Source organism: Mus musculus, chromosome 3 (genome assembly GCF_000001635.26).
Source record: "Mus musculus strain C57BL/6J chromosome 3, GRCm38.p6 C57BL/6J".
NCBI classification, from domain to species: Eukaryota; Metazoa; Chordata; class Mammalia; order Rodentia; family Muridae; genus Mus; species Mus musculus.
In genome coordinates, this window is record NC_000069.6 from 98,861,363 (window position 1) to 99,005,541 (window position 144,179).

Genomic DNA, 144,179 nt, shown 5'->3' on the forward strand with positions numbered 1-144,179 from the left:
CTGTAGGCTGTATCTGATGGCTCAGACAGAGTACCTTACAGACCCCTCCATTGCCCTTAAGACTGGAACATTAATTCCTAACCTATAGCCTATAGAACTCAAGAAACTAGACATCAACAAACTAAATAGCCCAGTTTTTAAAAGTGGGGTACATAGATAAACAGAGAATACTCACCAGAGGAATTTCTAATGGCCAAGAAGCACTTAAAGAGGTGTTCAACATACTTAGTCAACAGGAAAATGCAAATCAAAGTAACTCTGAAATTCCATCTTATACCCATCAAAATTGTTAAGATCAAAACCTTAAGTGACAGGTCATTCTGGGAAGGATGTGGATCAAGGAAGGGGAACACTCCTCCATTGCTAATGGGAGTGCAAACTTGTATAACCACTTTGGAAATCAACTTGGTGGTTTCTCAAACAATTGACAAAAGTTCTACTTCAAGACCCAGGTTGTGGGCATATACCCAAAAGAAGCTTCACCATCCCACAAGGTCATTTGCTCAAGTATTTTCATAGCAGTTTTATTTGTAATAACCAGAAACTCCAAACAACCTAGATTCCCCTCAACCAAAGAATGTATAAAGAAAATATGTCAAATTTACACAATAGACTATCACTCAGCTATTATAAAGAAAGACAGCATGAAATTTGCATGCAAGTACATGGAACTAGAAAATATCCTGAATGTGGTAACCCAGATCCAGAAAGACAAAAATCATTTGTAGTTTGGACACAGGATAACCATGCTATAATCCACAAAGAAGCTAATTAAGAAGGAGGCTTCAAGGGGGAGGGGAGAAACTTGAATATAACTGAGAAGGGGAAATCAAATAGACATCAGGTGTGGATGGAGGAAGGGGACTGGGTGGAGAAGAATATGAGGAAGGAAACAGGATTCAAGTAGGGGAGGAAGAGGGAAAGAGTATGGAGAGAGAATTAGAATAGGTGTGGGGGCATCTCTGGCACAGTCTAGAAACAGAGGACAAGGGACATTTTCAGGGATGGGATATGGCCATCTCTTGTAACCAGAAAAGTCTTTCAATGGAGGGAAGAGGACGCTAACCCAGCAACAATGCCTTTCACCTACAATTTGTTCTGCCTACAAGTGTGCAGGGGTAAAGATGGAGCAGAAATTGAGATAATGGCCAACCAGTCCTCAGTCCAGCTTGAGCCTCATATCATGAGAGAGCACCCAGCTCCACTTGCAGATGAGAGCTTAACAGAGATGCTTCACCTACCAGCTTATGGAAACAAATGCAGAAACCCACAGGCAAACATTAGACAGAGCTTAGGAACTCCCATGGAAGGTGGGGAGGAATGATTGAAGGAGCCAGAGAGGTCAAGGATATCACAAGGAAGCCTATAGAATCAACTACTCTGGGCCCAAGGGACCCACAGAAACTGAACCACCAACCAGAAAACATGCATGGGATGGACCTAGGCTCTTTGCACTTATGTAGCAGTTGTGTAGCTTGGTCTTCATATAAGACTTCCAACAGAAGAAGGGGCTGTTTCTGATGATGTTGCTCACTTTGGATCCCTTTCACCTAACTGTGCTGCCTTGTCTAGCCTCAATAGAAGACACACCTACTCCTACTGCAACTTGATATGCCATTGTGGGTTGATAACCATTGAAGGCTTCCCTTTTTCTGACCAGAAAGGGAGGAGAGGGATATGAAGTGAGGTGAGAGAGAGGAACTGGGAGGAGAGGAGGAAGGGGAAGCTATTAATTGGATGCAAAATTAACAACAATAAAAGAAAATAGTCTGTGCAAGCTGAAAGGAGCAAGCCAGTAAGCAGTATCCCTCCAAGGCCTCTGTATCGGCTTCTGCCTCCAGGTTCCTGCCCTGTTTATTTCTTGTCCTGACTTTCCTTAGATGATAAGTAGTGAAGTAGAAGCATAAATCCTGTAAACTCTTCCCCTCACAGTTTGCATTTTGTTCATGGTGTTTCATCACTGTAATATAAATCCTATTACAGTGGGGTATATTTTCTGTTGACTTTTCATTTTTTTTCCATTTTTTATTAGGTATTTAACTCATTTACATTTCCAATGCTATACCAAAAGTCCCCCATATCCACCCACCCCCACTCCCCTGCCCACCCACTCCCCCTTTTTGGCCCTGGTATTCCCCTGTACTGGGGCATATAAAGTTTGCAAGTCCAATGGGCCTCTCTTTCCAGTGATGGCCGACTAGGCCATCTTTTGATATATATGCAGCTAGAGTCAAGAGCTCCGGGGTACTGGTTAGCTCATAATGTTGTTCCACCTATAGGGTTGCAGATCCCTTTAGCTCCTTGGCTACTTTCTCTAGCTCCTCCATTGGGAGCCCTATGATCCATCCATTAGCTGACTGTGAGCATCCACTTCTGTGTTTGCTGGGCCCCGGCATAGTCTCACAAGAGACAGCTACATCTGCGTCCTTTCAATAAAATCTTGCTAGTGTATGCAATGGTGTCAGCGTTTGGATGCTGATTATGGGGTGGATCCCTGGCTATGGCAGTCTCTAAATGGTCCATCCTTTCATCTCAGCTCCAAACTCCGTCTCTGTAACTCCTTCCATGGGTGTTTTGTTCCCAAATCTAAGGAGGGGCATAGTGTCCACACTTCAGTCTTCATTCTCCTTGAGTTTCATGTGTTTAGCAAATTATATCTTATATCTTGGGTATCCTAGGTTTGGGGCTAATATCCACTTATCAGTGAATACATATTGTGTGAGTTTCTTTGTGAATGTGTTACCTCACTCAGGATGATGCCCTCCAGGTCCATCCATTTGGCTAGGAATTTCATAAATTCATTCTTTTTAATAGCTGAGTAGTACTCCATTGTGTAGATGTACCACATTTTCTGTATCCATTCCTCTGTTGAGGGGCATCTAGGTTCTTTCCAGCTTCTGGCTATTATAAATAAGGCTGCTATGAACATAGTGGAGCATGTGTCCTTCTTACCTGTTGGGGCATCTTCTGGATATATGCCCAGGAGAGGTATTGCTGGATCCTCCGGTAGTACTATGTCCAGTTTTCTGAGGAACCGCCAGACTGATTTCCAGAGTGGTTGTACAAGCCTGCACTCCCACCAACAATGGAGGAGTGTTCCTCTTTCTCCACATCCTCGCCAGCATCTGCTGTCACCTGAATTTTTGATCTTAGCCATTCTGACTGGTGTGAGGTGGAATCTCAGGGTTGTTTTGATTTGCATTTCCCTGATGATTAAGGATGTTGAACATTTTTTCAAGTGCTTCTCTGCCATTCGGTATTCCTCAGGTGAGAATTCTTTGTTCAGTTCTGAGCCCCATTTTTTAATGGGGTTATTTGATTTTCTGAAGTCCACCTTCTTGAGTTCTTTATATATGTTGGATATTAGTCCCCTATCTGATTTAGGATAGGTAAAGATCCTTTCCCAATCTGTTGGTGGTCTTTTTGTCTTATTGACGGTGTCTTTTGCCTTGCAGAAACTTTGGAGTTTCATTAGGTCCCATTTGTCGATTCTCGATCTTACAGCACAAGCCATTGCTGTTCTGTTCAGGAATTTTTCCCCTGTGCCCATATCTTCAAGGCTTTTCCCCACTTTCTCCTCTATAAGTTTCAGTGTCTCTGGTTTTATGTGAAGTTCCTTGATCCACTTAGATTTGACCTTAGTACAAGGAGATAAGTATGGATCGATTCGCATTCTTCTACACGATAACAACCAGTTGTGCCAGCACCAATTGTTGAAAATGCTGTCTTTCTTCCACTGGATGGTTTTAGCTCCCTTGTCGAAGATCAAGTGACCATAGGTGTGTGGGTTCATTTCTGGATCTTCAATTCTATTCCATTGGTCTACTTGTCTGTCTCTATACCAGTACCATGCAGTTTTTATCACAATTGCTCTGTAGTAAAGCTTTAGGTCTGGCATGGTGATTCCGCCAGAAGTTCTTTTATCCTTGAGAAGACTTTTTGCTATCCTAGGTTTTTTGTTATTCCAGACAAATTTGCAAATTGCTCCTTCCAATTCGTTGAAGAATTGAGTTGGAATTTTGATGGGGATTGCATTGAATCTGTAGATTGCTTTTGGCAAGATAGCCATTTTTACAATGTTGATCCTGCCAATCCATGAGCATGGGAGATCTTTCCATCTTCTGAGATCTTCTTTAATTTCTTTCTTCAGAGATTTGAAGTTTTTATCATACAGATCTTTCACCTCCTTAGTTAGAGTCACGCCAAGATATTTTATATTATTTGTGACTATTGAGAAGGGTGTTGTTTCCCTAATTTCTTTCTCAGCCTGTTTATTCTTTGTATAGAGAAAGGCCATTGACTTGTTTGAGTTTATTTTATATCCAGCTACTTCACCGAAGCTGTTTATCAGGTTTAGGAGTTCTCTGGTAGAATTTTTAGGGTCACTTATATATACTATCATATCATCTGCAAAAAGTGATATTTTGACTTCCTCTTTTCCAATTTGTATCCCCTTGATCTCCTTTTGTTGTCGAATTGCTCTGGCTAATACTTCAAGTACTATGTTGAAAAGGTAGGGAGAAAGTGGGCAGCCTTGTCTAGTCCCTGATTTTAGTGGGATTGCTTCCAGCTTCTCTCCATTTACTTTGATGTTGGCTACTGGTTTGCTGTAGATTGCTTTTATCATGTTTAGGTATGGGCCTTGAATTCCTGATCTTTCCAAAACTTTTATCATGAATGGGTGTTGGATCTTGTCAAATGCTTTTTCTGCATCTAAGGAGATGATCATGTGGTTTTTGTCTTTGAGTTTGTTTATATAATGGATTACATTGATGGATTTTCGTATATTAAACCATCCCTGCATCCCTGGAATAAAACCTACTTGGTCAGGATGGATGATTGCTTTAATGTGTTCTTGGATTCGGTTAGCGAGAATTTTATTGAGGATTTTTGCATCGATATTCATAAGAGAAATTGGTCTGAAGTTCTCTATCTTTGTTGGATCTTTCTGTGGTTTAGGTATCAGAGTAATAGTGGCTTCATAAAATGAGTTGGGTAGAGTACCTTCTACTTCTATTTTGTGAAATAGTTTGTGCAGAATTGGAATTAGATCTTCTTTGAAGGTCTGATAGAACTCTGCACTAAACCCATCTGGTCCTGGGCTTTTTTTGGTTGGGAGACTATTAATAACTGCTTCTATTTCTTTAGGTGATATGGGACTGTTTAGATGGTCAACTTGATCCTGATTCAACTTTGGTACCTGGTATCTGTCCAGAAATTTGTCCATTTCGTCCAGGTTTTCCAGTTTTGTTGAGTATAGCCTTTTGTAGAAGGATCTGATGGTGTTTTGGATTTCTTCAGGATCTGTTGTTATGTCTCCCTTTTCATTTCTGATTTTGTTAAGACTTTTCATTTTTAATTGAGACAGACATTCACTGTATAGCTCTGGCTCATTTGGTTCTTATGAATCCTTTTAGCACCATAAGAACTTGCATTATATATAACACATAATGAGAGCTTAATAAATACTGTCAAGTAGATTAAATTATGAGGAGAAGGGTAGACAAATAATCAAGGACTCTAAAATATCTTGATTTTATTTAAAATATTTTAGTTTTAATTATGAGCATCTGAATTTGGCTATGTGCATTTGAGTTCAAGTGTTTGAACAGCTCAGAAGAGGATGCCTGATCCTCTGGGCTGGAGTTACAGGTGGTTCATGACATCATTCATGGTGCTGGGCACCAAATTTGGGTCCTCTGCAAGAGGAATGCATGCTCTTAGCAGCTGAACCATATCTCTAGCTCTCATATAGTTTGTGCACCAACAAAAAAAAATCTGTGCACCAACACCTATAAGCAAGTAGAATAAAGAAGTGACCACCAAAAAATATAGTGAATTCTTGGTTGTCTCTTTTCCCATTGACAGATTCTGATATGTAGGCAGCTCTTGCCTTCAGTTGTATACCTAATGGTGACCCACCAGGCTCCAATGGATAGTTCCAAGCCCATTGCCACAGAAACAGTACTGGTTAAAATCAGAGTCACAAAACAAAATACAAAAGGCCTGACTGTGGGAATGGAACTTGGCAGGAAGAGTTGGGTATAAGAATGTTCTGAAGGAGATAGAAAGTAGAGAGGTTAAAGTAAACAGAAAACACTGTGTGCACACATGAAACTGACAACAAACAAATCAATTTTTGAAAAGAAAAATATCCCAAGACTTTCAGATTTTTGTTCCAATTGGAGACTGAAACTACTGTCTAGGGCAAAACAATTCATAGAGGAAAAGTAGTTTTATTTCCATCTAAAGGATGCTCATCTACAGAGTCTTGAGTATTTGGACTCTGTTTGCAGTGCCAGCTATCATAAAGGAGGATGTATTGTACTCTTTGCTACAATGGGAGGCTTGAGGTCATATCTCTTTTACTTCTGTAAGTACAGCTTAGCTGTCTATGCTAGCAAGGCGTTGGGAGTGAAGAAAGAGAAAGCTGTGAGTCTGGTTCCCATCTCTTACACATTATTCTGCTTGTCAGTTCCCTAGGGATGACATGGATGCTCTTAAGTGTGTGCTTCAGTGGCTGAGAATGATCATGTGTGATACAATGGCTTCCATATCTCTATTCTCACCCTTATCTAATCCTTTGCCTTTGAGCATAACCAATCACTTTTTCTAATGAATATATTAAGACAAAACTGAAGGAATGATACTTCGATAATGAGTTTAGTAAGGATGTGCCTTCTTTCTAGCATGCTAACTCTTTTTCTTGAATTAGTTATGATGAAGTAGGATACTGTATTGTAGAGGACATTACAGTGAGGAACTGAGAGCAGCCTCTAGCTAATAGTCAACAAGGAACTGAATGGAGGCTCCTATTTGATAGATTTTAAGGAACTAAATCTTCCAGTAACCATGTAAGTGAGCTTGGAATCACATCTCCCACTCCAGATGAGTCCCTATAAAACCTGAACTCTTGATACCCTGTTGGTTGTAGTCTTAGGTGAAGCCCTAAAGACAAGTATCAAGAAAAGTTTTTCATCAGTGTTTGGGGCTAAAACTGTGAAGTAATAACTGTGTGCTAAGTTGACACACTTGTTACACAGTAATAGAAAATCAATGCAGATGAGTCTTGGGTGAAGATGGAATATTGATCTGGTGGTTGAGCACAAGCAGAACCTATCATTATGAAATTTCTGTAGAACCATAGCCGTGGTTGCTTGTTCATTCATTTTTCTCGCCCTGAGCTATTTGGAGTAAAATCCTAAGCCTTATCAAGTCAGGAGAGATCTGGGTTCAATGATTGATTCTATTCTAGATATGGTTTTGGGCATGTCATGTTTAGTGACATCTTATTTAGGTTTTATCTTAAAATGTGAAACAATTCATTTGGAACTCTGACCACCCCAGAAAATCTAGTAAAAGAAAAAAAACCAAAGTTCCAGAGTTTTCATGAGGACTGTCCTATGGGAAAGTATTGAGAGTTACATACGAATTTCAATTACCCATTTGATATATAATTCATGTTACCTAGGACCCTTGGGTTTATATGGCAAACACTGTGCTTAAGACTCCCCAGAAAAGGCTCATGCTTCAGACATTGCATCCCCAAATGCATGGTATACAGAAGTTTGATGGACATTGTTGCACCTGCTAATACATTAGTGGTGAATGCATGGAAAATAGATGATCATATCTATAACTTTGTAGATGTCTTAGCCTGCTTATTCTGCTATAACATGGATACTAGAGATAGAGTAATTTAAACTGAATATAAATGTGTCACAATATGGGTGGCAGCCCAGGATTGAGTGGCTATATTTGGCAAGGGCCAGCTTGCTATATTGTTCCATAGCAGACATGTAAATAGTGGAAAATGCACAGGAGTCTAGACTCAACCTTGTGTAAAGAAACTGCTCCCTTGGTAAAGAATCCACTCTCAAAATAGTGACAGTAATCGGTATATAGGGGCAGATCCCTCACTGTCTAATCTCTTTTAATTAAGGATCATTTTCCAACACCATTAAGTTTCCAGTACATTTTTAGATATGGGGGAGCACATAAAATGACAGCAAAAGGCCAGGTCTAAATTTTCTACATGTTAAATATAAATCAGACTCCACTTCTTTCCTTTTAATAACCCAGGGCCTCTATGCTGTATTGCTGTTGCTAAGCTGGTATCTGGCTGGTGGTCAGAACTTATAATTCTCAGTCAGGTCAGAGAGCAGCAGGAGCCTTAGCTGATGTCAGGATTGGAGAAACAGAATTATGCACCATTGACGCCAATTGCGTGCTGAACTGATAACTGTCTCTGAACATTCTTTCAATGTCCAGTCCTTTTATAGTGACATAATATTCTTCTGTTGGATTCAAAGCTTTGGTTCATAACTATATGAGACCTTACAATTTGATTTACTGTTGGGCAAAATGGTCTGTGATTACACACTATAACCCATACTGAGTTTATCTGATTCCATTTTTAAGAATTTCAAATATTCAAGATAAATTATCTCATCTGTGGGCTGTTTTTCTCATAATGGGAACTTTATCCAGCCACAAAAGTCAACCCTCATCATTATTCTAATAGGGATATTTTTCCATTTCTGTTATCTCTATTAAACCATCAAAATTGTGTTTGATGAGATGTAAATAAGAGAATGCAGCAGAGTGCTTGCCTATCATTGAGAAGGCCACAGTTTTATCATCCACAATATTTTAAAAACAGTCTTTTTGTTGTAGCAAGAGTGGATGTGACTGAAAAAAGTTTGAAACGCTAGAGCTTGGAATGTTACAAAAGCCCAATCCAACGTTAATCTTTCCCTTAGGTGCATAGACTTTAGAGGTCAACTCTAGCCATAACTCAGCTTTAATCAGAGGGAATCAAAGACTATCTGTCTTTCTTTCTTTCTTTTTTTTTTCTTTTCCTTTTTCTTTCCTTTTAAAAAGTCATTGAAAAGACACAGTTTTTACCAGTAAAGGAGTAAATGATAGTAATGTTATTTAATTTTGTCAACTTGACACATGATAGAGCAATGGTCCTTAACCTTCCTAATTCTGCAACCCTTTAGTATAGTTCTTCATGATGTGGTGACCCCCCCAACCATGAAATTATTTTTGTTGCTACTTCATAACTGTAATTTTGCTACTGTTATGAATTATAATATAAATATCAGTGTTTTCCAATGATCTTAGGTGACCTCTTGGAACAATGTCCAAGGTGGTTAGGACCCAAGGTCTTTGAGTCATCTCAGAAGAGAAACTTCAGTTGAAAAAAAAAAGTGTTTTCATCAGATTGCCTTGAAGGCAAGTCTGTGAAGTATTTTGATTGCTATGGGATGTTCCAGCCATGAGGCAATATCATCCCTGAACAGGTGGTCCTTGGTTGTACTTTTAAAAAAGAAAGCTGAGGAAGCCATGGAAAGCAAGTCAGCAAGCAGCATTTGTCCATTTGTCCAAAAACCTGCCTTCAGGTTTTTGTTTTGAGTTCAGCTCGGATTTCCCTCAATGGTGACTGTGACATTGAAGAGTAAGTGGAACAAGCTCTTTTCTCAAGCTGCTTTTTGTGACAATGTTTTATCATAGCTACCACAGACAGTTTCCTCAGAACCACTTAAGAGTAAGCATGGCCAAGGCACACAGATTCATGTTTTCCCAAATAGCATGTTCCACTGTGGAAGGGGTTACATGGGATTTTATTAATTACAGAATAAAGAGATTATGACTTTCTTAGTTTTGGGGCTGGCAAAAACTAGCAGTCTGCTAAGCATATACTGTAAGCATAACTTTTTAGTGATGAGTTCAGTTAATATTCATGTATAATCCAAATAAAATTTATGTTAATACTTTTAAAATGTTTATGTTTTTACTAGTTCTTTGAGACTTTCATAGGACATGTTGTGGACACAGTCACATCCCCCAACCACCTAACCCACACCAGCATTTCTAGGGTCTACCCTCCTTCCAACCCACATAACAACAACTATAACAAAAACAACAACAAAAACAACTTCCTCCTCCTCCTCCTCTTCTCCTCTCCTCTTCTCCTTTTCTCCTCCTCCTCCTCCTCCTCCTCCTCCTCCTCCTCCTCTTCTTCTTCTTCTTCTTCTTCTTCTTCTTCTTCTTCTTCTTCTTCTTCTTCCTCCTTTTCCTCCTCCTCCTCCTCCTCTTCCTCCTTTTCTCCTTAATCAGTTGAGACCAATGTGCTGATCAAGCATTCTTGAAAATATAGCTTTATACCGGAGCATGGTAGACTTACCAGGAGCTATACCCTTGGATGAAATTGTCCCTCCCTCTTCAAACAGTCAAATAATTGCAAATAGCTATTCAGCTAGTGATGAGATGTTGTGTTCAAATCCAATTTTCAACTTGGGAGTTGGTCTTTCTTGTGCTTGTATAGGCCTTATGCATGCTTTCATAACCATTCTATATAGCTATATGTATGTGTCTTTGCCTTGCTGTGTACAGAAGACTGTTTTCTTGTTGCCATCAGCAGTGTCTGGCTCTTACAGTCTTTCTTCTCTCTCTCTCTCTCTCTCTCTCTCTCTCTCTCTCTCTCTCTCTCTCTCTCTCTCTGTGTGTGTGTGTGTGTGTGTGTGTGTGTGTGTGTGTGTGTGTGTGTGTGTTTCAGAATGCTTCTGTAGTGGTAGGTTTCTATGTGAACAAGGTATTTTTAATAGATAAGCACAAGGATTTAGTTAATTTGGGAAATGACTTATTTTCAAAGGAACCAAAAATAGGCCATGATATTTTGGCACTGGTCTGTAATATTTTAACTCTCTGTAATTCCTGATGTTTAGCCAAATTGATCTTTAGAATCTTTAACAAAACTATAGCTTCTCTTTCTCTCTCCACTCCAACCTACCCCTCTTCTTTCTGACAACTTCAGTTAACAAAGGGATTCAGTGCTCTCAAGTCTATCTTTAGGTACTGGCATGAAATTTGGGTTTAAATAGAGGCAGAATTGGGTTGGGAGACAAAAGAAATGTTCAACTAGTTAGTATTAGTCATGACTAAGACGTGGTCCTGACCATGATTATCTTAGATACAGTCCCACAAGGTAGCCTGAAGAAATGTGCATTGCTTAAGCAGACAAGGTGCTCTCAGGAGATAGATTACTTTTGATATATATTTTATCATGAGTAGCTGCTCTCATATAAGTGCAGGAGACTCTCTTGAAGCATCTCTAAGTTTTGTTTCCAAAGGGCTATCTACTCTGGACCTGGGCAGTTGTGAGTAGAATTTCTGTGAAGACTCCCATCTTGTTTTCTACGAACATGAACACAGAGGTAAAGTATTTGGGTAAACACTGTAGCTTACAGTTGCCAGTTCACTTAATAAAGGTGTTTAGTTTTGTGGCAAATTGACGAGCTGTCTTACAAAGTGGCTATGCAGCTTTATATGCTCACAAGCAATATGCATCCTTGCTATAATTTGGTGTTGGTGTTGTTTTGACTCTGTGGTATTCCAGGAGGTATACAGTGGCTCCTATTATTTTCACTTGTAGTTCCTTAGTGTGCCTGGTGCTGATCATCTTGCTATGTGACTATTTTCTATCTTCATCCTTCTATTGATCAAGTGTCTTTTGTCTACTTTATGTCAGGTCATATTGTAATACAAGGTGCTTTTAAGGTTTAAAATATTTATTTCTGAGATTTAATATGCATATATTTTGAAGTAATTAAGGAAATGCCATCTTGTCCTGACTCCCTTTTGTGTCTACTTAGAAACTTCTCAGTCTTCTATCCCACCACAGTCATGTCTGTCTTGGCAACACATTTGAGATTTATATGATCATAACCATGGTCCAGATGTATTAATAAAAATAATTCATGTTTAAAAATAATCAAAAAGGCTTAAGTTGAAAACATCCATTATGTTATGACTGAAATAACTAGTATATTGTGACTAAGCAAATGTTTTGTAAGTTTATTGTGACCTTCATTTAGCATTGATGTAATTGTGGGTTTTGCTTTTAAAAATGCTAAACTCCTGAGTTTCAGTGTTAAGGGACTTTGAGGCATGAAACTGCTCTTGGTCACTGGCCAAAATTAAAGGACTGATACTGTTATATGTTTGCTTGTGATCCTAGCCTTTAAGGGCTGAACCATCTCTCTAGCCTGACTCTGACACTCTTAATTGGCTTAATTAGTGTGGTATCTGTATCTTTCTCACAGGAACTTATTGCCCTGTGGGTCAGTGTGCAATCTTATGCTCATGCTTCTGAGCAATAGGGAATACTTAACTGGTGTTTTCTTTATGTAATAGTCTTGATTTCTCTCCTTAGAATTTCCACTCTATCCATTGAAAAAAACACTTTAGTTATTTTAGATCCAGAATCCAGAAAAGGCAGTGCTACCACCCAAGAAGATGCATTCATGAAGAACTTATATTCCTTAACTTACAATATTTAACTTACAATATTTAAACAAAATATTCCCACCATCTGCTTGTCAAATTATATTTATACATTGGACTATTGCGATTTTTTCACTCTTGAAAACAAACAAATCTACAGAAACTCAAGCCTCCAGCTGCTGAGTTGAAGGTTGAAGAGATGCCCTGTGTGGCAGCACTTTGGTTATTACAGTAAGTGTATGGCTTCCCAAGGAAGTTGGAGGAAATTTCCCAGCATATCCATCAGTCAATGGAAGCATAAACAAGTTAAGCTATGAGGTGGCTAGAGGGTAAAAATTGAACTGACCCTCTGGCTTGCTCAGCTAGCTTTTATCCCCTCAGGAAATTCAGGCCCACCTGCCCAGGGATTGCACTGTACATATTAGTGCAGGTCCTCTATCAATTAATAATTAAGAATATTCCTCCAAGACATGGCTACAGGACAATGTGATTGAAGGAGTTCTTCATTTAGGGTTCCCTCTTCCTAAGTGACTCTGGGTTTGTGTCACATTGACAGCTAACAATAACTATGACAACAACAGGGGCCAATGAGCACAAGGTGTTTTCATGTTGTCTCTAGTGGAATGAGAATGGTGGGACCTAAGTTATTGTTGTATAAATGGAGAGATAGGGAAATCCAAGGTACCTGACACATAATGCTATGTTATAGAAACATGGGTCTAGATTGTGATCAAAGGAGTCTGTGGGCTGTTGAGCATGTTAAAGAAGATCAAAGTCCTTCTAGGTGGGGTCATATCCTCCTGGAAAGGGGTGAGGCTTGTTTCTTATGAATGAGTTTGTACAAAACGATGTTCTAGGCTGACTTCTGGGTAGCAGAAATTTTCTCAGACTTTAATCTTTCCAAATATTTTCATGCTATAAACTTCATTGAAAAGGCTTAGATTTATTTGACAAAATGATTATGACCAGAATAAAGATATCTTCTTTTTCATGTATCAGTAAATGACTGGAATATTTAATTTTAATTTAGTCATAAAGTTTTAAATATGAGTTTCAAAATCTTCCTCTTGTTTTTTTATTGAGGTCAGCTTCTGTTAACAATGGACATTAGGCAATAGATCATAATATTTCTGTAACATGCTGTGACAGAAACTTGAATAATTCACATGCTGTACTATGCTTCAGAATTTGACTACATATATTGATGTTTTAAAAATATTTCTTGCAGGAGGGAATGAATAAAATCAGGATAACCCTGTCCCCATTTCTTTTTGAACATATATTGATATTTTAATTGATACATAGTAATTACACATAATTATGGCACAGTATGACATTTCAATTATGTATAATGCACTACTGATCAAATGAAGGTAACTGGTATGTCACATCAGATCTAACTATTTCCTTTCTTGCTAGAACATGGCTTTTTGATATAGTCAATTAATTGTTAACTCTAGTTTCCTGTAGAACATTAGATGTTATTTCTTCATCCAAATGCACCCTCTGGTAGCTTTAGCCTATCTTTTCTCCATCTGTCTCAATTTTTGAGGGTAGAGGGCTTAAACTTCTATTATGAATGGGACCCAAGAAGAACAGCATCACACACTATGTTGAAAGCTTGTCTTTCTCTTGTAGGCAATCTCAGTAGGTCCTTATAATCTGGAGAACTGAATCAGGTCTGGACTGATCTCAGCAACTGACCGGCAGCCTGAAAGAATCAATCACAATTTTGAGCTTGTTTCTAGGCAAGAGAGAAGGCTTAGCAGAAAGAGGTCTTTGAATGTAGATCTGATATATGGGTTTGATTCTGAGTACCCCAAAACAGCTAGAGAAACCAACTCCCAAGAGGTATCCTTTTACCTCCACCCCTGTTCATGTACACTCTGTCTATCTCTCTGTCTGTCTCTCTGTCTGTCACTGTCTCTCTGTCTCTCAGTCTCTTTCTCTCTCTTTCTCTCTCTTTCTCTCTCTTTCTCTCTCTTTCTCTCTCTCTCTCTCTCTCTCTCTCTCTCTCTCTCTCTCTCTCTCTCTCTCTCTCTCTCTCTCTCTCTCTGTGTGTGTGTGTGTGTGTTCCCTCTCTATTACAGAGCTCACTTCTCTTCCTCCATGGACTTGGGATGATGCACCAGGAGGAAGCCTTTAGCCTTTGCGCTCACCTTGATAAAGTGTTATTTCTATCAATTGTGTATTGTAATCCCGGTTGCAAAATAAATCAATGATCTCATAGTTGCTCATAGTTTATGCGTAGCCACATCAAAATGTGAAACACTCAAATGTGACGTGTACACACACACACACACACACACACACACACACATCTCTATTGTAGCATCAAAAACCCAACTGCATGAGCTAGCTTTCTTTGGCTTTTAGCTTGGTCCTGATGAAAATGGTGTACTTAAGAAGTATGTTCTAGTCTATGAGGCAGAGAAGGCTCAGGGATACTGTAGTAGATGGAATGAGTACTCCACATACCACATGCCTTCTAGGGGAAGTTTCTGCCAAAGGAAAGATCCTACATGACCAGAAGATCTTAATTAGTATGTAATATGAAGATGAAAACCAAGCTTCCATGTTGGGGTTGAAAAAGAATTAAAAAAATGAAAGCAGGGTAGCAAAGTGGTGTGGAAAACTGTGAGCAAGTAGACAGTGAGAAGCCTATGGTAATGAAAAGGCTGGAAGGATTTAATCAGAGTCTGTGTGGAACCGAACATGATATAGCCACCTTTACTGCTGCACACAGAACATGAGGAAAATGTATCACAAAATGTAACCAATGAGAGATTCTTTTCCTAAAATAGAAATGAAAGAAATTTCACACCCAGAGCAGGAGCCTCAGGTGGCCTACAAATTGAACTGATTAGTACCAACAGTGTCCTTGAGAAAAATACAGGGTTTCCATTGTCAGTGAGCAGTTCTTGATCTCTTTGTAAAACATTTCTATAACTGTTCTGTCTTCAGGACAGCTATCAAGCCAAGGCAGGGTTAATCGACATGAAGGACCTTCAACTTCTGTCTGTAAACTTCCCACCTGAAGCTCCATACCAGAGGAATAAACAGAGCCCATACCTGAAAGGGCCATACAAGTGTGGAGTTCTTCTTTTAGAATATCTAAAACTTCCTTAACACCATCTTCACCCTGAAAAGTAGAAGGGAGGGGACAGAGGTTTGAAAGAACATTTGGACCACCAGATGGTTACATACCATGTGTACATTCTTTACAGTTTCAGGGAGGATGGAATCTATGAAATCAGAATAACGTAGAGATTAAAGGAAACAAGTGGGGAAAGCCTGAGTCAAGGACTCTGAAGTATGTGGAACACTTTAGAAGCCTGAAGGTGAGGTGACCTGAAACAATTTTGCAAGAAATTGAGGAAATGTCTTCACTGGAAGATGGATTATGGAAAACCACAGGAATGAGTCCTGAGCTCTGCATCCCATGCTAGCAATCTTACCTTGCAGGCAAGGCCCCAAATGATTGGTCTCCCAAGAAAAATGCACCTAGCTCCAAGGGCTAGTGCCTTCAACACATCATTGCCGGTTCGAACCCCACCATCCATGTACACTTCAATTTTCCCATTGACGGCAGCCACCACTTCTCTCAGAGCATCAATCTGAAAGTGAAATATACACACAGCTCTGGATATTCCTATGTTGTTTCTCAAAAGGTCATGGGATGAATGTTCCTCTCAAAGTTGAATAGGACCAGGAAATTCAAGCAAAGGCCAAGACCTTTACATATCTATCTCCAACTGTGCTTTCATCCAAGGGAACTCAGGGTCCTGCTCACAAGGCCTGCAGACTCCTGAGGACCAGAAGCTTGTGTTTCCTGAACTCCAGGAGACTCCTGTATTCTATACTGTCCAGGGCAGCAGACCTCATCTAGAGCCTGGAATAAGGATCCCTGAAGAGATGGTTCTAAGCTGACTTTAGTTATTATCTGTATTTCTCTAAAGGAAACTGGGGGAAAGGAATTGAAATAGAGCCCTCAGACTCTGACACTGGGCAAGGAAGCCATTGGAATGCTGTTCCAAACTAAGCAGAATAATTAATAATAATAATAATAATAATAATAATAATAAATGCAACAATAAGGTCTAACAGGGAGAAAACAACTCTGTCCTTTGATGTCTGTATGGAGGAAGCACTGGATGTGTTTTGAAATAACTTACATGGAATAACTAGAGAAAACTCATGTCCAAGTATCCTTTGGAATATCTATGATGCCATGAAGAGGAAATAAACGTATTTATAGAAACTTCTCTAGTCACACTCAGCAGTGCAGTTGACAGTGACTTAGAAGTAGAATGGAGAAGCCAAGTGTGGTGGTGCTTATCAACTTATTCAGAAGCAGAAGCCAAGAGAACCAGGAGCTCAGCGCCAGCCCGGGCTACATAGCACTACATAGCTACATCAGAGAAACCAATAGGGCCTGTGAGATGTTTCCACAGTGGAAAGTACTCGCTGCGCGTGCGCACACACACACACATACAACACACACACACAACACACACACATAACACACACACCACACACACACACATAACACACACACACAACACACACACAACACACACACACCACACACACACACCACACACACACACATAACACACACACACACAACAAACTAACTAAATTACAAAGCAAACCAATAGAATAATACCAGTCAAAATTAGCTCAGCCTAGGGTGGAGAGTGGTCCATTTTTCAGTAGGTCAGAGCAGGACACCTACTGCAACTCCCTGAGAATGCTGTTTATCGACCACATGAGGAAGCACCGTGACAGCATTTGTTATGGAAACAGACAGAATGGACTCTTGTAAGGACTTTCTTCTGCAGATGCAGCTGTGAAGGCCATTCCTTGTTCAGGGTTAAGGATGAGCCCCAAGTGTTGATAAGGCTGAAATCAAAGCTGTGTTCTGGTCCTTAAGCTTATTTCCTTGTTGGTTTGTTCCTCTTATTTGAATCAGGGTTAAGAGAGAAGAGTACTATCTCAAGGCTCTCTCCACCAAGGTTTTGATTTTGTTGTATGAAAACTTTTACTTGTTGAAAGTAATTATATGAGGAGAAATAAGGAAAACAGATTCAAACCCCATTATTAACAATAAGGCCCCATTCACTCTGTCAATGGCAGATTTGTAAGCCCGATTCTGGGAGAGAAGGACCCCTTACCAGCCTCATGTTCCCTTAGTTTCCCTTGTCTTCCCCTACGTTAGGAAGGAGGCATAACTGTACCTTCCAATCCAGCGTTCACTAAGAGACACAGCAGAGTGAGCCTCTCTCTGGACAGGCCTGTCTGTCTACTTCCTGCTCTCCTAGCAAGGGACTGGTGGAGGAGTGATGAGTACTGGCAATGACTCCATCCCATAAGCCTTAGACCAAACAGGAGAACAGCTTAGAAATTTCTGCTTCTCTTGGGATCTATCTTTAAAGAATTAATCAAGGACACACGAAAATTATTAAATTTAAGGATGGTTACCGATTCATTGTTATAAATAAATAAATCATCAGATACAGGGGTACGGGCCTCTAATTTCCACACTAAGAGAACAGAGATGGGCAGATCGAAGGCCCAAAGCTGGTATGGGCTACCTGGTGAGACCTTGTCCCAATCAGACAACAAACAAGCAAACTAAACAAAAAGAAACAAAGTAAGGAAACACTGGAATGAAAGCAGATGCTCAACACCAAGGGGATCATTGTATAAAACTGTCCACTCATGCCACGCCATTAAAAAGAAGAGAGAGTTATACTGAAATAAAAAAATGTGCTTAATACATTGGATAGTTGAAAAGAAGGAAATTACAAAACATATTAACATGTGAACATTTTAAGTCACAAAAGATGTATTTGTATTAACAAGCATCAAGAAATTAACATCAATGATTGAGATAAAATTTGAGATTCTTTTTTTTTTTTAAAAAAAATACACTTCCTTCTGTTTGTGGATATCTTTTTATAAGAGGCCAAAGGAACTGAGGAAGAAAAGGCTTGACTTTTGTTTGTTGAATTGTGCCAAGCATTGCTGGAACAACCTTTGGAGAAACAATAGCATAAATATGACTATGAAGACAAGCTAACAACTGGCTTCCATGTAAAGACTCTTTGTCCACTCTCCTTTACTCATTTTTTTCACATGTGCCATGCAGATCGGACATACATTTGTAAGCTACCGCAGGCTATTGTAGATTTCAGTATTAGATTCATCAGTGTATGACAGACTAGTGTATTTGTGCACTGCAGTTCCACTTTGAAAAATGATTACATGCCTCTGGGAGGTACCGCTCCTTTCTGCATGTGTCAGATAGGAAAACTAAGTTTCCAAAGTCTATGAAGATGCATTAGCTTCAATGTGATTACTTCTGGCAGAAGACAGGGGCTTCAATGCCTTTCAAACATCTCCCTTGGTCTACTGTGAACCTGTACTCATTAGTTGATGTCTCTAAACTCCAATATTCCTAACTGTAAAATAGGGATATATCTATTTTGCAGCAATGTCACAAAGTTTAGATATTTTACACATACAGTTTAGGAAAATAGTCAGACAAACATGATTAACCATCCTTAAGATCCATAGGCAATATCATGATAAGGCAGAGGGCAATTCCTACTAGATTTAGTAGGGAGCTTTGGCATAGAGCATTCGGACACGCCCCTCTGACGTCATCCTACTTACAGATGCAGGAACCTCATCAAGCTGCCTCCCGCCATGGTTGGAAACAATGATGCCTCGGATGTTGTGCTTCACTGCTAATTCTGCATCCTCTTTTGTCAAAATCCCTTTGAGGATAATGGGCAACCGAGTCATACTCTGAAGCAAGGGGAGATCATTCCAGCAGGAAGATGAACTTGGCATAGACAGGGGAGTAGGAAGTCCAGACTTGCTCTGTAGGGAATTAGAAGATGACTCTTAGACCCAAATGAATGCTCACTTGATTCATTCAAAAGATGAGGTGCATTTGGAGCACTGTCATTTCTAAGCTATGAAAACCAAGCAATGCCACTCCATGCTGATGCTTCTTCCTCTCCCAAAGGCTGTATGAAGAATTTCTACCTTTAATGGCTTGTTGACTGACCATTAATCAATGTCTTTGATCTGGATAGACACAATGACAGATGAGACAGAATCTATACTTAAAAGGGTGTGGTATGTAGTATGTAAGACGAGTAAGAAAAATAGTCAAAGGACACAGTGACATTTTATGGTTGACCTATATTCATGAGCTAATAAAACCAAAACAAAAAAGATCTTAAGCCAGGCCTTGCCTACTATCTAGCTTTGGCTCACAGTACGCAGCACATTTCCTTAAATTCTAATGTTCAGGGACACACAGGAATCATAGGTGCCCACTGGCTGACAAGGACACTGTTATCTTAGCCTTGATTTTTGCTTTCAAGGGCGTGCCATCTTTTTCAATCTTCAGAATTTAATAAAGTGTTCATGGTAGTTCCTTAGTTGGAAGGTTTCCAAAAGATGTGTTGCAGATCCCTGATGATTCTGGATCACTTTTAAGTTTTCAAGACAGCACACTAGAGCCCCAGCTGGCTAGATAGGCTGTCTATATAAAATTGACCTGTGAGCGTCCTCTCCAGAGAGTCAGTTTGTCTATGCAACCTATGCAAAAGTATCACTTTCTGAACCCATCATGAAATAGAAAGTGTGAGAATAACACTTTAGTTTGCTCTCCAGTTCTTGCAAAATGCATCCCTAAGGCTCTTCTGTCTCCCAACATCAGCCCTGGCTTGAACATCTCTGATGACAGACTGACCATCTCCAGAGACAGTGAGTATTTGGTCATAAGTTCTGCCTGCCAGAAGGCACTGGAAAGGAAAAACAAAACAAAACAAAACAAAACAAAATAGGTCAGCCTCTTTAACTGCTACATTTCCAGTGTCTGCCATAATAAGGCAGGTATGGGAAAATATTTGCAAAAAGGATGACAAGAGAGTGGGAGAAAGGGAGGCAAGGAGGAGGGAGGAGGAAGGAAGGGAGGGAAGGATAAAGGAAGGGAGGAAGGAAGGGAGGGAGAAAGGGAGAGATGGATGAAGGGACAATGGAGAAAAAGAGGGAGGAACACTAATCATCTCTTCTTATCCTAAATGCTTCTTATATTAAGTGCCCATTGAGTCTGATATCTTTCTCACCTCTCCAGGGGATCGGAGATCCTTCAGCTTTATGTTTGCCTCCAAATCCAGCAGGCTTCTCTTGTTCCCTCGCCTATTGCCAAGTACAGGTGCATCTACAGTGACCACCAAAGCTTTGAAACCCAAGGCTTCTATCCTCTGAACCATCTGCTTGTTGATGTCCCAGTCTGGCTGCACATAAAGTTGGAACCAATGGAGGCCTCCAGGGGCAGCAGCAACAATGTCTTCCACAGTATAGCTGGCATAACTGCTGATGACATAGCAGATGTTGGCCTTCTGAGCAGCTGGAAAGCAAGAAGCATGACCTAGTTTGGAGGGCAGAACTATTCTGACCTTGCCTCTGGACAGGTTGCCTAGTGAGTGGAGAGAAAGCCTGAGTACATTCTACTTCCCCATGAGAGATGGCATGGTTCAATGGAGAGGGTTAGTGTTTGCATTCTCTTCCGTGTAAGCTACTCTGTAGGGGGAAGAAATATGCCAGAGAATGAGAAGGATGAATCACACCCCTCTCTTTCTGTGCGGCTTTGAGGCTTAGTTCCTTTATTCGTCAAATGGGAAAGGTACTGATAAATGTCATGGCCACTTTTATCATTTCACTCTGTCTGCCCAGGGCCTTGATCTCACTCTGAAGCTGCATCCATGGCCAAAGAATTTGTCCTAATCAAAAATTAATGTTAATGCCTCACATCAGCAGGAAACAGTTTGTTTCACTCCACTACAAGACAATACATTAGTGCAGTAAGTCAACCATCTTCATATAGGACATTAATGTTTCCACTTAGCTATGCCTGTTTGTCTCTTTAACTCTAGAATCCTCATACTCATTGCCTCATGGAGTCTAAGGGGAAAAAAATCAGAAAACTTCTGGGAAATACACACACACACACACACACACACACACACACACACACAAATACACCCTATCGTATACCACAGATACCCACACTACACACATCACCCACACACACACCCCTCACATATACCACACACACCTACACCACACAACCTGACATACAAACACACACACACACATACCATACACCATACACACACATCAAACACATACCACACACACACAGAGGCAACTTGGAGTCAAGAGGATGGACTCCCAAGAATGTTTAGTGTTATCTCTTCTCATTCATTACTGTTACTATCCATGTTTGTGGAGGCCACAGGGACAGACTCCACAGGGTCCACAAAGACAGGCCTCCACGGGATTTATTAGGAAAGAGCTAAAACCACCAAAACCCTTTTTGTTACACAAGACAAGGTCAATCAAGGAGAAGAGAAGTGGACTACTTAGAAAAGAGCAGCTACCAAGCCCTGTGTGAGGATTTGGGGAAAAAGATTTCTCATCATCCTAAATGTAGACTCAGAATTCAGCCCCATCTCTAGCCCACAAAGCTGCAGAGGGTTCCCTTTCTTGGTGCCATGATTAGTTCCTCCACTTGATATACCTCTTTTCCCTTGGTATGATTCAGGGGGTCAGCAACCCTCTTTCAAGGAATGATTTGAGGTCTCAGCATCTCCTATTTATCAATAGTTCCTCTTTTACTGGGATCATCATTATGGACAGTATGTCCACATTCTACATCAGTGTCACACAGCTGTGGCTTATGCAATCCCTTAATCACCATTCTTAGTCCCCATAGGACTGATGTCCCTAAGGCCTTTCTGTAAGAGGTCCTGATGCTCCCTACCACTTATCTGGGCGAGAACTCTCACTTACTTCTGGCCTTCTGGAAAGGCAGCCTTCAGGTGGAACCATACCTTTAGCTGTGCTCTTTTCTCCATCTGCCCAGGCAATTGAATGAAAGGCTGTGGGTGAGATGCAAATGGGGGCATTGATCTCCTGCCCTTGGATTGTGGTCCTGGTGTCTATCTTTGACACATCTCTCAGGTATCTGGGGCGGAGGCGGATTCTGTACTAGACAGACAATAAGATGGATTATTTTCCAACTTGGCTACTCTTTCTGGAGCTGGGACCCTAATTCACAATGCAAATTTAAATAGATTTAGATCTCTGAACCCTTCTTAGGATTAATTTGCTGATCCTGAATAAACAGTACAGGTTTAGGAGTAGGCAACTTTCCAGGGTATCTTTGCCCACTAACCCAGTCCCCTTTGAACTGTTGGTAAACCAAAGTCCACTTTAGCTTCTGTCTTGCACTGTTAGAGTACTGTTTTTATGTCTTGACTCTCAGTGCTTAGGTGCTTAATTTAGTCTTTATCAGCAATGACTTGACAGGGAAAGAAAAATTCAGGCATCCCCGGAAAGAAAGACAAGGCAATCAAGAGTTCAAATCCTAGAAGACAACCATGTCTCCCAACCCCTGACCCTCAGGGAACTAATTTATTTGATTTATATACTGCTTTACAGAAGGTAGGGTAATTCACAAATGACATCTAAAACATTATTTTACAACCCATGAAAACTTGGAAATAGCTGTTGTTGGCACATGCTCCAACCCTTAGTTTTTGAGTCCAGTTCTCATCCGAATCAATCTGCCATTACCCTAAACATCATTTTTCTCCAAACAGTCCTTTCACCCCCTTTACATTTTTTTCCTTCAAGGCAGCACTTTTGGGAACTCAAGCCATCTAGATCTGCATGTAGCTTGTCCACCCTGCACTGCTGTTGTTCCTGTTCCATCTTTTCAGCAAATGAAGTTGCTGGGATACAGAGAGCTGATAAGTCACTTACACTAGATCTAAGATAGATTCTCTCTATAAAGTTTCTCCCCAACTCCCTATTCCTCATCCCCACTCTATGATAAAACACAGAAGCTTGCCATTTTCCTGTCCACTATGTGTTCACTAAAGGCAGAACTATTCCTATGTCAGGGGCTTTCAACCAATGCATCCTAGAGTAACAATGGAGAGGATAAAGAGCAGACCTTCTAAATGCTGCCAAGTTGTCATTGTAGGTTATGCCATCATCAGCTTCTCCTTCAATAAAATCCCAGGAGGTCTTAGACAGCTGCTTTTGTGCTTGTGCCTTAAAGTCTGCCAAACACAGCAAAGACATTGCTGGGCCTTCGAAACAGAAAAACAAAACAAACCCAGTGAGAACACGTTTGGCATAAATGGGTAGGGGCAGAGTGTGAAGCTGCTTAGTTGCCATATCTGTATGTTGGTGTTCTTTAACTCAGTGCACTTCTGCTTCCCCCAAACCAGAGGACTTCCTTCCTCTCACATCCACTCCCCATACCGAATCATCTGGTCTTCTGAATGTCTACCATGGCTTCTTCCTACGTTCTACACACATGGCTTTAGATCATAAAGGCTGCACCACACCTTAAAGGATTACAACCGAAGAGCTTCTTGCCTCCTCATCTCTTTCTAGGTGGCATGGATCCTTAATAAAATGAAAGTCTCATTGAACATCTAGTGTCTCCAAGTGCCCATATTACCTCACTTGCACCTTTCCAGGACCTGCTTCCTAACTGCCTACTTAGTGTCATGTCTCAGTGGCCTTAATTTCACTGTGGTATGGCATCGATACCACTATGTGAAAAATCTGCTCTGCTGTGATATCAGTGTGAGTTCCCAAGATCTCTAAGATGTCTGAATTATTGAGGCTACCGACAACATAGTGAAAACAGCTGATTATTTTGGGTTGCCCCTTGGCTAGGTGATTGGACATGTTGCCACAACGTCACTGCCTTCTACCTTTTGTTATTTTTGCCAAGAGCATGTTTTTCCCATTTATTACCATCAATGATCTGAACCCTGCATCTAGTACATGGGACTTTTAATACAAGTACGCAGAAGGCCTGAAGAGGGCTTAGTTTAGAGCTCACCGGTAGTTTCTCCAATAGGAACGAAAGAGTGAGATCAACAGCTGCAAAGATGCTGTAGGAACTTGGGTTGGTCACACCATTCAGGGCTTGTACACAAGAAGATTCTGGAAGGAAAGAATGGAAAATGCAAACTTTAAATACCTAGCCAACTCTGGTGCAGGAGATAACAGTGTAAAAATTACCCTGAGCCTAAAAGTAGAAACCAGAGGACTTTTAAGCTATTGGGTAAGGGAAAGGTACATGTACCAGAAACTCACTCTTCAATCAGAAATGGCAAAGGACAAAAATTCCAGATGAAAATGTGGGGTGCTGAATATCTTAGGTAGAGATGAGGCAGAACTGGTCTGAGGTCAATTGGAACTAGGCAAAAGCCCAGGGAAGCTCAACAGAGGAGCAGCACACCATTCCTACCTAAGGGGCTAAACAGAAGTTCTGTTGAAAAACAAAACAAAACAAAACAAAAACAAAACAGAGTCTCCTGTGATGTGGCCATTTTACATGGAGGTTATGAAGAGGCATTTGACTACATCTATAGAGCTTTGCACAGGCAACCTTGTTAGTTGTTGGGCAGGACACTACCCAATGCTGAGCTATTCTAATAAAGTCCAGCATCCATATTTGCTTTAACCCAATGTCTACCTACCTTACTCACTGAAACATTCATAAACCCTAGGTTAATGAATCGCTTATTTTATATCCAACTATCTTGCAATTGCTCATTCATAGTTCTATGTGTATAGAAAAATTAATATAGCAGTTTGTAGTGTTATTTCTTGGCAGATCTTGCCTTCAAGGTTAGGACTTGGCTTATAGTTAGAAACTAACACAGCAGCAAGACCAGATAAGAGTGATTTAATTTTAACTGAATTGTTTTGTTTTGTTTGCAAACAATGTGATTTATGCTAAACATTTGCTTTCCTTCTAGGAGCTTAGGACTTCGGTACAGAGAGTGATCATACGACCAGCCCCCAACATGAGTTGGTAAGCATAGCCTCTAACATGTCTCATCTTGGCACTGGAGGATTCATCAGATTTCTTGGAAGCTTATACCTGTTTTTTTTTCCCAGTCCTTTCTCTATCCTAACTTTTCTTTGCATCTTGTCTCTGAAATAGCCTATAGCCTCAATGATGTGTTGAGTTCTGTGAATTCTCCTACTGAACACACAGATTCCACAGCTGTAACCCTGACTTTAGGATGATACAATATTAAATTAGTATGCAGATCTATTGATTTCTTCCATTTAACATTCTTCTGTGTGCTGAGTCTATGCTTTTGGGGGAGAAGTAGAATTCCATCAGATTTCAGTTACTGCCTTCCTACACATTAAATGCCCATGGCAATGCTCTTGTGAAGGTATATTGCATAGACAGTGCACAGAACTGAAATCTAATCCACGAGAAGCAGCTCAGCATTACCTGTCCATAGTATTGTGATTATGGAATTTAAAAGTTGTATGACAATGAAACATTAAATCTCAGCATCTCTAAATGTAACCAAGGCTATTCATTTTCATTGTCTTTTTCATCTTTCCATTAGAAAAACTGTCAACTTCTCTGTGAAATAGATGGAGACATTACAGCCAATGGGGCATTAATCTCTTTCTTTTGGATTCAGAAGGAATGAGGCTCAGAAAACAGGAACGTTGTGGATTATTAGATAATAAATTAGTGCAGGCAATGACTTGGGAACTATATCCCGTTAGCCTCCAAAGATAGATGCTCTCCAATTCAACGGTAAAGAGCAAAGTTGTCACAGAAGCATTTTAAAATGTAAATATTATGTAAATTACATACACACACATCAGTGATTTGAATTACTTGCTAAATTACATTTAAGAAAAGTTTGGAAGCGTACATAAAGATACAATTGTCCAATTTTTCTTTCTATGACATAACTCAAGGTCAATAGCATACTGAGTCAATTGTTCTTACTAAAGGAACAATGTAAGAGTTACAGTTGACGAGAATCACACTTTGCTCTTCAATGCTTTCCCTTAATTTGAGAAAGAACTTGGTGCAATGTTTTTGTATATTACAGTCTGCTTCACACCAGTGTTGAAACCAGAGACTGAAGAAAGGATTCTAATCCTCCAACCATTCCTTTTGGGCCTATTTCCTCAGTCGTATTCCTATGCTCTCTGTCTACTCTGGTTGTCTCTGATTGTCCTGAGCAACAAGCTAGGCATAGGAGAAAATTTTGCACACAGATCACACATGAGACTTTGTTTCTGAACTTTATCTCCTTGAGTTTCTTCAAGCTCATTCTTTAAGGGTTGAACATGGAGAAGAACAATACAGGAAAGTCAAATGAAACCCTAAGAGCAAGGATGCTCTGGACTTCTGCTGCTGTGTTCTAATGGTCCAACTCTGATCCTTAGCCCAAGACACAAACTGGAGCTGGCTGCCCTGGTGAGGAAGATGTTGTTTTGTTCTGGGTGATGATCTAAACTTATCCAATTATCTTAGACAAAGCATTGTTTCCTTTGAAGAGTTTATAGCATACATAGGCTACTTATTACCTGAGAAACTCTGGGGTATCAGAGTTTGCATTTAGTTCCAAGACCCTGGGGTCCTCTGTGAGGAACAAGGAGAGAATTACAGAGCACACTGGGAGACACAAGAGGAAACAGTTTGTCTCACTGAAGGCTTCTTTTGCAATTCAGAATACTTCCTTCAAGATCCTTTGGTCTACTCTGTTGGCATTTAGGCCAAGATTTGTAAAGTCAAAGATAAGATCAAGGACCACATCCTGAAGCCAAGTTTGGGAGATTATACTATCCAAGGTTAGCTGAAACCAATTCTGGGACGACTTCCAGCCTCAAAGATAGATGTTGCAAAAGTCAGGATAACCTTCATAACCTTTATCCACAGCAATTTGCCGTCAATAATCTTTACTTTAAATAAATCTTTAAAAAGCACTACTAAATTCATGGCTGAACTCTTTAGGAGAAGAGTACAGCAGGATGAGGCTCTACATGCTTTCAGGACAAGGAGCCTCAGACAGTAGGCTTGATCCCTTAGATCCCTTAAGCAAACAGCCTCAATCCTGGGGAGAACCCCAGGACAACCATAACAGGGGCGAAACTAACAGGAGGAAGATTTGAATCAGTAACAGGCCTGTCCTCAGAGAAATACCAGGAAAAGAGTGCTCCCACACAAAGATGCTTTGAGAAACACTTGAGAGTAAAGGACCAGGAGCCCCATGCAGCCCAACAGGCATCAGCTTAGTCAGAGGCTGCAAGAATTGGTCAGTGGTTGCCGTCAGCCTAGAAGCAATTCTGTTCAGATCTCTGGGTCATCACGTTAAAGGCACAGGACTCTTCCAGGCCATGGTGCTTATTTCATTGATTTTATGGTGAGGAGTAAATTATTTTCTTTTGTCCAGTAACCCACAACCACTCTATCATTCTCCTTCCCTGTAATGCCTCTTCCTCTCTTGTCCTGTGCCCATGAGCTGCCATGGATAGTGTGCTATTTGGGTGTTTCTGAACTATCTCTGCACTGGGCCAAGAGGCTGATTCATGCTTGTGTTCTACTCTAGGGCCGTGTGTATCAAAGGTCTGGGACATGCTCATCTTGAAAGTATAACGCAAAAACAAAATTCTAGGCCTTTAGGCCCAGGCTTGGGAAGTGACCTCTGTGACTCAATGCTCCAAGGTATGCTAATCATAAAACAGATAGCGACATTCTTCCACCCATCTGCTTCCTGGGTTCAAAGAGTGTTCATTCAAAGAATGTGCTATTGTTAGGGGCTCTTAGAAACTGTCTTGAGAGATAACCCAAACAATTACCAGGTATTCCTTGTGACTCTTGTGACTTTGCACTTCCTTAGGACTCTTAACTGGTATCTTTGGTATTTTCCAACAATGCCCTCCCCACTTCCTTGAGTTGTGGTTTCTTCCTTTAAATATCCCCTTACCCAGCTACTTGGGGCGCCACGGTCCTCTACCCCTGTGTGGTGTATGACCGTGGGCAAGTCCTCTTGCAGTTTGCCCCAAGACTGTTTCTTGTGAGTGATTTGGGGTGTCGCCTCTCCTGAGTCAGAACGTGGGAGAGTCCTCACATTGTGGGTCTTTCAATCTCAGAGACCCTGAGCACATTTTCAGAAGCACCTTGACATTCCTTACTTACTTTTCTTTTACTCTATGGTGTTAGCAATTAAGATTGTTATTTTCCATAATCAACATTCATGCAATAGAGTGTTTAGAAAGATTAAGGGACTTCCTGATTTAGTTAAGCAATGGGATAATTTAATTGTGCATATTGGGAATAACATAATTGTTCCTTCATAATAAAAAGTAATAGTAATTAATAATGATGATGAAGATACACTGCAGCCATCTGTCTAGTGTGCCATGAGACTAAGCACACTGTGCGAGTAGCTTAGGTATTCTAATGCTTTAATTTTCATTGTCATCCCCAAATGAAAATATTACTACCCTCCATTTCACAAGGGAGAGAAAAATTAAAACACTTCATACAAAAATCACACATCTAGTAGTGTATTCTGACTTCAGATGCCTGGCTATTAATCACTATGAAAAGAAGTGTTTATATTTGTGCCAAAAGTGGTTTATGGTATGGCAAGTACCTAAGATATTTGAAATGTCTTGGTCACGTGTAGCATATTACTTCCTCTGGCCACATTACTTCTCTACCAGAAAGTATAAAGTTACCAGATAAGTAAGCAAACAAGTGGCCAAGCAACCAAATGACAAAACAAAAAACAAAAAAAAACAAAAAAATAAAGACAAACAAACAAACAAAAAAACCGCATCCAGATGCTCACTAAAAATAACCTGGGCATTCAAATCCATCTCAGTACCTTACAAAACATTCTCCCACATACCATCACATTTGACCCTCACGATACAGAGTTATAGATTTTAAAAACTGGTTCGTCCTTGATGTCCTTGAAGCCACATGGAGTGGTGTAGAAAGGAATGCAGTATCAACTGTGCAGCACAAAGTGAACTCAGTCAAATCTCACAAAGTTGAGCCGCTGGGCGGGATGTCCTGACTGACCCCAGGAGATCACTGTGTTGCTTCTCTTTCCTCAGGAGAGGGTTACAAACATCATAGGCTGAGAAAGCCCAAATGTTCCAAAATATAAAATTGACTGCCAGTATGATACTATTGCATTCCTGACTTTACACAGTGACCTGCAATCAGAATGCAATGCATGCAATGACCTTCAGAATATGAGTGAAGTACAAGTGAATCAGGTTTTTAGATCTCATGTTCATGCCCAGGGTGTCCCATTATGCATGCACAAATATTCCACTACTATAGCTGTATAACTTCCTGATCCCCTAGACTATTAACATTTCCCAGTTTTTTTTTTCCATTTTTTATTAGGTATTTAGCTCATTTACATTTCCAATGCTATACCAAAAGTCCCCCTTACCCACCCACCCCCACTCCCCTACCCACCCACTCCCCCCCTTTGGCCCTGGCGTTCCCCTGTACCGGGGCACACAAAGTCTGCGTGTCCAATGGGCCTCTCTTTCCAGTGATGGCCGACTAGGCCATCTTTTGATACATATGCAGCTAGAGTCAAGAGCTCAGGGGTACTGGTTAGTTCATAATGTTGTTCCACCTATAGGGTTGAAGATCCCTTTAGCTCCTTGGATACTTTCTCTAGCTCCTCCATTGGGAGCCCTGTGATCCATCCATTAGCTGACTGTGAGCATCCACTTCTGTGTTTGCTAGGCCCCGGCATAGTCTCACAAGAGACAGCTACATCTGGGTCCTTTCGATAAAATCTTGCTAGTATATGCAATGGTGTCAGCGTTTGGATGCTGATTATGGGGTGGATCCCTGGATATGGCAGTCTCTACATGGTCCATCCTTTCATCTCAGCTCCAAACTTTGTTTCTGTAACTCCTTCCATGGGTGTTTTGTTCCCACTTCTAAGGAGGGGCATAGTGTCCACACTTCAGTCTTCATTTTTCTTGAGTTTCATGTGTTTAGGAAATTGTATCTTATATCCTGGAGAGATGGCTCAGCGATTAAGAGCACTGACGGCTCTTTCAAAGGTCCTGAGTTCAATTCCCAGCAACCACATGTGGCTCACAACAAAGACAGCTACAGTTTACTCATAGAAATATAATAAATGAACCTTTGGGGCTGGCAAGATGGCTCAGCGGTTAAGAGCACTGACTGTTCTTATGAAGGTCCTGAGTTCAAATCCCAGCAACCACATGGTGGCTTACAACCATCTGTAATGACATCTGACACCCTCTACTGGTGTGTCTGAAGACAGCTACAGTGTACTTACATTTCCCAGTTTTTAAAGACAGATGGGTTTATATGGCTAATCTGCCCAACTGGTTGAGTGTGGTTCTGCCATGGTAGTTCATCTTCCAAAATCCATATCTATGAAATAAAGGCAGCTTGGATTTCCAAATCTCTACTTGGAAAGGGGCAGCCTTATAGGCCAGATGATTTTAAACAAATATGAACAAATGAGCAAATATGTATTTGTACATATACATTTTTATGTTAATCCACTGATGTTTTAGGGTGTATTTTACAACAGTGACTAGCTTTAACATGATATCTAGGCACTGCCCTAAATACTGAAGGTTAAGTGAAAAGCAAGTTTTTCAGGCTCAGCTTTTAAAATACAGTAAAAGTTGGAAGACGGGATTCAGTATTTCATTCTCAGTTTATTGGTATAATTTAGAGTTAAACATGAGTGTTTTCCTAGGGAGAACTACTGGAAATATGGAAAAAATGGTTCCCATTGCTTCTCAAAGGGGACCTCAGATGATTCCCAGTTATCATTTGTACAAGTTCCAGTTGCTACTAAGTTATAAAATCACAACATCACTATCGAGCCCAGGGTTCTTGTAAGAACTAAAGGATTCTGTAAAACTGAGAATGACGGAGTGGTTCCCAGTAAAGGCTTTAGGAGATGTGCATTCTGGGAGGTTGTAGAAGAACATGAAAGGTCCTTCTCCTTTCATTCTGTTTCCTGGTCCATCTATTCCACTCAAGTATTGGCTATCTATATGACAGTACCACCCTGTCTTGGTTCATCTTCTTCTCAGTCCTTCCCAGATTTCTGTGGGAACTGATCACAACCCCAAGAAGCCCTTCTACTGAAGGGAACTCACAACTGCTTCCAAAGAACAGAGTATCTCCAAATAAATGATACAAATTCTCTTTTTTGAAAAATATTAACTACTTCACTTATAAGAAGTAGACCTGTCACAACATTCTTTTTATGGCCAATGTTCCATGTAATGAGCACATTTAAGGGAAGGGACCTTTTAAAAGAACATATTTTGACTAATGTTTTCCCTAAGGATGCATACACATTCGGCTATCTCCAGGTTTAAATTCCCTGGACTGAACTTTTTATGCCAGCAGACTCTTTGATACTACAGCTTTCTTGGGTAATGCTTAAATGTGCCCACCCCTGCCACCTATCTCCATGTAACCTTCTTTGCCAAGCTCTCACTATGACTCCCCTAAATCTCACCCACTATTTCATCTTCTCCTCAAGTTCCAAGCATATAGAAAATACCCCAAGACAAACCTGACACTAAGGTCTTCCAATAGCCAGCAATAGCAGTATGTAGAGGTAGCCATGCAAAGCCTGCTACAGAGGCCCACCGTTCGGCTCTGAAGTAAAATATATTTAAGGATAAACATTAACCTTTTGGTTAAAAAGTTATCAAGGAAGTAATAAATAACCAGTTCAGATTAAAGTTAACCTTGACATAAACTTGAATGGCTTTGCAATATTTGCTGCCAAAACTAGATCTTTACAAGGTATGAAAATCCTGAAATTGTGTTATAAGAGTAAAGTTCTAAATAATAAAGTAGTTGCTTATTAACTTTCCATAAGGGAAGTTATGGTTAATGGTAGGATATAAGTGATTTCAGGTAGAGAGTTAAAAAATATACTGCAATGGGAAAAGGAACATTTGCCTGGGGTGTGGTAACTGGGTAGAGCAGATAATAGCTTCCAAGCCATGGGCAGGAAAATAGTGGGGACTCAGGACAGGGCTGCATAAGAATACTGTGGAGCTCTACATACTGAACTAGACAACCAAATTAATGCAGGAGGCAAACATTAATGTCTCTGACGATAACATGATTCAGTAAAGTAGGATGATAGCTTGTAGAACAAAATGGAACTGTGTGTGTGTGTATATGTGTGTGTGTGTGTGTGTGTGTGTGTGTGTGAGAGAGAGAGAGAGAGAGAGAGAGAGAGAGAAAGAGAGAGAGAGAGAACTGATTTCCTCAAGACAGTCTTGTAGAGTTCATTCAAGCTGACTAATTTATTAATTTCCCAAATCTCCCTTGTCTTCTTAGAGACCAGCTGTTATCAGGTGTTTCTGTATTGCAACAGCATGTGACGTTTTAATTGGTTACAATACACCACAAACATCCCATTAAATATTTTGATTGCCTCATGAGATACATGGATAGATGTTTCCCTCATTTTTCAGAACAATGAATGTGGTAAGCTAACCTGCTCAAAGCCATGACCAGTGTGAGGGTTAATCTTGACTGTCAGCTTGATGGGATTTGGGGTCACTTAGGCAGTGCTCCTCTGAGTGTGTACGGGTATGGGCATTTCTAGAGTTTGAGTGAGCTGAACAGATCTCATCAGGAAGTTGTGGGGCACCATCCCACAGGCTGTTACCCCAGACTTAATAAAAAAGAAAGCAAGTTGATATAGTGGCTCATGCTTGCAATCTAGGCATTCCAATGGCCAAGGCATCAGAATTTTCAAAAGTTCAAGGCTAGCCTGAACTACTTAGTGAGATTGAGGACCTCATGAACTACAGCATAAAGCCCTGTTCAAACAAAGCAAAGCAAAGCAAAGCAAAGCAAAGCAAAGCAAAGCAAAGCAAAGCAAAGCAAAGCAAAGCAAAGCAAAAACAGAATAAAACCAGACTGAACAAGCAAAACAAAACAAAAGAAAAATTGGGGAGCAGGAGCAGCCACCATTTTGCTTCCTGACTATGGATATCATGTGATCACCTACCCTCTGTTACCGCTATAATGGACTCTCCCGGCTCCCTTTTAACAGGGAGCACGAATAAACCCTCCCTTCTTTAAGTTGCATTTCTGGAACACTTTCTCATAGTGATGAAAAAAAATATGATGAATACAAACACTAATAAGTACAGTTAAGATCTAAACCCTACTTGACCTGAACACTGCTGTGGGAAAACTGCTAATTACGGTGGAAGTCTACCATTAACTGGATGGCCTTCTGGGGCTCAGCACGAATGGAGGACTCCCTCCATTAGCAGAGTTTCTCCTTCTCTGACCTTGTCTGGGGAATTCTAAGCCCCCCACACACACACACACTCACCTCTACTTGAAAAATGTCACATAACCTCAACTAGTTTATAAGATCCTTTCTCTTGACAAAACCTGTTCACCCAGCACCTGAGATTTTCCTGAAATGCTTCCCCAGGCTAATGAAGCATTCCAGGTACCCTAAGGTCTCCAGCCAATGACCTTTGCCCATCCTGGATGTCCCTGCCCTCAGACCCCCAAACTTTTGTAAGCTTTGAATCACCATAAGTAAAGTTGCTCTGCCTACTGCCTGCCTGGTCCTGGTGTGGTTTACTCACCATGTGTACTCACAGGGAATCTGAACTCCCGGTTCGACGCCACTGCCCTTGTGGGTTGTTTCGGCCATGAGGATGGGAAGACGCCACATACTGCCACAGTAGAACTTCAAGGTCATATAATGGTCATGGGAACGAGACCTGATCCTCTTCTACAATCTGCAGTGTTAGTTTAAAAGTCTGTTGCCCAAACTTTCCCTACTCTGTTTGGAGTCGGTAGAAATGATAGTTTTCTGGCCACTAGATGGCAATGCTATCTCAAACATGCTTTCAAAACCGCCTTCAGTTAATCTGGAAATTCCTTTTCCGCGGCAGTTAAACCCTTTGTATTCAGCCCTGGGGCATACCTGTGGTCAACTCTGACATCACTTGGACAGCATATAGTATTTTGATTGACATTTTCCATTACATCTTGAAGCAAATCTCTGTGTTCCACATAGCAGATCATGGGAAGATGAAGGTTTAGTTTCAATTTATGTTACCGTGTGTGTGTGTGTGTGTGTGTGTGTGTGTGTGTGTGTGTGTGTGTGTGAATGTATTATTTGAGACAGGGTTTCAAATAATAAACGAGACAATTATTTGAGACTGTCCTAGAACTCACTCTATAACAGGCTGGCCCCAAACTCAGAGACCTACCTTCCTCTGCCTCCTGAGTGCTGAAATTAAAGTCATGCACCACCACTGCCATACTTATTAACCTCTGACATTACTTGAATCCTTTTGTGTCCCATTTCTTCACACCATCTCTCAAACTATGATGAGAAATGTCCTAGTTTGTTTTCTGTTGGCTGTGGGGAGGAAAGTGTTTATTCTACCTTACCAAGTTATTATTATTATTCCCTCTATTATTGAGGGAAGCTAAGGAAAGAACCTGGAGGCAAGAACTGAAGCAGAAGCCACAAAGGAATGCTGCTTACTGGCTTGTTCCTTGTGACTTGTTCAGACTGATTTTTTTTTTTAACATAGCACAGGACCACCAGTCCTGGGGTGACATTGCTACCAGTATGTCAGACCCTCCTGCCTCAATCATTAATCAAGAAAATGCCCAGAGTCTTGTCTAGAAACCAGCATGATGGATACATTTTCTCAACTGAAGTTCTTTCTTCCAAAATGACTCTAGCTTGTGTCCAGTTGGAAAAAATCTAACCAGCACAAGAAGCAACGAGCTGATGTACGTAAGCGCTAGTAGTAGAGAAGAGAAAGATCTCACAGGAGACTCAAATTTGAGCTATATAGATAGCATCCTAGATCCTTTTTGAACTGGGTCTTTGAACTGAGCTAAGGAAGAGCTCTCTTCATAGATGGAACATTTTATATAAGCACCCTCACTTAAAGGAGTTAATATCAATAGATAGATATTAGGTCACAGAGAGAACCAGTTGAGGTAGAAGTTTGACAGCATCTCTGCATTCTAGGGAATTGGTTCATAGTGAGATAGACCAGTCTTGAACTCATCTGGGTACTCCTGAGCATCACCAGTAGGATTTTAAGAATACTCGGGATGCAACTGGGAGGTGGTACTTATCTTTCTTGAGTGGCCATTATTACCTGTTGAGGAATGTGCCTACTTAATTTGGGTGATAAGAATGAGATGCCATCCTAAGTAGTCATCATCCAGCCAGAAAGCAGGTGGCAGTTGGCCTCCATCAAATGCCAGAGTCCTGAGCAATTGAATTCTTCTCCTCTGGTTCTATGTTATATCTCACTTGAGATGGCCCTGCAAGTCAGGGTGAACCTTAGACTCAGTTATGCTTGACTTAAGACTATTAGGCTGAAAATGACCCTTGATATTTGAAGGTAGTATCACCCTTCAGTTACTGAAATCATTCACTGATAGGGCTAAGTCACATTAAGAGAAGTTTGCATATTTCTGATCCCATTATAAGCTATGAACCTCCAGCAGTGGCTATGTTATTAGTAGGGCCAAAGCCATGGCATAGTTACAAAGACATATGGGGAAAAAGCCTAAAGAGGGACTTTTGGGGATCTTGGGTACAAGACAAATAGATTACACCATCTGTCCTTATTTTATGGAGTGAAAAGTGTTCACCAGCTGCTGAATTCACTACCTAGATCAGATCAGACTGGAAACAAATGGAGTGCCTGAACATGGGATTGAGTCTTCCTTGGATCGTGGAAATAGTTGGATTCTAGGGACAGAACAGGACATCAAGATTCCAGTCATGAGTGTGGGTGCCCACAGCAAGGTATTGTGGATCCACTACCAAAAACCTATTGGTATGAAAGCCATTGACATATGAGAGATAGTTTGTCTTTATCAAAAGATTTATGATCACTGAGGATCAAACTCAACTAAATGCAAATTAAGTGGCAGGAGCCATTGTCTAGAGTATGAGAAAAGTTTCTTTTATTGAGAAGCAACAACATACTTTGTACCACCACCTCATACCGGAAATCTTGTACATAACAGAAGGTCTCAAATGTCTGCAGTGAGGTGTTGTGTAGAGAACACTGTGCTTAGTGGCAGAAAATGCTCCTGAAATTAGAGCTAGTACTGTTGGCAACCAGGCAGATACTCCGAGGTTTGACACCTATGCTACAGCCTTGCTGAACTTACTGACTTTGTACTTACCAAGAGGCAAATCTATTTCAGTTACAAAGTTGGCCACCCAAGTGGGACTTCTTCCTTGAAGGCTTGTGGCTACTTTACCTGTCAACAAGAGAATCAGTGGGCAATGGCATTTTGTCCTGAGTTAACTTTACTCTGTTGACAGAAACAAGCCATGAGTACATAGAAGTGTCTTCTTGGTGCAAGATTGCATTCCTATCAACTTGTATTGAATTTATTGGCCTCTCTGAACTTTTGGTTGAAAATTTTCTCTGGATTGTGAGTCATGTTGGATGACTCTATGGATAGGGTTCTGGGAACACAGAGAAGCATTTTTGCTGGAGATGTACAAAGGAGACAGCTATCAGTCTGGGAAGCTACTGCCAGCAATCAGAGATCTGGGAGATTAAAAGAAATCTCAGAGCCAGGTGCCTTCAATAAACGTTCTGGAAAATTGAAGAAAGCTTTGTCCAAAAGTAGAGGATGGTTGGGGAATGAGTGAGGGAACATGTGGCCAATGAAACCTGGAAAACTGGGAAAAATCTGCATCCTGGCTTTGACAATTAAAGGGTTGGAAAATTGGCTGGTGTCTGTCTCCATACTGTGGGCCAGCATCAAAATGAAAGTACCCCAGAGGGAAGTTTTGTTTAATATTTACAGAATAATTATAAAATTTTTATGGGTTAAGGAAGACAGATTTTGGTTTCTTTTCATACAAATGTTCTTGTCTACGTGTCAGGTGGGAGCCATTTCTGTTCATCGAAAGAAGTGGGATTTTTTAGTTAAAGTTGTACTCAATATCTGTATTTCTTTAAATGCTTCCAGGTTGAACAAGGAGTGGGCTTGTCTTTTCTACACTTTATTTTCTGTTGTGTTTAATTAATCCAGTTTTTGTTTAGTTTCTGTTATTTCACGCTAACACCGCTAATGAAGTTCAAACTCATCAGCGATATTGCTTTGGGAATTACTCCCCAGCTCTTTCCCCATTTGCTGCAGGGGACACACCTTTCCTCATTCTTTCTACCTCCTGGTTATGCCAGTGAACTTCACACTCACCAAGAGGTGAACCAGTCATGTTACGTTACAATAGTATCAGTAATAATAATATTTATAAAACATTCATTGATACAGCAAGTGTTCTAGGGGTTTAGCATGTATTAATTCATATGATAAAAGTCATTATCACCATTTCACATGTAAGAAAACCAAGACACACAATAGAAACTAAGTTGTCCAAAGTCATGTAACAAATAAACCACATAGCTGGGGCTACAGATCCAGGTAATATGACTCCAGGGTCTGCATTTAAATTGTATGGTTTTACTTATTAAGATAGAGAGATGTTTGTGGGAGACCACTAGAAATAAAGAGTGCTTCTGGCTGGGAAGGTTACTGTCTAAAGAAGCAGATGTTTTGGTGATACTTTAATAACAACTGAATATTATTTTCTGTTCCTAGCATTATCCCTAAGTTGAGCTCAGGAGGCCTTGCTTGTCTACAGCTTCAGTCTCAACATACTCAGTGAATACCTCATGCCTGTGAAATTCAGAGCCTTTTGGAAACCAGAGTGGGTATTGATGATAAGGAGTTCTTTTTTTTTTTCCATTTTTATTAGGTATTTAGCTCATTTACATTTCCAATGCTATACCAAAAGTCCCCCATACCCACCAACCCCCCACTCCCCTACCCACCCACTCCCCCTTTTTGGCCCTGGCGTTCCCCTACACTGGGGCATATAAAGTTTGCAAGTCCAATGGGCCTCTCTTTGCAGTGATGGCCGACTAGGCCATCTTTTGATACATATGCAGCTAGAGTCAAGAGCTCCGGGGTGCTGGTTAGTTCATAATGTTGTTCCACCTATAGGGTTGCAGATCCCTTTAGCTCCTTGGCTACTTTCTCTAGCTCCTCCATTGGGAGCCCTGTGATCCTCCATTAGCTGACTGTGAGCATCCACTTCTGTGTTTGCAAGGCCCCGGCATAGTCTCACAATAGACAGCTACATCTGGGTCCTTTCGATAAAATCTTGCTAGTGTATGCAATGGTGTCAGCGTTTGGATGCTGATTATGGGGTGGATCCCTGGATATGGCAGTCTCTACATGGTCCATCCCTTCATCTCAGCTCCAAACTTTGTCTCCTTAACTCCTTCCATGGGTGTTTTGTTCCCACTTCTAAGGAAAGGCATAGTGTCCACACTTCAGTCTTCATTTTTCTTGAGTTTCATGTGTTTAGGAAATTGTATCTTATATCTTGGGTATCCTAGGTTTTGGGCTAATATCCACTTATCAGTGAGTACATATTATGTGAGTTCCTTTGTGAATGTGTTACCTCACTCAGGACCTCCAGGTCCATCCATTTGCCTAGGAATTTCATAAATTCATTCTTTTTAATAGCTGAGTAGTACTCCATTGTGTAGATGTACCACATTTTCTGTATCCTTTCCTCTGTTGAGGGGCATCTGGGTTCTTTCCAGCTTCTGGCTATTATAAATAAGGCTGCTATGAACATAGTGGAGCATGTGTCCTTCTTACCAGTTGGGGCATCTTCTGGATATATGCCCAGGAGAAGTATTGCTGGATCCTCCGGTAGTACTATGTCCAATTTTCTGAGGAACCGCCAGACTGATTTCCAGAGTGGTTGTACAAGCCTGCAATCCCACCAACAATGGAGGAGTGTTCCTCTTTCTCCACATCCTCTCCAGCATCTGCTGTCACCTGAATTTTTGATCTTAGCCATTCTGACTGGTGTGAGATGGAATCTCAGGGTTGTTTTGATTTGCATTTCCCTGATGATTAAGGATGTTGAACATTTTTTCAGGTGCTTCTCTGCCATTCGGTATTCCTCAGGTAAGAATTCTTTGTTCAGTTCTGAGCCCCATTTTTTAATGGGGTTATTTGATTTTCTGAAGTCCACCTTCTTGAGTTCTTTATATATGTTGGATATTAGTCCCCTATCTGATTTAGGATAGGTAAAGATCCTTTCCCAATCTGTTGATGGTCTTTTTGTCTTATTGACGGTGTCTTTTGCCTTCCAGAAACTTTGGAGTTTCATTAGGTCCCATTTGTCAATTCTCAATCTTACAGTACAAGCCATTGCTGTTCTGTTCAGGAATTTTTCCCCTGAGCCCATATCTTCAACGCTTTTCCCCACTTTCTCCTCTATAAGTTTCAGTGTCTCTGGTTTTATGTGAAGTTCCTTGATCCACTTAGATTTGACTGTAGTACAAGGAGATAAGTATGGATCTATTTGCATTCTTCTACATGATAACAACCAGTTGTGCCAGCACCAATTGTTGAAAATGCTGTCTTTCTTCCACTGGATGGTTTTAGCTCCCATGTCGAAGATCAAGTGACCATAGGTGTGTGGGTTCATTTTTTGGTCTTCAATTCTGTTCCATTGGTCTACTTGTCTGTCTCTATACCAGTACCATGCAGTTTTTATCACAATTGCTCTGTAGTAAAGCTTTAGATCTGGCATGGTGATTCCGCCAGAAGTTCTTTTATCCTTGAGAAGAGTTTTTGCTATCCTAGGTTTTTTGTTATTCCAGATGAATTTGCAAATTGCTCCTTCTAATTCGTTGAAGAATTGAGTTGGAATTTTGATGGGGATTGCATTGAATCTGTAGATTGCTTTTGGCAAGATAGCCATTTTTACAATGTTGATCCTGCCAATCCATGAGCATGGGAGATCTTTCCATCTTCTGAGATCTTCTTCAATTTTTTTCTTCAGAGACTTGAAGTTTTTATCATACAGATCTTTCACTTCCTTAGTTAGAGTCACGCCGAGATATTTTATATGATCTGTGACTATCGAGAAGGGTGTTGTTTCCCTAATTTCTTTCTCAGCCTGTTTATTCTTTGTGTAGAGAAAGGCCATTGACTTGTTTGAGTTAATTTTATATCCAGCTACTTCACCGAAGCTGTTTATCAGGTTTAGGAGTTCTCTGGTGGAATTTTTAGGGTCACTTATATATACTATCATATCATCTGCAAAAAGTGATATTTTGACTTCCTCTTTTCCAATTTGTATCCCCTTGATCTCCTTTTGTTGTCGAATTGCTCTGGCTAATACTTCAAGTACTATGTTGAAAAGGTAGGGAGAAAGTGGGCAGCCTTGTCTAGTCCCTGATTTTAGTGGGATTGCTTCCATCTTCTCTCCATTTACTTTGATGTTGGCTACTGGTTTGCTGTAGATTCTTTTATCATGTTTAGGTATGGGCCTTGAATTCCTGATCTTTCCAAGACTTTTATCATGAATGGGTGTTGGATCTTGTCAAATGCTTTTTCTGCATCTAAGGAGATGATCATGTGGTTTTTGTCTTTGAGTTTGTTTATATAATGGATTACATTGATGGATTTTCGTATATTAAACCATCCCTGCATCCCTCGAATAAAACCTACTTGGTCAGGATGGATGATTGCTTTAATGTGTTCTTGGATTCGGTTAGCAAGAATTTTATTAAGGATTTTTGCATCGATATTCATAAGAGAAATTGGTCTGAAGTTCTCTATCTTTGTTGGATCTTTCTGTGGTTTAGGTATCAGAGTAATAGTGGCTTCATAAAATGAGTTGGGTATAGTACCTTCTACTTCTTTCTTGTGAAATAGTTTGTGGAGAACTGGAATTAGATCTTCTTTGAAGGTCTGATAGAACTCTGCACTAAACCCGTCTGGTCCTGGACTTTTTTTGGCTGGGAGACTATTATAACTGCTTCTATTTCTTTAGGTGATATGGGACTGTTTAGATGGTCAACTTGATCCTGATTCAACTTTGGTACCTGGTATCTGTCCAGAAATTTGTCCATTTCGTCCAGGTTTTCCAGTTTTGTTGAGTATAGCCTTTTGTAGAAGGATCTGATGGTGTTTTGGATTTCTTCAGGATCTGTTGTTATGTCTCCCTTTTCATTTCTGATTTTGTTAATTAGGATGCTGTCCCTGTGCCCTCTAGTGAGTCTAGCTAAGGGTTTATCTATCTTGTTGATTTTTTCAAAGAACCTACTCCTCATTTGGTTAATTCTTTGAATAGTTCTTCTTGTTTCCACTTGGTTGATTTCACCCCTGAGTTTGATTATTTCCTGCCGTCTACTCCTCTTGGGTGAATTTGCTTCCTTTTTTTCTAGAGCTTTTAGATGTGTTGTCAAGCTGCTAGTATGTGCTCTCTCCCGTTTCTTCTTGGAGGCACTCAGAGCTATGAGTTTCCCTCTTAGAAATGCTTTCATTGTGTCCCATAGGTTTGGGTACGTTGTGGCTTCATTTTCATTAAACTCTAAAAAGTCTTTAATTCCTTTCTTTATTCCTTCCTTGACCAAGGTATCATTGAGAAGAGTGTTGTTCAGTTTCCCCGTGAATGTTGGCTTTCCATTATTTATGTTGTTATTGAAGATCAGCCTTTGGTGGTCTGATAGAATACATGGGACAATTTCAATATTTTTGCATCTGTTGACGCCTGTTTTGTGACCAATTATATGGTCAATTTTGGAGAAGGTCCGGTGAGGTGGTGAGAAGAAGGTATATCTTTTTGTTTTAGGATAAAATGTTCTGTAGATATCTGTCAGGTTCATTTGTTTCATAACTTCTGTTAGTTTCACTGTGTCTCTGTTTAGTTTCTGTTTCCATGATCTGTCTATTGATGAAAGTGGTGTGTTGAAGTCTCCCACTATTATTGTGTGAGGTGCAATGTGTGCTTTGAGCTTTACTAAAGTGTCTTTAATGAATGTGGCTGCCCTTGCATTTGGAGCGTAGATATTCAGAATTGAGAGTTCCTCTTGGTGGATTTTACCTTTGATGAGTATGCAGTGTCCCTCCTTGTCTTTTTTGATAACTTTGGGTTGGAAGTTGATTTTATCTGATATTAGAATGGCTACTACAGCTTGTTTCTTCAGACCATTTGCTTGGAAAATTGTTTTCCAGCCTTTCACTCTGAGGTAGTGTCTGTCTTTTTCCCTGAGATGGGTTTCCTGTAAGCAGCAGAATGTTGGGTCCTGTTTGTTTAGCCAGTCTGTTAGTCTATGTCTTTTTATTGGGGAATTGAGTCCATTGATATTAAGCGATATTATGGAAAAGTAATATTTGCTTCTTTTTATTTTTGTTGTTAGGGTTGGCATTCTGTTCTTGTGGCTGTCTTCTTTTAGTTTTGTTGAGGGTTTATCTTCTTGTTTTTTCTAGGGCGTGGTTCCCGTCCTTGTATTGGTTTTTTTCTGTTATTATCCTTTGAAGGGCTGGATTCGTGGAGGGATAATGGGTGAGTTTAGTTTTGTTGGAATACTTTGGTTTCTCCATCTATGGTAATTGAGAGTTTGGCTGGGTATAGTAGCCCGGGCTAGAATTTGTGTTCTCTTAGTGTCTGTATCACATCTGTCCAGGCTCTTCTGGCTTTCATAGTCTCTGGTGAAAAGTCTGGTGTAATTCTGATAGGCCTTCCTTTATATGTTACTTGACCTTTCTCCCTTACTGCTTTTAATATTCTATCCTTATTTAGTGCATTTGTTGTTCTGATTATTATGTGTCGGGAGGAATTTCTTTTCTGGTCCAGTCTATTTGGAGTTCTGTAGGCTTCTTGTATGATCATGGGCATCTCTTTCTTTATGTTTGGGAAGTTTTCTTCTATTATTTTGTTGAAGATATTAGCTGGCCCTTTAAGTTGAAAATCTTCATTCTCATCAATTCCTATTATCTGTAGGTTTGGTCTTCTCATTGTGTCCTGGATTTCCTGGATGTTTTGAGTTAGGATCCTTTTGCATTTTGTATTTTCTTTGACTGTTGTGTCGATGTTCTCTATGGAATCTTCTGCACCTGAGATTCTCTCTTCCATTTCTTGTATTCTGTTGCTGATGCTCGCATCTATGGTTCCAGATTTCTTTCCTAGGGTTTCTATCTCCACCGTTGCCTCGCTTTGGGTTTTCTTTATTGTGTCTACTTCCCCTTTTAGTTCTAGTATGGTTTTGTTCATTTCCATCACCTGTTTGGATATGTTTTCCTGTTTTTCTTTAAGGACTTCTACCTGTTTGGTTGTGTTTTCCTGCTTTTCTTTAAGGGCCTGTAACTCTTTAGCAGTGCTCTCCTGTAATTCTTTAAGTGACTTATGAAAGTCCTTCTTGATGTCCTCTATCATCATCATGAGAAATGTTTTTAAATCTGGGTCTAGATTTTCGGTTGTATTGGGGTGCCCAGGACTAGGTGGGGTGGGAGTGCTGCGTTCTGACGATGGTGAGTGGTCTTGATTTCTGTTAGTAGGATTCTTACGTTTCCCTTTCGCCATCTGGTAATCTCTGAAGCTAGCTGTTATAGTTGTCACTGTTAAGAGCTTGTTTCTCAGGTGATTATGTTAGCCTCTATAAGCAAACCTGGGAGGGTAGCTCTCTCCTTAGTTTCAGTGGGCAGAGTATTCTCTGCAGGCAAGCTCTCTTCTTGCAGGGATGGTACCCAGATATTTGGTGTTCGAAACGGCCTCCTGGCAGAAGTTGTGTTCCACTCGCTAGAGGTCTTAGGATCCCGTGTGGAATCCTGTGTGGGCCCTTGCCCGTGTCAGGCGACTCTGCTGGCAAGGTACCCCGGTGCTCGAGTGGAGTGGGAGGGACTTGTGCCCCAGGTCAGGCCCGGGTAGTCTGCTTCCCTATTACCGCAGTCTCAGGTTCTGCGTGATTGGATTGGGGCAGGCGCTGTGTTCCACTCACCAGAGGTCTTAGGATCCCGTGGGGAATCCTGTGTGGGCCCTTGCAGGTGTCGGGCGACTCCGCTGGCAAGGTACCCCGGGGCTCGAGTGGAGCGGAAGGGGCTTGTGCCCCAGGTCAGGCCCGGGTAGTCTGCTTCCCTATTACCGCAGTCTCAGGTTCTGCGTGATTGGATTGGGGCAGGCGCTGTGTTCCACTCACCAGAGGTCTTAGGATCCCGTGGGGAATCCTGTGTGGGCCCTTGCGGGTGTCAGGCGAGTCTGCTGGCAAGGTACCCTGGGGCTCGAGTGGAATGGAAGGGGCTTGTCGATAAGGAGTTCTAATGGAGACTTCACAGTGCCTTCATCTTAACAGCTCAGTCACTAGTGTGAGAGGACAGTTCACCCAATTGTTACCTAATTCCTACAAGTTGATTTTTAAAGGTATCCTCTTTCTAAAAGACCTTTCTCACCTGGATACCACTGATATGGAAGAATCCCTGGTCTTGAGACACAAAGCCCATGGTGCAAACTTTAATATACTGTTCAAGAGGGTGCACCTGGTGGAGGGCAGTAGAGCAAGCCCAGGGTGCAGGATCAAATCCAATCACCATCTTCTCGTTTGAAACAGGTCACTGTCCTGTCCCTGAAAGCAGTCAGAGGAATTATTTACAGTATGTTGGCTAATTGTTCCCATACTGAGCACAGATGCTAACAAAATATCCTAAGTGGCATTTTGGTTTCTGGTCTCTATTATTAAGCAGTTGATAAATTACTATACTTATATCCTGCCAGTATAATTTCACTTAATTTTCTTGAAATTGCAACTGATTTCTGAAATATCTTAAGATAAAAACATGTTACAAATATTACAAGATACTATGTAAATGCTGGCCAGACAGTGACCTTGTAGAGCATAGATATATTGCATAAGTGTAGGAAGTAGAAATAAAATCAATAAAGGAAATCCTAACTAAAGGAAAACTGGAAATTTAAAATCTAGGAACTTGAATGGGTAGTTCAGATGCAAGATCCAGCAACAGAATACAAGAGATGGAAGAGAGACTCTAGAGCATTAAAAACAAGATAGAAAAAATGGATACATTTGTCAAATAAAATGTTAAATCTAAAATTCTCCAGGTACAAAACACCCAGGAAATTTGGGATACTATGAAAAGATCAAAATCTATGAATTATGAGAATAGAAGAAAGAGGAGCAGGAGGGAGGAGGTGGCAGAGGAGGAGCAGTGGAAGAGGAGGAGAAGGATCAAGGCAAAGAAGGAGGAGGAGGAGGAAGAAGAGGAAGAGGAAGAGGAAGCAACAGTAGTAGCTGCCACCCAGGTCAAAGGCACAGAAAATACTTTCAACAAAATCATAGGAAAAAAAAAATCCCTAACCTAAAGAAGGAAATGCCTATCAAAATAAAAGAAACTTACAAAGCACCAAATAGCCTGGACCAGAAAAGAAATTCCTCATGTCACATAATAACCAAAATACTAAACATAAAGCACATAAAAAGAGTATTAAAAACTCCAAGGGAAAAAGACAAAGTAACATAGAGACAGACCTAGTAGAATTAAACCTCACTTCTCAATGGAAACTCTACAAGCCAGAAAGGCATGAACAGATGTTGTACATGTGCTAAGAGACCACAGATACCAACCCAGACTGCCACACCCAGCAGGACTCTCAACCACCATAGATTAAGAAAACAAGATGTTCCACAATATAACAAAATTTAAGCAGTATCTATCTACAACACACAGCTCTGCAGAAAGTGCTAGAAAAAAAACTTCAACCTGAAGATGATAGCCACATCCAGGAAAACACAAGGAATAAGTAATCTCAGGCAAGCCAATCAAAATCAAGGAAACAAACAGAATACAAACAACAACAACAAAACACCACAGGAACAAACAGAATCAACAAACTCTGCTCATTGGTATTTCTCAACATTATCAATGGTCTCAGTTCCCTGAGAAAAAGACACAGATTAACAGAATGAATCCTGAAAACAGGATCCATCCTTCTGCGGCATCAAAGGAATTCAATTTAGCATCAAGAATAGACATCACCTCAGGATAAAAAAGATGAAAAAAAGATTTTTCAGGTAAATGGACCTCCTAGGAAATATACTGTAGTCATTTTAATATCTGACAAAATCTAGACATCAAACCAAAACAGAAGAGGTAGATAAAGACACTACCTATTCTTCAAGTGAAAAAAGAAAATCCACCAAAAGGACACTTCAATTCCTTTTTAATTTTTTTTATTTTATTGGTTATTTTATTCATTTCCATTTCAAATGTTATCCCCTTTCCCACTGAAACTCCCCATCACCTCCCCAGCCCTACTGATAATTTTCTCAATTCATACCACCTACAAAGTTAATTCAAGATTAGTCAAACAATTTAAACATACCTCTAACCCCTAGTGAAATCAAAGTAGACACTAAAAGCTTGCCAACCAAAAAAGGTCATGACCATATAGTTTTAGTGCTGAATTCTAGTAGACTTTCAAAGAATTAATGCCAATATGCCTTAAATTATTCCACAAAATAGAAAAGAAGGAAGATTGCCCAGGTCATTTTATGAGGACACAGTTATTTTAATACTCAAGCCACACATAAAGATTAAACAAAGAAAGAATTTCAGAAAAATTTTTAATGAATGCAAAATTTTTCAATAGATTATTTATCAAATCTTAAAGACATGTCAAAAAGATCATCCATCATGATCAACTATGTCCAATAAGACTCTGGAGCCAGCGGCATGGTACTGGTATAATGACAGAAAAGTAGACCATTGGAATAGAATTGAAGATCCAGAAATGAACCCACACACCTCTGGTCACTTGATCTTGGACAAGGGAGCTAAAACCATCCAGTGGAAAAAAGACAGCATTTTCAACAAATGGTGCTGGCACAACTGGTGGTTATCATGTAGAAGAATGTGAATTGATCCATTCCTATCTCCTTGTACTAAGGTAAAATCTAAGTGGATCTAGGAGCTCCACATAAAACCAGAGACACTGAAACTTATAGAGGAGAAAGTGGGGAAAAGCCTCAAAGATATTGGCACAGGGGGAAAATTCCTGAATAGAACAGCAATGGCTTGTGCTGTAAGATCGAGAATCGATAAATGGGACCTCATGAAACTGCAAAGCTTCTGTAAGGCAAAAGACACCGTCAATAAGACAAAAAGGCCACCAACAGATTGGAAAAGGATCTTTACTACCCTAAATCAGATAGAGGACTAATATCCAATATATATAAAGAACTCAAGAAGGTGGACTCCAGAAAATCAAATAACCCCATTAAAAAATGGGGCTCAGAGCTAAACAAAGAATTCTCACCTGAGGAATACCGAATGGCTGAGAAGCACCTGGAAAAAAGTTCAGTATCCTTAATCATCAGGGAAATGCAAATCAAAACAACCCTGAGATTCCATCTCACACCAGTCAGAATGGCTAAGATCAAAAACTCAGGTGACAGCAGATGCTGGCGAGGATGTGGAGAAAGAGGAACACTCCTCCACTGTTGGTGGGATTGCAAGCTTGTACAACCACTCTGGAAATCAGTCTGGCAGTTCCTCAGAAAACTGGACATGGTACTACTGGAGGATCCTGCAATACCTCTCCTGGGCATATATCCAGAAGATGTTCAAACTAGTAAGAAAGAAACATGCTCCACTATGTTCATAGCAGCCTTATTTATAATAGCCAGAAGCTGGAAAGAACCGAGATGCCCCTCAACAGAGGAAAGGATACAAAAAAATGTGGTACATTTACACAATGGAGTACTACTCAGCTATTAAAAAGAATGAATTTATGAAATTCCTAGGCAAATGGATGGACCTGGAGGGCATTATCCTGAGTGAGGTAACCCAATCACAAAAGAACTCAAATGATATGTACTCACTGAGAAGTGGATATTAGCCCAGAAACTTAGAATACCCAAGATATAAGTTACAATTTGCAAAACACATGAAACTGAAGAAGAATGAAGACCAAAGTGTGGACACTTTGCCCCTTCTTAGAATTGGGAACAAAACACCCATGTAAGGAGTTACAGAGACAAAGTTTGGAGCTGAGACAATGGACCATCTAGAGACTGCCATATCCAGGGATCCATCCCATAATCAGCCTCCAAACGCTAACACCATTGCATACACTAGCAAGATTTTGCTGATAGGACCCTGATATAGGTGTTTCTAGTGAGACTAAGCTGGAGCCTAGCAAACACAAAAGTGGATGCTCACAGTCAGCTATTGGATGGGTCACACGGCCCCCAATGGAGCAGCTAGAGAAAGTATCCAAGGAGCTAAATGGATCTGCAACCCTATAGGTGGAACAACAATACGAACTAACCAGTACCCCGGAGCTCTTGACTCTAGCTGCATATGTATCAAAAGATGGCCTAGTGGCCATCACTGGAAAGAGAGGCCCATTGGACTTGCAAACTTTATATGTCCCAGTACAGGGGAACGCCAGGGCCAAAAAGGGGGAGTGGGTGGGTAGGGGAGTGGGGGGGAGGGTATGGGTACTTTTGGGATAGCTTTGGAAATGTAAACAAGGAAAATACCTAATTAAAAAAATAAAAAAAAAAAAAAAGACTCTGGAGCCAGATGCTGGGGTGAAAGCCTGCTAACTCAGAGAGGCAGAGAAAGCACCAAGCGTATGCTTTCTCCTTAACCAATGTCCCAAAAGGAAGTTTTCCTTCTCCACATCATCTCAACCCTTCCTTTCTACGTCCTGTGCTCTTCTCTAGCCATCCTCCTGACTTCCTTTTACTCTCTATCTTGGTTTACTATGGTCACTCCCTGTCAACTGGTTGCTTGCTCTGCCTCTTGGCCCTAAGGTTGACTTAATTTAATCCCATTTACATATTCAAAGAGAAAGCTTTTGGATTAAAGATGTGTGCTAGGGCTGATCCACCCCACAAGTAGAAACAGGGTCTTCCAGTAAATATTACAGTCTTGGCGTTCACAGTGACCAAATATCCCGCAACACAAGTAGGTTTCAATCCAAAGATGCAGGAGTGGTTAAACATAAATTAAATCAAGACATATAATCTACCATATAAACAAACTGAAAGACAAAACCACATGATCACCTCATTAGGTGCTGAAAAATTCCTTCACAAAATCTAATACTCCTTCATGATAAAAATCCTGGAGAGAACAGTCATACAAAGGACATATCTCAACATAATAAAGAAGGTTTATTTATAGCAAGCCCATAGCCAATATTAACTTAAATAAAGAGAACCCCAAAGAAAGTGATTTCATTAAAACCAGGAGCAAGACAAGGTTTTCCATGCTCTTCACCTTTATTCAGTGTAGTCCTTGAAGTGCTAGCTGGAGTGATAAGGCAGCCAAAGGAGATCAGTAGCATACAAGTCAGATAGAATGATGTCAAACTATTACATAATAGTATATATGAGTGACCCCAAACACTGGGAAATTCCTATGGATGATAAATACTTTTAGCAAGGGAATAGATGCAAAATTAATTAACCAGAAAGAGTAGCCCTCCTATAAACAAGTGGCAAATGGACAGAAAACTTTAAGACATTGAAGAAAGAAATTCAAAAAGATATCAGAAGGTAGAAAGATTTCTCATCCTCACTGATCAGTAAGATTAATAAGATTCAATGTAATCCCTATCAAAATGCCAACACAATTGTTCTCAAATCTTCAAAGGACAATCTTCAACTTCGTATGGACATGCATACACACCACCACCACCACCACCACCACCACCACCACCACCAAACCAAAAACAAGCAAAAACAAAAATAAACAAACTGGAGATATAATCGTCCTTGATTTAAACATATAGAGAGCTACAGTAATAGAAACTGCATGATACTGGCACAAGAACAGACAAGTTGAAAAACAAATTGAAGATTTAAACATTGATACACCTATAGACACCTGATTTTTTATAAAGGCATCAGAAACACACACTGGAACAAAGACAGCCTCTTCAGATGATGCTGGTCAAACTGGATAGTTGAATGCAGAAGAATCCAAATAGATCCACACTCATCACCTGGCACAAAACTCAAATCCAAGTGGATCAAAGGCCTCAACATAAAATCAGGTACACAGAACCTGATAGAGAAAGTAAGCAATAGCCTTGAATTCTTTGACACAGGAAAAGGTTTTCTCCACAGAACACTGATAGTGCAGGCACTAAGATCAACAATTAATAAATAGCACCTCATGAAACTGGAAAACTGCACATCAGAGAACACCAACAATAAGATAAATACATTTGTTCAATGGTGGTACAAAACTTGTGGGAGTGACCAACCAATATCTGATTAGCTTTAAGCCCCACGTTAATCAAATGAGATGAAACCCACACCTGATAGTGCCTGGGTCACCAAGAACCTGAGACCAGATAGCCCAGGCACCTAGAAGAAAACCAAATTCTACTGATATATAAAAGAAGCATAGCAATAAAATGACTCCTACAGACATTCTGCTCTACTCCTAGATAAGTGCCCTATTCTACCATCACCAGGGAAGCTTCTCCCTGCAGCAACAGAAACAAATACAGCCAGACAATTCATAGACAGTGAAAGACCTTGGAATACTCATCCTGAAATAAAATATCTCCTTCAATCCTTCCCCCACGGAGATAGGGGAACTGCATGGAAGAGGAGGCAGAAAGAGTGTAACAGCCAGATAGGATAGAGGTCACCAAGAAAACAAGGCCTTCTAAGCACAGCAGTACTGGTGCACATAAGAACTCACAGAGGCTGAGGCAGCATGTGAAGGGTCTGCACAGGTCTGCACCAGTTGGAGTACTAGAGTTGAAAGGAGAAGTAGACACATACTCCCAATCCCTATCTCAGATGAAATCTCAAATCGATAATCATTTGCAAATGAAAAAATGTTTTTCTCCGAAGGAATCTCACTTGGGAAACATACCACTATCTAGGCAGTATATGGCCAACAGAGAACAAACCCAGTGGAACCTTTGGGGGTTCCTTGTCTCATAATTTCATATCAGGGCTTTTTTAATTTTTAATTTTACATTTATTTATTTATTTAGTTAGTTAGTTAGTTAGTTAGTTAGCTCTCTCCTAATTTTGCATATATATTATGGCTTTTGGTTTCATGTTTTTATGGGATTCCTGAATGTGCAAGCCTGTGGCTCTCTGAGTCTTTATCTATTTCTTGTGCCTTTCGAAGGGGTCTTGTTTCCTTCTCTTAGTTTTGTTTTATCCCACTTTGTTTTTGTTTTATCTTATAGTGTTTTATTTTATTTTATCCCTTAGTTGCCTGTTTCGAAGGAGAGATAGAAAGGGGAGGATCTAGATAGAAGGGAAAGTGGGAGGAGTTGGGAGGGAATACTGTAATCATAATGTTTGTGTGAAAACAAAATCTGCTTTCAATAAAAGGACAAAAGATCAGCCTTTTAAAAAATTTATATTTATATCATCTCTCCCCTTCCCTTTCCTCCTTCAAACACTGTCCCCTTCTCTTCCTCTCAGCTCCATAGCCTCTTTTTCTTTAATTGTTGTTACGTATATACACATTTATATTCCTAAATGTAACACAACTTGCTCAATCTGTATAAGTTACAGGGTTGGCCACTTAGTATTAGATAACCAGTTACATGGCGATTGGGGGTTCTTCCCACAATATCGAGGAAACAGAAACATTCTAAATGTTCTTCCATGATGAACAGATAATGAAAATGTGGTACATACACACCACAGGATACTATTAGGGTGTGAGGAAAAACGAAGCCATGAGATTTGAAGGTTCGTGGAGAATTAGAAATGATCGTATTGAGCTTGGCAACTAAGACCCACAGAGACAAACTCCCATGTCCTCTTGCCTGTAGTTCTTTGACCCACCCCTTGGTGTATTCTTACTTCTTACTAATAGCCCTTAAATTGAAACTTAATCATTTTATGTAAGTAAAAACGAGTGGCCAAATTATGTGTTCAATGTATAGATACATACATGCTGATATACATTATTTTTGTAATATCAAATTTCCTCCTTTTATTAATTAGTGTAATATTTGATTGTTATAATAATATAAGTAAGTAGGTTTTAAATGCCTGTAGAATAAATTTGAAAATGTCACAAGGTGGTAATAATTTATGCTACATGAAGGGGAATTGTGTTTGTTGGTATTGACAGCCAGTGTTCTGAGTGCTGTCCCGATATCCTATAGAAACTTCTTTTTATTCTTATGGATCTTCACCTGTTGGCAGCCACTCAAGAAAATAGACATTCATTGTGGACACAGTAATGTTGTATGAGTCTGACTGGGGTCTTCCGTTTGTGAGCTCCTGAGCCTTTGCCTGTCGGTCGCTTGCTTCCCTGTCTCTACACTAGATGCCAGCAGCGGCCTGAGATATTGCTCAGATCTCTGTGCTGTGCTCTCTGGTAGTTTTTAATGACAACTCAGTAAAACTGCTCCAGTTTTAAGCACACTGATGTCTTCATGGAAGTGGAAGGCAGCTATTAACATGCTGGTCCCTGATCACCATCTTTTCTGTTTCGGAGTAACAGTGTTAACCTTATGCAAGGCAACCTCACAGGTGAGCCTAGAGTGCCATGATGGGCTCTCATCCCTCCTCTGACTGCCGCTCCCCCACAGACCACATCTACTAGAGACTGACCATAAATATTTACCTTTCATTAAATGTGTCATCACTGCCATTCACACAGAGCCCCAAGAGCATTGCACAGAAGCTTGGGGCCATGTTCTGGGGACAGGGAACAGTGGTCCTGTGATTTCTTCTGACTCCTGACTCCTGGGTAGCAACATCCTTTAGTTCATACCCACATTCAGCCAAACAGAAGACTGAGTCAATGTAGTCTTTGCTTTTGCTCAGCAGAAGGAAAAAGAACTAGTACTTTGCAAGTAAACACATGTCTCTTGTAGGTTTCCAAGGATCTCATAATGACATGGGAAGACACAGAAGACATCATCAGGTGGTATATATAGCGCAGGGCTGTCCAGCAAATCCTCAGAGATGCTCCTGCAGATCACAGCAGCGTGTGGATGCTGATACCTGAGCCCATGACTAGTATGAGAACTGACGTTCAAATTGAGTTGAATATTTTTTATATATGTTTAAAAAGATGTATGTGGCAAGTGACCACTGAATTGAATAGGCAGATATGGGGTATGAAACAAAAGCTTTAACATGGGGCTTGCAAAAGTGTCCAGTCTTTTGCTAAATGTGTAGAAACACAGCAGATTCCTAAAGGCCTGGGGCTTGGCACCCATAGGTGGGCACTGGAAATTATTTTTCAATTGTCCTCTTTTGTCTTCTGGAAATCACAGAGCTATTGCACTCATGATCTCACTGCAACTGTACTCATCTGTGCAAGAATGGCACAAGACTGGTTCCCTCAGCATTTCATCAAGAACAGAAAAGTGTCCCCTGAGATCCGACTCTTCCATGAGGGACTACAATTAAAGTAGTTGGTGGAATTCTACATCATGTGGTAAAGCCACTTGTTGTCTCTGATCCAGTATATAATCTCCCATCATGCTTGAGTGAGAAAGTCTAAAGTCAGTGGACCACATGCAAAAGAAGGTATCAGAGTAAGGACGGACTGGGGGTGGTAGAGGAAGGGAATGTATAAAATTATTGAAACCTATTATATAGAGGTATAAAACAGCTAAGCAATAAACATTTTAAATAAATGTAACAACAACATTATCAACATATAAAATTTAGAAGTTATGTTTTGTGCTAAATACACAAAACTCTCTTCTTTCATTATTGTCCAAGCAGTACACTATATGACATGACCTTCATAAATAATATTGTAAATGCTCCATTGTGTTAAAGGTTGTAAGTGAAGCATAGGTGATTTGTATGTGTGTGTATGTATCCACATGTATGATATATGTCCTTTACATATGCATATATAGAGATATATGTACATTATGCATGTTATAGTACATATATACACACATATGTATGCACATATTATATATTTTATACATATAACTAAAACCCATTTATAAAGGTTCAAAATGTATATGTATATGTATATGTATATGTATATGTATATGTATATGTATATGTATATGTATATGTATATGTATATGTATATGTATATGTATATGTATATGTAATGAGCTTCACAGAGGTACTGAATTGGGATCTGGAGCTGGAAGCTGTTGTTACTGAAGTGGGCAGGTAACACTAGGGGGGAGAATTTGTCACAAAGAGTAAGATGAGCCTGCCACTTGTAATAGGAGCTTTCTACAATACAGAGATGAAAGGGAGCAGAGTCAAGATGTCGGTGTTGGAGAAAAGGAATGGAGGGCAATAAGCAAAGAAAGGAGGTGGGGATCATCCTTCAGTAGGTTCAAAGAAAACCAAGCATGCAGCAAGACCTCCAGGGGGCGCTCCAGACAAGGAAAAGGATGCCGACCCTGGTCTGCTGGCAAGGAGGGTAAACTGAGAGTGGAGAAGCTGAGACAGGCAGCAGACAGGCACCCATCTGTGTAACCAGAACCGGGGCAGAGCAATCACAGAGGACTGACATTTGGGCTTCAAGTGGAAGCTTGTCATATCTGCTGACTTAATGCTTCTCACATGTAATTTTCTTTCTCTTGTGCTTATTTAAATGAATGTTATGAATGGAATAAGGAAATCACTAAATTATACCAATTTCAAACAAGTTACAAGGAGCTCTGGAAGACAGTCAGTGTGGACAGAACCCAGCTCCTCATTCAAATGCAACATGCACAGTTGCAACGCTTCAACGAAAACTTTGGTAGGTGTTATGAGTGTTAATAGTTAGGAAAACGAGGCTCAAAAGAACATAGGAAGTTTGCTCAAAAATCATTCGTCTTGAATAGATGTCCATTTTAATCAAGATTCCAGCAAGATTCCAGGGTTGAAAGTCAGTGGCTTGAATGATTCTGAGTAACCTGAAATACTTGTTTGGAACAACTCAGTAGAAAAACGATTGGGAAATATGTAAATAAGACTCAAGTTTTGTGTATATTGTCTGATTTAACCCCTGGACTACTTTAAATTTATTGTGTTAACTGGTTCTCCCTCTCAGAAGTTTTTAATGTCAGTTGCAGAGGATTACTTTGAGCTATCAGTCTGAACCCACTGTCTTTGTACCTCCCAGCAGGATAGCTACTTATCAAATGATAACGATGCCAGCCAAGCACACTGGCTTGTGCACTTGGACAGAGTGTTTACATCCTTGTTCAGTTGTAGGGAGCATGGATCATCCTGGATGAACTGATGCCTCCTTCCTATGAGCTGCTAGCGCGGGTGTCATCTACACTCCTGTCAGTTAGTGATTCTAGGAATCTTAGATGTGATAACCCAGCATTTAGACTCTTTCAGTCCTTAGTCCTGACTTGCCTACTTGTGAAGACAGCCACCTCAGACCCTGCATGCCCAGTCCTGGTTGACTTGGCATTGCCAGTTGGCTAAATGGCTGGTTTTGATTGTGTTATAAGCATTCCTCCCAAAGACATGCATTTAAAATTCTGTGATACTGGGACTTAAGTCGAGGACACTTTTCCTCTATGAATTCTTCTGCAACACCTTGTTCCTCTGGCAAAAGCTCAAGGAACCAAGAGAGAAATCTGAAAAATCTGTTGAAATGACTACTAACAATACAAATTGCTCCAAATTCTATGAATAACTAACAGAAATAAGTTATCAATTGCTAGTTTGGCATATGGATGACTTGTCTAGTTAATAATTCTATTAAATTGATTTTTGACTGACTTTTTTTCAGCGGGGGGGGTGAGAGTGAACTTTCCCTTCCCTAGCAACTTTCAATCTTTCTGTCTCCTGAAACTGCTCCTGTTCTTGGTCACTTCATCTTGTCAAAAGATTTTACAGAGACAAAAAGCCAAAAGTCATGAATGATAACAATGGGAGGGGGTGGCTATTCTTATTATTCTTTAGACAGTTTGGCCTTGTGGAAAAGATTCAGTCAGTGTTCACAGCCACCATGGTCCTCTGTGTTGTTCACTGGCAATGTAACTCCTGGAAAGTGACTCATCTTTTCATGTGTGCTGCCTTCCTCCTCTGCTCTGCTCTGCTCTGCTCTGCTCTGCTCTGCTCTGCTCTGCTCCGCTCCCCTCCCCTCCCCTCCCCTTCTCCCTCCTTCCTTCCTTCCTTCCTTGCCTTCACCTTTCTTTCTTTCTTTCTTTCTTTCTTTCTTTCTTTCTTTCTTTCTTCCTTCCTTCCTTCCTTCCTTCCTTCCTTCCTCCCTCCCTCCCTCCCTCCCTCCCTCTCTCTCTCTCTCTCTCTCTCTCTTCCTTTGCCTGTAATGGAATATATATGTATACATATACACATAACATACATATATATCTATTTATGAGTATATATATGTATGCATGTGTATATATACATGTGTGTATACACATATATACAAATATGCATATATGTATATACATATATATGTATGTATAAACACACATTAGAGAAGGATTTTATGAGGATTAGTGGAATGGCCTATGGCACTGATTTGTACATGGAAACATTTCCATGCTGGGCTTTTGTTCTTCCCCATGTGACCTCCACTTTGCACCGTCTTCTCAGCAAGGTATAGCACATACTTCCAGCCTTTCCTATGGCTTTGTTTCACTCTCTCCATCTAAGCCATATTGACTCGGGTGCTATATCCCCACAGCTCAGTTCTGAGAATTGGCAGGATGAGCTGAGACAGTGAGGTGGCAGTCAGTACACATTGTCAACAGGAGCTGCTTTAGCAGACATTGTGGGTTGTGCATGCACAACTCACCTGGTGTCAACTTTCAATCTCAGCTAAAATTTCTTAGAAATCTGAGGGGGTTTTTTGTTTTGTTTTAGTTTTGGGTTTTTTTCCCCTACCTTCTTTCTTACAATCATGTGCTTAGAAAAAGCAGCTCTGTTACTTTGATGAAAGATTAGGTGCTTTGTTCTGTTTTGCTTTGTTTTGCTTTGCTATGCTCGGTTTGAGATGAGAATGGTACTCAGTTCTAGTCGATGTATATGAGGGATGTTTTATAGATGTTTCTAATAAAGAGTTTGCCCTTCTTAGACACAGCCACTACTGGAGATTGCCATGTTTGTGAATAACAGTATACTTGAGACTGTTAGATGTAAGGAGGGCTACCAAGCCTGTAAGACAAGATGCTAGGAGAAGTATGGACCCTGAGTGCTGTGACATTATCATGGAGGAACTCTTAAGCAATCCTGGAAATACTGTGTTGGGATTCCTTGCCTTGGGTCATTCTATCAGATACAATAATAACTACTGGGGTTATCAAAGAAAGGGAAACCAGACACGGTAGAATATTGCTGTCATTGAGCATGCTTTCTTGCAAAGAGTATGTACGAAGAATGGCCTGAGTGCTTGGGCAAACTATTAGTGAAGCTTATTGCCAGGGACATGAGGACCACCAGCGACTGTTGTCTCCCTACCCCAATAACCCAGCTCTGCCTCTGCCTCCTGACTCCTCTACCCTTGTCTATCATCACCACTCCAGTTTTCTCACAGACCTCTAGTGGCAGTGGCTGTGGTCTGTGAGGTTTAATAAAGATCATAGTCCAGTGCAGAATAATCCACCATAGCGTTAAGAATGCTTCCTGGGGCTTCCAGGAGCCTTCCAATGCCTCTGCCATACCTGCAGTGATAGAAAGAAGGACATGCTATTCAGCAGGGCAAGCACTGGAAGAAAGATCCTCATTATCTCAAACACAGATGCTACTAAAGGAGGCGGGAGTGTTCTGGTTCTCACATGAATGGGAGTGTGAGCCCGAGAGCCAGTCTAGCTATTTGAATTCTGCCTTCACCTTTTTCTGAGCACACTATCTCAGTGCTTGATAAATTAGTGAGCCTCTCTGTTCTTTGCTTTCCTCATCTGCAGAATGGATTCAATAATACCAATTACCATAAATGGTCACTATGAAGATTAAACAAATGAAATAATGGATATAGATGGTTATGGGACTTTCAAGGACTGAGTTGCAGATAAGTCAACATTAGCCTTTGTTCGAGGAAGCTGAAAACTTAGGGTAATTATTCTGTAGCATCAGAAAGAGCAGATAACTGAGAGAACATAACCTTCCAAACACTGAAACCTGCCTGCTTTCCTTGATTTATTCCTTCTTTCTTTCCTTTTAGTCTTTCTAGATTTCTTGTCTTTAATTTTTTTCCTTCATATTGAAAATAGATTCTTTCACACATACTACATCCTGATTATGGTTTTCTCTCCCAGTTCCTCTCCACTTCACCTCTCATCCTGATCCACTCCCTTTATGTCTCTCTAAAGATAAGAACAGGTTTATAGGAGATAACAATAAAATACCGCAAAATAAAATATAGTAAGACAAAACAAAAACTGACACATCAGAGTTGAACAGGACAATCAAACAGAAAGAAAAGAACCCAAGAGCAAGTACAAGAAGCAGAGACCAACTCGTTCACACACACTCTGTAATCGCATGAAAACATGAACTGGAAGCCATAACCTGAGCACAGGTGCACAGAAGACCTGTACAGACCTGGCAGGCACTGTGAATGCTGCTTCAGTTTGTTAGTTCATAAGAGCTCTTACCCTGTTGATTAAAAAGCCTTGTTCCCTTGGTGGCTACATCCCAGTTGGCTCTTCCACAGGGTTCTCTAAGCTCCAAGGAGAGGGGTTTGCCACCTACTCAAGGCTTAGAATTCTAAGGTCTCTTGCTTTCTGCTTAATTTTATTTCCAATTTTTTCTTAGATGTGATGTCAATAATCATGCCCATTTTTCCCATTAAACCAGGCATTTGTTTCTACTTTTATAGTTCAAAGCCACCACTAACCCTGTGATTTAAGACTCTCCTCTCTTCTGAGTTGTCAATGGCTTCCAAGCAAGGATACTGGGTGCTCTTTGCACTTAATTGCAGACTAACTATGACTTGGTTCTCCACTCACTGGCTATTCTTTCTCAGCTTCCTTTGGCCATTCCATTGTTACCATCTTGATTTCAAAATATCAGTGTCCCTGTAGGCCATGAGAATTAATTCCTTGTTTCCAGCTACTAAGGCCATCACACCTAGTCAGAACAAGGGAGTCCTGCAACTGACTGTCCTACCAGACATGCCCTCGAATGCAAGGACACTGTTCACCTGCCATTTTTTACCAGACGACTGTGACAGAATGTGTAGGAGGAATGAGTCATCATATCATGACTGGCAGCCCATGCATGCCCAACAGCTGCATCTGCATTTTGCAACCTTAAGATTCTGCCTGGCATACAGAGACAAATGACAACAGAGCACATTACCTGGTCAGCCAATCAGATGCTGCCAGCAACAAGGGGCAAGATGTCATGGACCAATGGGGCATGGGTGGAAGGTATAAAGGCACTCGTCAATTCTGCAATAAATGAGTTTGCTTCTGTTTCTCACCTAACTCTCAGATTCTATGTCATTGACTCTTGAGCCTTCTTACTCCCTACCCACAAGGACCATCCAAAGGGACTAAGGACTAGGGCAACAAGAATGTAAGGATTTTAGAACTGCAATTTCACAGGACGTGCCTAACTTAAGCCAAACAGTGACATCATCAGTATACGGGATGTATTATACGCTCCCTCCTTGCATCCTTGTGTATACCTCATTTTGTTGCTGTTTGTCTGTCCTACTCTATCTTGTATATGGATTTTATGTGGCTTGTGACTTCACTTCCCAACACTTCTCCAAAACACCCACACTGTTGCTTGTAGCAGAAGAGTTGAATAAACATGATGGTTCACTTAACATGTCATTTTTAACTTGGGAATCCCACCTTAAATGCTTTATTTTGATAAAAATAGTGAAAGGTACTGAGGGGGAAATGACTGAATCACATTGGTCTCCTTTGCAGAGGCAGAGATGTGAGGACAAAGAAAGGCACACATATGGCTTCTCTTCCTGACTGCGTCTGCTTCCATGTCAGGGAAAATAACCCTACGTTTCCTTGCATTTATTTTTGTTTATTATGAAAAACAAGGCTAAGCTTAAGATGGGTCAGGGTATCAGAGAGCAAGTGAGTAAGGGGATAATATTGAAGTACTTGAGAGTGTGTGGAGTGAGCAAGCTGGTACATGCCTTTCTTTCCTTTTTTAATTTTTAAAAATAACCAAACCTGGTAGAAATTCTTACTTCCTACTTTCTTCCCAGGGGTTATCTATGAGGCCATCCTAGTTTTTGCTTGCTGGCATTCCGCAGAGGGAGACAATTTTTAAAATCTCTTTAAAAAAGCTGATACTATGTCCACAATTCCATATGAAAACAGACTTAAAGACCACCAAAACCCGTATGGGCCCCAGAGCTGCACAGAGCCCTGATGAATGGATAGGACCACATTATAAGGGTCTCCAGAGAATAGGGCAAAAGTTACTGACTGTCTTCCTGAAATATACCAGCAAGAATGTGAGCCTTAATTAACGAAGCCCAAGGTTGATTTTTCTTGCTGCCTTTTTCTCTGAAAGACAAATAATAAGAAATGAATGAGGTTGGAAGCAAATGAGAACCATATTGGGAAAGTGAAACATAGTCAAACTTTTGGCTGAGCTGGTTGCAAAGAGCTAAAGTTCTTTAATCATCTCATAGAAGATGTAACCAAAAAAATGCAATTTGAAACACATACACACACACACATACACACATACACACACACACATACATGCACACACACATACACACACCCAAACACACTCACACACTCACATATGCACACATGCACACACATTCACAGACACACACTCCCACACCCTCATTGTTTTTCACTGCAGATGAATCAGAATGGTAAGATGGTGGAGACAGGATCTGATGAGAACCATACCTGCTCTCCACCTACTTTATAAAAAGCCTTGGCAACCACATTGGGGAACCCATCTATCGGTTCTTATAACTTAAATGTGTACTGTACAATGTTCATTGACCCCAATAAGCCCCTACACAGCCGAACTTGGTCATGGGTTGGGCATATGCTAAAATGGTAGCACACTGAGGATCCAAATTTTTCTGAGAGACGTGTTTCTAGAAGAAGATGAATCTGTTTGAAAATCAAAGTACATTACATCTGAAAGTGGGCAAGGCCAACTATAATACGATTTAGATAAGTCTTTATTAGAAATAAGATAGCCCCTTACTAGTGAACAAATTGATAAAACACAGAGAAGTTTTTCTTATGTGTGGGTTGGCCAGGTCAAATGTATACAAAGAACCCTCTCCACTCCCCTGTGACTCACAGCACTTCAGTTTGGGGATTTAAAAGGTGTTATTGTCTTTGCCAATAAAGAGACAGAAGACACATCTGTCTTGCTTTGTGGCAATGAAGGCACATGATGGTGATGGAAACTTTTCTATTACAGCCCCACTTAGGTTGATAGCAAATAAATACAACTTACTGTGAGAGTATTTTAATGCATCTTATAATATTTACTTTTCTTAAAGGGAATGACTTAGCTTTCTGGTTTCCTTGTCTCATTATTTATTGTTCTCTAGGGAAGGGTGGAGTTCCTTAGCTTCTGAGTCTTCTGGACATGCTCAGCTCAGTCTCTCCTTCTTTTGGGGAGAAAGTTAGTTGTTCACAGAGAGGACTCATCTTGATCTCTTAGGGAAGACCATTTCCCACTTTCAGAGTCCAGAGTGGGTAAGCTCACTTGAGTGTCAGATATATATAACTTCAAGTGTGGCTTCTGGATGAAGCAAAGTGTATTTCCAACTTCACGTGCCAATTACTTCTTTTGTTAATATGTACAGAACAGAGAGGTGGGGGGTTTTAGTGGCTGTTCCTAGATGCCCTCTACATAGTTTAAAATGGCAAGATACTGAATGGAGAACTTAAAAAATGAAACTGTTCAGACCATGGCTTTCTTTTTTTTAGGTGACTGAACTTAGGGAAGACATTGCTACAGTCTAGAGAGGAGTCACCTAAAAGTCCATGTGGACAACGGCTTGGTTTCTAGATTGGTGCTATTGAAAGGTGGTAGAAACTGTAAAAGAAAGACCTACCACGAGGTCTATAGGTCATTGGAGGTATGGCCTTGAAGGGGATTGTTGGACCCTGTCTCTTCTTTCACTTCCCAGACACATGGCAAGAAGTTTTGCTCTCATGCATGTTGTGATGGCTGCTCTTATCAACTATAGAGAATCCAAAGTCACCACCAGGGAGTTAGATATCCACCCATGCCTTTGTGAGATTGTATGGATTATGTTTATGTCAGTTGATGTGGGAAAGCCCAACTTAACTGTGGGCAGTACCTGGGCTGGGTAAGTAGTGAAAGCAAGCTGAGAAAGAGTCAGCATACATCCATACATTGCCATCTGCTTCCTTGCCAAGGATACAATGTGACCATCCCTCACAATGATGGATTGTAACCTTGAACTGTGAGCTTAAATAAACCATTCCCTCCTGAATTTGCTTCTTTTGGAGTATTTCATCACAGCAACATGAAAAGAAACTAAGACATATGTTCTTGCGGTGACATGCTTTCACAGCCCTGCCTCTCACCCCAACCCCAAAATGGGCCAATTGATCATTGAAGAAACTTTTAAAACTATGAGACAAAATAGATCCTTCTTTCTAAAAGTTGGTTATCCAGAGTATTTATCACAGTGCCATACAGTTAATTAACATGGATGTACTGATTTTGTATACTTCATTTTTATGAATTTAAATTGCTTCATAAAACTATTAGTTTAGAGTTATATGTGCAGTAGAATACTGTCTTAGTCAGGGTTTCTATTCCTGCACAAACATCATGACCAAGAAGCAAGTTGGGGAGGAAAGGGTTTATTCAGCTTACACTTCCACATTGCTGTTCATCACTGAAGGAAGTCAGGACTGGAACTCAAGCAGGTCAGAAAGCAGGAGCTGATGCAGAAGTCATGGAGGGACGTTCTTTACTGGCTTCCTTCCCCTGGCTTGCTCAGCCTGCTCTCTCATAGAACCCAAGACTGCCAGCCCAGAGATGGTCCCACCCACAAAGGGCCTTTCCCTTGATCACTAATTGAGAAAATACCCCAAAGCTGGATCTCATGGAGGTACTTCCCCAACTGAAACTCCTTTCTCTGTGATAACTCCAGCTTGTGTCAAGTTGACACATAAAACCAGCCAGTACAGATACCAAATAAAGACTTATTTATTTCAATGTGTTCTCAGAGAAAATTTCCAGCTAGAGAAGCCTCCAACGCCCTGTAAAGGCCCATCCTGTGCATCTCTGGGGGTTTCACAGAATTGAATGATCACACTATCTGTTCTGGGAGAGGAGTACTAGTGGACTTTTGATCTTTCAACACTCACAAGCTTGCCTCTGTCTTAGAGAAGAGAACCTATAAAAAGACACTATACAATTTTTGCAAAAGTATCCCTTTAGGAGAAAATGAGAGTGAACTACTGCAGGTAGAGCAGGATTTCCTTTAACACCAAAGGTAGGGAAGACCAGGGGAGTCCCTAAAATTCATATTATCTTGAAGATAAAAGGAATCACAGTTGGAAACACAATGACTAGCCTTCCCAAGAAGCAGCTAACCATGATCATGTAAATGTTGAAGAGCACTAACTACAAAAGTTTAGTGTCAAAGCTAGAAGAACTAGCTCTCCTTTCTGGTAGCTGACTAAAGACTGGCTAATCTATACTCATATCCACTGCATGTCTGATCTGACTTCTTTCTTTCTTTCTTTCTTTCTTTCTTTCTTTCTTTCTTTCTTTCTTTCTTTCTTTCTTTCTTTCTTTCTCTCTCTCTCTCTCTCTCTCTCTCTCTCTCTCTCTCTTTCTCTCTCTCTCTTTCTTTGTTTTTTTTTTTGTTTTGTTTTTCGAGACAGAGTTTCTCTGTGTAGCTCTGGCTATCCTGGAACTCACTTTGTAGAGCAGGCTGGCCTCAAACTCAGAAATCTGCCTGCCTCTGCCTCCTGAGTGCTGGGTTTAAAGGCATGCACCCAGCTCCTGATTATCTGATTTCTAATAGCCATACTCAAATATGTTAAAGCTCAGCTGACCTATGAAGGTCATATCTGGTGTAGCTCAACGTAGTTCCATAAGCCAGAGTGCATAAGGTTTCTAACAGTCCAGTATTAGAACAGACAACTAGTTTCCCTTTTCTTTATTGGTCAAGCCACGTGTCTACGTTTAAATTTAAGATTTGGGAAATGCACTCTGTAATTTATAGTGAAAAATCTTCAAATTCATACATCAAAGGGCATAGATGTAGGGTGGGATGAAGAACTGAGACAAGTGATGCATTCTGTCAGCATGGAAGGGGACACACTTAGGCACACATGGCACACTTCACAGTGTGGGGCTTCGTTAGACATAAGGACACAGGTGCCAGTGCTTATGCTCCGAAGAACAAGGGCAGAGCAAGGAACTGGAAACTTGAGATACAGTCTATGTCGGAGCTCTGCAGTAATCCAAGGAAGACCATCATAGATAGAAGTGAAGAGTAATTCTTAACTCATGTGGGGATTGGGAGGGATTGTAAATTCTCCCCCTGGAAGAAAACTGCAAGTGTCGTGAAATGCTTGGACAACTAAAAGGTTCTATAGAAAAAAACTAGAAACTACGGATATTCTGTATTCCCTGATAATAAATATAACACATGTAAGCATGAAGCTAAATCAAAAAGGAAATGGATATATATATGTACCGTGGGTTGCTGGCACAGATACCTTCATGTGAAAACTAACAATTCAGTCAATAGGGCATAGAGAACACCACAAGAACATGGCCCTCTAAACCAACTATGCAGGGAATATATGAGTTCACAGGGACTAAAGCAACAAGCACAGGCCTAGTTGGGTGTAAATCAGGTCTTCTGTGTATATATTATAGCTATTAACTTAATATTTTTATGGGACCCCTGACTATGAGAACAAGTGGGCCTCTCACTCTTGTGTCTGCTCTTGGGACTCTTCTCCTCCTGCTGGGTTACCATGTCCAACTTCGATATGAAAGTTTTTGCCTCATCTTATTATATGTTTTACTTTGTCATGTTTGCTTGTTATCTCTAAGAAGCCTCTTTTCTAATAAAACACAGACCTGAAGGGGCAAGGAGGTGGGGAGGAACTGCGAGGAGCAGAGGGAGGGGAAACCATAATCCGGATATACTGTAAGGGAAAAGACTCTATTCTTTTCATTCTTTCTTTGTCTAATTTTCTAAAAGTGATAGCTACAAATACTGAGGAAAGGCCATCACTCTTATCTGGAAATGGTCAGTGCTTTGGAGTAGAGGTTACAGGTAATTTATATTACTCCACTCCTTCAAAGTAGCTTTGAAATAGGCCCCCACCAACGTATCCAATGAAAACTTAACCCCAAGAGCAATGATTTCTGTTTTGTGTCTCTGCTTCAGACAAGGAATACCTTTTCCCACCAGGTAGATATCTCCTGCCATACTTGCCCTTTGCTATTTTCAGTATGTGGATCTCCCAGCATACCTCTCCCAAGGCCTCATTCTGTGCCCAATGTAGAGTGCTGGTCTAGAGGTAATAAGCAAATTTTCTTAAGGAGCAAAGAAGAAACTGTAGGTCCTACATCAGTGGTTCTCAACCTTCCTAATGCTACAAACCTTTAATACAGTCCCTCATGTTGTGATGACCCCCCCCAACCATAAAATTATTTTTGTTAATACTTGATAACTGTAATCTGGCTGCTGTTCAGAATCATAATGTAAATATCTGATGGGGAAGATATTCTGATGTGCGTCCCCTGTGAAAGAGTTGGTTGACCCTAAAGGATCATAACCCACAGGTTGAGTACCACTGTCATCCAGGCTTTTAATGGACCCACATTTGAAATCTTTGTATTTCGTTTACCTCTCAAAGCAAGAAGTAATCACTGCCTATGTTGCTTCCCTTTCATCTTTGAATAGATGAAGTTTAGGGGTCATGGCTCTATGGTCCCCAGTAAAAATGAGATGGGGAAGGGATTCTATGGTTTGTGAGTATCATTGTCCTTTGAGGCAAAGGATGTAAGGGCATAAAGATGGTGTCACTAAAATTATAAGCTTGAACTTTATGCTGATTGTATTTATTGTCATATAGACAGCATATAATGACAGGGTTTTAAAGTCTGTGTTCATTCAGAGATGATGCACCTAACCCTTAAGAGACTGGAGGCCCCAGGGAGTTTAGAGGTCAGGTGGGGTGAGGGGGTGGGGCATCCATGTGGAGACTGGATGGGGTGGGGAAGAGGTGTGGGGTGGATGGAGGGAGGGGCAGGGAATGGAAGACAGAGTGTAAAAAATAAACTAAAAATAAAATAAATTTTTTTTAAATTTTTAAAAATTTGTCCTTGCATATAGACAAGGACACAAATTCTGGATTTACTAATGATTAGTGGATAATTTTGGATAGTTGACTCATTCTACATATTGTTTTTAGAGAAGGGAAAGGTAATATGTTAGTAGTTAAGATTAAAATAAATGAGTTGATGTGTATGAAGTATATAAATAAAATTGGTACTTGATAAATAATAGCCAATCTAGATACTCTTCAACCAGAGCAAACAGAGCAAACCAGGAAAGTGCCAGTTTTATTCTTCCTATGTCAGGCCCAACTTTCTGTCTTGAATCTCCACTTAAATTAACAGTGACACACTAATGTAATTTCTTAAGTAGACCCATTAAACCTGCTGATTTCTCAGTCACTGCAGGAAAATTTATGAGCAAAGTCACAGTGAAGATTTTCTTCTCCCACTTCCTCCTCATGTTGGTGGGCAGTTCAGCCACAAATGTCTGGTTGCCTTTGCTTATGCATCCAAGTGTTTCAGAGACATGAGCATAGACATACACTCCATGTGCTTGTTTGCTTTGGTCCTCTGATAACACTGCTTCCCAGGAGCCCTGCACTCTGTGTAACTATGCTATGCTCCCACACACCAGGAATCCTCTAGGATGCAATTATTACCTCCTAGAACTCCATGTCTGGACTTCATTCTTTTGAACCAGAATTCCCCTCTGATGGCCTTAAGATCCCCAGTGGGCTCACTTTTTCCCAGATCGATTTTACGTCTTGATGTAATAGTTACTTTTCTCATTGTTGTGATCAAATGTCAAACAGTAAAAGCAACTTAAAGGAGAAACACTTTAGTTTGGCTCGTAGTTCAGAGAAACGAGTTCCACCTTGGTAGGAAAGGTGTGGCGGAAGGAGGGACCTAGGCCATGGAGCTGGTCAGGAAACAGAGAAAGAGGAAGAGTAATTTTCATCAGGTCTTTTCTTTCCTTTTTCTACTCAGCTTGGCATGTCAGGTCACAGGGTGATACCGCTTGTATTTAGGTGTTAGACTCTGCTACCTCAGTCAACCACATGGAAATGTCCTCATGGGCACACCTAGAGCTAAATCTGTCAGATGATTTCAAATCAAGACAAGTTGACAGTAAAGATTAATCATTATCCTCAGCAATGGTTTCAAATGGCCCTTCATTCAAGGTGACACACCAGGATGGTCTCTGGCTGCACCATGTCAAGCTACTACATCAGCCTCATTTTCATATATAGGTCACATTAATGACTCTGTAGATATCTTTCATACAGAAAATAAAACTCATGTTCTCTCCATTCTCAGGCGACCCAGTTTAAAAGAAGTTGGGTATTTCCACTAGACACATGTGCATCCATGGTTTCATTATTGGAAAAATATCCAACTTCTGTATGACACCTGGCTTTCTTCTACATTATCCCTCCAGTCTCTATCCCACTTTTTTTCCTATTGGCTGGATAGTGGGGGAAGATACAGAGTACAGAAGAAACCCTGCCTACAACAGTTTCTTTCTAAAGCCTGGGCATGTGTTCGTTTTTCTGCTATGTTTGGATTATACACAGCTATTCAGGGCACAAGCAAATGACATGTCTGAGAATGTGTATGGGAAGCACTTTCATCAGTCTTATGCATATTTTCACATCAATGTTCTATCCCATTCATCTTTTCATCTGGTCTTTGTTCCATAGGGTAGGTAGCATAGCACACCTTCCAGGAGTCCTCAAGACAGAGAGTTTTGTTTGTTCTAAAAAGTGAAGCAGGATCTAAAGACAAGAGATGTTATGAGGACAAGGAAAGGAAAACAGATCCTCAACCCAGAATCTGGATGAAACCTCCAACCAGCTGAGAATCAAAAATTCCAGCACAATTAACAATTAACTTCTTCCCTGCCCAGCTGTAAACCTGGGACTTTCTGGTAATCTCACCAAAAAAGCCATTCACAGTTAAAGTAAATGCCCTAGGTTCCTTCTTTTCTCCAGCCATAGTGATTTCTGATTTTACTTTATCAGATTGTAAACCCATCCCAGGCATCCTTGGAACTGTAATCCCCTGAAATTGCTACTGTTGAAAAGGTTAAAGATGAAATGGGGATAGAAGAGGTGAGAGTCTCTTAGAAACTTGTTGAGCATATGAACTAACCAGTACCCCCGGAGCTCGTGTCTCTAGCTGCATATGCATCAGAAGATGACCTAGTCTGCCATCAGTGGAAAGAGAGGCCCATTGGTCTCGCAAACTTTATATGCCTCAGTACAGGGGAACGCCAGGGCCAAGAAGTGGGAGGTGGGGGGGGGTGGAGGGGAGGGTTTGGGGGACTTATGGGGTAGCATTGGAAATGTAAATGAAGAAAATACCTAATTAATAAAAAAAGAAACTTGTTGAGCAATGAAATTCCAAATGCTTCCAAAAAACCCGTGTACATCCACAACTAGGATGCACGCATACATGTGCACATATGCATACTTGCGTGTGCACGCGCGCGCGCGCGCGCGCGCGCACACACACACACACACACATCACTCACACACATCATACAACAAATAAATCACTCATATGTACACAGACATCATATACATACCACACTCCACACACATACATACCACACAAGTAACACACATGCACATACACCCCACACACATACCACACAGATCACACATACACATACCACACAAATCTCACACACACACCAAACAAATCACTCACACCCCATATGCACATGTTGTATACACACCACACCACCCCCCCACACACACACACACACAAATCACACAACATATAAATCATTCATACAGACACAGACATCATATACATACCACATTCCACACACATACATACCACACAAGTCACACGCATGCATATACACTACACACACACACACACAGAGAGAGAGAGAGAGAGAGAGAGAGAGAGAGAGAGAGAGAGAGAGAGAGAGAGAGAGAGCCTTGGAGAAGCATGGGTCACACTTGAGAAAGTCTTACTCCTTTCCTGAGTGCCTCGCATCCTATTAACCCCAGAGCTTATGATCTATGTTAAAATGTCTTTCAATAATGTCAAACAGTGCTTCATACTACCTTGTTTTTCTTTGCTGAAATCAAGAGCCTAATTGTATCTGAATAGAAGTTCTTGAAAGATTAAAAGGACACCCAAGGCTGGGATACCTCCTGTCCTGCCATCACTGACAAAAGGAATCAACCAATTGAGAAGAATAGCATTGACTGGGCATGCAGTGGCCTGGGCAGGCTCCAGACAGGGTTTTTTATTCCTAGGTGACTTTGAGCATATAATCATTAGATACAAGACTTTTTTTATTTCAAATTATAGACAAAATATCAACTATTTTCCTCAAAATTTTTATAAAAGTCCTTCAATGATATTGTTGTAGGTCTTGAAGTGTTGTACCATTGGTAAGGCAACTAAAATCTCAAATAAGCCTTTTCCTTATCTACCCTACAACTGAGCTCATGTTAGTAATTTTTTTATATATCATTAAAACAGACTGAGAAAAGTTAGATGCTCTACCATGCTGAAACAAGAGCTGGCTCCTACCAGGTTGCATGTGCTTCTATGTCAGAGACACTTTTCCTCTATATTTTAAGTGACATCCATTCAGTTCTTTCTTATTTTAATAATTAAATAGCAACTATGTTACACTTATTTTTAAGTGATATGCAAATCACTGGGTATGCCTGACTCTCAACATGCAACTGTTATATTGCTTTGAACTTCAAGGAAAGGAGGGGTACAGACCTAAGGTAAGCAGTGGTAGGAAAAAGAAAGAAGCAGTCCGTATTCAACTGCTTAGAATTTCTCCTTCTAGTTGACCAAGAACACAAGCTCACTCTTTCTGTTAAATAAAAGTCTATACCGTTCCAGCAGTGTAAATGATAAGACCTGTTTCTAGGGTTAATAGGACTAACAGTTTCTTTTTGTAATTTTATATTTTTTTAAATGTACAGTTATATACTTAAGTATGAAATGTAGTTATTATATTATAATAATTAAGAATCATTGCATTCTTTACTTGTATTGGCCTGCTGGCAGGAAGTCAAACAGCCTCTGAGGGGGGGATGGAGGATTAAAGATAGGAAATGTGGAAAGAAGATGCAAGAGACAGAGATGGGAGAACCACAGGTCAATACCATTGCCAGCCTTGAGTTTATTTTTCTAAGCCCTTTTATACCTCACAGTTCTGTGGGAGGCAAAGCCACAAGCTAACTGAAACATTGCTGAAATATACACATAAGACATCTGTTCCCATCCAAAAGCCTCCCTGTTCCTTCCATCAAGGTCAATAGAACCTGCAGCCCCTTGCCTTGAGCCTCAAGTGCACCTCCTCTTACCGTTCCATGCTTCAGCTGGCTGGGAAACCTGCCAACAGACCTTGACCTGCCTTGACTGCCTAGATAGCAGATATCTCTCCCTCTCTCTCTCTCTCTCTCCCCTCTGCTTCAGAGAAGTGCCCCAACATTTACTAAATATTAAAATAGATCAATGGATTATTAATGCCTAGAGGTAATTTTTGAAGACCTTCATAAAAAGAGTTATGTCTCTCTTTTGATTAGGCTTTTGTGTTGCTTTGTTCTTATTACAAAATTTCAACACAAAACTTTCAAAAGTTGATAGTTTGTCAGTATTCAGCAGTACTTACCATGGAACCTCTGAAGCAAGAATAGTAATTAATGTGTTGACATGCAGACCCTCATCCTGAATGCATTTCTATGCTCAAGAACTTTCATTCAGGAATTAACACACTGTGACCTAATGGCTGAGCATGGCTTCTGCAGAATTAAAAAGTGACTAAAACAGCAGTGAAATGCAATAAAATGAATGTGTTTCCAAGAGGCAAAAAATGTGGCTCAAGAGACCCTGAAATATCTTTGTGTTTGTTTAACAACAAAAGCTCTGCCAATCCTTCTTTGGACTTTGGAACTCTTAGTCTGACATTATCCACACAACTCTGGCTTTAGAATTTGACCAGTTTGCATTTTCTTTGTAGTCTTTTGAGTCACCCATTTACTTAGTAGCTACATTGTTTGTGTTTTGTATAATATCCCTGAATGACCTACTTTCTCAGGAAATGCACCTTCCAACATGAGGTTGTTGCAAGTACTGGAGAGAGGTTGGAAAGATCTTTAGCACATTGCTAGATTCCCCATGCACCCCCTCCCATTTCCTCTTACATAATACCTTCAAACTCCCTAATATGACAAAGAGAGTGACTGTACATTTTCTAAAGTGGGGGTCAGGGCCATCCAAGCGTTGAAGAGGTTTAGAGCCTTCACTGATAGACTTGAGTGGGCATGAAATGTAGTATGCTGAGGGTTGGGCATATGACAGTATTTTTAATCAGGGAGATCAGCAAGAAGGATAGCTCTGGCCTTTGCAGGTTCTTAGTTAAACCTACCCATCAGGACTCTATGTTCCTGAGCCTTGAATTCCTGCCCCGTTTTGTCCCCAGTCCTAGAGAAGCAGCTCAGTGTTAGGGCTTCTTGGATCAGGAGAGAGGAAAAGAAAGCAAAGATCTCTAGACCTTGAGGGTGAGATGCTGGGACAAAGTGTCTGAGCTCAAGGACTTGAGAACAAATGCAAGGGAACCCAAAGCAGAGACACCAAGTCCAAATCCTAGGACAAAAGAAATGGCCAATGGGAGGCAAGGGATCCCTTGGCTGAATTGCAGCTCTAGGCTAGTTCATGTACAGTCTAGGAGCCAATATTTCATCTCTACATCCTTGCACTGTTGTTATCTGAAGGGAAATTCCTTCTCATCTTGGTGCCTTTGTAAAGATTTTGTCAGAGCTGTACCCTGCTCCTTGTAAGAGTTAGATCTTCATTGGCATGAATTGAAGCTCAGTGTCCATGGGGTTGGGATTTTGGGGTTGGAACCTCTCTGGAAGATCTGTGTCTCCATAAATTACAATCAAACAGTACATTTGTCTTGACTTCTCCAGAGCAGAACATTCGTAACGGAACCACCATCTTTATTGTCCATTCTCACTCATGTTTCCAACACTGCCCTGTAAGGTCATTTGTAGGTTGCTGTGATTTCAGAGGCTTGGCATAAGAATTGATTCTTGGCCCTATCCCCTAATCTCACTGTGGTTCCTGCCCTATGTAAGTTGTCTACTGACCCCTCTCTCAGTTTCTCCATCTGGGAAATGGGAATAACAAGCCTTCTATTGAAACATGAAGATGGATAAGAAACAGCCTTCTTTTTAAAAATTTCCTACATATGTAAGAGGATGTTGAATAGTTCACAGATGTTTACAGGGATAAAGTCAGGCACACTTTGGAACCAAACAGGGCTGTGGAACTTGAGGGGGGCAATTCGTTGTTCAATACTTGAGAGGGAGTGGCTGGTGTTCTATTATCACCTATTATTGTCTGATGACATCAACAGGGACTAAAAACTAGTGGAATCAGTAGGTTGTAGAGGAAAAAAAAACATTAAACAGCTCAGTAAACTCTAGTCTTGACTTTGGCTCAAATCTGACAAGGTTCCAAAGTCTAATGCAGAGGAATTCTCTGTGTTGGACTTGTCACTGTACTGTCCTGGATCCATCTGACCATATAAAACTCTTTGACCCACATAGAAGTCAACTCCTGCTCATAAAGCAGGGAGAACAGCCACTGCATGCTCTTCTGATGAGTCCAGGTCTCAGGCAAGCTGGAAACACCATGTAATGCCTCACCAGAGCCTAGCTAAAGGATGTCCTGTAGACATTCAGTGATATATGAAAGAATGTGCTTGCTCCGTGCAAATGAATATTCAGGCAGTACCACTTACTTTCCTCTCCTAGGAGACACAATCCTTTGGCCACCCAGTACAGAAGCATTTGATGGGCACTCAAAGCTAGAGAAGGCCCTGCAGTGACAACATTGACACTTACTAAATGTTTGCTGAACGTGTAAGTCACAGCTATAAACATTTACACGCGTTATCTGACTTTCACAGCAATCCTGTAAGACATACAGTATGATTTCACTCTCATCTTACAGGGAGAGTCAGTTAGGCCCGAAGGACTTTTATAACACACATAATGGTTTAGGATGCTAAGTAACCTCAATCCAGGCAATTTGAATCCATACTTCTCCTAACCGCCCAACTGTACTATAAATCTCAGTGGTTTATGGCTCTGAGTCAGGAAACAGACTCCTGCACAGTGTCATTGTCCCCTCTGACCAAATAGCATAAGAGCATTCCAGATGAGTTGAGCCCTGCAAAGCCATCAGGTGCCTTGCTCGTTCTTTCTAGATTTACTATCAGGAATCGGATGGCGGGTCTGGATCTCCAACGCTAGTTGCCCAAAGGAATCTGACAGCTTATTACAGGAAAAAATGTCCAGGGAAAAAACAGGAGATTTGAGACCTGTCTGTGTCACACCAGTATCCTGCAGGGCTGGTCTGGAGGTACAATGTGTTCATGTCACACACTTCTCATGTCCACCATGAGCTGGCCTAACTGTCTCAGACACATCTATTAACTAATTGCCTACACACCTGTTAGTGGGAGGGAACCCAGACTCCAGAGTGAGAAGGCTAAGGTCTATTACAGAACATTTATTCTAAGCTTTCATTTCATGACTATAGAAACTGCTGCAGCTTGCCAAGAGCCCAGTCTGCTTAGCCATGTGGAGAGCAGAGGCCAGGTCTCCTCTAGAGAACTCTTCCTGAATGTCCAGTTATCCTGGGGATCTGGGTACGACCCCCTCACTGAACCCAGTGGCTGGAGATGTACAGAGTGAGCCCTGCAGTGTGGAAAAGAGAGGCTCCTCAGCTTGTGTTCACAAAAGGATCCTTGGAGAACCATTCATCCTGACCAACCCCCTCCTACTCCTTGCCTGAAACTTAATTAATCATGTTTGCATCTGGATTCAGACAAGACAATAGCAGGGGATGTGTTTTTGGTTAGGAACTGAAGCTGCATTCGAGGAGGAATGTTGATTAGTGGTCGGTATCATTTTTCATGCCTTTTTAAGTTACAAAAAATTTTAATATCAAAGCATTTCTCCCTGCACCGCACATATCTATTTCCCATAAGTGCATTCTGCTGGCATAATTTTCTTTTCCTTCCTGCAGGCTCTGTTTATGAGATGATCCATCAGGTTGTCTCAGCATCTCCATCCAGCCCTTCAGCAGCCAGTGGCATTCCAGGTGAACTGTGAGCTGCAGGCTTCAGCCTCTCCCCATGTGGAAGGAAAAGGAAAAAGACAGTTCAGACCAAGGTACCATCCATTGTTGATAATGAAGACAGCAGCTATCCACTGTACAGAGAGCAAGCTCTCCCACCAACGTGCCCCAAGTCTCCACTATAAACCCTTACAGTCAAGACAACCCAAACCTCCTCTGGACCTGTGGATGTTAAGGTCAGCCTGAATGCCTAAACCCATCCTTCAATTCTGCTTTGGGAAAAGACCCTCAGACTGGGAAAATCCAGCGCAGGAAGCATGTCTTAATATGTACAACACGCCCATATGTGTAGAACATGTCAAGTCACAGATGGTAAGTCATGACAGGGAAGCAATGTTAGAAATATGTCGCAGACATGGAAATCTGTCTGCCTGACCAATCCCTCCAACTAGGCTTCCCTTTTAGACAAAGGTGATGGAGGAGTCATAAAAGATTGTGAGGTACCCCTTCCTTCTGGTCATGGGCTTTTTCAGTCTCTTCTCCTAGCCAGATATAAGCATTGAGTATGCATTTGACTGGGGTGGAAGCAAGAACAAGATGTTGTAAGATGCTCAGATGTGAATTGACCTTCCGGGTCACTGAATCCCCAATGCCATTGGCCCAAAGCATTCCAAGGGCTTGCTACAGGGAAAAAAAAATGTCCAAAGAAAATCAGGAGATTTGAGATCTGTTTTTGTCACACCAGTTTTCACAGATGTTCAGACCAGCTGAGGTGCTGTTTGACTTGACTTGAGCCCGGATACTTTGACTCTTGGCTAACTTCACTCTCGACTCTAGCAGAGAAGGTTGGTTGGTAATAAGGTATGAAACGGGTGATTGACCTGTACTCCCAGACTGCTCTAGGACAACCAAACAGTAAATTCACATTCTCATAAACCAACCAAGTAGTTAAATGGTTATTTATTCAGAAAACAAGGGCCTTCTCTTAGACAATGAGCTAGATAGATGCTATCTGTGTCTTGTGTAACCCCAAACTTTCCCTTTTCAATTTGTCTCAATTTGATCTCCCTTCCACTTCCCATGTCTCTTACTTGTGATTGTTCAAAACTGTAGTATATGTGGAAAAATAACTACTCTCAGACTCATAGAAAACTTTTAGCAGCAGACGTATAAATACTAAGAAGCAGGGGCCAGCAATCTGTAGCCTATGGGCCAAATTTAGCTTGATACCTGTTTCTGTTTAGTTCCTGTATTGTAACAGCCCAATCTACCTGTTAGAATACTGCTTATAGATATTTCTAGGTTACACTAAAGAGTGGCTTAGATAGAGACTGAGACTGAAAATGCTAAAGTATTTACATTTTGCATTTGTATGAAAGGACTTATTGTAACACAAAAGCTTATTTCCAGGTAAGAGCCAATTGTCAAACACTCAGCCTACCAGATTCCCTGACACCCAGATCCAAACAATGGGTTGGCAGTCTTATTGGGAAGCTCTTTGTTTTGTTTTTAATCTCCGTGACTCCTGATCTCTGGTGGAAATTTATCTAAATGCCCTATGGCTGCAACAGGAAGCAATGTCTTGAAATTGTCTTGAAACTCAAGCTCCATGGGAAACATCAGAAAGCAGGGCACGGCTGCAGGTGCTCGCCCTTTGCAACTGATCTGAGTTCAGAACGGTGACCTTCCTCAGTTACTGACTTAATACCAAGGCCACACTCAGGGTGGCTTTGTATTGACTTTAGATTCATGAAAAGCAGAAGAATGAGATCATTCACATCCATTTATTATACAATTTAAAATATGTGCTTATTGAGGCCTTGAGAGATGGTTTAGTGGTTAAGAACACTTACTGCTATTGTAGAGGACCTGGGCTTGGTTCCCAGCACCCACATGGTACCTCATTATCATCTGGAGCTCCAGTTCCAGGGGATCTGATGCATTCTTCTGAAACATACCAAACACATACATGGTACACATATGCATATGCAGGCAAAACACTCATACACATAAAATGAAAATAAATTCAAAACACGTATCTATTTTTCCATCACAGTTACAGGACTGTGAAACATGAGCAAATGAAATAAATCTTTAGAACATTGCAATAATCTATAAAAAAAAATAGGTCAGTAGCAATAATGTTTTTTAAAAGGCCAACAAGCAATGAAGCATTATGCATTCAGCTTTATTATTAATCTAGTTAAGCCATAGAGATTATGTCGAACTTTCACACTTTTGATAGGTACGTGAATAAGGAAAGAAGTTCAGAGCATTATGTTCCCTGCATAAAGCCACACCTTCCTTAAGTCAGGCTCATGAGGAAGCCTGGGTTATAAACATTCTATATTAGCACCTTGCTGTTGGAGGAAAGGGGAAGTTGGTAGCTTTGGAAAGCTAGGCTAGAGAGCTGACCCCAGGTTATTCCTGGCTTCCGGGCTCCCTGTGGTGCTCCCAGGCTGTGCTCCCCAGGTACTTCCATCCTCACATCATACATTGGGCCATTTCCTTCCTTCCTTTCCAGGGCCTACTTCTCCTTTATACTCTTGTTGAAATGTTGCTAATTAAGAGTCTCAGGACCAAGTGCCCCTCAGCACGTGTTCTGGATCACCGTCTGCATAGATAAACATGGAATGGTCCAGCAGAGTGAGGACAGACACTACCTTAACACAACTAATAAGTCAAAGAAGCGGCTCCATCTAAATCCTCTCAGTCAACTTTCGAGCTCACAGCAGCATTTAGGATGAAGCAAAGGATGAGTAGCAATCCCCTCAGTCCTAGTTTGGAGCCTCCTTCCATAGCAACCCTTACCAAAGCCCTGCTAAGTGGCAAGCTTACATGGACTATCAGGACTTGCCATGAGGCCACTGGCATGTCCTGTAGCTAGGTGGTGATGGGCACAGCAAGACAAGAGCACCCACGATAGATTGCTCTGCAGCATTAGGGTCCAGAGCAAAGGAAAGGGCCTGCTTGATGGCACAGCCCGTCTCTCTGTTATCCAATCATCTCTTACTCACTCCAAGGCCTGAGTGAACCCAGGAATCTCTTACAGACCTTTGCAGCTCTGAGACTTAGAATATCCTCTAATCTTCAGTCTTGTAAGTAAGAGTGTCATGAAATAAGCAGGACCTAGAGTGTCCAGATGGGTGTTTAGTGGGAATCATTTCTCCTCAGCAAGAACCCTGTGAAAGACGATGGGGACAGATCTCTGTTTCATAAAGCAGAAAACTAACCCAAGGAAGAGGAACAGATGAGTCCCAAATCACATAGATTGTTAGTGTCAGGGCTGGGATCCCACAAGCCTGGAAGAGCAACTTGTGGGCTGGGCCGTGTGGATGCTCCACCCCACCCCCACCCCTGTGTAAGCCGCCTTTCTCAAGCCTGTTGACTCCCTGAAGAGCTAGAACTTGAGCTCTATTTACCAAGCTACAGGGCTCTGGATGGACATCATGGTCCTTCTCACGTTATTCTAAATGTGCACATAGAGAGAATGTACCTGCTTCAGCTGTGAAGGGAGGGAGATCTGATGCGAGGAAAGCTAACCTCACAACTCATCTGCATGATGTAGGCAGAGCTGTGTGAGTTTGTGAACAGCCACTTTGAATTGTAGCTTCGATTGGTGCTTTGTGTGTGCACAGGGTTTGGGTTCATTGTTGTTGGTTTTAGTAAGTTTGTTTTATTTTCGCCACCGTTCTTCAACCCAGTCTTTAAGTGACATCGCTCAACAGGCCATCTACCCAGGAAATCTTCGCCCAGACCGTAGCAGGAGGGAAAGGAAAGATGAAGGAACAGTAAAACATTTCCAAGTTGCACACACAATGTAGCGTTAGCCTGTTCCTTACTGTCATGGTGGGGCGGAGCTCCGAGAATGAATGATCAAAGATATGTCTTGAGTATCTCAAACTTAGTACTGAGCCTGTATGGCAACTACAAACAATAATTTGAGGTAAAGACGATATAGTTCCTTGCTTGTTATAGGTACTTCTTTACCAACTTGAAGTATGAGCGTGGTCTAATCCCTCTTTATTTTTCAAAGGCCTCTCCCTCTCCCTTTTGTCTCCCATTCTCACGTCTGATTGTCAGAAAATGTTAGTGTCTTCATTTACATCAATTAGGATAGGATCTTTACATCTGATTGGGTGGGAGACTGCCAGCTTCATCGTGCCCCTTTGACGACTATTTCTCAACACTGATCCTTGCGGATGAGAAGCGAGCACTTAGGCATGGCTGGAGGAACTCCCTTAATATTGTTCTATAGTTACAAGGATAGTATTTCCATGGTTAGCATCTGCCCACACATACAACTACAGTGTCCTAGTTGGTTGTCTGGAGAAGTGTACAGTGTCAGGCCCATGATGCCATGTGAACACCATACACACTCCTTTAGCTTTTGTGTTGAGCTCTGAGTGCATGCCACTCCAACGCAGTTAGTTTAATTCCTGTAGATTAATCCACCCCCACCAGCCCCTGCTGTCCCTAGACCTCGGTTGAAAACATCCCTGAGGCCCCATTCAGAGCTCTGTTTTCAAATCTGGAGAAGCAGCAGCCTTCACATATTCTCTCCCAGAACATCCCTGGAGTGGCTGGCTAAGGACTTGCAGCCTCCCTTCAGTGAGAGGAGGTTCTCACATCTTGCTGAGATAGGAGGTAGTAGGCCACCATATTAGCATAAATCCACACAGCTAAGTTACCCCAGAAACATAATGAATTCGCTGTCTAGCATCATTACTTTTACACAAAAGAGAAGGCGAATTTCATCAATCTTTTACAGAAAGCCCCTCAGCCTTCATTAATTTAATGCTGTGGTAAGTTATATGTGGGCGTAATGCCGCGAGATCAAGGCTGTGTACAGCACCAGATGGGCCCAGAAACACCAGCACTGGCAACAAAAATTTGATAGAGAAGTTGGATCAGCCACTCTTTTGTGCTTGGATGGGCATAACCACCCTCAATAGGAGCTAGATCAGCATCCTCTCTCTGTATAGGAAAACAAGCAGAATATAGATGGCTTTATCTCCAACACACCTCGCTTATTTTTTTGTGGTCCAGGGCAGGTCCTTTGTGCTCCCTTTGCTTAGGGACTTCTTAGTAAGGCTTTTGGTAAGCCCCGATCACTGCTCAGTGTTCTACTCTGGAAGTGCAGAGTAGACTGGGGACCTTGGGCCTGCATCATCCTGAACTGAGACGACAGGGACATCCTTAGCTAACTCAGCTGCCAGTCACCGGAGAAAGGGGTGCTGGCCACAGCCCAGAGAGGATCCCCCACAAGAAATATATCGTGTGCTGACACTTTTATGACCTGGACCCACTTACAAGACACAGGCTGGTGCACAGCTCTGCTTTCCACGGCCCAGCTTGACATCACATGCTCGCCCCGGGGCTGCCACTTGGAGTCAGGAAAGCCCATATATTTCCGTCTTCGGATAAGCCTAGTGGTTCTCGTCAGGTGCAGAAAGCCAATAAATCACCAGCGAAGCCTCGGTGTATCTATCAGTCAGGAGGCTTGTCATCTTCCAGGCCTTGATCCACATGAAAGGCAGATGCGGGAGGGGCGGGGCGGGGCGGGGCAGTGGCCGGGGACACCTGGTGTGCGCTGGGCACAGGGTCTGCAAATGTTCACAGCTCCGAAGGGCGGCGCGGGGAAGACCCACGCCCCCTCCCTCTCTGCACGCGCTTCCTTTCGCTTTGAAGTGCCGGCACTGGGGGAGACCAGGGTTGAACTAAGCAGGTCTTCCAGCCTGTGGCTTTTAATATTCATTTCACGTCCTCTTTTCTGCTACTTTGGGAGGGATGAAAGCTATAAAGGAAGTGTGGGAATCCAGAGGGTGACTTCACACCAGGGCTACCCTATCTTGCATCTACCCTTCCTCGCCAGGAAGTGGAGAAGAGATGAGGTCCTGGGGGCGAGTCCCACAAGGCAGTAAAGAGCCTCTGTGTAGATATTTCACTTGTCCTGTCAGGGATCAGGATAGAGGATGTGAACTCTGATGGACTTTGACCACATCCTACTTACCTCTGCCATTGTCTCCCTTTGGGGGGCTGCCACATTTCGTGAAAGTGAGTAGAAACGGGAACACGCACTACACCAGTCAATGAGGGCATTAAACGGGACAATCATTGCTTAACCTCACAGCCTCATACCGCATGCAGTAAAAATCGCAAGGCAGTGGAAACTGCTCTGATCTTATATTCGTATACGATGCAGACTGTCTTCTTAATAGTGACTTCCAAGTCAACAGTGGTTAGGTAGGTATTGAGTGCGCTGGACCTGCTGAGATGGGGCTGCAGGACTTTCCTACTCTTTTGTATATAGGACGCCATTCTCAGGGGCCAGATGCTCTAGGGAGCAAAAACAGAAGGTTCCTTTAAGGCACTCTTTCCCTATCAACTTTCTCTCTCTGTGGGGGTGTTGTTGTTGTTCTTGTCTTATTGTTCTTGTTGCCTCTGGCAAATCCCTAAAGAAGCTTCATTTAGCCTTTGTGGGTTTCACATCTTTGAACTGTCAAGCAAACAGTAATAGCAATTGTTTAGTGGGGAACTGTTGAATCTGTGCTAAGTACTGTTGTATAGATTAGACAATATTTCCAACAATCCAGAGCCTGTAACAGTCAATGTCAGCAGAGACCTACAGTAGATCACAGACAAAGAGACCTCTTATTTCACGCCACAGCTCCACCCCTTTCCCAGTAGCAACCATATGAAGGAGTCCTGGTTCAGGTACCACCCCTGAGGCGACATTTCATCAACCATCAAGCTCCTCAACGGTCTTTAAAACAACTTCTTTTTTCTTTTCTTTTTCTTTCTTTCTTTCTTTCTTTCTTTTTTAAAGATCATGGAGGGGCATATTTGGAGAAATATGCAGTAGTTAAGAGCACTGGCTATTCCTCCAGAGAACCAAGGTTTGATTTACAGCACCCATGTGACAACTCACAAATGTCAGAAATGTCGGTTTCAGGGGATCTGACCCTTCTTCTGGTCTCCAAGGGCACCAGGAATGCATGTACACAGACATACATGTAGGCAAAACACCTATACACACAAAACAAAAACAAATTAAAATTTAAAAACATTTTTGAAAAATCATGAAAACGACAAACTATGACATAAAATAATTGTTAACATTGGGCAACTGGGGGCTGGAGCGATTGCTCAGTAGTTAGTAGGACTGACTGCTCTTTCAGAGGAAAGGGTTCAAGTTCCAGCACCCACATGACAGCTCACAATTGTCGGTAACAATTGTGACACCCACATGGCAGCTCACAATTGTAACACCAAGATCTGACACTCTCACATAACCAAAACCTGCTGGCAAAACAGCAATGCACATAAGACAAAAAATAAATTCTTTTAAAAAAGATATGACAACTGTGGGGCCGTAGTGGCACACCCCTCTCATCCTGGACTCAAGAGGCAGAGGCATGTGGATATCTGAATTCCAGTCTACGCAGAGAAACCCTGTGAAGAAGAAGAAGAGGAAGAGGAAGAGGAAGAGGAAGAGGAAGAGGAAGAGGAAGAAGAAGAAGAAGAAGAAGAAGAAGAAGAAGAAGAAGAAGAAGAAGAAGAAGAAGAAGAAGAAGAAGACGAGGAGGAGGAGGAGGAGGAGGAGGAGGAAGAGGAGGAGAAAGAAGAAGAAGAAGAAGAAGAAGAAGAAGAAGAAGAAGAAGAAGAAGAAGAAGAAGAAGAAGAAGAAGAAGAAGAAGAAGAAGAAGAAGAAGAAAAACAACCAATGAAACTATGTAAGTGGTTTTTCAAAGTAAGACACTATTTTTGTTTGTTTGTTTTTGGTTTTTTGAGACAGGGTTTCTCTGTGTAGCTGTCCCGGAACTCACTTTGTAGATCAGGCTGGCCTCAAACTCAGAAATCCGCCTGCCTTTGCCTCCCGAGTGAGTGCTGGGATTAAAGGCGTGCGCCACCACGCCCGGCTAGACACTATTACTATTACATGAAAATAATAAACATATCTCATTAAAAGACTCAAAGCATTACATGTATACCCTTCCATGTATGTATGTGCAAGTGTGTGTGCTCCTTAAGTGTGGGAGCCAGAGGTCAGCCTCGGGTTTCATTCCTTAAGGGCCACTCACATAGTTTTATAAATAAATGGATGAATTAATTAGCACATGGGCATGAAAAGAGGTCAGAGGACAACTTTTGCGAATTAGTTCTCTCTTTCCACTGAGAACTAGGGCTCACACTGACCTGGATAGGCTCACTAGCAACAGAACACCAGAGTCATTTGCTTCTACCTCCTCAGTGCTGAGATTATGAAAGGTTGCCATTACACCCAGGTGTAAGTGTGTGTGTGTGTGTGTGTGTGTGTGTGTGTGTGTGTGTGGTGTGTGGTGTGTGTGTATGTGTGTGTGTGGTGTGTGTGTGGTGTGTGTGTGTGAGTGTGTGTGTGTGTGTGTGTGTGTGTGTGGTGTGTGTGTGGTGTGTGTGTGTGTGTGGTGTGTGGTGTGTGTGTAAGTGTGTGTGTGGTGTGTGTGTGTGTGTGAGTGTGTGTGTGTGTGTGAGTGTGTGTGAGTGTGTGTGGTGTGTGTGTGTGTGTGTGTGTGTGGTGTGTGTGTATGTGTGTGTGTGGTGTGTGTGTGTGTGAGTGTGTGTGTGTGTGTGTGAGTGTGTGTGTGGTGTGTGTGTATGTGTGTGTGTGGTGTGTGTGGTGTGTGTGTGGTGTGTGTGTATGTGTGTGTGGTGTGTGTGGTGTGTGTGTGTGTGTGTGTGTGAGTGTGTGTGTGTGTGAGTGTGTGTGTGTGTGTGTGTGTGTGTGTGTGTGTGTGTGTGTGTGTACTGTACCTTGGGTCCTTATGGTTGTTTACAAGCAACTGAGTAGTTTCTCCATGCCTCCTATTTTCATCCTCTACAGAAGAAATGACTTGAAAGGGTAAGCAGTTTTATTAAGATCATGGAACTAGAATTTGAACCCAGATCATCTCATCATAAAATCCAAGCATCAAGCCAAATCTTCTACTTCCTGTTCATCTGGATCCCTAGATCAACATGGTCTCTTGGTAACCAAGCAGCATCAGGTATTACCTGCTAACTGGCAGCTTTGGGAGCTGGGATCATATGATTCCATCAACGGGAACTAATGACTTCAACATGAGTTCTCTTAAAACTCAACTGGTGGGGTGGGGGGGGGCATGGAGAGATTGCTCAGCTGTTAAGATAAGATCTCTAATTGCTTTGCAAAGGGCCCAAGTTTGATTACCAGCACCCACATTGGCAGCTCACAACCTTCTGTAACTCCAGTCCCAAGGGGTCCAATTCCCTCTTCTGGCATCCAAGAGCACCAGGCATGCATGTAGTGCACAAACACATTTAGGCAAAGTACTCATACATGTGAAATAAACACACAAAAATTTTGAAAAGGTAATGTATTAGAAAAGCATCATTCAGCTCCAATGCCTCCCTCACCTGGGACTCGGAGGCTCTTATTATTGATGTGGTTTGGTGTGTTAGGCTTTCTTCCTTATATACTCTATGAGGCTGAAGCCTCCTGTGGTCATCTAAATCATTTACACATATCCTGTTACTTCTCCTCATCAACTACTGCCAAGTGTGAGATGTTCACACACACACACACACACACACACACACACACACACACACAGAGAGAGAGAGAGAGAGAGAGAGAGAGAGAGAGAGAATACAGAGAGAGAGGAAGGAAGAAAAAGATGGGGAGGGAGGGAAGGAAGGAGAGAGGGAGAGAGGGAGGGAGGGAAAGAGGGAGAGAGAAGGAGAGGGAGGAGAGAGAGGGGAGGGGGAGAAAGAGAGGGAGGGAAGGAGTAGAGGGAAAAAGGGGGATGGGTAGAGAGAGGGAGGGGAGGGAGAGAGAGAAGGAGGGAAAGAGGGACGGGAGAGGAGGGGAGAGGGAGAAGGAGGTGGGAGAGAGAAGGGAAGGAGGAAGGGGAGGGGGAGAGAGATCCAGCATTGATTTCAAATTTTGCAAAATAAACTCAGGATGCAGACCTTCATGGCCCAGGCACACAAGAACGCCACCAGGCCCGTAGCTCGGGTTCCTTCCAGTCTGTCTGGGCCAGTGCCCCTGAGCAGACCTCAGGCACAAACTCTGCAGTCAGCCCCACAACACCCAGAGGTAGTTCTACTCCCAGGCAATCTAACACCCCTAGGATCATAGGATCCCAGGATCCCAGGAGCTTGGTCACACCAGGATCTCAGGGTCCCAGAGGCAGCTTGACTTCCAGGTGCTCGGACAAACCCAGGATCTTAGGATCACAGGATCCCAGAATCACAGGATCATAGAGACAGCTTGTCTTTAAGGAGTTCTGATACAACCAGGATCAGAGGAAGGACAGGCTCCAGTCAGACATAGCCAGGGCAGGTATCACTAGAGATAACCAGATGGTGGGAGGCAACATAACATAAACATAACATAAACAACAGAAACCAAGGATATTTGGCATCATCAGAACCCAATTCTCCCACCATAGCAAATCCTGGATACCCCCAACACACTGGAAAAGCAAGATTCAGATCTAAAATAATTTCTCATGATGATGATGATGATGATAAAGGACTATAAGAAGGACATAAATAACTCCCTTAAAGAAATATAGGAGAACACAGGTAAAGAGCTAGAAGCCCTTAAAGAGGAAACACACACACACACACAAAAATCCCTTAAAGTATTACAGGAAAACAAAATCAAACAGGCAAAGGAAAGGAAAAAACCATCCAGGATTTAAATATGGAAGTATAAACAATACAGAAATCATAAAGGGAGACAACTCTGGAGATAGAAATTCTAGGAAAGAAACCAGGAGCCATGGATGCAAGCATCACCAACAGAATACAAGAGATGGAAGAGAGAATCTCTCAAGTGCAGAAGATTCCATAGAAAACTTGGACACAGCAATCAAAGAAAATATAAAATGTAAAAAGTCCCTAACTCAAAACATACAAGAAATCCAGGACACAATGTGAAGACCAAACCTAAGAATAATAGGTATAGATGAAAATGAAGATTTTCAACTTAAAAGGCCAATAAATATCTTTAACAAAATTATAGAAGAAAACTTCCCTAACCTAAAGAAAGAGATGCCCATGAACATACAAGAAGCCTACAGAACTCCAAATAGACTGGACCAGAAAAGAAATTCCTCCCGTCACATAATAATCAAAACACCAATTATTTATTTATTTATTTATTTATTTATTTATTTATTTATTTATTTGGTTTTTCAAGACAGGGTTTCTCTGTATAGCTCTGGCTGTCCTGGAACTCAGAAATTCGCCTGCCTCTGCCTCAAGAGTGCTGGGATTAAAGGTGTGTGCCACCATGTCCGCAGTAAGAGAAAAAGGTCAAATAACATAAAGGCACACCTATCAGAATTATACCAGATTTCTCACCAGAGACTATGAAAGTCAGAAGATCCTGGACAGATGTTATACAAACTCTAAGAGAACACAAATGCCAGTCCAGGCTACTATACCCAGCAAAACTCTCAATTATCATAGAAGGAGGAAACAAGATATCCTGTGACAAAACCAAGTTTACACAATATCTTTCCACAAACCCAGCCCTACAAAGCATAATAGATGGAAAACATCAACACAAGGAGTTAATCTACACCCTAGAAGAAGCAAGAAAGTAATTTTTAAACAAATTCACACAAACTTAATTCTACCTCTAACAACAAAATTAACAGGAAGTAACAATCACTTTTCCTTAATATCTCTTAATATGAAAATGAATATTAACAACATATCCTAATTGATTGAAATTCAAAAATATGAAGAATTAGAAATTTGTTGATTGTCATCCAGTGATTTCTCTAATTTGGTAATTGGAGAAATAGATGCAATATTGTATACTCCATATACACTTTCTGCTTGTTTGTATGTGACAGGGTCTTGCTGTGTGCCACATAATGGTCTTGAAATCATGCCTCTCCTATCCCAGCCTCTCTATTAGTAGGATTGTTTATCTGATGCCTTTACACTATACTATGGTTTTCAGAACAGCTTACTTATTTCAAAATTATTTACACAGCCAAAAGAAATGTAGACATTTTGGGAGGCAGCTTGTAAGAGAACAAAGAAGCAAAGAGTGAGACTGAATGCTTTGCATGATATTAATAATTATTGTATCAATTTTGAACAAGAGGAATTTATAAGTTACTCTTATTCTGAGATGAATGCTTTTCAAAATCATCACAGCCAAGGAACCAGAGTCTTACCCTCACCTGATGTCTGTGCCACCCTCCAAGCAGAACCATTCTTCATTGAAACACTAGATGAATGACTTAATGGATAGATGATTTCAATACTCACACCATTTCTTAAACGAATGTAACCTGTTCCCTGTGGGCTGAGAATAAAGACAATCACTCAAGTCAAATAGTTTTGACCGTAGCAGGAAATCTGTATCCAAAAATCGTGTCTACAATTCATTCCTTGGTGCAGCAGAACGGTCAACTCTTCTTAGCTTAGCTACTATGGAGGTAAAATCTTTTGGTAATGTGAGGGACATTGAAGTACAGCCTTATTAGAATGAACTTCAATGTCCAAAAATTGTTCTTATTTTGGGTTTGTACCACAGTAAGAGCCAAGATTTTAATCTCTACTAAAAACAAAACAAACAAAAAAAGACTTTTTCTCTTTATGTTCATTAAAAAACTAATAGTGACATGTTATTTTAAAATATCATACAGTTAATATATTTGGAGTAATTTAAAATTTATGTTGAGAAAAACGTATCTATTTCCAGTATTGCTGTAGACAAGCATCTATATAAGACTGTTCAATTGATTGTGCTATATCAAACAACTTTTATAAAACTCATTTTTATTGTTATAATATTTTATAAATTTTAAAGAATATGATTAAAAAAACAAAAGGTATGGCAGGTATTGAAGGGAGGGTCTCTGGGAGGAGTTGGAGCACAAAAGGGAAAGAAGAATGTGATGCAAGTCTATTTACTCAAAATATGTTTTTAAATCTTAACAAATTCAGATAAATTGAAATTATGTATCTTTTCTCATCATAATGCAATAAAACTTAAATAAAAAAAGAATTAGAATGAGAAAAAATTCAGGATGCACAGTTGAATTTAAATTTATACAATCAATTTTTTAACAAGTATATCCTGAATGGACATGTTTGCATATTAAACTTTTCATTCTTACTGAGAAATCAAAATTTAACCAGTTATTGTGTGTTTATATGATGACTCTAACCAGTAATCATTTCAGTGAAATATTCTTCAGTCTTCTGTCTTCCACTAGACAGAGACTGAGAAAGAAGGACACTCAAGTCCCAGAATACAGAAGTCTTTATCCTCATCTAGCCATGATGAAATCTCTCAGAAAGAGAGCCTAGAGTCTCAGACCAGTTCCCTCTGGGAGGCATGGTGGACCCCCCAGCTCCTCCGTTCTATGCCTGCCTTTACTCAACCCTAGCTCCTCTCTAGAACCATCACAGTTTTTTGTTTTGTTTTGTTCTGTCATTTTGATTTTGGTGTCCTGGGAATTGAACCAGGGGCTGATGCATCTCAGCAAGCACTCCACTATTGACCTGCAGCCTGCTCCAGAGGTGTCATTTGCTGAACACCTGATAGAGGCTGCTTGGTCCTTGTCCTGACATCTTTCCTTATTTCCCCATTCAAGACTCCAGGACAGTTCTCTACAGCACAAATGACATCTATAATCCAGTCCATATTTCTTACTCAGTCCTGGCAGCTGAATATTGAATTTAGACTGCAACACCTTATGAGTGGCTCACCACCTGATTGATAGACTGGGTGAAGTGGGTAGCTGCCCTACAGTGAGTGGATTCTGTCCATCATAGGCTTGGGCATTCAGAATGGGCTGATTCCCCCTTTGAGTAAAAGGCAACATCTTCTGCCTCAGTGACTGAACTGAGATCTGCCCTTTTCCTGGCCTCATATTCCAGATGTGGCTCCCTGAGTCCTCTGGTCTCCAGCTGAGAACCTCTTCTGACTACTGGCTGCCATGCCATTCTCGTTTAGAAATACCTTATAGAAAAGCTGTTTCTACTTCGGGTTTTTTCAACATTACACAGTACAGTTAGAAAATATTATCAGTGACTGTGACTACCATTCATTGGCCAAGGGCTGAAAATGGATGGCTGAAAATGGATGTTCAGCCCTGAACAACTGTACTAAATACTTATCATCCTTGCTTTATCGGTGACAAAATTGAAGTACATATAAGTGATGCTTTCTCCAAGATTGATCAGCAAGTGACAGAGTGGGACATGAGCTGACTGCACCCTGGCTCTAAATTATACACTGCTGCTCAAGAGTCCCCCTGGATACATAAGCACTGTGAATGAGAAGGCTCTGTGCCTAAGAGTCACAAAACATAACAATGTGCCCCAAGGACATGGGTTTACCCTCCAGGGAACTGTGGGTTCCCAGCTCACTGTGAGCTGAATGTGTGTGTGTCAGGGCTTGTGTCACTGCATGGTAATCATGCCTGATCCTCCCACCCCACAGCAGTGCTGTGGGAATCACAGGAACAAGAGTGTGTGAGGGTGCTTTGTCAATTGCAAAGAACACACAAATATGAACTATTATTATTTCCATCTGGGCTTGTCTGGGACAACTTCAATGAGGGCATTATAAATGATTGATAAGACTTTATGTGGTCTTTGTGATTTAAGGGGAGAACAAGGCTCAAGTCAGAAGATTCAAACCCTGGCTATGGAATGTTGGTTGCAGGATTCCAGACAAAGGGCTCAGGATGAGCGAATGTGGGTTGGGCTCAAGTCCAAAGTCCCAGTCAGCTTAACTTGCATGATTTTGGGGGTTAGAAAATGCTCTTAAATGTTGATTGTTATTTAGTTGTTTCTTGGGTATAACCAAAAATAGTAAATACTCATTTGAGTATAACAAAAAATTAGGAAATAGACATTTGAATGCTAATAGGCATTGTTCTAAGCACTCCGTATGCTCCCACCATTTCATCTTTATAGTATTCCAGCAAGATGAAAACAGATACAGGCAGCATGACTTTTCTCATTCATTTAATGAAGAAAATAAGGGTTGGAGATGTTAAGATGGTTTTCTATGGCTACACTTCTACTAAGTGGTACCGCTTGGATTCAAACCAGTCATTCTGATTCAAGAAGAAAGAGGAAAAGATGAGAAGAGGATCAGAGAAGAAAAAGAAAAAGGATGGACTTCTGAAACTTGAGCAAAGAAACTAGGGAAAGACAGATACTCTCCAAATAAAACATGTCCCAATAGAGCAGCAGTTATCAACCTGTGAGTCAAAACTCCTTTATGGGTAGAAGGACCTTTCACAGGGCTCATCTAAGACCAACAGAAAACACAGATATTTACATTATGATTCATAACAGTATCAAAATTATAGTTATGAAGAAGCAGCAAAGCGGGCCATGGTGGCACATGATTTTAATCCCAGCACTTGGGAGTCAGATGCAGGCAGATTTCTGAATTCGAGGCCAGCCTGGTCTATAAAGTGAGTTCCAGGACAGCCAGGGTTTTACAGAGAAACCCTGTCTCGAAAAACGAAGTAGCAGCAAAAATAATTTTATTATCCTCCTACCCCACAGCAGTGCTGTGGGAATCATAGGAACAAGAGTGAGTGAGGGTGCTTTGTAAATTGCAAAGAACACACAAATATGAGCTATTATTAAATTATTATTATTATTATTGTTATTATTATAGGGTTACCGCTACATGAGGAACTGTATTAAAGGGTCACAGCATTAGGAAGGTTGAGAACCACTGCAACAAAAGCCAAAGCAAGATCTCAGGACTTTCTTTGCCTACTGTAGATAAAGTTCATCTCAAAATCATGGACTGCATAATGTGGCCATTGCTCCTGCAATGGGAATACAAACAGGACACTGGGAATGCAGAAGAGAAATGGAAGTAAGGATAGGGAAGGCCTTCTGGCAGAGGTGATAAATGGGTGTGTTGAGATGATCCATAGGATCTAGCCAGTAACAGAGTCAGGAGAGGAGAAATTATGACAGTGCAGAGGCAACATTGGAGAGAGGAGTTGGAGACGTAAGAATGCCATTGTTAAAAGCTGTAGGTCACAACTGATAAATCAAGAACCAGTGGTATAATTGTAAAAAAGACAGAAAGGTATAAACGATTTTCAGTATGGCTATATTTGTAAGTTAGATGATCTTTTCTGACCAGAGTGAGCATCGGTTTGACAGATGTGTAAGACAGGTCATAAGAAAAAGTGGCCATGGTTCAATTCTACTTCCCTACACAAATAGTTGGAGTGCTAATAAATAATAAGGAAACCAAGAAGCAATTAGAAGATATTTTTTAAAATACAGTTTGGTTTGAGGTGGTCTGAGGAGTGCTGGCGATGTCTATATTGGTTCCTGATTGTTTAGCTCATGTCTGCAGAGACGGGTGTTCTCACAGAGCTGGGAAGCACTGGCAGTGAGATGCTTCTGAGTAAGGGATCTGTCCAGCAGCAGACTGAAACAAAAGGCAATAAAAGAAAGTTTGGGAAACAAGCAGGGTTATAAATATTGATTTGATTTCTAAAGAGTAATTTATCAATTACTGTAAGGAGATTTGAGACTAGATAACAGTCTTGAAGTCAGAATGACAGATTTTATAAGCTGCAGTATCAAACACTGTCCAAGTCTGAGAGACTTGAGAAAAAAAATCCCTCATTCTATGTGTCAGATGTGTGTTTGTTCTGGGCTCTGCTTCTCACTGTCTCGTAGGAAATGAAGCTGACAAGGCTGGGTCTTCATCTAGAGTACAAGGGAAAAAGGCTAAAGAAATGCATATGCATGGGGTCCTTGCTCCTGTGGCTAGAAGTCATACCTTGCTTCTCGGAGTCCCTTGGTAAAGTCTGTCTTATTTGTGATGTCTAACTTCACAAGCTGGGAAAAGCAGAGATGTAATCCCAACTGGGGTGAACATTACTGAATCTGCAGATGTCATCGGAATATGGATGGTGATTAAATCTAGGCAAGAAAGGATGGACTTGATCAAGCTAGAACTCAATGAGTAAAGACAGAGTGATCAAGCATTGAATTGAGGGACACACCTTCTATAGGCAAAAAAAAAAAAAAAAAAAAAAAAGTGAAGGCCATGTCGAGCTCCAAGATGAGAGTGAGATCTGCCAGAGATAAAAATGAGAAGCCAGTAGGGTCACTCAAACCAAGGAAGTGGGTAAGTGTATAAGGGGGTGAAGCATAGTACACACAGCCTAGAAAGTTCTACCCTAAAGGAGGTCACTGATATTTGACAATCAAAGAGTCTGAATGAAACTAGAAGGGGGGAGGGGGAAGACAAGAAAATAGAAGGGGGTTATTTGTGGAGACAAAGGAATCAGAAGGTGCAAGAGGTGCAAGAGCAGTTAATAAGGCAAATACGATCAAGGTAAATTGTATATTTAGATCACGTCTTGTAGAATATTTTGTAGAAATAATAAATACTGGCCATAAAAGAGAGAAATGTTTTAACAGAAATGTTTTCTTAGGGTAAATATTTTTAAACTTTTTTTTTCTAAAAGGATCCATCTAGGGGCTAGAGAGACAGTAGCAGTGAAGCATGCTGGGTGCTCTTTCAGAAAGCCTAGGTTTGATTCCTGGCACCCACACAGTTCTAACACAGGTTAACAGCAATGTCTGAGGAGGGCACCAGAAATGCACATAGTGCACCCACACACATGCAAGCAAAGCATCTGTAGCCATTTTTTTTAAGTAAATCTAGATCCATATAGGTCTATCTAATTATCATGGTCTGGACATTCCAATTGTCTTGTATTTCATATTTTCAGTAATACCATGAGCTAAATATGGGCTGCCTGTCCTGATTGTCAGAGACTTGTAGATGCTATGGCCTCGGAAACATGGTCTTTTCTCACACAGTACTAGACCCGCCATTTTTCTAAAACAAAGCTTCAATTAGGCTGCCCACTTTAGTGTCACAGCAATGGTGAAATAGTAGGTGTCCTGGCAAGTAGAAATGTACAGAGCAGGATAATTCAAACAGATTTTCTGTAAACAGAAATGAATAGAGATGTTTCCCTGTCAGCTGAGATTATTCTTACAAGCGGGAGTATCACAGCTCAGGGAGCTTGCCTAAAGTGAGATTACTGACACTGGATATTTCTTGGATTGAATACGCAGTTCAACATTTGTGGTTTCTTCATGCAGGAAAATGGTTGTCATTGCGCTCCCCCTTCCTTCAATCCACCCACCCAATTCTCTGGGTGTTCAAATCCAGTTCAAGCAATAAAGTGATTGGCAGGTAGTATTTTTATCATGCTGCTGCGGAGAACATCTGCAGTACAGGAACACACGAAAGGTATTTTGTTGACTATCTATCTATTACCTACCACTTAATTATCATACACAAATTTTAGGTCATCATCACAACTGCTCAGTAAAAGAAATCTCTTTTATCTTGACTTTGTAAAGATGGGGCAAAAGTTAGCAAAAGGTTCTAGTCTACAAAGCAGATGCTCCATTCCATTAGCTGTCACCTGACTATGCTGACCATGGACTTCACTCCTTCCTTTCTGGGATGCCTAGAAAAGCCTCGGGGAGCAGAATGTGGGCTCTCCCCTGAGTTTCTGGTACATGTTACTAGATGACCTATTGGTTGGCAAACTTGAATTAAATCTTTTGTCATTTTTTTATTTTTTAGTTGTAGGTGACCTCAAACCAATGACTACATTGCCAATTCCTAAAAGCCTTCGCAGTGAGTCTAAAGTATATAGCAGCTGAGAACCTCTTCTACTTTCCAGAGAATTTTAGATTTATATAGTGAATTTAAGAAACTACCCTCGCATCCTCAAATTGCAAGAATATCATGAGTGGGCCACAAGGATTGCAATGAGGAGAATAGTGAGGCCCGCCATAGCTCAACAGATAGCCATGAGCTGTGGATTTGATATTTATGACCCTCAGTTAAGATGGGGGCAGTGAACAGAACAGATTCAACTCAGAAAATCAACTAGGTGACTTGAAATAAGACTTTCTCTCACCAATGATGAAGATATTCCTTTTCTGAGCCTAAAACTGAAACACCAAGCTCCAAACACAAACCTTAAAACATATCTAAGACCAAAACGTGATGATTTCAGGACATTAGGGGAGGCAGGGAAGGGATAGGGCATTTTCAGAGGGGAAATTAGGAAAGGGGATAACATTTGAAATGTAAATAAAGAAAATATCTAAAAATAAAAATAAAATATAACAAAAAGACAACAGTCAACAACTTAACACCTTTGTCAATTGCTCCTTCATTTAGCCTTGCTAATTGAATTCTTATTCAATTATTGCTTAATGAGTTCTTATTTAGAGCTTTGGGCCTTAAAGCTTGCAACTACTCATGGCTGTGACTCAAAATATATACAAATAAAGATGCTGTGGCACATTTCTCTGTCTGTGTCTTTACATTATAATTTGCTCATTTTCCTCTCTCTCTTTCTCTCTTTCTCTCTCTCTCTCTCTCTCTCTCTGTCTGTGTGTGTGTGTGTGTGTGTGTGTGTGTGTGTGTGTGTATGTGAATAATGAAAATCTGTATGTTGTAAAGAAAGCTGTTTCCATTTTTCTACCTAGAGTCCTCCTCCATCAAGCTCTTTATGTTCCCCAAGAAAACTTTATTACCCCAGGTTCTTCACACTTAAGTATTGGGCTTAGTTGTGATGGATGTCTATTCTGATGTGAGGAGAGCTGATAACTGCATATTAATGAGGGTCATGAGGGAGCCACATTAAAAAGCTGTTGTAAACCCCAGTGGTGACAGCAATAAACTAGAACTCTTCACAGCCAGAAAGTAACAAAATGTGGCCAAACCCACATATGGAATATTGACACTTGAGGAAAAAAATTGCAAATATGTTCAGTAGGAAAGACCTGCACAGAAAGCAATGCTTAACTGAAGAGTCAAGGGGATGAAAAGAAAAAGTATTCTGAAGTTACAAAACCACCCTTTGCAAGAGGAAGTAGAGAAGGATGCGGTAGCTCCATTAACTTCTATCCCATCCTCCATCTATGTACGAAAGTAGCATACTTCTGTCTTAGAAAGTTCTTAAGTCCTAGCCTAGACATACAGAAGTAATACTGTGAAAGTAGCTATATCACTTATTTAATGATTCAAAGCAATCCCCATTAAAAATCCCCAAAACACTTTTCTCATAACTAAAATAAACAATTCTAAAATCTATGTGGAAACCAAAACCACAGGCAACAAAAACAATCTTAATAAGGAAGAATTCTAAAGAATATATCACTGATACCAAATTATACTACAGAGTCATAGTAACAAGGTCAGCATGATACCACCACAAAAATAAACACATAGATTAATGAAATACACTAGAAGATCTAGAAATAAGCCTACCTATCTATACTTAATTTTGAAAATATACTTTAAGAACAAATCACAAAGAAAAGAAAGCCTATTCAACAAACAGTACTGGAATAATTGGATCGCAATCAGTTTTTATGCAGAAGAATAAAATTAAGTACATCTATCTCTTCCTACAAAAAAAAACCTATTTAAATTAGATCAAGGACCTTAATTTAAAACACAAAATGACAAATTTTGTAGAAGAAAGCATTGGAAAAATACTTCCTGAATAAGACTCCAATAGTCCAGGAAGTTACTCAGATAACTAACAAATAATATTACATGAAACCTAAAACAGCCTTTGCATACCAAAAGAAAAAGCTATTTAGTGAAGAAACAATTACAGAATGAGAAAAAATTCTCTGCTAGCTATACATCTGACTTGGTAATGATATACAGACTATACAAAAAACTCAAACAACTAAATAAGAAAATTTTAAATATAAAAAAACTGCACAAAATGTCCAAGAAATCTGTAACATTGTAAAAAGACAAAACCTATGAATAATACTTACGGTGAAGAAGAGAATAAACTCAGATTAAAGGCATACAAAATATTTATAACAAATTCATAGAAGAAAATGCCCTCAATCTATAAAGAAGGAAATGTCTATCAAAGTACAAGAAGCATACAGAACATCAAGTAGACAGGATCAGAAAAGATATTTCCCTGAACACATAATAACCACATCACTAAATATACAGAACAACAATAACAAAAAAAAAACTTACTAAAAACTGAAAAAGAAATAAACCAAGTCACATATAAAAGCAGAACCATTAAAATAACACCTGACTTCTCAGTGGAGACTTTGGAAACCAGAAGAGCCTGGATAAATGTTTTGAAAGCTCTGAGAGACCACAGACGCCAAGCCAGACTACCATACCCAGCTAAACTATGAGTCACAAGACAAAGAAAAACATAATAAAACCAAACTTAAGGAATTTCTTTCTACTAATTTGCCAGAAGATACTAGGAAGAAATCTTCAGTTTGTACAGGCTAAATAAACCCAAGATGACACAAGGAATAATTAATCTCAGAATAGTCCATTAAAACAGGGTAGAGAACCCACACCATAACAACAAAATAACAAGAATCAGTACACACAACAACATATTGGGAAAAGATCTTTATGAATCCTAAATCTGATAGGGGGCTAATATCCAATATATACTAAGAACTCAAGAAGAGTTTTCCTTTCATATTGTTGTTCCTCCTATGGGGCTGCAGACCCCTTCAGCTCCTTAGGTGTTTTCTCTAGCTCCTCCATTGGGGGCCCTGTGCTCATCCACTAGATGACTGTGAGCATCCACTTCTGTATTTGCCAGGCACTGGCATGGCTTCACAAGAGACAGCTATATCAGGGTCCTGTCAGCAAAATCTTGCTGGCGTATGCAATAGTGCCTGGGTTTGGTGGCTGTTTATGGGATGGATCCCTGGGTGTGGCAGACTCTGGATTGGATGATCCTTCCTTCAGTCTCAGCTTCAAACTTTGTCTCTGTAACTCTTTCCATCAAATAAATAAATAAATAAATAAATAAATAAATAAATAAATAAATAAGGAAAGTCGTGTTTCTCTCAGTGGGGTGTTGTGGTTACATGTTCCAGAGCAGGTACAGAAAACATGGATAGGGAACTCTATTTCGCTATTCCTGCTGATTTCAAGTCTCTCAGATTCCCAGGATCTGAGCTCTCTCATCCTTACCAGTTCTTCTATCTGGTGGCACGGCCCACTTGCCCCACACTCTATAAGAATAGATGGCAGTACTATCCACAGTACCACTCCAGAACCACATGGAGTCTGACCTGGAACCCCAAGTGTAGACTCTCAGACCCTATCTACCCATCTGTGAGCCACTCCATCTACTGTGCTGCTCCAGGACCACATAAAGTTCAACAACCCAGCACCCCAAGATAAAGTGTAAGCCTGTGACCACAAATTCCCACATAGGAACACTCAGACCCAGTTTGCCTCCCCCATAGTTTGCAACAATACAACAGTTTAATAGGTATGTTGTAATAATGTCTTATTGTATATTTTCATATTGCACACTATTTAATTTTCATTCCATTAATTATTATTTACATTTCTTAGAATTTTGTTTAAATGAAATCATGCAGATTGTACTCTTTGAAAATAATACATGTGGCTTCTTTCATTCAATTGTAAGACATAAAATGTAGAATATAACAATTATCATTAGTTTTAATTATGAAATACTAGACTGATTGTGGATTGGTCAAGGTTTTTTATCCACTCTCCTGTTGACTACTGGAAGGGTTAGATTTAATTGTTAATGAGACACAGTTAATGCATGATAATGGAGTCCAGATCAGTGGCTGTACAGGGGCAGAAGGAAGGAAGAAGCAGGCAGAACTACAAAAAAGGCTGAAGGAAAGTTGGGAAGTAATGGATCCATTCATTATCTTAATTACAGAGCTGATTCCATGGGCATATATATATATGTCAAAACTTACAAATCTGTGTACGTTCAATGTGTAGTTTATTGTATGTCAACTATACTTCAATAACAATCTTGTGTAAAAACCAAATGCAATCTAATGGCAGGGAATTTTAAGCAAAATAGCCAAAGATCCCCAAGTAGTGCATGTTTAAATATACAAGTTGCATGTCTAAAAAGTCACCTGGCAATTCTTAAATGGAATTTGGAGTCAACTTCTCACTCTGCCACCTTTTGCCTCTCTGAGTTTTGAGTTTATTCTTCATATAACGGGAATAGTGATCTTTTTCACCCAGCTACCTACTTCAGAGGGATTACTGTGCAGATCAAAAAGACCAACGATTTACAGACTCCAGCACAATATGCCAGTATGAACTATTGGGTGAGTTATTACACACCATCTGCTCTATGTACATGTGTCCTGCCAGCTTAAGCCCTAATAGCCCATATATAAAATTTAATTAATTGTACAAGTTACTGCAATAGCACTGAAACCTGGTATTCTGGGCATGACATACCCTAAATACATAGCAGATTTTGGAATAAATCAGTTTCAGCCCAAACCAGAATGCAAGGAAGAGACAGATGCCGTCACACTTGTGCCAAGTATATGAGATCCACCCAAATTTGAAAAGAGTTCAGGACTCAAGACTACAGATGATATCCAGCTCTTTGAAGTTTACTGCTGGGGGCTGTTACAGGGGTGTGACCCATACACACAAGATAGTCCATCCTGGGGTGCCAAGAGGCTTTCTCTATTTAGAGTCCAGTGTAGAAGGTAGGCCTGGTTCTCCCTCCTAGTTCCATGCTCCCAGAAATAAGACTCAGACTCAAAATACATTTATAAATACTTTGGCCATAGAGCCAGGCTTCACACTGACCAGATCATAAATAAAGATAACCCACCCTTTTGAATCTACATTCTGCCACATGGCTGGTCACCTGTGCTCAGGTACCATGTGTCCACCTCCTCATATCTTCCCAGGCAGATCTCCACACCTCACTCTATCCCAGAATTCTCTCTCCTCCCAGATGTTCCACCTTCTATTTCCTATTTCCATAGGCTTTTTAATTGACAGGAGATGCATCCATACAATACAAAAGAAACTCTCTCTACAGCCCAGCTTATTTGAAAATCAACTGACCTCCTATTTGTCTCACATAGTGGCCAGGTGGAATAAATTATATTCATTTAACCACAGTTACAGGAGGCAAATGGAGAAAGAGGTGAATATACCTCATCTTGCTCTCTTCCCTCCTGACATTTTTGTTTGACCATAACCCTCAGGTGTCATTAATATAATAATTTAGACTCATTTTTAAATGATTGAATCTTGTCCTTTCCCCCACCGAATTCTCCAGGGTCCTTGAACATGTAGTGCCCAGTTTTTGAGATTCCTATTAGGATGGGATATGATTCGGCAGGACAGTAATTCATGATGAAGAGAGGCAGCCAGCATAATCTGGATGAGCCAGGCTTGAGAGAAACATTAACAGCGCTGGGACTCAGAGTAACAGCTCCGAATAGATGAAGAAAGGCATGGGGAGGTAGATGGTGAGTGAGGAGAGAAGCAGAATTGGTAAAAAAAAAAAAAAAAAATGTGGCACAAAATCAGAACAAGGTATTCATTGAAGCTGACAGCTATTAATATGTTAAAAAAAACAAACACAAGACAACATACACACGTGCCTCATATGGGGATAGGCGTTTTAAAATCTCAGAGGAGCACGTGTCACATGTGTGTGGAGATGTGGAAGTTGGAAAACAATATCCAGTGTTGTTCCTGTTTGTCTTTGCAGACTCCCAGCTATTTGGCCCGTGAACTTACAGGGATTCTCCTATCTCTGCCTCGAGTTTCATTGTAAGAGCACTAGGACTGGATATGCATGCTATTGTATTGTACATGGCTGTGTATATGTGGCAGGGCTCCCCAGGGCAGATAGTCCTGAGCTGTACAAAAAGCAAGCTGAGCAAGCCATGGGGAGCAAGCCAGTAAGCAGCATTCCTCCATGGCCTCTGCATCAGCTCCTGCCTCTGTGTTCCTGCCCTGCCTGATTTTCTTCCTGACTTCCCTTTGTGGTGAACTGTGCTGTAAGCTGAACCAAACTTTTTCTTTTCCAGCTGCTTTTGGCCACTGTATTTTATCGCAGCAGTAAAAAAGCAAACTAGAACAGAATTGATCAGGATATTATTGGGGGGGGAGGTAAAAATATTTCATCCTGCAGGAACTTTTGTTAAACTAATAAAATAAACAACTCACTAGCATTAAGGAAACCCTGAAACTGACCAGATTCACTAGGCTTCTCCCTCCCAAAGCATTTATAGGCAGTAACCACTGTTGAGAGATACTCTTTCTGACAAGCTGAGCTACCTCAAAATGTGCCAAAACCACTGCAACAGGCTCAGACTAACTGAGCACTGGAAAAGACACTGTCCAAGCTGTTGAGTTGCCTGCACACTGGGCAGCTCACTCCAGGTTTCCATCTTTCATGAGCTGTCACCCATGCTGTGGCTCTGATGATGCAGCTGTTTTTGAGTCATTTCTGCTCCTGTGGGAAACAATTCACCCGTACTTCTGTAAGTAATCCCAATAAAACTTATGGATCACCAAATTGGATGTAGGTTTTCTGCTTATTTTAATGTTATTGGTACTGAAAATGGAGCAGTTAGACATTTGTTTGTGTTTCCTCAGAAATAGTGTCACAAAACACATGTGGTAGATGTTGTTTGTCACAGGGACCATAGATTAATCTCCTTGCTCTTTCCTATACAGTCAAGTTTACTTGGAAAGAAAAATATGAAAAGACTTTTCCGTGTGGAATTAAAACTACACATGAGATTTCAAAAGTGTCATTTCAAGTCTTTGACTCTTGGCTTTGGGTGAAGCTGAGTATCAGTAGGAGGTTTCAGACACTCCTAGCACAACAGCCTGCCAGTTTCATGTGCATACCCCAGCCCCCCCCCCCCAGTCTTGACATTAACTCTACTAGTAGAATACAGTTCTTTATTGTTAAGGCTTTATATCCCAGTGACATGAAGGTACACCCATGCCAGGACATATTTGGGGAGACTAAGAACTCAGCCCTAAATGGGACATCTTTAGCAGCACCCCTTACCCCAACCAAAGCTCAGGTAACAGCATAGAAAAAGAGACAAAATGATGTAAAAGCCAGAGAGGGTAGGGAGGAGAGCTGTGAAATGTTGTCTTTATAATATAGCTATCATATTAATAACTCACAGCAAGTGTGGTCGCCTGTGTAAGACCACGCAACACCAAGCCATCCAAAATTCTGGGAGATGGAAAGCTATAGCCAGGTCCCGACCCCATACCAAGGAGGTAATGGCAGTTAATATCTACTATGGGAGGGAGACACATTCTTCTCTGAGTCTGTCCACTAATGTACATATAGCCTGCACTAACTGTACTTAGTGAGTTATTAAGAAAATGAAATTTAAAAGAACATAAAATTTGGTTGGGAGACATGTTGGAAGATTTGCATGGGGAAATGAGATGTGAGTATGATCACATTTTGTTGTATGTATGCATGAAATTCTCAAGAATAAACAAAAAATAATAGATAATCTTATCTGTCACACTCTTTCAACTGGTAAACTATTGTTAGTAAGTTTCAACTGAATGACATGACCACGTAAAGTTTTTTTTTGTATGTAAACATTAAAAGGCAATTTGATAGGTAGATGTGTCACTGTTGTGTTTAGTCTGCTACCAGTGGGAGAAACTAGGAGAAATACACTGTATATCTCTCTGCTGTTCCTCGTACTTCTATGAGAATACAAATATAGGTAAGATAAATTAAAATTAAATGAATTTCATTTTTCAAAAGATGCCTTTGGCAATGTCTCATATGTGCCTGCTTTGGTAGAAATGAAACCCACCAGGCAAACTTTAGTACAATGAGAACTGGACAGTGTGGTGGTGTTAGAACACATTTCCTAGAGTTTGCAGTTTTACTAAAGGCAGTTTTAGAGTCACAGGGTGTAGTCTCATATTTACCCACAGCCTTACATCATGACTTAAAAAGACTTGAGCCTAAGTTCATTGTATTTGGGTTGAAGGGGCTCATCCAATGGTCTCAAGAGCTGGGAAGAAAGGCTATGTTGAATAGAGAAGCCCTGAGACTATTGCCGATGGATACTTCAGCTTGCTTAAGGAACACACTAAATGTATATACAATATGGGGGAAACCTTCTTTAAGAAGAATTTAAAATATCCACATATCAGTGAGTGCATACCATGTGTGTTCTTTTGTGACTGGGTTACCTTACTCAGGATGATATTTTCTAGTTCCATCCATTTGCCTATGAATTTCATGAAGTCATTGTTTTTAATAGCTGAGTAGTACTCCATTGTGTAAATGTACCACATTTTCTGTATCTATTCCTCTGTTGAGAGACATCTGGGTTTTTTCCAGCTTCTGGCTATTATAAATAAGGCTGTTATGAACATAGTGGATCATGTGCCCTTGTTATATGTTGGAGCATCTTTTGGGTATATGCCCAGGAGTGCTATAGCTGGATTCTCAAGTAGTACTATGTACAGTTTTCTGAGGAAACACTAGACTGATTTTCAGAGTGGTTGTACCAGCTTGTAATCTCACCAACAGTGGAGGAATATTTCTCTTTCTCCACATCCTTGTCAGCATCTGTCGTCACCTGAGTTTTTGATCTTAGCCATTCTGACTAGTGTGAGGTGGAATCTCAAGCTTGTTTTGATTTGCATTTCCGTGTTGATTAAGGATGTTGAATATTTCTTTAGGTGCTTCTCAGCCATTCGGGCATTCGATATTCCTAAGTTGAAAATTATTTATTTAGCTCTGTACACCATTTTAATAGGGTTATTTGGTTCGCTGGAGTCTAATTTCTTGCGTTCTTTGTATATAGTGGATATTAGCCCTCTATCAGATGTAGGATTGGTAAAGACCTTTTCCCACTCTGTTGGCTGCCATTTTGTCCTATTGATTTACAGTGTCCTTTGATTTACAGGAGCTTTGCAATTTTATGAGGTCCCATTTGTCAGTTGTTGATCTTAGAGCACAAGCCATTGGTGTACTGTTCAGGAAATTTTCCCCTGTGCCCACGTGTTTGAGGCTCTTCCCTACTTTCTCTTCTAATAGTTTCAGTGTATCTGGTTTTATGTGGAGGTTCTTGATCCACTTGGACTTGAGTTTTGGACAAGGAGATAAGAATGGATCGATGTGTATTCTTCTACATGCTGGGAATGCACTCACTGGTAAGAGGATATTAGCTCAAAAGCTTGGAATATCCAAGGTACAATTCATGACCATATGAGGATCAAGAATAAGGAAGACCAAAATGTGGATGCTTCAGTCCTTCTTACAAGGGTGAGCAAAATACTCATGGGAGGAAATATAGAGACAAAGTGTGGAGCAGAGTCTGAAGGAAAGGCCATCCAGAGACTGCCCCACCTGGGGATCCAGTCCATATACAGAATCCAAACCCAGACACTATTGTGGATGCCAAAAAGTGCTTGCTGACAGGAGTCTGATATAGCTGCCTCCAGAGAGACTCTGCCAGTGCCTGACAAATACAAAAGTGGATGCTTGTAGCCAACCATTGGACTGAGCCGGGTCCCCAATGGAGGAATTAGAGAAAGGACTGAAGGAATTGAAAGAATTTGCCACCCCATAGGAAGGACAACAATATCAATCAGAATCCCCCAACTCCAGAGTTCCCATGGACTGAACCACCAACCAAAGAGTATACAAGGAGGGACCCATGGCTCCAACTGCATATGTAGCAGAGGACGGCATTGTCAGGCATCAATGGAAGGAGAGGCCCTGCCACGGAACTCCGATCGAGTCAGCCTGTCAGGCAGGGATGCCTAAAAGCTGCTCATGAAGCAAAAAGAGTTTCACAGAAACTCGCTCCTGGAGTCTGGTGTGCTCTCTAAATTTTCCATTCCCGCATTAGTCTAGTGGATGGATCCACGTGCTCTCTTTATTATAAGTGCCTTTTAAGATTGAATTCTGACATAGCTAAAGCCTTCCGCCAGTGTTCTAACAGCCCTAGAACGTCCTTGAGCTAGACAGCGACATTCAGAATAGCCTCTGGTACTACACTATCAATAAAAGCCAAGTCGCTCCCATATACAGGAATTTACAATGGTTTAGGAAGTAGATCGGGCTGTGGTTTTATTGCATTATTCATGAGATGGTTAGCTAGAACGGAACTCCCTAGTTAGAACCATGACTTGGGTGTGAAAGCCCTTGCCCTAGGAGAGTGACCTCACACCTGGCTTCTAAGACTATAGCTGAGTTACACCCATACACACGTATTTACAATGGCCTAAGGGGAAGGTAGACTATACAATAGACTAAAATAGGAACTATGGCAAGGGTACGAAGCTTCTAAGATTAAGCGAATCTTAGGTGGAGCACTTTTTGATCCCAGTTGTTAACAATGAATTCTATCCCAGGTGGTTCCTGTTAGACCTTCTGTGTTTGCATTCCTCTGTTTTATGTAAGATTCCGGTTACCTCATTTGTACCTTGCGAATATGTCACCCAACTTCCTTATTGTCTTCTGCATAAAAAGTCTGATGCTCGATTTGACATGACATTCAGATTCCACACAAACTCTCCTGTGTGCGTATGTTTGTCACTCATCCGACACTTTGCCCACCTGCGATGAGAAACCCGTTCCACGCAGACAAAGGAGCCCAGAGGGTCTGCGGCAAGGCCCGGTCCTGTAAAGGCCCAATTCCCCAGTGTAGGGGAATGCCAGGGCAGTGAGGTGGGAGTGGATGGGTTGGAGGCAGAGCATCCTCATAGAAGCAGGGGAGGGGGAATGGGAGAGAGGGGTTCCAGAGGGGAAACCAGGAAAGGGGATACCATTTAAAATGTCAATACATAAAATACCAAATTAAAAAAAGAAGAAGAATTTAGGACATGGCTTACCTACAAACATTTGCAAACGCATATAAAGAAGCTCTCCAATGGGCTTGGGGGGAGGGGGGGTAGGGCTGGGAAAGGTTGTTGAAGGAGCTGAGAGTGATATGTTGTTTGCTCTGCCACATGTAGCCATCTGCATTTTCCAAGCTGCATCTCATTTAAAGTTCCCTGCCCAAATTTTCCACTCTTTAGATCAGTATCTACTTCTTCCTTTTGGTTGGATTTTAGATCAAGCTTCAACCAATGGTCTTGACCCAGAGGCATGGGATTTCTGAGACACAGGCATCTCTTGTGGGATGTTGGAGTAGACTAACCAGCAGTTCCACACACTGGAGATGAGCTGTACCAGTTGGTGCCAAAGGCCTCTTAATAGGCAGCTCATGTGGAAACCATCAGTTCTGGTCTCAATCATTAGCTTATTCAAAAGCAGCCAAGTCTGGGGACCAAATCTTCTAGAGCCAAGAACAGACACACCACATGTTCCAAACCAGCCAGGAATAGAGATAGAGAGCCCCACACCCTTAAAGATTTTCTATGCCACCATTCATCTAGCTGAACAATTCTCTGGGCTTGTTACATATTCACACCACAAATGAGATGAAATTGAGCATGGAGAAACATTATTTGCTTTCATTCTTATGAGCTTTTCAAACAGTGGTTCTCAACCTCTGGGGCTCAACTCCTTTGTGGGTCACATATCAGATATCTTGCATATCAGATATTTCCATTACAAATAGTAACAGTAGCAAAATTACATTTATGAAGTAGCTACGAAATAATCTTATGGTTGAGGGTCACAACAGGAGGAACTGTATTAAAGGGTCACAGCACTAGGAAGGTTGAGAATCACTGATCTTAAATTCCACCCTCCTCACATCTTACTGCTCCTCCTGATTTAGGGTTAGGTTGCACTGGAGTTCAGCAGGTTCCTTCTCAATACCCCACTTCTCCCTTTCTTCTTTGCTTTACCCATACTCTTGCCTCTGCCTATGATATGGCTGTCTGTCTTGAATCTGGTTATTTCCTACACTAAGCCCTTATGAAGGAGTCATTTGCTTTACTCCAAGAACTCTGGCCCCTCATCTCACTTTATCTTGTTTAATGCCTACATTCTCCACTCACCTAGAAACTTTAGTTATCTGTCCCACAAAGTTATCTTTTACTCCAATGTAACAAAATGCCAGGACCTAAGTGGCTAAAATGATGATGGTGGTGCTTGCTTATGAATTTCTTGGAATGACTGTGCTCAGCTGGGTGATTTTGGATTCCCTACATATATTAGCTAAAGTATGTCTTACTCCTAGTGAGCACAGGGTGAAGTCTGAATGTGTTACTGTGGGGCACACATCCTCTTCTTGACCTGGCCTCGCCTATATGATGCTCTGTGTTCGTCTACCCCTCCTTGCAAAATGCACTAATTGTCAAAAGTCAGCCCCAAACTGAGACTTTATTCAATTGCATACCCATGACTTGAGAGTTGCTTTAGGACATGGTACATCAGCCCCAGACCATCTGTTTTCTTGATGTCCAGCAAAGAAGAGGTCATGGAAATGTGTATTGTAAAAACGAATGAATAAAATGACTGTGTTGTGGTGCACCTGATTTCTTTCTGTTTATGGGTTCTCATTGAGAAGAGCACACGAGGCTTTGGAAGACAGAGAAGAGAAGAGGGAGGTCAGGGACCCCACTAGGAAGAATCTGGAAGACGGACGTCATTACTGCTCAGTGCTGAGGTTGACGCTGGTCTAACTAGGAATGGTGTTGTCTATAAGGTAGTGGGGCTAGGTCTCAATGCAGGACTGAGGATGCGGTGCAGAGAGACACCAGGCATGCCTTTCTGGCATGTAGCAGAGAAACAGTGGACAAGTGGCAGAAACCAGAGAAGGAGTTAGAGCGAAGCTCTTGAGTGTCAAGGAAATTCTCAGGTTTCTGCTCCAATTGCAGTAGCATCAAAGGCAAACGAAGTCACCTGGGAATGTTTTAGAGTCCAAATGTTGAGTATGCTTCTTTTATGCTGTCGAAATAGGATCGTGCAAGCAACTGCAGAATTCCAGGTGAATTGGCAGGCGACAGGCTAAATTCTAGTTGAAAATGTGTTGGTAGACATTGGTTCTAGACTGGACTAGAGAAAAGAAAAGAGTCCCAAGCCAACAGCCCATCTTTCATGTCTATCCCTGCGTATTTGAGGGTGCAATAGAGGAAAACTCTCCCCAGTCTTCCTCCTGACAACAATTTGTGTGAAGAAAAAGGTGAAAGTCACCATAGATGCTGAGCAGGAGTGGGGCACACTGAGACCTGAGACATACACAAGGGGTTGGTTCATCCTGCGCTGTATAATTTCCTGGCACTGCTTACATTCTTCGCCCACACACTGAAAGTGGCAGCCACCTGTCACACAGACAGGAAAACCCAGTGCCATTGTTCTTCAGGGTCAGAACAGAAGGCAAGCAGCAGTCTGTGGTCAGGTGGATGTGGCTTCGCTTTCTCAGCAGGGTGTGTGGCTATGGATGTTGCCTAGGTAATCTGAGGTAGGAATTTCCCATCTGGAAGTATCGAGGCATCCAATTGTGAGAAGCAATTGTGGAAATTGGGGAAAAACAACCCACAGCACAGTTCCTGACAGAAGTATGTGTGTTCAACCTTTCCTCCAGGAAGAGAAAGCAAGCGCTGCTGAAGTATATGGGGCTCTTTGCATTTTGAATTCTATTTGTTATTCATAGTAATAAAGACTTGCTGTATGTTTTCACCACAAAAAGGGATGCAGAAAAATATTCCCAAAAGTACCTTAAGGAAAAAGCCATTCTGTATATCTGCCTTGTCCATACCTTTCCAAGTTCAGCAGAGCAAACTCATCTAAAATTGACATTTTAGGTTGGGAAATATCAGTCCTTTAAAACATGCATGTGTCTACCTTTCAAAGATACACATCCAGGATGAGAAACAACTTACTGACAGAAAAACAAGAGAGGAATTAAGGAATTAAGAGAAGGGGGTAGGGGAGAGAACAAGAGAGAGAAGGAGAGAGAACAAGAGAAAGAATAAGAGAAAGAACAAGAGAGGAGAGAGAGGGGAAGACACACACACACACACACACAGAGAGAGAGAGAGAGGGAGAGAGAGAGGGAGAGAGAGAGAGAGAGAGAGAGAGAGAGAGAGAGAGAGAGAGAGAGAGAGAGAGATTAAAATACTAATGCTTCATTCAGTTCCCCAATCAATCTCTGGATGAATAAGTCAGGAAACTCTGGCTAGTAAATTCCAAGTGCCACCTTATTGAACTTGTTGCTTTCTGACGAAGTTGGTTGGACAGAGCTGTGCAGTTAACCACTGCTGAACAGACCATCAAAAGACAGGAACAGGGAGGGGATTAATCTTTTGGCGCCCCTCCCGCCTTCTGTATCCAATTTGTAACAGTTTTGCCTGTGGGAAGTAACTTCTGGGTTGTGTAACTTGACCCTTTGAGAAACCCCCAAGGAAGTCAGGCAAAAGGAAGTCTTGTGAGAGCAGAGCTGGTTACCTTGACAGCCGAGTGGACAGCTCAAGGCCTGGGAGGCAGACTGAGTGGAAAAGGGTCTTCAGAGCTCACTGAGGTGTGTTGTCTAAGCAACAGCTTCCTAACTACTGAACATGCCTCTCTTGTTCCTGGAGAGTTTAATATTGAAAGAGTCTCTGGGTCATCTGTGAACAGACTAGAGCAGATTCTCAGCTGCTAACATCTTAATGTTTACCTGACATATGTACCAAATGATAGTTGAAGTATTTGGGGGGGGGGTGTCTTGTTTAATTTTTTCCATTTATTGAAAACATTCTTTCTTATACAATATATCCTGATTATAGTTTCTTTTCCCTCCACTCCTCTCAGTTTCTTCCCACCTCCTCTCCCCTCCAGATCCACTTCCTGTCTGCTTCTCATTACAAAAGAACAGGCTTCCATGATAAAAATACCAAAAAATGACAAAATATAATGTAATGAATGAAGTAGAAACCATCGCATCAAAGTTGTATGCAGCAACCCAACAGGAGGAAAGGAGTCCCAAGAGCAGGCATAAGAGTCAGAGACCCACTTATTCTCATAGTCTGGTGTCCCATAAAGATACTAAGCATATATAACATATATGCCACGGACCTGGTGCACACCCATGAAGGCCTCATGCTTGCTGCTTTAGTCTCTGTGAGCTCAGATGAGCTCTGTTCAGTTGACTCAGAGGCCCATGTTCTCCTGGCCATGTTCCTCCATCCCTTCTGGCTCTTTTTGCCTCCTCTTTTTAGAGACACCCAGAACTCTGAGAGGAGGAATTTGATAGAGATCTCCCATTTAGACTGTCTGTATAATTCCTGTCTGTGGATATCTGCATCTGTTCTTGTCTAACGCTGGGGAGGAAGCCTCTCTGATGATGTCTGGATAAGGCACTAATCTCTGAGTATAGATGAAGAATATCATTAAGAGTTATTTTATTAATATTTTTTAAGTCCAGGAGTGTTTGGTTTTGCACTAGGTATCTGGATTATCTAGTCTCTGGTTCTTGGTCATCCAAGTAATGTTAGATATGGACTTCTTCTTATGCCATGGGCCTTAAGTCAAATCTGACATTGATTCACCACTCCCACAAGTTCTGTGCCACCATTGCCCTAGCACATTTTGCAGACTTGAAAAGATTGTAGGTCAAAGGTTTTGGGGCTGGGTTGATCTCCATATTTCTCTTTCTGTAGTCTGGAGAGTACCTTCCAACATCAGAAAGACTAGAATGTAGGGGTGAAGGTTCCATATAGACACTAGCTTAAGTTCTCCATGTTCAATGAATTGTATGAGTGCTGCCCTTGGCAGTGGGAGCCCACTATCAGTTTGTGAAGAACAACCCATTTTCTTAGCAACAGTCTGGATTGTTCGAGGATTTCCATAGGACTCACTTGGCCAACAAGTAAATTAAATGCACCCCAGCCCTGCCACTGGAGGTCTCATCTGATGGCAAGAGATGGCCAACTGAGACTCCATATTTCCTCTTTACTAGAAATCCTCATTAGGATAGTCTTTATACATTTCAGAAAGTTTCCCATTGCACTGGGTTTCCTCAAATGCCCCCTCCAATTTCAGCTATCTCTCCTAGCCTGTACTCTCTCCCCCAGCCCCATCTCTCATCAACTTAGCATCCCCTTCCATCCCCACATGCCTCTGGTCTGACCATAAAATCTGTTCTATCCCCTCCCCAAGGAGATCCATGTATCACTGCCCCCCTGCCCCGGCCCAAGTCCTCCTCTATACCTAACCTCTCTGGGTTTACAGATTGTAGCTTGGTTATCATTTACAGATCTTAGCCATTCTGAAAAGTATAAGATGGAATCTCAAAGTGGTTTTGATTTTTGTTTTCCTGATAGCTAACGGTGTTAAATTTTTCTCTAAGTGTTTTTCAGCCATTTGGGTTTCCTCCACTGAGAATTCTGTTTAGATATGTACCCCATTTTTAAATGGGGTTATTTGGTTTTCTGATACCCAGCTTCTTGAGTTCTGGATATATTTTGGATATTCATTCTCTATTAGATGTGGAATTAGTAAAAATATTTTTCCATACTGTGAGCTGCCACTTTATCCAACTAATGGTGTCCTTTGCTTTGCAGAAGGTTTTCAGTTTCAAGAGGTCCCATTTACCAATTGCTGACCTTAGTGCCTGCACTATAGATGTTCTTCTGTGACAATTCATGCAAGGCTATTGCCTACTTTCTCTTCTATCAGGTTCAGAGTATCTGGTTTTATATTAAGGTCTTTGATCCTCTTAGAGTTGAGTTTTATGCAGGGTGCTAAGTATGGATCTATTTTCATTCTTCTACATGCAGACATTCAGTTTGATCAGCACCATTAGACAAAGATGCTGTCTTTTTTTGCACTGTGTATTTCTGGCTTTTATTTTTTAATTGATAATCAGGTGTCCATAGGTGTGTCGAATTATGTCTACCTCTTCAATTTTATTCCATTGATCAGTGTGTCTGTTTTAATGTTAATCTCACATGGTTTCTATTGCTATAGCTTTGTAGTACAGCTTGAAAATTGGGAATGGTGAGACCTCTAACTGTTCTTTTATTGTTTGAGTTTGTTTTAGCTATCTTGGGTATTTTTGTTTTTCCAAATGAAGTTGAGAATTGTGCTTTAAAAGTTGTAAATAACTGTATTTTATGGGGATTGCTTTGGATCTGTAAATTATTTTGGTTAGTATGGTCATTTTACTATGTTAATTCTACTGATCCATGAGCAGGAGAGGTCTTTCACTCTCTTATATTTTCTTCAATTTCTTTCTTCAAAAACTTGAAAATTTTATAATGTAAGTATTTCACTTCCTTCATTAAAGTTACCCCAAGATATTTTATATTATTTAAGGCTATTGTGAAAGGTGTTGTTTTCTTGATTTATTTTTCAGTCCATCTGTCATTTGTGTAAAAAAGGGTCATTGATTTTTGTGAGTTAATTTTGTATCCAGCTACTTAGCTGAGAGTGTTTAACAATTATAGAAGTTCCCAAGTGGAATGTTAAGGGTCACTTACATAATTGAAAGCTTAATCTAAAGCTTACAAGTGGTTTTATTTTAAAAAGGTAGGTTTTCAAGCATTAGCATATATATACACATATATATGTATATATATATATATATGTATATATATATATATATTTGTTTGTGTGTATGTTTATATATATCCAATTTTTATATTCATTACTACTGTGTTTGTAAATGGGTGTCTTTGTGTGATTGACTTTAGGAGAAGACTTGTTCATACAGACCTGAGTCATAGCCCTGTATGGTGCCATGTGTCCTTGTTTTTCTCTGTGAACTAGCAGAAGGAAGGCTTAGTGTTTAGTTATCTCGAGTCTAGTGGGAGTCCTGGCGGCACACCTTGAAGGACAGAAAGTCTCTGGCCAACTTAGCTACACCAAAGCCATGCTTTGGGTGCAGTGATATCACATGGTGTCTGTAACCCTGTCCTCAGGACTCAGCATGGAATCCCACATTGGTGCTGAGGCTATATGAAGGAACCTAGTTCCTAATGCCCTAGGCTTGGCTTCTGTATTAATCAGAATTCTTTAAAGGAACATAACTGAAAGTGTGTGTGTGTGTGTGTGTGTGTGTGTGTGTGATATTTGTTAGAATAGTTTACAGGCTGTGGTCTCGAGTAGTCCAAAGATGGCTGTCTCCTAACAGAAAGGCCAAGGATCCAGTAGCTTTACAGTACATGAGACTGGATGTCTCAGCAGCTCCAGCTGGTGCTGGAGTCCCAGAGGATCCTAGAGCTGCTGGTCTTTAGTCTGCGTTGCAATCCTGAGGAAGTAGGTTCTAAGATCAGTGAAGGAACACCTCAGCATCGGGATAGATGAGCTTGCCAGCAGGAGCGAGGATAAGCAAAACTTCTTTCTTCCATGTCCTCTTATGAAAGCTGCCACCAGAACATGTGGCCCCGATTTGAGGGTGTGTCTTTCTATCTCAAATGATCCAATTTAAAAAAAGTCCCTCATGGGCATAGCAAGCTGTTTCAGTCTTAGCTGATTCCAAATGTAGTGAAGTTGACAACTGAGGTTAGGTAGCACAGCTTCTCTCACCTATTCTCAACATCCTCGTCTGCTCTGATAAAAGTTACGCTCTCCTCTCTTGCCCCTATGATCTCTTCCTACCAGACTCCACAAGATGCTCTGTTCAGAAATCCTAGAAGCCAGTGCTGCAGCAATAACCTTCATTCTGGTGGAATAATTATAACACTAAGACAATTTGGAAGTCTCCATGCAAGGTACTAACATCCTCAGTGGGTTGTGTGATGCTCGGCTGAAAAATGCCAAGTGAACCGCAGATGGAATTCCTTCTAGACAGAATATCATTCTTATAATAGTTTATTGATGTTTAATTAACCAATGGAAGGCTGTATGTACTCAGTGTATACAATTTGATGTGCAACCTCCAATCGCTTAACACAGAGACACATACACAATGACACATACACTGACATAAGCTAACACACATGAACATGATCACAAAGAAAGTTTTAGAGGTTATAAATGCCCATTAGAGGTGTTTGCATAAGTGAATTCATAAATCTAACACTTTTTTGGAGTCAGGATCCCCTGAAGCCCACACTTCCCCTGAACCTTATACAGAGCAAAAGATAACATTGAATGTCATCTTCCAAGTACTGCTATTACAAACCTATGCTCAATTTTATGCAGTTCTAATGATCAAGACTAGAACTTTATACAATCTAGACAGACCCTCTGCCAACTGAGTGACATCTCCAACCCCGACACTTGTCTTTGCAAACATGACAGCGGACAATGAATGGCTGAGTTAAAGAACTCCCCTTTCAGAGTTAAAGTTCCAGAAACCCCCTAGTTCCTCTTAAGAAGCCCATTTCATTTCCTTCATCTGAGAAGCACATAGTTAGACATCATTCACTCTTCATATTCCCAAGAGAGCTTTTATGGGGGAGAAATGGAGAGGGGTGACAAGGAGACTGCTACTGTGTTTGAATCTTGCTTCCCACACTCTTTCTTTCACTGACCAGCTTTTTAACCCTGAGCAAGTCACTTAAATCATTTCCCTAAGATCCCAGGCCTGATCCCAGTGGCTGTTCCAATTCCCTGGCTTCTATGAAGCCCAAACTTATCACCACAAGGATTCAGACTCAACATTCAACAGCTTATAGTAGCTAATTCTGCTCCACTCCTAAACATTTCCGTTCCTGTGTCCTTATACAATCATTAAACCTATAGGCACAACATCATTTACCTGGGTCATGTCTCCTACTATAAAAGTTTTACAGAATAGGTCATTTGGGGCATCTAGTTGTCATGGAGTAACGATGAGATGGATTAGCCTTGTGCCACCCCCATTCACCATCTTCTCTCTCCACCCTTACTCTCATCCCCACCCTCAGTGTGCAGCAGCATCCTTCCAGTTTCTCTACTTCATGATTCTCATGAATGTTTTTCCCTTAGTCTGGGATGTATTCCCACTCGAGTCCCCTTTGTATGGTCACTTGCTCACATCGTCTCCCTTTCATTAACTGAAGCGGTTATTATCTCTGAATCTGGCTTGCTGTGCTCTTCCTGTTGTTACATTTCTTCACAGGCATCTATGCTTTTATTTCCCAGAACTTTTTGATATTTATGTGTTTACATGCCTTTATTGACTAGTGTCTTTTTTCCTCATTAGAACATATGCTGCCTAAAGCCAAGGACAGGATGCATTTAGCCTGTTATTTGTTTTGTTGGATTAGTACTGTGCCCATTGCTCAGCAAAACATATGTTGATAGACTCAAAGGAAAGACAGGTGGACAATGAATGAATGACGGGGTGGGCAGGGGTGGGGGAGTCAGTGAGCTTCCCAGGGCTCTCGGGTTCATCTTCTCTCATTTCCACTTCTCATTCTCCTCCCTTCCCTTGCTGCCCTGTCCCTTGCATTTCGGTCACATAAAGCAGCATGGGATTATTAAGATGCTGTATAATCCTGCCACTGCCTCGCTGAAGAAAAGTTTCAGTAAGTTTCCACACATTTGCTGGTTGTCATGGAGATGATTCTAGTTCCACAATGAAATGATCATAGTTTGTTTCAGATCACTGAGGACAAATGAAGAAGCTTCAGTTTAGGAAATTGGACACCCAGGAAACGCATGGGCTTTTTGCAAATGTTTCCATCATGAAGAGGATTAGCCTCATTCTCTCCAACCTCAGACCCAAGCTAGGAACAAAAAGGAGATGACACAGTGGTACAAGCTTTGGGTAGGTATAATAGAAGGGTTCTGGGACAGACACATGAGGCAGAAATGGAAACTGGTCCACAAGTGTTCATAGGGTGTCCATCATTGATGGCTCAGAGGTGGTGGTACTTGGTAACATCTTTTGCATTCCTCTGTGAGATAACATTCCTATAAACCAGAATCTGATACTCCAAAAACCTCCGATGAGGATGTCAAGATGAGTCTGTAACTTAACTGTTGAGGTAAAAGGAAGTCTGCATCTCATATGTTTCATGATATGCTTAGGTGGAATGGAGAGGTGGTCTCAGGGAGTCAGGAACCAACATCCTGCTAATCCCTCCTTCATTTTCTTTTGCTAGTGAAGTAAAAAATGTCTACTGTCACATATTCACTGTGCATAGTGGTGGGTCCCAGAAAGACATGGCACTGAAGTGTATAGTGTCCTGTGACCAGGTTCACTGCTCTCCCTCCACTAACTCTGCCTCCTTTCCTTTTCCCAGACAGTTCTGTTCTATTTTCATGTCATATATGTCTTTGCTAGTTATACATACGACAAAGGATTAATATCTAGAGTACATAAAGAACTCAACTTTCCCCCAAATTCTAAACAATCCAGCCTCATGTTTCCTTTTAACCTACCAAGGAACCCAATTCTGCAAGCATGCCTGTGCCTTCAGACCTTTGACTCTGTTTGTCGAGGTCTTAGCTCCACCTAGTGGTCTTATTGACATTTTGCTTATAATGAATGACCTACTGTTGGAGCAGGTTTCTTTTCTCTTTGACTTCCTCGGAAGACTGAGGTCTGGCTGACTTCTCCTAGTGATGATACCTTTCCATTTTGAACTTTTCAGAAGTCTTGCCTTCTGGGGCTCATATTAACCCAGCTGGCACTGGCAAGGAAGGGGCTTTAGAAATGGTTCCTTCTACCTTCTGAAACCGGACACCACAGAACCCAGGAGGTTTCCCAGAGATATTTTGTGGCTGACTACAGAGACTGAGAGGTCAGGAATCCATTTCTCCTCCTCTCCTCATCCTCCGTAACAGTCTGCTGATGCTAACGTTTCTCTTCCATGTGCTAGGTCTCCACCTAAAATTTTTGTGTGGAAAACAGTTGTGCTGTCAAAAATAATATGAAAGACTCTAATCTTTTTCCATTTCCTCTCATTTTTTTTTAGTAACGTTCATTGATTGTCTGCTAGAACCATAATACACATCTTCTGGTGGTCACATTGAAGCTCTGTCTGTCCTTTCAAAGGAGGGAATCCTTCACCCACAAGCCCCCGGGGGTTCACGCTAAAAGTTTCCAGCCTCGTTTCTACTTTACACATGGAGAAAATGACTGAGCCATTCTAGAAGTGACATTTTGTATTTCTGTCTCATTCTTTTAAGGTGTTCTTAGAGATAAGACTGAAAGCAAGTACCCATGGGCTTTGTGACTTCAACAACAACAAATGTTGATTTCCCACAGTTCTATGGACTGGGAAAGCTCCCCTAGCTGGTGAAGGCATTTCCTAGTTTTCAGAAAACTGCATCCTTGCTGAATTCTGACATGTTTGTGGGGGGTGTCACCCTTTGTGTCTTTTCTTACAGCCACATTGTGCTGGTCAATCTTAACTGTCACCTTGATTGGGTTTAGTACCACCATTAAGACAAACCTCTGTTTCTATTTCTAGAAAGGGTTTTTTGTTTGTTTGTTTTTGTTTTGTTTTTGTTTTTTAGTTTTTTTGTGTTTTGTTTTTTGAAAAGGGAAAATCCACCTTAAATATATGCAGTGCTGTCTTATGGCCTAAGGCCTCAGACTGAATAAAACTATGTTCACTGTTACCTCCTTGTTTCCAGACTGCAGACGAAATGTGATCCTCTGTTCCATGTGCCTGCCCGCCTTTTCCAGCACTGGAGATTGCACCCTTAAACTGTGAAATAGAAATAAATCTTTCCTATCTTAGCAACTTAGCCTTTGTCAAGCAGTGATCCCATCCGTAAGGGCTTTACCCTCCTGAACCCATTACCTCCTAAACACCAGACTCGCATCCTCTCAGATACTATGTGTCTTTTTAATTAAGCAACTTTGTGTCTGAAGCCATATTTTGTTCTTTAATCTTTTTCCATTAATTCCTGCCCTGACCTTTATCACTTTTCACCAACTAATGCTTTGTCCTTTAGTGTGTTTGTATTTTCTAAGAATAGGGTAGATTGTTAAACTATGAGTTTTATGTCTCTCTGATTTTAAATATATGCATTAATAAATCTCCCTCTTCAAACTAATGTTGCTGTACCCCAAATATTCTGATAAGCTGTACTTTCATTTTCATTGCATTCTATGAATTTTTAAATTTTTTCTCTGGTTTCTTCAATGACACATTAAGACTATATCATTCCATCTCCACATAGATACATAGTTCTATAGTTTCTTTTACTTTTGATTTTCAATTTTACTCCACTATAGTCTGATGAGATACAGGATGTTATTTTGAGGATTTCTTTTTAAGACTTACTGGACCTGTAGAAATGGTTCAGCTGTTAACGGTGCACATTCCTTTTCCGGTGGACCCAAGTTCAGTTCCCAGAGTCTACATCAGGTGGTTAGCCAACTGTGACTCAAGCTGCAAGAGGGATCAAAGCCTCCTGACTCCACAGACACCAGCACACACACACACACACACACACACACACACACACACACACACACTGGCACACAATACACAAAATTAAAAATAACTAAAAAGTAATACATTTAAATAATTTTAACTCTTGCTGTATAGCCTATTTTAGAGAAAGTTTCATGACCATTCAGAGGAATGTGTGGTCCACGGATGTTGAATGGAATAAACTGTAACTATGTGACAAGTCCCTTTTCTTTAACTTAACATGCATATTCCCTCTAAAATGTCTGTTGAATGTTCATCAGTATGGCCAAGATCTTGATGACAGTCACATATTTAGGTCACCCACCATTCTATCAGCATATCCTCTTGTTTCCATTAGTCTTTGTTTATTGAAATGGAGAGTGCTGATGTTTAGTCTTCATATATTTACCTTAGTTATATCTCCTTGTTGTCATTTAAAATAGAGAATGGAGGCTGGTGAGATGTCTCAGCAGGTAAAGGCACTTGCTACACAAGCCTAATTTCCTGAGTTCAGTTCCTGGAACCAGCACAAAGGTAGAAGGAGTTCACAGAGTTGTCATCTGATCTCTACATGTATCAGCCTTCTAGCTCTCCTGTGGATATTTCTGGCTTGAAACCTACTTTATAGGTGTAAGAACAACCAAGCTGTCCTGTTTCCACTTCCATTATCCCTCTTTTGGTCAGTGAGTATCTTTTCCAGTGAGCTATATTCCTTGGAAACAACTTATAGTTGAGCCTTGTTTTTAACCCAGTCAAATACTCTTTGCTTTTTTGTTGGAAAATTATTTATACTTAAAGTTGTTACTCTAGGAGGTTTGCTGATTCCTCAAATTCTGTTGGCTATTTCTCTAGCTGCTTGGAGTTTTGTTTGTTCTTTTCTTCTATCCTTATTTATGTTGGGGATTGGCTGGATTACTGTGTTGAACATGATATGTTTGTTCTTTATACATCTTTAACCTATTCCTCTTGTGACATTTGTTCTCTTCCTGTGCTTTTATGATGGAGACTTCCTTTCTTCATCCCCCATGTTTAAGATTCCATGAGGTATATATTCTGCAACACTCTCTTGGTGGTCATGGGGTTCTTTAATGTGTGCTTGTCTTGGGATGTCTTCATTTCCCTTAATAATGATGACTTTGATGGACCAAAGCATCCCTTTCAGAAAGATATCATTCTGTTTTCCTGGAATTTCACTTCTACGGAAGGTTTAATGTTAATCTGAATCATTTGTCTTTGTAAGTTGGCTATTTTACTTGTAGCTTTATTTTCTATTTCGGATAGCATCTTAGTTTGTTCAGGCTGATCTCAAGCTAGCAGCAATCCTCTTGCCTTGGTTCTCCAATTACTAGTGTTATAGGGATGCACCATATACCTGGTTTTTCTCTTAACTTTTGTTTCTTGTTGTTGTTATGGTGGTTCCTCTTCCTTTTCTTCATCTTCATCTTTGTCTTCATCTTCCTTTTGGCATTTAACCATGTGTTCGGGAGTTTGTAGTGTGTCTAGATTTGTCAGAATATCTGCTATCTTTCTTTGATTATATTTTCTTTGTTTTAATTTTCATCTCTGCTCCTTCTTCCACCACATGGATTCTGATGTTTAGTCTTGTGATCGTATCCTAGACTTCTCAGAAGTTATACTAATGGCTGCTGCTCTTGTTTATTGATGTCTTCATGAAATGTTTTCTTGACATTGTCTTCCATCGCTGTTATTCTTTCTTCCTGTTTTTTCTTCTAACATTGCTACTTATCCCCATAGCATCAACATTCTCACTGACTTATCCATGCATGTTGATGACTTTCTAACTTACGTTGCTGACTTTCTTCTCCTGATTCTGAATTGACTTTCACATTTCAAATCACTGCTTCAAAGTTACTGATTATTTTAACAAGCAACCTTTTAAATTCCTCATCTAGAATTTTGCCCAGTTTAGTGTCTTTGAGTTGGTCTTTAAAGAGTTATCCTATTTCGAAAAAGTTGTGCTGCCTTGGGGTGTGTGTGTTTGTGTGTGTGCATGTGTGTGTTTGCTTCTATGCTGTGATTTGTTCACCTGATGGGTTTTGCTTAGGAGTCTCATTGTAGGCATCAACTAAGGACTCTAGGACCCCAGAGGGAAGAATTACCTACCATAACAGCAACAGCAGAATGAAGCAGACACAGAAATGCACTGTAATGAAATAAGGTCAGCTGCACACCACCAGTGACAACAAAAAAAAAGAGGCCAAACAGTGTTCAGTACAGGCTGTGAAATTCAACAGCTTTCAGGGTAAAAGTGTAGTGATAATTGAAATTAAAAAGTTAAGAAGTCCAAGACAAGACAGCCAGAAAAAAGAATCTAGGTTAAACACAGTGAAAAGCAGCAGAAGACAAGAGGAAATTTACAGGAAGGGGCAGAGTAAGCAATATTCATTATAAGAAAAGTTATGTAAGAGAGGAAACAAGAACTTATAATCTTCTTTAAAAATTAAAAATAATTGTAAGAGTCTACCAAAAAAAAAAAAAACAAAAAAAAAAAAACAAAGGAAAAAAGAACACCATTACCAACCAAAGATGCAACAGGTTGGTGCATCCTCATCTTTGTAAGCCAGGAGTGACTTCAGACTACTTTCACCTTTGTTGTGTATGAGCAAGGCGGGTGCTCACTCCTTCCAGAAGTACCCCAGTTTACATACCTTGGAGTGAATATAGTTTAAGCCTCAAGGTCTGCCTTGAATGTGCTTGGGATATGGAGGAAGCAAATAGACCCATGAGATCTACTGCAGTGGTTCTCACCCTTCCTAACTCTGTAACCTTTAATATAGTTCCTCATGTTGTGAACCCCAATTATAAAATTATCTCGTTGCTACTTCATATCTGTAATTTTGAATTGTAATGTAAATCTCTGTGATTTCTGAAGGTCTTAGGGACCCAGTGAAAGGGTCTTTTGTTCCTCCACCCATGGGGATCAACGACCCACAGACTGAGAACTGCCGTGTTACTGGAAGACTGAACTTAGTGCTTTTTTTTTTTAATCCTGCTCATCATTAAGCAGTCTTCTGCAAGTAGAAGACTTCGGGGGGTGTCCATTCAACTTGAGCTTTAGAGTGCATGGCAGGGATAAAGTTGTGGAGTTCAAGCAGCCAACTGACTTCTTACTTCCAGCTCTTAGTCTGTTACCCAACATTCCACCGAGAGAGAGCCCTTCTCTCTCTGAGCTCCCTTGTGGCTGAGCTCTCAACATCTTTGCATCAAACCCAACTGCAGTCCACCACTAACTTGTCTCTTATCCAAGCAGGTTCAATCTTTGGCTTGTGATTCTTTCTTCTCAGCTTCCCAGGCAGCTCAGACTTCACCAGTAGACTACTTCTCAATATGGCTCTAACCACAGCCCTCTTGGACTTGAGGAATGACAGAATGGACCTCCTTCCCATTACTGACCCATTTCACATAGTAGAAGTCGCTGTCTAGTCAAGCTCCTGGTTGAATGTGAGGCTTGTGAGAACTATGGGTTTTAATGAATCACAATGCAATACTTTTTACTATAACTTCCTGGTGGACCTTGTAGATGAGGCTTCTCCTCCCCTCTGTGTCCTCTCCATCAGCCATGGGAGTCCTGCTACTCTTTAGTCTATGTTGTCCCTTGTTTCTCTACAGCTTTCTCCTAATCTACCACCACTTCTATAATTTCTAATGCTCTACACTGATTATCTCTTTGGAATACTGCCTATTCATTTTGACTCTTCATATTTAAGTGTCACACACAGACAGCTAATGGTCTGACATCATATCCCACAACTTATATCTTCTGAAGTCAGGTACTGTTCATTTTATTGAGAATCATGTTGCTGAATGGGCAACTTTTATGTCTTCATGCTAACATCAAGAATGGTATTTTTATTCTATGTCTGTGAATAATGCCCTTGATACTTTGATAGGATATTTAATTTATAGACTACTTTATGTAGGATGAATAATTTAGAAATATTTATTCTTACAACTCTGAACACAATATATCTTCCTCTGTGTTTTGTGTGTTCTCTTTAATTTCTCTCATTTTTTAAAGTCTCACTGTAGAGTTCTCTCTTGATTAATGTTAAGGTTTCTATGTTTTGTTTTTGTAGTTTCTGTAAACAAGATTCCTCTCTTGACATCTTTTTTAGGTAGTTTATTATTGGTACTAATATCTGTATTTTAATTTTGTATCCTACAACTTCACAATTTTATCGTTTATAGCTAGTTTTGGTGGACTCTTTAGGCTTTTCTATATATAAAATTATGACATTTATATCAGGCACCATTTGGCTTCTTTTCCAATAATCTTTATTGATCTTGCCCATTACTCTGAAAGCATTTCCAGTACTATGCTAAATAAGAGTAGTAAAAGTGGATTTCAGATCCTGAAGAGACATTTGTACTTCCATGGTTTTTATGTTTTTGGTTTTATTTGTATTTTTGTTGTTGTTGTTTTCTGAAGTACTAGAATTAAGACATAGAATCGGTTGTCAGTCAAACGAGCATCAGATGGTGATATGTGTAGAGTAGATGGAGCACTGAATGAATGTATATTTCTTGTTGACACATTCATTCCCTTTTCCAAGCATGGGTGCTGTGACTAATGATAGACCCTTACATAAAACCAATGTATGCAGCAAACCTCAAGGGTGCTCAGCCTCCTTCTCTCAGATGACAAAACCTGGAACTGCTCCTTCCAGAGATGTCCTACAGAGATTAGCCGCCTTGCTTCCTCCTACAGATGAGAACAATAACCCTGTCTCCTCCTGCTCAGAAGTATATAATAAATGAGCCAAGTTTCCAGGCTTCTGGCATGTCTCCATCAGAGCACATAGTCCATCTGATCCCAGCCTTTCTCTACATCCATCCTCTTTTTATTCCCTTGTTGTACATCTCAAGACATGTGGATTATGGCAATGATGTTGTACATAAAGTGTAATTTTGTTTTGTTTTTGCGGCAAGGTTTCACTATGTCTCTTATGCTGGGTTTGAACTTGTGATCTTTCTGTCTGAGTCTTTTAAGTCCCAGAGTTATAGGTATAAACCACCCAGCCCAACCATAGTGATATATATATTAGTCATAAGAAAGTATAAATTCCTGATGCTTATAACAACACAGATAAGCCTGGAGGGTGTTATCTTAAATGAGATAAGTCAGACAAATAAAGACAAATGTCACATGATCTTATATATGGAGGAAGTAGATTTCATAGCAGCAGACACTAGAATAATTGATCCCAGGGTAGAGGTGGAGAAAAGATGGTTTATAGCTATGATAATACAGTTTATAAGAAAGAATTTACAGTGTTCTTTAGTGAAATAATACATCAGTGGCTAATGGCAATTGTATTTTGCAATATAATTAGTTCAACAGATTTTGAATGTTCTCAAGACAAAAAAAAACCATAGCTATTTGATATAAAGAATATATACAGGTATATAAATATCATGCTGTAACCAGAAAATACATACAAATTTAATATATCAGAAAATCATTGGGTTGTGGCCTAGCTTGACCAACATAGATCTGGCTTACTTCCCAACTTAAGACCTGGGTAAAAAAGCCCAGTATTCTGAGTATTTTATTTGGTCTGGTAGCTGAATGCCACTGAAACTTCAGTAAGTCTGCATTGATAAGCTGCAAAGGCCCTCCATCGCAAATACCAATATAAAAACACTGGTAATCTCTTACAGGTCAGTTCCTTCTCTACATTAACCACACCAAAAAGAGACAAAAACAGAGGAGAATTTTGTAATGCTTCTATCAGTGCTTAGACTGATAGGTTTCAAAGTAACATGTACAAAAGTGTTGCCCCATACTATATTCTGTGGAAGCTAGAGCTTTGTACATCTTATTCTATTCTGTATTACACATAGAACGGCTCATGCCACATGGAGCCCTACGGGACAAATTGCTGCTACCACTGCAGGTGAAGCTTTTAGCTAATCTCAAGCTGAACAGCACATTAGCTGAGTCTTAGAAATCCACAGCACAAATGAGCTTTGTTGCACACATTTCACCTAAACTTCCTAAATAGATGTCTGAGAGGTGCATCTCTCTACAGAGAATGCTTTGTTAGCTTGGGCAGCTTCAATCCGGGGGAAGCCTGCTGCCGGTGCGCTGGGCTGAGCATGAGCTTTACGTACTGGGGTTGAGAGGTCTTGTGCTGAAATCTGTAGAGATATACAGTTTGTGTAAGTAATTAAGAGAAAGAAAAAGTGGGATACTGATAAAACAAGACAAAAAAATGGGGCAGAGAGGGAAGAGAGAGGAAAGAAGGAGGGACAGAAGGAGAAAGGGGAAGAGAGAGATGGGGAGAGAGAGAAAAGAGGGAGAGAGATAGAGATAGAGATAGAGATAGAGAGAGAGAGAGAGAGAGAGAGAGAGAGAGAGAGAGAGAGAGAGACTTTAGAAATAACCAATTGGTAAGAAGCAGTTAAGGACTAGATTGATCTAAGGAAAGAAACCCTACTGTTCAAATCCCAGAGTATTCTAGCAATATAGAGTTCTCACTGTATAAAGTCTACATTGGCTCAAAGACCAGAGAACTAACTAGCAATGAAATATTCATTTTTCCATCTTTCTTAGTAGTAACTACGTCTCAGTGTCATTTTTTGTAAAATAAAAATTATAATATCTCCTTTTTATGGATATTTTATTAAGGTACACGATGTACATGAAATGTGGAATATTCTACAAGTATGCTGTGAATACTGTGTGATCTAAAACTCTGTCTTCCAAAATATTCTAGTTTGGTGCTAGAGAAATGGTTTAGCTGCATAAGGTTAGGCTCACAATCAAAAACGTCAAAAATATTTGAGTTAGTGGCTGGGAAAAAAATGGTTTAGCAAGCCCAAGAACTGGATGGTAGAGCTCCAGCACTCACGTAGATGCCACCTGAGCAAGACAGCCAACCTATGATTCTAACACTGGTTGGGAGCAGGGACAAGGAATCCTTCGAGAAAGCTGTCTAGCTTGAGTTGTTCAATCAGTGAGCACCAGGTTCAGGAAAGAAACCATAACTTGCTATAGAATGTGAAGAATGCTGTAGAAAGGCAGCCGATGTTAACCTCTAGCTTCCATCAGAGTGCATGCACAAGCACACACACGTATAGACATGCACAAACAATACATTCTAGTTTGTGACTATGTAGATGAGAGATACAGATGACTTTAAACTTCAGTGCTTCAGTAGTTGGGAGTTACTATCTGAACATAGGATGAGAAGTCTATTGGCCAACCTTAGGACCATGGCCTAAGCTTGTGATTATGATTGAATTTAGGAAGAATTCAGTAAGGTTTGGTAAATGACTGTTAGAAAGGGTTAAGACAACGTGAGTTCAGTGTATATGTCCCCCACATGCCTGCTCTCTTCTCCTTCCTTCCCACAGTCCCTGCTGATCTCCTCCATGTTCCAGACAGTTTTGTTTCTACTTCATATATGTCATATATGATTATATATAAGTTGAGATCCCAATACAGAAAACAAGAAATATTTTTCTTCCTGAAACAGGCATAGACCAGTTATGATATGATAATCTCCAATTACACCCATTTCCTTCAAATATGTAAATTTGTCCTCTAGAGTTAAAGGAAATCCCACTGTTCATGTGTGGCACATTTTTGTTCTTGTTGATTACTGCTTATAGATTGGAGCCTAACTCAGGTACTGTGGATAATGCTGTAGTAAGCATTGACATACAAGTATTGGTGGCTCCTAGAGTCCTTTAGGTAAATGTCCAGGGATCATATAGTAAATATATATTTTGCTTAAAAGAAAACAAACAACAAAACAAGACAAAATCTGTGTACTGATCTCCACAGTGACTGGACTGATCTCTGCTTTATTGAGGAGTGTGCAGGGTCCCATTTCTTCTCATCCTCATCAGTGCTTTTTGTTATTTGCTTTACTTTTTTAAGGTTTACAGTGTGTTCGTGTGTGTGTGTGTGTGTGTGTGTGTGTGTGTGTGTGTGTGTGTGTGTGTGTTGCCTGCTTGTATGTATATGCACCATGAGTATACTTGGTGCCTATGGGTAAAATAAAATGCACCATCAGGTCCCCTGGAGCTGGAGTTGACAATGGTTATAACCTGTAGTGGCTATTCCTGGTTGTCAACTTGACTATATTTGGAATGAACTACAATCCAGAATTGGAAGGCTCACCAGTGACCCTTATCTGGAGGCTTGCAGATCCTTATCTGGATCTTGGTATGGAAATCGTGAGCCTTAGTGGCTATGGATTCCAGAAGATTGAATCTCGGAGTTTAAGGAACACACCTTTAATCTGGGCTACACCTTTTCATCTGGGATTAAAGGTGTGGTGGAACACACCTTTAATCTGGGCTACACCTTCTGCTGGAGACAATATAAGGACATTGGAAGAAGCGAGTCTAGCTCTAGCTCTTGCTCCTTCGCCTGCTTGCTGCGTGAGACTGAGTAACTGCTAGATCCTTGGACTTCCATTCACAGCTGAGACTGAACCATTGTTGGGAATTGGGCTGCCGACTGTAAGTCATCAATAAATTCCTTTACTATCTAGAGACTATCCATAAGTTCTGTGACTCTAGAGAACCCTGACTAATACAGAAGTTGGTACCAGGAGTGGTTCTAGAGTAACAGAAGTACAGGATGAATCTTTTAAAATACTGGAATTGGCTTGTTGATCCACCAGCACTTTCAACTATTGAAACCTCTCCAGATTCTCTCCCTCCTGGGAGCTCAGAGAATTTTGAAGACCCATGGTTGAAACTATATTCTGAACTTAAAGAAGCTAATGCCCTTGATTTTCTTAATGAATTAGGTGATTCAGTGCACAAAGATTTCTACAAGATGGGGAAAAAATCGGAAAATGATTTTATTGGCTGGCTGCTCTTAGTATCTGTGGAAAAATGATGAATGAAAGGAAGGAGTTGTGTGATAAAATCGAAAGGCTCCAGACACAAGTAAACGATCTAAAAGTTGCTAAGTGTGTCCTTGAAGAAAATCTTCTCTCTTGTAGCAATAGAGCTCAAGTTGCAGAAAATCAAACAGAAACTCTCATTGTAAGGTTGGCTGAACTACAGCGAAAATTCAAGTCTCAGCCTCAGAGTGTGTCGACAGTTAAAGTAAGGGCTCTAATTGGCAAAGAATGGGATCCTATAACATGGGACGGGGATGTGTGGGAAGACCATGTTGAAGCTGAGAATTTTGAATCTTCAGATTCTCAAGGGTTTGCCCCACCTGAGGAAGTAGTACCCTCAGCCCCACCCCTTGAAATAATGCCTTCCCCACATGAGGAAATTAATTTTGCAGAGTCTGATAAACCAGCAATGACTTTCACTACTGATGTTTCTCAAGGCCCACCAATAGTTTCTTCTAGACCTGTAACCAGACTCAAAGCAAAACAGGCTCCTAGAGGGGAAGTAGAAAGTGTAGTCCATGAGGAAATTCGCTACACTACTAAGGAGCTTAATGAGTTTGCTAATTCATTCAAGCAGAAACCTGGTGAATATGTGTAGGAATGGATTTTAAGGGTGTGGGGTAAGGGTGGAAGGAACATAAAAATAGAGCACCCTGACTAATACATAACCCATCATTTGGTTTCTGGGAACCAAACCAGGTCCTCTGGAAGAGCACCATTGCTCTGAGCTACTGAGTTCTCTCTCTAGCCTGTTAATGTTTTCTTAATAACTACTATTCTAACTTGGATGAGGTGGAGTCTCATTGTTTTAATTTTCTACCGTTCAGCTTCATTTTTCATGTTCATTGGCCATTTTTATTTTATCTCTTGATAACTAGTCATTCTTTCAGACATTTATTAAGTTATATGATTTTTGGTGTTTATCATTTTAAGTTCTTTGTCTAGATATTAATACTTGGTCAGGTGTGACATTAGCAGCTCTTTTCTTCCTCTGCATAGGCTTCACTTGACTGCTCATTTTGCTGTGCAAACCTTTTTTTAACATTGTGGAAAGCCTGTTTGTCAATTGTTGGCATTATTTCATGAGTGACTGAAGCCCAGTTAGAAAGTGATTGTTATGACTTCCTGCTGGAGGTGGGCTCTAAGTTCCCCCTCCCTACAGACAGGTACTTCATCTAAGGTCCCTCCCTTTGAATCCTGAGAGTCTCTCATCTTCTAGGTCTCTAGTACATTCTGGAGAGTCCCCCCACCTCCTACCTCCTATCTCCCAAAGTTGCCTGATCCCATTCTTTCTGCTGTTCCTGGGGGCTTCAGCTCTTTTCCCTCACCCAATACCAGATCAGGTATCCCTCTCCCCCTCCCTCCTTCCTCACTCCTTCCCTCCCTCCTTGCTTGTGATAGCTTTCTTCTCTCTCCCAAGTGAGACTGAGGCATCCTCACTTAGGCACTTCAGCTTGTTGACCTTTGTGAGTTTTATGGACCGTATCTTGGGTATTCTGTACTTTCTTTTTCTTTTTTGGCTAATATCCACTTATTAGTGAGTATATACCATGTGTGTCTTTTTGGGTCTGAATTACCTCACTCAGGATGATATTTTCTAGTTCCATTCAGTTGTCTACAAAATCCAGGATGTCTTCATGCTTAGTAGCTGAGAAATATTCAATTGTGTAAATGAACCACATTTTCTGTATCCATTCTCCTGTCGTGGGACATCTAGGTTGTTTCCAGCTTCTGGCTATCACAACTAAGGCTGCTATGAACATAGAGGAACACGTCTCCCTGTGGCATGGTGGGGTATCTTTTGGGTATATTCCCAAGAGTGGTATAGCTGGGTCTTCAGGTAGATCTATTTCCAATTTTCTGAGGAATCTCCAGATCGATTTCCAGAGTGGTTGTACCAGTTTGCAATTCCATCAGCAATGGAGGAGTGTTCCTCTTTCTTCACATCCTCTCCAACATGTGTTGTCACCTGAGGATTTGATCTTAGCCATTCTGATTGGTGTAAGGTAGAATCTCAGGGTCATTTTGATTTGCATTTCTCTGAACTCTGACCCATATTTATTCCTGTCTGAAAGAATTACAGGGATAGAAATGGAGAGGAGCCTGAGGAAAAGATTGTCCAGTGACACGCCCAAAGTGGGATCCAACTCAAGGGGAGGTCCCAAGGCCTGACACTATTACTGAGGCTATGGAGTGCTCACAAAAAAGGACCTATCATAACTGCCCTCCGAAAGACTCAACAAGCAGCTCAAAGAGTCAGATGAAGTTATTTGCACCCAACCAATGGACAGAAGCAGCTGAACCCCGTTGTTGAATTAGGGAAGGCTGAAAGAAGCTGAGGAGGAGGGTGATCCTGTAGGAGGACCAGCAGTCTCAATTAATCTGGACCCCCGATATCTCTCAAACACTGGACCACCCAACAGGCAGCATACACCAGCTGATATGAGGCCCCCAACACATATACAGTAGAGGACTGCCAGGTCTGTGTTCATTCAGAGATGATGTACCTAACTTTCAAGAGACTGGAGGCCCCAGGGAGTTTAGAGGTCAGGTGGGGTGGGGGTGGGGACATCCACGTGAAGACAGGGGGGGGGGGCTGGGGAGGAGGTATGGGATTTGGAACAATCTGAGGGTGGATAGGGGAGGGGATAAAATATGGAGTGTAAAAAAAATTAACAATTAAAGAAACAGAAAGTGCTTGTTATGGCTGCAGTCTTCAAGTGTTTCCCTTACTTTCTCCTCTAGTAGCGTTTGACACATTTGGAACAGACTCCTGTATAGGGTGAGAGACAGGCATCTAGGTTCATTGTTCCTTTGCAGCCTTTGGGGAGGAGGCTGCCTTTTGTCTAATGTATATCTCTAGCATTTTTTGTCGAGATGGCTGAGGTGGCTGTTGCCGTGGGGGTCTAAATCTAAGGCAGTTGTATCCCCTTGATCTACATGTCTGTTTTTCTGCTGGTACTATGATGTTTTTATCACTATGGCTTTGTTGTATAACCTGAAGTCAGGGACTGTGATAACTCCAATACTGTTCTTTTTGCTCAGATTTATTTTATTTTATTATTTTATTTTTATTTTTTGTTTTTTGGTGGTATAGGGCCTTCTGTGCTTTCGCATAAATTCTAAGGTTGTTTCTCTATGAAATTAGTGATTTCGTTTTTTAAAAGGTTCTTCCTATAAAGTTCAGACTGGCCTCGTGTTCTTCTTGCCTTAGCCTGAGTGCTAGGTTTACAAGCATGTATTTCCATACCCAACTTTCTGGATTTGGCATTTATGGTTGCCTAAGCTGCGTCTTCAAATGCACATTACTTAGTGTCTTTAATTCTCTATCTGGCTTGTGTATATTATTTCCTGAGTTCTTATTTCCTATGTAGTAGTCTCGCTAAAGAATGTCACATGACTCAGAAAAGGGGCAAATTCAAACTTTTGTGTGTTGGGAAGACTGAGAACTATACTGGCTTATAGAATCCTTACTCTATCCTCAAGGGTAGGAACAAATTACCACTAGCCAACTATATCAGACAGGCCTGAGCCCTAGTCCAGTGAATAACATTTTCCTGACAAGCAAACTTTCTTGGAAATTGTATGTAAACTGTCCTGTTTTTTGTAAATTCTGGCAACCAACTTTGTATTTGTTTATTCAAATACTACACACCGCAAGGACTAGGAGTTCCCTGCCACTGACTGAGGGCTTCCCTTGAAAGGGGGTCCTTTAATAAAAGACCCCTCTGAATTTTTAGTCCAGCCTACCATCTCTCATTCCTAATCAAAACTGGCTGAGGGAGAGTTGATGCCTAAGGCGCATGGGGAAATGGGTGAACCTTTGAGAAAAGTCAGAGGCACGGAGCTCCTGGGGAGAGAGGTGAGCAAGGTGAAGAGCATGATGGGAACTCTTTTGAGTTGAGCATAATGGGCAATGCTATCCTTTAGAAAGCATTAACTAAGGTCAGATTAACAAGTCAACACTGAAACTGTATCCAAACAAGTCTGCCTAATAGTGGGCAGAAAGCAGAGACGGGGCCAGAGGAGAGTCCACCGGCCCATCCAAAGCTCCCGGCTCCATAGATGGCAGGCTCTGGGAGCGTTTGATAAGGTGAAGGGAAACTGCAAAATTAGAACAGGCAACGGGTACTGAGAGGCCTGAGGCAGGCTGAGCGCTGAGGCACTGTCGGGGAAAGAGGGTTTGGCAGCCTGACTTCCTGTGGCTGTAGCCAAGGCTAATTAGTTTGCAGTGTTCTGTGTGTGCCCGAATGGAAATGATCCCAGTACTGAGAGGCACGGGCGGAGGGAGGGGGTGAGGAAATCAAAAACACATGCACAAAGAAAGGAGGGGAAGGGATTGGTGGGAGAGGAAGGCGAGGGGGGAAGCCTGTCCTTTGGCTACATTTTCTTTTCTTTCTTTCTTTTTTTTTTCCAAGGGAAGGCTCTCATCATTCTGCTTCATGACCAGTAAATCACCACCAGAGTCTTGTCCATCACATCTCACATCTGCAGCAGAACTCATTAAACATCAAAAGGCCGGGCCTATCAGTTTTGCTTAGTTAGAAGTCTGACTTACCAGAGGTCTAACCAGGGAGGCGTTTGCATGTTTTTAATAATAGCTTAAGGAACTTCTTAGCACCCCATAAATTACTTAATGCTACAAACTCTTCCTGAAGGTCCAGCCAGCATGTGAGAGTGGTTGAACCAACCCAGACCTGCCCCCGTGGCAATGGCTTTTTGGCGGTCACATTCCGGGAGACCACAGGGTGTTAGTTAATGCTTTAATTCATAATTCCGAGCCTGCTATTATTACCTTGCTGGGTAAGTCTTACTTGGAATGTGGAATGTTCCAGAATGCCTTTCTTTGCCATTTCTGACTCACCCTGTAAAGAAGTAACCTGGGTGACCATTACATATGGTCTTTAGAGGTCTCTTGGAACAGTGAGAAATGGTTTAGTTGAGAGATAGGTTAACAACCTGAGACAATAAAATAAGAACCTTTTCTCAGTCTTGAAGGTGTATGCTTGGCAGATGTATAAATCAATAAATATTTGTTGAGTGCCTACACTGCTAAGTATAGACATATGAAAGGAATTTTGACATCTACTCCCTATAAAGAGTCTGTGATAGTTCAGGAATGTATAAACATTTTGAGCTTTAGAAATAAAAACCCAGGCTAAAATTTTATCCACCTGCAACCATTACAAGTTTTTTTTTGTTTATTTTTTCAAATTAAATGAATTTTTCTGTCTTTAATACCAACTATTATACTGTGTCCAACTTAAGGTTGCATAGTATAGAAATTGTAAAGTATCATAACTATGGAAATCATGACTTTTCTAAGAAAATCAAGGTAAAACACCTTAACCCACACCTCCTATCTCTACCCTATTTTTTGTTTAGGAAAGGCACAGAAGTATCTCAGCTCATTAAAGTCTGTCATGTGACTAAGAGGGTAATGCATTTTAAGAAAGATGAGCATGGTATTATTATTAATTTATTACTTTGGTTATGCTAAAAATTAAGCCATGCTTATGCAGATTACAGAACACACTTCCTCGTGTAAGAGACAAAATCTATCCGAATAAGAGAAAGGACAGGGTATATAGAGGTTTCTATAGTAACAGAAAGAGAACCTCAAATACAGAGATGAACACAGAGGCTGTCTTAGCAAAATGCTGCATGTACCTAGTCCAATAGACACAGTTAATCACAGTTAATCACAGTTAATCACAGAGGCAGAGCATGGGGGACTTCCGCGTGCTCCAGCCCTCCTGGTGTTGTTTGCAATTGTCAGCCTCCCCAGCCTCAGATGACCTCATTGTGATTGTCATCACCAGACAACTAATGAGCAATTACTATATGCAGAAAACTATGTGTGCTTTCCTAGATTCAAACATGATCTCTATTTTTCAGCAGCAAACTTTAGAAGTGACTAGATGGATATGGGTTGATGAATGGACAGATGGAAAAAAAGGAAACAAACAGAAGATGAGAACAGCCCCCAGTCTATACGTTCACGTGACAACACCAGTTTTAAGGGCTTCCCACAAACTCAAACCTCAAACCTCACTGTACTGCAAGGGAAGTTCCTTAATCGATGTTGAAGGGGAAGAAGAGATTCTTATGCTAATGAGAGCATAGATGGCCAGTACAACATGATCGATGCTTTGGAAAGATGTCAAAGATAAATATGGGTAGAGGGATGGAAAAACAGCTGAAGGGGTCATATCTCCAAGGGGAGCAGAAGGGCCAAGATGAGGCTGGAAGAGAAGAAATCCATTGCTCAAAACATCCTTACCTCTGGCTAATATAGTATCTTTTATCTCTAGTTTTTGAGCTTTTTACTTATTTTTATTATAATTTTATTTATTCTTGAGAATTTCATATATATATATATATATATATATATATATACATGTATATATATGTGTGTGTGTGTATATATATACATAAATGTATATATATATATACATATATATATATATATATATATATATATATATACATATTTCTCTCCTCCAACTCCTGTTTGCTCCCCCAAGAACTCCCTCCTTGCTTAATGTCATTTCTTTGATAACCACTAAGCACCAAGTAGTTTTGCTTATATGTGAATGGGTGTGGAGCCAACCCATGACCAAGCCTCAAAACTTAACAATTCTCCTTCCCCAAGGCAGCTATCAACTGCCAAAGCTCCCTAGTAAGGAGTAGAGAGTAGGTGCCTCTGCTGTCTTACCAGAGTTTTGGCTGGCTTGAACTTGCGTGTGTTGTAGGTAACCAGAGATGTTGCTGAGTTTATGTGTATAACAGCCTTGTCATGCCCAGAAGACAGCATTCCATAGCATTCCTCCCCATTCTTTGGCTCTTTGTCTTCTTTCTGAACCTTGGCAGGAGTGAGAAGGCTGATAAAGATGTCCCATTGGGACTGAGCACTCAATCCTTTATTCTCAGCAATTTGACACAGTATCCTCATGAAGAAAGGATGCTTGTGAGAGGGACCAGGAAAACCATCCGCAGCCAGTCTAAGACAGATAGGTGAAAGTGCTTAATTATGTTTACTTATCTGTTTTATGTGTCTTGTTTGGGAGGAAGAGGATGCCTTGCCCCAAGTGTGGAAGTTGCAAGAAAACTTGTCAGAGTTGTCATGCTTAGATACTGGAACCTTCTGAACCAATAGGTGACATTGCTCCCTTGAAGTGATGAAGATTTGAGAGTATAGGTTTGGCTTTGAGATTCTAGAACTGTCCTTGCTGCTGCTTTTGAAGATTAAGATCCTTACTTAGCTCCAGATTCCAGGATGACTCCAGCCTTCTCTGGAATTAGACACCTTCTAGTTGGTATGATTAGTTTTGGCTGACCATTGACAATGATGAGAGAAAAGCAGGCACTGTCTGATTGGGGTAAAGGTGAGGCATGCACTGGGCACTATGACTCTCTGGCACTGGGCACTGTGGCCTCTGGCACTGGGAACTGTGGCTCTCTGGCACTGGGCACTGTGGCTCTCTGGCACTGGGCACTGTGGCTCTCTGGCACTGGGCACTGTGACTCTCTGGCACTGGGCACTATGGATCTCTGGCACTGGGCATTGTGGGTCTCTGGCACTGGGCATTGTGGGTCTCTGGCACTGGTCACTATGGCTCTCTGTCCATGTACTGCACAGTTTTCTGCTCTCACACCTTGAAATCTCAATTGTTACTATCAGTCCTAGGCAGAGACTTTCCTCAGGTCTCATGATTGTCTCTGCCCTTTACAATACCTCTGTTGCTTAAAAATTAGCTCTGTATGCATGTGCAGAGATGCATTTTCTCAGCTTTTTGGACTTTTTAGATGATTCTGCTTTAAGGTTTGACATATCTGTGCTCCTTTCTGACTGCTTTTGTGTTTCTTAAATGTGCAGAGGTAACACATTTCAAAGCCATGGGCAAGTGCAACAAATTTATCAAACATTAAAGATAGAGTGGTAATCAAAGAAAACACATGGTGGAAATTGTGGCTCTAGCTGCTTATGTAGCAAAAGATGGCCTAGTCAGTCATCAATGGGAGGAGAGGCTCTAGGTCCTGTAAAGGTTCTATGCCCCAGTATAGGGGAATGTCAGGACCAGGAATGGGAGTGGGTGGGTTGGGGAGCAGGGAAGGAGAGAGGGGATAGGGGATTTTCGGAGGGGAAACTAGGAAAGGGGATAATATTTGAAATGTAAATAAAGAAAATATCTAATTAAAAAAAAAGATAAGGTGGTCGACAGAGGCCTAAATTGACAAGCTTTGGCCAATAATACCATCTGTTAGTTATAAATAGAGATGGTTCCCTTCCTTCCTTCCTTCCTTCCTTCCTTCCTTCCTTCCTTCCTTTCTTTCTTTCTTTCTTTCTTTCTCTCCTACCTGTCTGTTTTTTCTTTCTTCTTCGTTTCTTCCTTTAATTTGTTCATCTTCATTTTACATAATTGAGTGTTTTGCCTACATGTACAAATGCATACCACATAGACACCTAGTGCTCATGGAGTGTGTTAGATTTCCTGAATTTCATAGACAATATTGAACTGTCACGTGGTTGCTGAGAACTGAACACAGGTCATCTATAAGAGCAGCAAGTTGTCAATGGTTGCATGGGAGTTGGCTTGTTTCATATTTAAGTGTTATTTATTTCTATGACAATTTCTAGGGATGAAACTTCTCTAGTGGCTTCTCCTGCTCTCGTGAACTTCATTCTTCCTGCATATAAGAAAATCTATAAATAGCAATGGACATGTTTGTCTCAGAATGACCAGAGCTGTGTCTTTTGGAAGATGAGGAGAACTGTGTGAGTCTCTTGTGGCCGTCACACCAGTGCCACTGTTGTTTTGAGGTGACAACAGAGGAAGAGTCACAACCTGGATCAGAGGTTCTATCTTTAGCTTTGGGAGAAATCGCCATACTATTTTCACAGTGACTGACTGTGGAGAGCTGTGCCGCGAGCAATCGCGAGCCGCGAGCCGCAAGCAATCGCCATTATAAGATGGAGCTTATAATCGCCTCCCTGTGCCTAACTAGTAAACAAGCCTTGCATGCAGGTGTGAGAGTGAACTCATGCCTAGTCACTGCCCATCTCACGGCATAGTAGTGGGGTGATGGGCGAGCAACAAATCAGGAGCTGACACGCCATATCAGGTGCTGAAACGCCATGGCTGAGGGCTATATAAGTGACTCCATTTTCTGGGGTCGGGGTCTTCCTGAGAAAGAAGCAATAAAAGCTTTGCTGCAGAAGATTCCGGTTGTCCCGAGTGTGTTCTTGCCTGCGGGGACAAAAGCTCGGGCAATAACTGACCCAGTTCCGTCCCCAGTCCCTTTCCCATAACCTCCCCAGCACTTGTTGTCATGTGTTTTATTGAGGGTTAACATTATAATACTGTGTTGAATTCCCTGTGTGTACATATACACCTGTATACCTCCATATGGCAAAAATATGTCATTTTCTCATCGGAAGCACATGATTCAGTGATACTTATGGTCACATTATGCTCACAGTGTAGTGTGACTGCTTCTGTTCCCCATTTCTAGAACTTTTTATCATCTCAAACAGAAGCTCTGTATCCATTTGTTAGTGATTCTTCATTCCAAAACATTCATCGCATGCTGAGCTCTCTGAGTTTGTCCATTCTGAGTTCCTCATAAAAATGGAATAATAACTGTTGTTTCTGATGAGGTTTATGTTACTTAGCATAATGTTATTTTTGTTTATGTAACAGTATATAGTATAATTATATTTCCACCTGTATTTGGATTGTGCATTCATCTATTGATAGACACTAGACTATTTATAATGTTTGGTTAGACTTGTTAGGGAACAAATCCACTTTTGTGGATGTTACCTGTTCTCTTCTAGTCCAAATCCTGTTACCATTCAGCACCAAAATCAAATTTACAGGTTCACAAAAAAAAAAAAAAAAAAAAAAACCAAAAACATTTTATGGTCAGTAGCTTTTCTTTTTAACATTTACACATGATAACACAGAACGTATGAATTGACAGTTTGCCATGTCTATTATTTGTTTATGTTTATTCATCTTCATAACCTATTTTTCAAAACAATTTTAATGTAAGTAACTTTTATTGGTTATATTGTGTTGCAGTGAGAAAATGCCCTGACTAAAACAACTTAAGCAAGAAAAGGTTTATTTTGGCTGATTGTTCCAGAGAAGTACATTCCATCATGGTAGGGAAGGCATGACAGCAGCAGCATGAGGCTGGTCTTTCACACTGCACTGCAAGATCAGAAACAAAGAAAGAACAGGAAGTAGGGCAAGGCTATGACTCCTCAAAGCAGCGCCCCCAGGCAATACTTCCTTCAGCAAGGCTCCACCTCCTAAAATTTTGGTAACCTCCCCAAACAGCTCCACAAACTGGAGACCAGATATTCAGTACATGAGCCTAAGAGGGGTATTTCACATTTAAACCACAACATAAATTATACTAGATCAGTTAATTTTCTCATTGTTGTGACAAAGTGCCTACAAAATAACTTAAGGAAGGAAGAGTTTATGGTGATTCACCGGGTGAAGGGATTGTCCATCACAGGAAGGGATCATGGCAGCAGGAACTTGGGCTTATGATCTTATTGCAGTCGCAGTTAGGAAGCACAAAGAGATGAGTGCAGGTACTCAACTTGCTTTTTCCTTATTATTTAGTCCAGGACCCCAGCTCATGAAATAAATGGTGCTACCCAAATTTTGGGTGAGACTTCCCATTTCAATTAACCTACTATAGAAACTTCTAACACAAATACTTACAGTTTGGTTCTAAGATGATTCTTAATCCAATAAAGTTGAAAATTATGATTAACCATCATAACTGTGCTCCTTATGATCCTAACAGTCAAGCACATCACTTTAAATAATAATGTTCTGACCCTGATCCCAAAATCTCACAAAATATTCCCAGCACAACTTTGAAATTCTAGTCTTTTAACAGTTCCAACACTCTTCAAAAGTTTGAGTGCAGAGTATCTTCTAAGAATTGGTTTGTTTATTATGAAACCTTCTGTGATAAGTAAACAGATTCCCTTCCTTTAACACAGGATGATGCAGAGTAAGAAAAATGCCCCCATTCCAAAAAAGAAAAAATAAGATAAGCAGACATAAAAAGAAAAGGCCCAATCAAAGTGAAACCAAAGTTTAACAAGGAGAACACAAAATCCTATGGCCTTATCTTTGGCATCTGGGCCTAATGGTAGAATCACCTGGGCTCCAATAGACTTTACCCTGAGGCTATTAATGAAGGCACATATTTGGCTGTATCTGTGAGGGTTCTTCTAGAGAGTTAATAACTCATAGGGAACCCCACTATGCATGTACGTGGCACTGTTTCATGGGCTGAGTCCCCAAACTGACTAAAACTGGAAAAAGAGGAAAGCCATTAAGGCCCCATCATTCCTTTTTCTCCTTCCTAGGTTCACTGAGAAGTGAGAAGGTTCAGCTAGGGATATGTCCTCAGCACCTTGATGCCTCTGGAGCCATGATAAACTGTACCTTCCCAAACCATGGCCAAAATAAACTTCTGCTCCTTCAAGTTGCTTTCTGTCAGATACTTAGTTACAGTCTGACAACAATCAACTAGTAGGTCTATTACTCTACCTCTGTCCCCTATATCATGTATGGATTCTCTTAGGGTAGCTTCTCTTGGTGTCTGTAGCTTAATTTGTGCCCCTTGGTTCTGGCATTTCAAACACCCTAGTGGCTCCATTGTAGCTCAGGCAGAAGTAACTAACCATGGCACAATGTGAACAATATTGTCCTAATTGATTTTCCATTGCTGTGATGAAACACCATAACAAAAATAAACTTTGGGAGAAAAGGGTTTATTAGGCTTACATTTCTTCCTTCTTCATCACAAAAGGAAGTCAGGACAGGACCTCAAATAGGGCAGGAGGCAGAAGCTGATACAGATGCTATGGAGAGGTGCTGCTTACTGGCTTGCTTCCATGGCTTGCTCAACCTCTTTTCTTATAGAACTTAGGGCCACCTGCCCAGGGATGGCACTACCTACAATGAGCTGGGCCCTACTCCATGGATCACTAATTAAGAAAATACCTATAGGCTTGTTACAGCTGGATCCTGTTGACACATTTTCTCATAGACTCCACCCTCCTCTGTGATGACTTTAGCTTGTGATAAGTTGACATAAAAGTAGCTAACACAAATAATCTGTCTTGAGAAACATTAGTCTAAGTGGTAAATAAACATTTTCTTCCTTAAGTTGGTTTTCGTTAGTGTTTTATCACAGCAACAGAAAAGTAATAGAAATAGTAATAGTCTACTACTTTCTTAACAAGCTTCATTGGGTTCTAAAGAAACAGGTTCTTTGTGAAAGTATAAGACAAATGGCCTGTATCCCATTTCATGATAGAGTTCTTGTTCCCCTATGAAAGTTCATAGTGTTAGAATCCAACTTTTGTGACATCTCTCTTGGCACTCTGTTCTTGCAAATTCTCATCAGAATGACCTGTTAAGCTCTGCTTACATCACTGTAGGGCTTTTCTAACTCAAAGTTCCAAATTCTTCTACATTCCTCCTACAAATAATATCCATGGGTTTAACAAACATATGGTCAAGTTCATCACATCCATGTTCCCTGTTCTTGATATTAATATTCTGTTAATTTATTGCTTTGTCTCACTGCTATGACAAAAAAATATTTGACAAAAGCAACTTAAGGAAGGAAGGAAGGAAGGAAGGAAGGAAGGAAGGAAGGAAGGAAGAAGAGAGGGAGGGAGGGAGGGAGGGAGGCAGGCAGGCAGGCAGGCAGGCAGGCAGGAAGGAAGGAAGATGGAAGGGAAGGGAAGGGAAGGGAAGGGAAGGGAAGGGAAGGGAAGGGAAGGGAAGGGAAGGGAAGGGAAGGGAAGGAAGGGAAGGGAAGGGAAGGGAAGAAGTAAGAGAAGGAGGGAGGAAGGAAGGAAGGAAAGGAGGGAGGGAGGGAGGGAGGGAGGGAGGGAGGAAGGGAGGGAGAGAGTCATCCAGCAGATTTTATTTCCTCTCATAAGTTGAGGATAGTCTATCGTGGCAGAGAAATCATAGATGTGGGAGCTGAAGGCAGATGGTTACATTGAATCTGTAGTCAGAGAACAGACAGAGATGGTTGTGAGCATTTAGCTTACTCTCTCCTTTTCATTCAGCCTGTAATGCCAGCCTATGGAATGCTGCACTCATGTCTAGGGTGAGGAAGAAATGGGGAAAGGAGGAGAGATGGTGTATGGCATGACTCAGAAAGGGGTGTGTGTGGTTACAGTCTGAGAGTATTAAGGAGAGCTATTACAGTTGTAGCCAAGCAGAAGGAATGCTTTTTGTAAATTTATAAAAAAGGAATAGACTTAGGAACACTCATCCTGATGACAAAATCCAACATCCCTTTGTGATAAAATTCCTAGGGATTAAGGGTACAAGGGAGATTTTTCAGCATAATAAAAACAATTTATAACAACCTTACAGCCAACATCAACCTAAACAAAAGAAACTCAAAGTATTTCAACTAAACTCTGGAAGAAGACCAGGTTGTCCACTCTCTCCATACCTAGTCAATAAAGTACTTGAAGTCTTAGCTAGAGTTAGACAACAGGAGGCAATCAAAGGGCTACAAATAGGGGGTGATCGCTTAAGGTTGAATGTTTAATTATGGTTGTTGGTATGTGCTCTAAAACACAGCCTGTTATATTTATTTCTGAAAATTTTCTTTTCTAATATAGAATTCCTATCTGGCCACTTTTCACAGTTTCCATTTCTCTGCTGAGAATTGTTCTTATTGATTGAAAGATTCATACATGGGTACGATGTGTTTTGATCAAATCTACCTACTCTTTCCATACCCCCATCCCCATTGCTTCATCAAATTCTTGTATTATTTCCTGACACCACCGAGTTTATTTATTGCTGTTAGTGTGTGCATGACTTCAGGGCTACTTCACTGGAGAATGAAGTATGGGAAAACCTACCTGGGGCCACATCCCTAAAAAAATCAAGTTCTTTTTTTTCCTAGGAGCCATCAATTATCAATAGCTTCTCACCTATGGATAAGACTTCACAGTCCTCTCTCCGATTTGTGCTGAAATTTTGGCTGGTTTGATTTTAACAGCTCTTGTCTATAAATCCACAGACGCTATAAGTTATTGTGTGCATTGCCTGTTGTGCCCAGAAAACAATGTTTTTCAGCAGTCCTCTGCAACCTCTGCCTTGTAATCTTTCCATTCTGTCATCCACAATGATCCATGAGCCTTAGAAGGAGGGGTGTAATGTAGATATCTTATTTACAGATAAGTGAACATTATCTTATTCTTTTCATTCTCACTAACTGTTAGTCTCTGCACTAATTGTAAGCTATTAGGGAAAAAAGGAAACTTCTCTTAAGAGAACTGAGATGCACTTGTCAATCAGTAAAAAAGATGCATATTTGGAGGGCAGTTCAACAATATCCATTTAGCAAAATAATAATTATAGGTTCTTCCCTAAGGCACATAACCTACCCATGGTATTCTTGGACAATTAACAGTACCAAACATGTATTCCATCTTGTGGAGTAAGCCTTAAATTCAGGCAGAAAGTAACTGGTTTCCCCCTTAACATTCATGCCACTATTGCCCAAAAGGGCATTTCTTTACCAGGATGGTTGTTAATGTAGCCTGAATAGTTCATAACAGGCTGAGGCTGGCAATTACTCTTCTCCATCAGCAGCCTGCATTAGACTATCCAGTACTATGAACGTTAGACATTATAAATGAGGAAGCTTCCAGGTCAGTAGCAGCATGGGTTCTCCTGGGATTCAAGAATATGGTATTTTCAGCAATAGGGTTTTACCTTCAATTCTGATGGATTAGATAAAGCAATAACTGTAGCTTGTATTGTTAAGGGAATTCTGTAGTAGTCTCTGACCAACAACTGAGAAAAAGAGAAAAATGGACACAGGGCTTTTATTTAATAGCCCTGGCATCTGAGAGGCATTTTCCTCCTGTATAGGTCAACCCCATTTAGACTTTCAATCTCTCTCTACATATATATATGTGTGTGTGTGTGTGTGTGTGTGTGTGTGTGTGTGTGTGTAAATGTATATATGAAAATATGTATGGAAGTATATGAGATTTTAAACTGTGTGTATGTGAGCATGCATGTGTGCACACACACTTAAGAAACTTATAAAGGAAGTATGTTTCAACTTTTCTGCAAGAAGCTTCTGAATAGGACTCTGATAGCACAAGAATTAAGACCAGCAATCAACAAGTAGGACTTCATGAGCTAAAAACTTCCTGTTCATTTGAAAAACACATGAAACTCAAGAAGAAGGAAGACCAAAGTGTGGATACTTCGATCCTTCTTAGAAGGGGGAAGAAAATACCCATGGAAGAAGTTACAGAGACAAAGTTCAGAGCAGTGACTGAAGAACTGACCATCCAGAGACTGTTCCACCTGGGGATCCATCCCATAAACAACCACCAAACCCAGACACTGTTGCAGATGACAACAACAGCTTGCTGACAGGAGCCTGATATAACTGTCTCCTGAGGGGCTCTGCCAGTGCCTGACTAAGTGGATGCTCACAGCCATCCATTGGACAGAGCACAAGGTCTCCAAAGAAGGAGCTAGAGAAAGGACCCAAGGAGCTGGAGGAGTTTGCAGTCCCATAGGAGGAACAACAATATGAACTAACCAGTACCCCCAGAGCTCCCTGGGACTAAACCACCAACCAAAGAAAGCACATGGTGGGATTCATGGCTCAAGCTGCATATGTAGCAGAGGATGTCCTAGTCAGCCATCAATGGGAGGAGAGGCACTTGGTCCTGTGAAGACTCTGTGCCCCAGTGTAGGGGAATGCCAGGGCCAGGAAGCAGGAGTGGGTGGTTTGGTGAGCAGGGGGAGGGGGAGGTGGTAGGGGATTTTTCAGAGGGGAAACAAGGAAAGGGGATAATATGTGAAATGTAAACAAAGAAAATATCTAATAAGAAAGGAAGAAAGAGAGAGAGAGAGAGAAAGGAAGGAACGAAGGAAGAAAGAAAAAGAAAGAAAGAAAGAAAGAAAGAAAGAGAAAGAAAGAAAGAAAGAAAGCAAGCAAGCAAGCAAGAAAGAAAGAAAGAAAGAACGAACGAACAACAACAAAAAAAAAAAAAAACAAAAAAAAACCCTTCCTGTTCAGCAAAAGAAACATCTAACAATGAGGATGCAGCCTGTGGAATGGAAATTTCTTTTTACTAGAATAACAAAAAGTTCATGTCTGGAGTAAACAAAGTAATCAAAAGACTAAACACCAAGAAAATTAGCAACTAAATATAAAAACCGGGCTTTGGAATTTGCACAGAGAGTTCTCAAAAAAAAAAAAAAAAAAAAAAAAAAAAAAAAAGAAAAGAAAAGAAAAGAAAAAAAGAAATACAAATGCCTAAGAAACATTGTACAACAACCTAAGCTACTAAGATAATATAAATCAAAACTACTTTGCTATTTTCTGTTATCACACTCAGAATGACTAAAGTTTAAAAAAAAAATTAGTGCTGGTGAGGGTATGGGGGAAGAGGGGGACTGAGTCACTCTCAGTGATATAACTAGTGCAGATACTGTGAAATAAGTATTCTGGTTAACAACAAAACAAGTCTTAGGCATATGCCCAAAGGATTCTACATTATACTACAGAGATACTTCATTCACCTTTGCTGCTCTGGTTATGATAAGTAATAAGTGGAAATGTTCTAGAATGCTTGTCAACTGACAAATGGATAAAGAAAATGCAGTATGTATACACAATGGGAATTTTATTCAGATATAAAGAAAATTCAACTATGAAATAAACTGGTAAGTGAATGGAATTGGAAATAGTTCTTCTGAGATCTGAACTCACTCTCATGCGGATCCTAGATGTGCATCTTTAGATATGTGTCTTTAAATTGGAGTACCTACAGAAGACAAAAAGGAGCCATCTGAGGGTACCAAGTGATGGGGGATAGAAGAAGATGGCAGCATGAAAAGCATAGGTTCAAGAGGGAGAGCAGGGACACGCCCGACACCCGCAAGGGCCCACACAGGATTCCCCACGGGACCCTAAGACCTCTGGTGAGTGGAACACAGCGCCTGCCCCAATCCAATCGTGCAGAACCTGAGACTGCGGGAAATAGGGAAGCAGACTACCCGGGCCTGACCTGGGGCACAAGACCCTTCCACTCCACTCGAGCCCCAGGGTACCTTGCCAGCGGAGTCGCCTGATACCCGCAAGGGCCCACACAGGATTCCACACAGGATCCTAAGACGTCTAGCGAGTGGAACACAACTTCTGCCAGGAGGCCGCTTCGAACACCAAATATCTGGGTACCTTCCCTGCAAGAAGAGAGCTTGCCTGCAGAGAATACTCTGCCCACTGAAACTAAGGAGAGAGCTACCCTCCCAGGTCTGCTTATAAAGGCTAACAGAGTCACCTGAAGAACAAGCTCTTAACAGTGACAACTATAACAGCTAGCTTCAGAGATTACCAGATGGCGAAAGGCAAACGTAAGAATCCTACTAACAGAAATCAAGACCATTCACCATCATCAGAACACAGCACTCCCACCCCACCTAGTCCTGGGCACCCCAACACAACCGAAAATCTAGACCCAGATTTAAAAACATTTCTCATGATGATGATAGAGGACATCAAGAAGGACTTTCATAAGTCACTTAAAGAATTACAGGAGAGCACTGCTAAAGAGTTACAGGCCCTTAAAGAAAAGCAGGAAAACACAACCAAACAGGTAGAAGTCCTTAAAGAAAAACAGGAAAACACATCCAAACAGGTGATAGAAATGAACAAAACCATACTAGAACTAAAAGGGGAAGTAGACACAATAAAGAAAACCCAAAGCGAGGCAACGCTGGAGATAGAAACCCGAGGAAAGAAATCTGGAACCATAGATGCAAGAATCAGCAACAGAATTCAAGAAATGGAAGAGAGAATCTCAGGTGCAGAAGATTCCATAGAGAACATCGACACAACAGACAAAGAAAATACAAAATGCAAAAGGATCCTAACTCAAAACATCCAGGAAATCCAGGACACAATGAGAAGACCAAACCTACGGATAATAGGAATTGATGAGAATGAAGATTTTCAACTTAAAGGGCCAGCTAATATCTTCAACAAAATAATAGAAGAAAACTTCCCAAACATAAAGAAAGAAATGCCCATGATCATACAAGAAGCCTACAGAACTCCAAATAGACTGGACCAGAAAAAAAATTCCTCCCGACACATAATAATCAGAAAAACAAATGCACTAAATAAAGATAGAATATTAAAAGCAGTAAGGGAGAAAGGTCAAGTAACATATAAAGGAAGGCCTATCAGAATTACACCAGACTTTTCACCAGAGACTATGAAAGCCAGAAGAGCCTGGACAGATGTTATACAGACAATAAGAGAACACAAATGCCAGCCCAGGCTACTATACCCGGCCAAACTCTCAATTACCATAGATGGAGAAACCAAAGTATTCCACGACAAAACCAAATTCACACATTATCTTTCCAGGAATCCAGCCCTTCAAAGGATAATAACAGAAAAGAAGCAAAACAAGGACGGAAATCACGCCCTAGAACAAGCAAGAAAGTAATCCCACAACAAACCAAAAAGAAGACAGCCACAAGAACAGAATGCCACCCTAACAACAAAAATAAAAAGAAGCAACAATTACTTTTCCTTAATATCTCTTAATATCAATGGACTCAATTCCCCAATAAAAAGACATAGACTAACAGACTGGCTACACAAACAGGACCCAACATTCTGCTGCTTACAGGAAA

The 144,179-nt window shown here is 40.9% G+C and overlaps 1 protein-coding gene and 1 long non-coding RNA gene across 3 annotated transcripts; both read right to left on the minus strand.

Annotated features, from left to right (window-relative positions):
* Nucleotides 1-13,156: 13,156 nt before the first annotated feature.
* On the minus strand, nt 13,157-34,014 carry Hao2 (hydroxyacid oxidase 2). Of its 2 annotated transcripts, none has more exons than NM_019545.4 (9): nt 31,791-31,868; nt 24,245-24,348; nt 23,339-23,477; nt 22,212-22,363; nt 20,442-20,725; nt 18,973-19,182; nt 15,750-15,908; nt 15,364-15,433; nt 13,157-14,002 (listed from the first exon to the last, which is right to left on the minus strand). In NM_019545.4, the coding sequence occupies exons 3-9, from the start codon at nt 23,467-23,469 to the stop codon at nt 13,947-13,949; spliced, it is 1,062 nt and encodes a 353-aa protein (NP_062418.3). In that variant the 5' UTR covers nt 23,470-23,477; nt 24,245-24,348; nt 31,791-31,868; the 3' UTR covers nt 13,157-13,946. The 2 variants fall into 2 exon arrangements, with proteins under 2 accessions (NP_062418.3, XP_011238471.1); XM_011240169.3 differs by lacking the exon at nt 31,791-31,868 and adding an exon at nt 33,850-34,014 and having other exon boundaries at nt 13,339-14,002.
* A 2,449-nt stretch (nt 34,015-36,463) lies between these two features.
* Nucleotides 36,464-71,159, minus strand: Gm31880. The gene is made up of 3 exons (XR_375888.2): nt 70,955-71,159; nt 44,534-44,706; nt 36,464-36,517 (listed from the first exon to the last, which is right to left on the minus strand). It is a non-coding gene; the product is annotated as a predicted gene, 31880 (long non-coding RNA).
* Nucleotides 71,160-144,179: the final 73,020 nt, after the last annotated feature.

What these genes read in the sequence shown, in the direction of transcription:
- Hao2 (NM_019545.4), bottom strand. Translation starts at nt 23,469, where the DNA reads ATGTCTTTGCTGTGTTTGGCAGACTTTAAGGCACAAGCACAAAAGCAG. An exon ending in ATCTCCGATCCCCTGGAGAG is followed by an intron (nt 19,183 to 20,441) that starts GTGAGAAAGATA and finishes AATTCCCTACAG; the next exon opens with AGCAAGTCTGGACTTCCTAC. An exon ending in TTGATGAGGTTCCTGCATCT is followed by an intron (nt 15,909 to 18,972) that starts GTAAGTAGGATG and finishes TTTCACTTTCAG; the next exon opens with ATTGATGCTCTGAGAGAAGT.